The sequence below is a fragment of the Eleutherodactylus coqui genome, chromosome 6, assembly GCF_035609145.1.
Source record: "Eleutherodactylus coqui strain aEleCoq1 chromosome 6, aEleCoq1.hap1, whole genome shotgun sequence".
Lineage (NCBI taxonomy): Eukaryota > Metazoa > Chordata > Amphibia > Anura > Eleutherodactylidae > Eleutherodactylus > Eleutherodactylus coqui.
Window position 1 is genome coordinate 216,878,470 of NC_089842.1, and position 144,179 is coordinate 217,022,648.

The 144,179-nt window shown below is 46.2% G+C and overlaps 2 protein-coding genes across 4 annotated transcripts; one reads left to right on the forward strand and one right to left on the reverse strand.

Moving 5' to 3' along the window:
* Window positions 1-18,958: 18,958 nt before the first annotated feature.
* ANKRD35 (ankyrin repeat domain 35) lies at window positions 18,959-90,721 on the reverse strand. 3 transcript variants are annotated; one of them, XM_066608723.1, is made up of 13 exons: window positions 90,558-90,721; window positions 42,290-42,420; window positions 40,653-40,741; window positions 39,731-39,795; window positions 39,506-39,563; window positions 39,315-39,388; window positions 38,259-38,365; window positions 37,982-38,166; window positions 37,007-37,047; window positions 29,998-32,238; window positions 25,404-25,493; window positions 20,980-21,045; window positions 18,959-20,295 (listed from the first exon to the last, which is right to left on the reverse strand). In XM_066608723.1, exons 1-13 carry the CDS (start codon window positions 90,642-90,644, stop codon window positions 20,224-20,226), a joined length of 3,306 nt encoding a protein of 1,101 aa, XP_066464820.1. In that variant the 5' UTR covers window positions 90,645-90,721; the 3' UTR covers window positions 18,959-20,223. The 3 variants fall into 3 exon arrangements, with proteins under 3 accessions (XP_066464820.1, XP_066464819.1, XP_066464821.1); XM_066608722.1 differs by having other exon boundaries at window positions 37,007-37,050; XM_066608724.1 differs by lacking the exon at window positions 90,558-90,721 and adding an exon at window positions 61,914-62,055 and having other exon boundaries at window positions 37,007-37,050.
* A 38,672-nt stretch (window positions 90,722-129,393) lies between these two features.
* Window positions 129,394-132,132, forward strand: RXFP4 (relaxin family peptide/INSL5 receptor 4). Its single transcript, XM_066605875.1, has 2 exons — window positions 129,394-130,940; window positions 131,034-132,132. Exon 1 carries the CDS (start codon window positions 129,734-129,736, stop codon window positions 130,916-130,918), a length of 1,185 nt encoding a protein of 394 aa, XP_066461972.1. The 5' UTR covers window positions 129,394-129,733; the 3' UTR covers window positions 130,919-130,940; window positions 131,034-132,132.
* Window positions 132,133-144,179: the final 12,047 nt, after the last annotated feature.

Sequence of the window (144,179 nt, forward strand, 5' to 3'; positions counted from 1 at the left end):
GGATCCGTACATGATGGAAACAGGCGCACCAGATGGGGTCTATTGACCATAACATGATCTGTCGGCTTCCGTCCTGCCCTGCGGCATTTAACCAGACAAAGTAGTGCCACGTGCTGCGCTATATCATCGGGGATTTAAATGGAAATCTGCACTAGAGGTTGTAGACTGATGCAGATGTGAACCCAGCTGTACCTACCCAGCTTTACCAGAACATGATAGATGACTGTTTAACACCCAGTTGAGGCAAAGATGAGCGGCCATCGGATCACAGACAGATCAGCAGGCGGTGAGATGAGCGGCCATCGGATCACAGACAGATCAGCAGGCGGTGAGATGAGTGGCCATTGGATGACAGACAGATCAGCAGGCGGTGAGATGAGTGGCCATTGGATGACAGACAGATCAGCAGGCGGTGAGATGAGTGGCCATTGGATGACAGACAGATCAGCAGGCTGTGGGGTTGAGGCTGGGGTGAGCGGCCGTCGGATGACCTACATCAGTAGGCAGTGGGGTTGAGGCTGGGATGAGCGGCCGTCGGATGACTGACAGATCGGTAGGCAGTGAGGTTGAGGCTGGGATGAGTGTCCATCAGATGACAGACAGATCAGCAGGCAGTGGGGTTGAGGCTGGGATGAGTGTCCATTAGATGACAGATCAGCAAGCAGTGGGGTTGTGGCCAGGATGAGTGGCCGTTGAATGACAGGCAGATCAAGGGTTGAGGTCGGGAAAAGTGGCCTGAAGGTTGTAAGTTCAATTACTGCATGGTTCAGGTAGCCAGCTCAAGGTTGATTCAGTATTCCATCCTTTCAAGGTTTGTAAAATGAGTGCCCACCATGGTGGGTGGTAATAAATAAATGACCTAAATTGCTGCAGAATAAGTTGGTGCTATATAACAATTTTTTTTACAGAGCCGGCTGTGGGGTTGAGGCTGGGATGAGCGGCCGTCAGATGATAGATCAGCAGGCAGTGGGGTTGAGGCCAAGATGAGCGTCCATGGGATGACAGACAGATCACCAGGCAGTGGGGTTGAGGTCGGGATGAGCATCCATAGGATGACAAATCAGCAGACCGGGATGAGCGCCTATCAGATGACAGACTGATCAGCAGGCAGTGGGGTTGAGGCTGGGATGAGCGCCCATCAGATGACAGGTAAGCAGGCAGTGGGGTTGAGGCCAGGATGAGTGGCTATCGGATGACAGGCAAATCAGCAGGCAGTGGGGTTGAGGCCGGGATGAGCGCCCATCAGATGACAGGTAAGCAGGCAGTGGGGTTGAGGCTGGGATGAGCGTCCATTAAATGATAAGACAGATCAGGAGGCAGTGGGGATGAGGCCGGAATGAGCGGCTGTTGGATGACAGATCAGCAGGCAGTGGGGTTGAGGACAGGATGAGTGTCCATCAGATGACAGACAGATCAGCAGGCAGTGGGGTTGAGGCTGTGTTGAGTGTCCATCAGATGACAGATCAGCAGGCAGTGGGGTTGAGGCTGTGTTGAGTGTCCATCAGATGACAGATCAGCAGGCAGTGGGGTTGTGGCTAGAATGAGTGGCCGTCGGATGACAGACAGATCATAGGTTGAGGCCAGGATGAGCAGCTGCTGGATGACAGGCAGATCAAGGGTTGAGGCCGGGAAGAGCAGCCATCGCATGATAGACTGATCAGCAGGCATTGGGGTTGAGGCCGGGATGAGCGCCCATTAGATGACAGATCAGCAAGCAGTGGGTTTGAGGCTGGGATGAGCATCCATCGGATTACAGACATTAGCAAGCAGTGGGGTTAAGGCTGGGATGAGTGTCCATGGGATTGCATTGTACTGAGCCTCATGTGGTGCAAAGTGTTAAGGCAGCAATAATACAGTCCTAAGTTCTTACTCATGACCTGAAGGTTGTAAGTTCAATTACTGCATGGTTCAGGTAGCTGCCTCAAGGTTGACTCAGCATTCCATCCTTTCAAGGTTGGTAAAATAAGTGCCCACCTTGGTGGGGAGTAATAAATAAATTACCTAAATTGCTGTGAAATAAGTTGATGATATATAAGAATTTTTTTTCTTACAAATCAACAGGCAGTGGGGTTGAGGCTGGGATGAGCGTCCATTGAATAACAGATAGATCAGCAGGCTGTGGGGTTGAAGCCAGGATGAGCGTCCGTTGGTTGATAAGACAGATCAGAAGGCAGTGTGGATGAGGCCGTAATTAGTGGCTGTCGGATAACAGATCAGCAGACAGTGGGGCTGAGGCTGGGATGAGCATCTATCAGATGACAGACAGATCAGTAAATAGTGGAATTGAGGCCAGGATGAGCGTTCATCGGATGACATACATCAGCAGACAGTGGGGTTGAGGCCGGGATGAGCATCCATTGGATGACAGACAACAGCAGGTAGTGGGGTTGAGGCTGGAATGAGTGTCCATGGGATTACATTGGATTGAGCCTCGTGTGGCGCGAAGGGTTAAAGTAGCAGAAATGTAGTCCTAACCTGAAGGTTGCAAAATTAATCCCTGAATGGTTCAGGTGTTTGGTTTAAGGTTGAGCCATCCTTCAGAGATCAATTAAATGAGTACCCAGCTTGGTGGGAGGTAATAAATAAATTACCTAAATTGCTGGGTAAATTGGCGCTATACAAAAACCAGGATTTATTTATTTTTTTTCAGATCAGCAGGCAGTGGGGTTGAGGCCGAGATGAGCGGCCGTTGGATGACAGACATCAGTAGGCAGTGGGGTTCAGGCTGGAATTAGCGGCCGTCGAATGACCTACATCAGTAGGCAGTGGCATTGAGGCCGAGATGAGCGGCCATCGGATGACAGACGTCAGTAGAAAGCGCTGCGGAATAAGTTGGCGCTATACAAATTATTATTATCAGCAGGCTGTGGGGTTGAAGCCAGGATGAGCGGCTATCGAATGTCAGACAGATTAGCAGACAGTGGGGTTGAGGCTGGGATTAGCGGTCGTTGGATGACAGACAGATCAGCAGGCAGTGGGGTTGAGGCCTGGATGAGCATCCATAGGAAGACGAATCAGCAGGCTGTGGGGTTGAGACTGGCATGAGTGGCTATCAGATGACAGACTGATCAGCAGGCAGTGGGGTTGAGGCCGGGATGAGCGTCCATCAGATAACAAATCAGCAGGCAGTGGGGTTGAATGAGTGTCCATGGGATTATCTTGGATTGAGCCTTGTGTGGTGTAAAGTGTTAAAGCAACAGAAATGCAGTTCTAACCTGAAGGTTGCAAGTTCAATCCCTGAATGGTTCAGGTATTTGGCTCAAGGTTAAGCCATCCTTCTGAGATAAGTAAAATGAGTACCCAGTGGGTTAGGGGGGTAATAAATTGCTGCAGAGTAAGTTGGTGCTATACAAATAACAAGATTTATTTTTTTAACAGATCAGCAGGCAGTGGGGTTTAGGCTGGGATGAACAGCCGTCGGATCAAAGACAGATCAGCAGCCGTTGGATGACAGACATCAGTAGGCGATAGGGTTGAGGCTGTGATGAGCGTTCATCTGATGACAGACAGATCAGTAGGCAGTGGGGTTTAGGCTGGAATGAGCGTCCATCAGGTGACAGACAGATGAGCAGACAGTGATGTCGAGGCCAGGATGAGCGGCCATCGGATTGCAGACAGATCAGCAGACAGAGGGGTTGAGGCTGGGATGAGCGGCCATCGGATTGCAGACAGATCAGCAGACAGTGGGGTTGAGGCTGGGATGAGCGGCCATCGGATTGCAGACAGATCAGCAGACAGTGGGGTTGAGGCCGCAATGAGCAGCCGTTGGATAACCTACATCAGCAGGCAGTGGGGTTGAGGCCTGGATGAGTGGCCTTCGGATGACTGACATATCAGCAGGCAGTGGGGTTGTAACCAGCATAAGCGGCCGTTGGATGACAGACATTTCAGGGGTGGAGGCCCGGATGAGCGGCTGCTGGATGAAAGACAGATCAAGGGTTGAGACCAGGATGAGCAGCCATCACATGATAGACTGATTAGCAGGCAGTGGGGTTGAAGCCAGGATGAGTGGTTATCGGATGACTGGCAAATCAGCAGACAGTGGGGTTGAGGCTGGGCTGAGCGCCCATCAAATGACAGATCAGCAGGCAATTGGGATGAGCGCCCATCAGCAGGCAGTGGGGTTAAGGCTGGGATGAGTGTCCATCGGGTGACAGACATTAGCAAGCAGTGGGGTTGAGGCTGGGATGAGTGTCTATTGGATTACATTGTATTGAGCCTTGTGTAGTGCAGAATATTAAGGCAGCAGAAATGCAGTCCTAAGCCCTCACTCACCACCTGAAGGTTGTGAGTTAAATCCTTCAATGTTCAGGTAGCCAGCTCAAGGTTGACTCAGCATTTCATCCTTTCAAGGTTGGTAAAATGAGTGCCCAGCTTGGTGGTAGGGGGGTAATAAATGAATTACTTAAATTGCCGCAGAGTAAATTGGCACTGTACAAATAACAAGATTTGTTTTTGCAGATCCGCAGGCAGTGGGGTTGAGGCTGTAATGAGCGGTCATCCCATTGAATGTCAGCAGATTAGCAGACAGTGGGGTTGAGGCTGGGATTAGTGGTTGTTGGATGACAGACAGATCAGTAGGCGGTTGGGATGAGTGTTCATCAGATGACAGACAGATCAGCAGACAGTGGGGTTATGGCCGGGATGAGCAGTTGTTGGATGACAGACAGATCAGTAGGTAGTGGGGTTGAGGCTGGGATGAGCAGTTGTTGGATGACAGACAGATCAGCAGACAGTGGGGTTGAGGCTGGGATGAGCGGTCGTTGGATGACAAACAGATCAGCAGACAGTGGGGTTAAGGCTGGGATGAGCGGTCGTTGGATGACAGACAGATCAGTAGGTAGTGGGGTTGAGGCTGGGATGAGCGGTCGTTGAATGACAGACAGATCAGCAGACAGTGGGGTTCTGGCTGGGATGAGCAGTTGTTGGATGACAGACAGATCAGCAGACAGTGGGGTTGAGGCTGGGATGAGCAGTTGTTGGATGACAGACAGATCAGCAGACAGTGGGGTTGAGGCTGGGATGAGCGGTCATTGGATGATAGACAGATCAGCAGGCTGTGGGGTTGAGGCTGGGATGAGCGGTCGTTGGATGACAGACAGATCAGCAGACAGTGGGGTTCTGGCTGGGATGAGCAGTTGTTGGATGACAGACAGATCAGCAGACAGTGGGGTTGAGGCTCGGATGAGCGGTCGTTGGATGACAAACAGATCAGCAGACAGTGGGGTTATGGCTGGGATGAGCAGTTGTTGGATGACAGACAGATCAGCAGACAGTGGGGTTGAGGCTGGGTTAAGCGATCGTTGGATGACAGACAGATCAGTAGGTAGTGCGGTTGAGGCCGGGTTAAGCGATCGTTGGATGACAAACAGATCAGCAGACAGTGGGGTTATGGCTGGGATGAGCAGTTATTGGATGTCAGACAGATCAGCAGACAGTGGGGTTCTGGCTGGGATGAGCAGTTATTGGATGACAGACAGATCAGCAGACAGTGGGGTTCTGGCTGGGATGAGCGGTCGTTGGATGAGAGACAGATCCGGAGTCAGTAGCATTATGGCCAGGATAAGCGGTCGTCGGATGACAGACAGATCAGCAGACAGTGGCATTATGGCCAGTATGAGGGGTCGTCAGATGACAGACATATCAGCAGATAGTAGGGTTGAGGCTGGGATGAGCGATCGTTGGATGAGAGACAGATCAGTAGGTAGTGGGGTTGAGGCCAGGTTAAGCGGTCGTTGGATGGCTCACGAGGACATCAAACAAATCTAATCCTTTCAATGAATCATCTAGAAACTTGCACAGAAGGGGAAGTCTGGTATTGGGAATCTGAATTGGATACGTCCATCAGTAGAGCGGTATCCAATGGAGACGTAACGCCAACCAATAGTGATGATGGCTGGTGAGCATATATATCAGGTGTGCAGTCTGCTCTTAGCAGGGTTGTGCCCAAGAGCTTACAGTCTTTTCTGACATAAAATGGTCCATTAGTATATGTTCCTCATGGGCACCTTCTCTGAATTAAGATACCTTTAGGGCATGTTCACACAGGACAGATTTGTTGCAGAATGATCGCTGCTGAAACTCTGTAGCAAACCCCCCAACTATTTAGTGCACATTTTGACTAAAATTTTGCTGTAATCTTGTTTTTCACATGGACCACCGATCCGTGGGAAAAACAGTCACCCGAGCAGCCTGATTGGCTATAATGGGTCCAGCACCAGTACACAAGATACCCAACTCATATTAGAAGCACTGAGACTTGTCGGAAGTGACAGTTATAGTAACTTCAGTAGATATAGTGTCCCCTTACTGGCCCCAGTAGTTATAGTGACCCCAGTAGTGGCCCCAGTAATAAGTGGCCCCCTTAGTGGCCTCAGTAGTTATAGTGACCCCACATTGTTATTCCATTAGTAACAGTGGCCCCAGTAGTTATAGTGGCCCCAATAATAAGTGGCCCCCTTAGTGGCCCCAGTAGTTATAGTGACCCCCAGTAGTATTATTATCCATGTACCCCAGGGCCGGTTATCTGAGGTCGCCTAGTGGTAAGAGCGCCCCTGCATGGGCTGTCTGTGTAACACACACAAGCCCTTAGAGTTTATTGACACTTCCAATATTTGTGTTCACGGATGTTTGTCCCTATGCTGTTCGATGTGAGTTGCGGATGTGTGAACGGGTTGTTAGATGATGTTGCGCTATTTATTTATTTTTTTTGCTCCATAGAGCATAGTAATATCAAAATGACAGGGTCGACATTATTCCGATTTCCACCATCATTTAGCTCATAAAATGGCGCGCGCTCGCTGACCTTCCTTCAGTGACTCAGACAGGCTGGGTTTTTGCATCTACGAGTCTTTATCAATCAGTTTTATGCTCATTGGTCGTTAGTGAAAGGACTGAAGGTCCTCTTACAACTGGAGATTTCCTGCCAGGAACATGCGCCAATTGACGTTTTTGCAAGTCGTTCGGCGCTCGCTCAGTGCCTCTGAGTGTGCCAGAAAAGTCACAGATGGGAATACGCTTTACAACCGTCCAGCGCTGATTGAGAAAAGCCAATCTGGTAAACTGCTTTATACATCTAGACGGGCGCTGAACCAACCGAAATGCGAAAGAAAATGGCGTTAGGAAATCAGAAAGTCTGACACTGAGAACAGATCATTCACACGTCTTTAATGTGGGCGCAGCGACTACAGCGCCGCGTGCTCCAGCCTACTACATCAGCTCTTGGTCCATTGGTGCGATTGTTTATCGCGTATCACACGTGAGGGTTTTGCGCAATACTGCCCGTGCGTTAAATGCGCATGCTACATATAGCTGGGTTCACACTGGGCGTATGCCCGGCGGAAATCCCGCTGTTTGGCCGCAGCAAAAACCGCGAGATTTCCGCCGGGAGAACCCGCGGCGGCTTTGAAGCGGCCCGGCTGCTCGCTCTTCTGCTGCGGCCGGCGCTCCCATAGAGGAGAGCGTGGCCGCGGCGGAAAGAAAAGATAAATAGACATGCTGCATATTTTGAAACCGCGGCTGCGGCGGCCGCAGCAGCGGTTCCAACCTGACTTACCGCAGCGGATTGGCCGTCCCGTGTGGACGAGATTTCTGAGAAATCTCGTCCACATGGCTGGCTAATCCCGAGATTAGCGGCCGCGGGCGGATTTACTGCGGCGAAATTCCACGCGGCAAAACCGTGGCAAATCCGCCCTGTGTGAACCCAGCCTAAAGGTGGCATGCTCTATCTTGGCACGTTTTACACACCAAGGTAGTGTATGTGGATCAGTCAGCGGTAGATACACATGAGGGAAGTGCTGCACACACTGGTGTGAGCGCGGCCGTAGGATACAATGACATGCGCTATTTTCGCTGCCAGTCCGCTGTATTTTGCACTGCATCATGGTACACGCGATTTTCAGGTGCATAAAAATCACATATTGCTTCATTAGGTAAAAAATTTTAAAAAAAATCTAATTGTACTCGCATAAAACTTGCATGCAGCGCCATTTGTAATTTACCCAAAGGAAATAATTGGCGAATTTCCTGCCAAAGCACAGAAAAATAGGACATGCCACAATTTTTCTATCCCGTAGCATCGCCGCAAGAAAAAAATGACGCAGAAATACACTTGCGGTCTATTTCTGCGCGAGTTTAATGCGTCTCTCAACACGCAAAACTCACATGATGAAAGGCCGTACTTACACAGGTGAGCGCGGTACTGTGCTTGTAAGGGCTCCTGCACACTGGCGAGGGCATGATTCACGGCCTGATATCACCCTCGCCACCCATGTGAAACCCCTGGATAAGAGGCGTTTCATGTAAAAACAACCTCCCTTCCCAGCGGGGCTGAAGGAATCCCCTGACGCAGCTATCAGGGCCGCGGCAGGAGATCGCGATGTTCTCCCATTGTTTTCAATGAGGCCGGCGCTGATGCGAAATCGCAAAAAGAAAGGAAATGCTGCGATTTTTTTTTCACACAACATCACGAAAACATCGCAGGGGGTAATGAAACCATTGAAAATCATTGGTCTCATAATCATGCGTCTTCACTCGCCCTCGCATCGCGAGGAAATTGTGCGATCTTCTCACCAGTGTGACGGAGCCCTTATGCCATTTTTAACTAGTTTCACACAGGCGATGGCGATTTTGCTGCGAGAAAATCGTGTCTTTGTTCCCGCAATTTTTGAGCGTCAACGATGCTTTCTCTTGAGAATCATCTCGCATCGGATCGCTGCCGCTCGCCGTGAAATCAGGCGACTTTTTAATTGTGCAAGTTGATAGATCTTTCTAATGTTAAAAACGCATTGCCTGACAATCGCAAATTCGTGCGTTGTGAAATGCGCTAAAAAGGAGGCAAGGCGATTTTAACATTAGAAAATCCTATAGACTTTTGCGCAAAAAAATCGTGCAATTTCATCATGGCCGGCAGAGATGCAACGCACGATTATCCCGAAGAAAAAGCATTGCTGATGTTCAAAAGTTGCGGGAACACAGATGCGACTTTGACGCGATTTTCTTGCGGCAAATTCGTGATTGCCTGGGTGTAACTAGCCTACAGATGGACGGGCGTGATCTTGGGCTGATATCGCGCTCGCCAGTGTGCTTTTAACATGGGGTGATGTGAGCTATTATCCTGTAAAAAACGCCTACCATCAATTCGGTGATGCCGCGATACGCCGGCGCTGCTGAAAGTAAAAAAAAAAGTATAAATAGTAAAATAAAAAATAAGTAAAAAAAAAAAAATAATAGAATAGTAAAAAAAAATAACATTCACATAAAAATCGTAGCAGCCTGCGAACGCGATGCAACGGGCGATATTTTAACGAAACCACCTAGAAAGCAACACGCAGCGACTTTCTCATCTTGGACAATCGGTCATGTCTGAACACGTTTCCATGCCGGGTGTTCGCCTCTATGCGCCCGCTTGCATGCTGCCCACCAGCTGCTCTGCACGCTTCTCGCCGAGGCCAGCGCTTGTCAGCCGCTCCCCAGCTGCAGCAGAGCAGCGGCTCTGCCCCACCATCGCCATAGCAACGGCTGCCTGGGCTCTGGCAAAGGATTCTGGGAGCTGGCCAGTGCTGAGGCTTTGGGGGCTGTGCAGGCAGAGATGTGCCTGCTGCCTTGTGCTGAGGGTCGCAGGATGGGGGTCTTGACCAGCGAGGGGGTAATAACCCCATGTAATAAGTGCAGTACGTGAGCTGCCGCCTCGGGGGGCGCCTGTTGTGGACCCTTTCCAGTAAAAAGGCGAAGAATGTGAATAAAATGGAGAAAGATGATTATAGAGGCGGTGGGGGAGGGGAGGCTGCCTGGGGTCATCCCAGCCCCCTCCCCTCCCCCATTATTAGTGGGCGAGGTGCGGCCATGTGAGTCCTCATCCTTCCAACGCGCCGAATCCATATTGTACACCGACAGAAGGACACACAAGCGAATAAAGCCAGTCGGTCGATATGTTTACCGGTTCTTGTTGTAGGGCAGCCAAATATGGCCGTGTAAGGCTGCGGTACACGGCGAAAAAAGAACGTGCGCCATTTGTCTGCAGCTTGTTCTCGCACAACTATTTTAGGGCTTTATTCACACAGGCATATTTTTTGTCCGTGGGCTGTCCGAATTGTTTTCTGACTGAACACAGACCCATGAAAGCAGGTTGCGGTTTTCACACGTGCGTTTTTTATGTAGACTGTGGTTGCGCAAAAAAAAAAAAAAAAATCGCATCTGTTATTTGACCGATATCACCCAATATGGAAGCAAGAAAAGAATCACATCGCATCCGCAATGCAATTTTTTAGTTTTTTCTTATTGAATTAACATGTGCATTTCATGTGCGCAGACCGTGACACGTTTTTCTCAGAAATCATATCAATTGCGTTGAAAATCATCAGTCTGAATTTTTTGGGCCGATATCGCACTCGCCTGCGTAAAACAACCCTCAGGCCGCTGTCATACCGGTGTATTTGGGCACAAAACCTTTTCTCGCTTTATACGCAAAAAATGAAAACCATTGATTTCAGAAGCACGTATTTTGCAATTGTGCCGCACAAAAACAAACGCAGCACGCTCTGTTTCCTGCGCATTTTGAAGTCCTTAAACCAATTGTATACTTTCAATGGCTGAGAGCATCGCTGGCCTTTTTTATGCGCACAAAAAGTACATTAAAATCACTGTTGTGTATGCAAATGTGCAACGCCAGATGTGCAAAAATGTGGCACAAATACGCATTCACTCGTGTGACCCCATTATTATATATGACAATGCTACATTGTTGAACTTCAGCCCTACTGCACCACACATGCCCTGCAACAGTCCTACATCTGCACTACACCTGCACCACACCTGCCCTACACCCGCACCACACCTGCCCTGCAACAGTCCCACACCAGCTCCATCATCTGCCCTACTGCTGCACTACACCTGCACCACACCTGCCCTACACCCGCACCACACCTGCCCTACACCCGCACCACACCTGCCCTGCAACAGTCCTACATCTGCACTACACCTGCACCACACCTGCCCTACATCCGCACCACACCTGCCCTACACCCGCACCACACCTGCCCTACACCCGCACCACACCTGCCCTGCAACAGTCCTACATCTGCACTACACCCGCACCACACCTGCCCTACACCCGCACCACACCTGCCCTACACCCGCACCACACCTGCCCTGCAACAGTCCTACATCTGAACTACACCTACACCACATCTGCCCTGCAACAGTCCTACGCATGCACTACACCTGCCCGGCAACAGTGCTACATCAGCCCTACTCCTGTCCTACATCTACCCTAAACCTGAACCACACCTGCCCCGCAACAGTCCTACACCAGCCCTACGCCTGATCTACACCTGCACCACACTTGCCCTGCAACAGTGTTACATCAGCCCTACGCCTGCATTAGTCCTGCTCTACACCGGCCCTACTCCTGCAATAAACCTGCCCCACACCTGCACTACATCTGCCCTACACAAGCCTTATATCTGCCCTGCAACAGTCCTACACCAACCCTACGCCTGCACTACACCTGCACCACACCTGCCGTACACCGGCCCTAGTCCTGTACAACATCTGCCCTACACCTGCCCTGCAACAGTCCTACAGCTGCCCAATGCTTGCACTACACCTGCACCACACTTGCCCTACACCGGCCCTACGCCTGAACTACACCTGTACCACACCTGCCCTGCAACAGTGTTACATCAGCCCTACGCCTGCATTACTCATGCTCTACACCAGCCTTACATCTGCCCTGCAACAGTCCTACACCAACCCTACGCTGGCACTACACCTGCCGTACACCGGCCCTAGTCCTGTACAACATCTGCCCTACACCTGCCCTGCAATAGTCTTACATCAGCCCTACAGCTGCCCAACGCTTGCACTACACCTGCACCACGCCGGCCCTACTCCTGCACTACATATGCCCTACACCTTCCTTGCAACAGTCCTACACCAGCCCTACGCCTGCACTACACCTGTTCTGCAACAGTCTTACATCTGCCCTACACCTGTACCACACTTGCCATGCAACAGTGCTACACCAGCCCTACACCTGACTTATACCTGCAGTACTCCTGCCTTACACCGGCCCTAGTCCTGCAATATACCTGCCCTACGCCTGCTGTACACCTGCACTACATCTACCCTACACCAGCCCTGCAACAGTCTTACACTGGTCCTACACCAGCTCTATACCTGCACCATACTTGCCCTACACTGGCCCTACTCCTGCACTACATCTGCCCTACAACAGTCCTACACCAGCCCTACGCCTGCAGTACACCTCCACCACACCTGCCCTACGTCTGCAATACGCCTGCCCTACACCTGCCCTACATCTGCACTACTGAGTATAAATGGATGATGACCCCTGATATATCTATACATAGTTATTAGAGCGCCCACTTGTTACAGTTTTGGGTATAATAGGGTACTGTTGTATCTTGTCTCCACCAGAAAAATGGAGACCTGGGATAGTGTTGTGTGAGGTATAGGGTTCGCCCACAGCAGCTGATTGGCTGTTAGCTCCCCAATGCCCTTTGTGCTCCCAGTAATGCCCCCGGCTGTAAATGTGTTACCGCTGGCGGGCCTACCTGTCAGGCAGTCCCCGCGACCCAGAAGACGGTCCGGCTCTGTGTGTGAGTGCAGTTGTCAGCGGAGCTGGCGGCGCTCATTTCGTGGGACAGCAGAACCTAGCATCTGCCAAAGGTACTGCAGGAAAATTGCACTGTTGTCGGCAGCTGTGTAGGAGGCACTGACAGCATCGTCCGTGGAGATAAGTAAAAGCATCTGAGAATCGTTGGCCGCCAGGGACACATACAGCGGCAGAGCAGACAGGGCAGAATTGAGCGCCGTGGAAACACACAGCAGGCTGGAGGAGACATGATGGGAGAGCGGCAGGGGAAGTGCACAGAGCAGTTTTGGGTATAATAGATGATGGGAGAGATCTCTGTAGCGCCATTGTTTCTAAGAGAAACAGAGAGTTGAGACTCCAGCGGGCGAAAGAGCGCAAAACGTGTATCACTGAGCAGCGGAAAAACACCTCCTGGTCAGATGGAGACAGATTTCTATTGCTGATGGGAGGTCTGAATTTGGCGCAAGCAGCATGAACCTATGACCCCTTCCTGTCAGCTGGTCAAGGTGCAGTAATGGTGCGCGGAAGGTTTTCTTTGCGCACCCAGGTCCTCAAATACCTGTGGATGGAAGCCACAATGAATGGCTGCAGTTCTGAAGGCCAAAGGACGTCCAATGCACCACTAGATGGGCGTCTCTAATAAATGGCCATTCTGTGGGTGTCATATTTCTCTGATGGACATGAAGTATATATCACGTCCCGCCGCTTGATATTTGTTATTTTAGGATATTTTTACGCTGATAAATTTTCTGCTATTTCAGATTTGCAGCTGATAATAAATGAATTCCCGCTCATCTTATGTCTTCTAACATTGGGATATCGCTGCGTTTTGTTCCTCCGTGTTGGTCTCTGGCAGAAGATGTTTCCATAGTTACGTCACCCATCTGTTGGGGTCCCCTGTGCCACTTTCTCCCCGAGGACACTTCTGTTTGTCACTGAAAAATATCTTTTAAGCGTGTTCAAAGAATTTGTTCATGTGAGGAAACTCGTCTGGGAAGATCTAGCCGGCAGTAATAATGTGCTGGAAGTCAATGCGGGCATTAAAGAGTTGTTTCCATCCACCCTGACCGGTCTCACCTCCCCCAGCATGATGCTCCACCACCAGGTGTCACTATAGTATGACCGGTCTCCCGTCTACTAGCATAATGCTGCCACCACCAGGCTGTAGGAATGGTATAGGGCAGGTAATGAGCAGCGCCTGGTTTCCACCCACTCTAACTAGTCTTCCCCCGCCAACATGATGCTCCACCAGCAGGCTTCACTGTAGAGATGGTATTGGCAGATGATGAGCGGCGAGTGGTTTCGACCCACCCTGACTGGTCTCCTCTCCCACAGCATGATGATCCACCACCAGGCTTCACCGTAGGGATGGTATTTGGGCAGGTGATAAGTGGCATCTGGTTTCCATCCACCCTGACTGGTCTCCCCTCCACCAGCACGACGCTCCACCACCAGGTGTCACTATAGTATGACCGGTCTTCCGTCTACCAGCATGATGCTGCCACCACCAGGCTTCATTGTAAGGATGGTATTGGGCAGGTGATGAGCTGCGCCTGGTTTCCACGCACCCTGCCTAGTCTCTCCTCCCCCAACAGGATGCTTCACCAGCAGGCTTCATTGTACAGATGGTATTGGCAGGTGATGAGCGGCGAGTGGTTTCCACCCACCCTGACCAGTCACTCCTCCCCCAACATGATGCTCCACCACCCAGCTTCACTGTACAGATGGTATTAGGCAAGTGATGAGCAGTGCCTGGTTTCCATCCACCCTGACCAGTCTCCCCCCCCCCAGCATTATGCTGCAACCACCAGGTGTCACTGTAGGGATGGTATTGGGCAGGTGATCAGTGGTTCCTGGTTTCCCTCCACCCTGACCGGTCTCCCCTTCCCCAGAATGATGCTTCACCACCAGGCTTCAATGTAGGGATGGGATTGGGCAGGTGATCGGCGGTGCCTGGTTTTCATCCACCCTGACCTGTCTTCCCTAGTCAGCATGATGATCACCACCAGGCTTCACTGTAGAGATAGTATTGGCAGGTGATGAGTGGCGCCTGGTTTCCACCAACTCTGACCAGTAGCTCCTCCTCCAACATGATGCTCCACCAGCAGGCTTCACTGTAGAGATGGTATTGGCAGGTGATGAGCAACGCCTGGTTTCCACCCACCCTGACTGGTCTCTCCTCCCCCAGCATGATGCTCCACCACCAGGCTTCACCATAGGGATGGTATTGGGCAGGAGATAAGTAGCGCCTGGTTTCCATCCAGCCTGACCGGTCTCCCCTCCCCCAACATGATGCTCCACCACCCGGCTTCACTGTAGAGATGGTATTGGCAGGTGATGAGCGGCAGCTAGTTTCCACCCACCTTGACCAGTCTCCCCTAGCATGATGCTGCACCACCAGGTGTCACTGTAGTGATGGTATTGGGCAGGTGATGTGCTGCGCCTGGTTTCCATCAACCCTGACCAGTTTCACCTAGCCAGCATGATGCTGCCATCACCAGGTGTTACTGTAGGGATGGTATTGAGCAGGTGATCAGTGGTTCCTGGTTTCCCTCCACCCTGACCGGTCTCCCCTTCCCCAGAATGATGCTTCACCACCAGGCTTCAATGTAGGGATGGGATTGGGCAGGTGATCGGCGGTGCCTGGTTTTCATCCACCCTGACCTGTCTTCCCTAGTCAGCATGATGATCACCACCAGGCTTCACTGTAGAGATAGTATTGGCAGATGATGAGTGGCGCCTGGTTTCCACCAACTCTGACCAGTAGCTCCTCCTCCAACATGATGCTCCACCAGCAGGCTTCACTGTAGAGATGGTATTGGCAGGTGATGAGCAACGCCTGGTTTCCACCCACCCTGACTGGTCTCTCCTCCCCCAGCATGATGCTCCACCACCAGGCTTCACCATAGGGATGGTATTGGGCAGGAGATAAGTAGCGCCTGGTTTCCATCCAGCCTGACCGGTCTCCCCTCCCCCAACATGATGCTCCACCACCCGGCTTCACTGTAGAGATGGTATTGGCAGGTGATGAGCGGCAGCTAGTTTCCACCCACCTTGACCAGTCTCCCCTAGCATGATGCTGCACCACCAGGTGTCACTGTAGTGATGGTATTGGGCAGGTGATGTGCTGCGCCTGGTTTCCATCAACCCTGACCAGTTTCACCTAGCCAGCATGATGCTGCCATCACCAGGTGTTACTGTAGGGATGGTATTGAGCAGGTGATCAGCGGTTCCTGGTTTCCTCTAGATAGAACGCTTAGGCCTCATGTCCACTTGCACGCATGGATCCCACTGCTAAATCCTGCAGTGAAATCCGTGTGTGCCTGGGGCCATGGAGAAGGAAAAGACATTATACTCACCTCTCCGGAGGCGGTGGGACTCTCCGATGTGCAGGCCGGATCTTCTTGCTTCTGTCCGGCAGATGTGCTCGGCACGCCAGCAGCTTGCAATGTGCATGCGCCATGCACTGTTTTTTTTAAACTCCTGCTCTCCTGTGTATCCACGGCACAGCACAAAAATAGCTGCGGCTGTGCTGCGGACACGAACGGCTTCCATAGGCTGCAATGGAAGCCACAGGGGCTGTTTGTACTGGAGACCTGCAGGGAAATGGAGCATGCTGTGACCTGCACGTCGGGAAGAAATCCCATGCGCATGCTTTAAGCTGCCCTACGGATGCTAATGCATCCCTATTGGCAACAAGATGCACGGAACTCCCGTGCAGCAGCCATGCGCTGATTTTATAAATAAAATCCACACGTGAACATTGGGCCTTAGAGGCCAAAAGGTTCCAACTTGGTGCCATCAGAGCCGAGAATCTTGTTTCCTGCAGTCTGAGGGTCCTTTAGGGTCTTTTCAGTAACTCTGGGACTTCCATGTATCTTACCGAGGAGGCTTCTTTCTGGCCCCTCCACCATAAAGCCCAGATTGGTGAAGTCTGCAGTTATGGTTGACCTTCTGGAAGTTTCTCCCATCTGCACACAAGATCTTTGGAGCTCAGCTAGAGTAACTGTTGGGTTCTTGGTCACCTCTCTTACAAGTTTGGGGCTCGGCGGCTCTAGGAAGACTCCTGGTTGTTCTTCTATGTAAGTATTATGGAGGTCACTGGGCTCTGGGAACTTTCAGGGCAACAGAGATGTGTTTGTAGCTTCTCCAGATCTGTTCCTCCACACAATCCTGTCTCTGAGCTCTACAGGCAGTTCTGTCCTTCTTGGTTTTGACTCTGATATGCATTGTGACCAGTGAGACCTGATATAGATGGGAGGCGAGTGTCTTTTGTGTCTAATCAGATGAATTTACCGCAGGTGACTCCAATTATGGTGTAGAAACATCTCACGAGAAGGCTGCATTCCCACGAATGTATATCGGCTCGGTTTTCACGCTGAGCCGATATACGTTGTCCTCGTCTGCAGGGGGGGGGGGGGGGGGGAAGATGGAAGAGCCAGGAGCAGGAACTGAGCTCCCGCCCCCTCTCTGCCTCCTCTCCGCCCCTCTGCACTATTTGCAATGGGGAGAGGTGGGCCGGGTGCGGGGCTGATTCGTGGAACTTATCAGGTAAGTGACTTCACACTGTAAAATAGCAAAGAAGTCTTAGGCTGCCCTCGCACGGGCCGGAGATGCTGCAGAGTTTGTGTTGCTGGAACCGCTGTGGAAATCCCGCAGCATTTACAGTACAAGTCATGTGGAGGGGAGCGCAGAAACCTTCATGAGGTGCTGAAATTTCCCACAATGAATCCGCAGTGGTTTTGAAAAGAATGGTGGATTCTACATCAATAGCTTGTCTATTTCAACCCATCAACTACAAGGGTTAAATCCTGCAACAATCAAAAGCATGGCCAAATTCACATCACTTAGGTGCAGATTTGTCCACTGTGGATTTACAGGGAAAGGCCCCCTGCACACGGGCGGAAATTCCGCAGCGGGATTTCCCGCAGAATTGCCGCCCTTGTCCGCCTGTATAGGATTGCATTAGTTAACGTAATCCTAGGCAGACGGCCATGATTTGTCTGCATGAAAACACATGCGGAAAACAAATCGCTGCATGTCCTATTTCTGTGCGGGTCTTGCAGAGACCCGCACAGAAATGTCAGTGGTGACAGGCCGGCTCCTCTCTGCGCATGCGGAGAATGAAGACGCCTAGAGCAGGTAAGCCGCAGGCCTCTGCAGGAGCACGGGTTAACATCCCGCTGCGAGAATTCTCGCAGCGGGATCCGACCCGGCCGTCTGCAGGCGGCCTAATTGTTGCGTGTTCTCTACTGCAGAATGCCCTAAGCAATTAGGGACGTATGTAAGTATCACAATCATTGGCATACTGCCGGAGGCCATAATTGCAATCCAGCCCCTTAGCGAACAGGGCGCCACCATTTGCAGTTTCACGGCCGTGGCCTGGCACTCAGGGAGGGGAGAGCCGTTACCTGGGGAGCCGGCAGCCAATTACAGTCTGCAGACTCCCTGGGCGCAAGCTCCTCCCTTCCACTGGGAGACTGACAGCCGCATGATTAGTCTAGCCGACGGTGCACTGACAGTGTCAGGAAGCAGAGGAGGAGAGTGGAGAACAATTACATGTGGTGCAACGAGGTATGTACCACATGTAATCTTGTATGTATAGCTGGTATAAGTTATACCAGCTGTGCATACATAACTATATATAGGAGATATAACCTGGGTAAATCCTGTATATAATTATATATTTACAGTTGGTATAAGTTATACATTTCCTGTATATAGTGATATGAACCATGCTGGTATAACTTGAGTATATCCTGTATATAATTATATATGTTCAGCTGGTATTAGTTATACATCAACTGTATATAGTGATATCGACCATGCTGGTATAACCTGGGTATCTCTTGTATGTAATTGTATATGTACAGCTGGCATACGTTATACAATTCCTTTATATAATTATATATGTACAGCTGGTATGTTATACATCTCCTGTATATAGTGATACAGAGCATGCTGGTATAACCTGGGTATCTCCTTTATAAAATTATATATGTACAGCTGGTATAAGTTATACATCTCCTGTATATAGTGATATGGACCATGCTGTTATAATCTGGGTATCTCCTGTATGTAATTGTATATGTACAGCTGGTATACGTTATACATCTCCTGTATATAATTATAAATGTACAGCTGATAATAGTTGTACATCTCCTGGATATAGCAACATGGAGCATGCTGGTATAACCTGGGTATCTCCTGTATATAATTATATATGTACAGCTAGTATATGTTATACATCTCACTGTATATAGTGATATGGACCATACTGGTATAACCTAAGTATCTCCTGTATATAAATGCACACTTTACACACAATTAAAAAATGCATAAAAAACACATGCGGTTTTTAATAGTGTATGCAGTTTTTAAAAAATGTATGTGGCTTTTGAATATCACATGCAGTTTGTGTTTTTTTTAATTGTTGTTCAAAAATACAACAAAAAACACGAACACAGCCTAAGGCAAGTCCAGGAAATCAGTCATGTTTGGAAAGCTTATGCCAAGGGGCAGATCATATATGTAAATTCGTTTTGCAGCCGTAGGCAGCGCAGTTTAGGCATAGGTACAGGGGGGGCCGAGCTGAACTCTTGCATCCAGGCCCCTGATGACTAGTTATTTTCCAGCCAACTAGCACTTTGGGGGCCCAATTATTGGACACAAACAATCACCCAAACATTCTTCTGCCTGATCGGGCAGTGTAAGAGGGCCAATAGTTGGCCCTCTAGATGGACAGAATAACAAAGTCTTAACAGGCCCTTGGCTAAACTCACTGGGCCAGAGGTCCCTCTTGTCAAGCACGGAAAACCCAGTCCCCACCACTCTGGTACTGGAAGAAGCTGCAGCAGTCATGTACCATTGTACATCTGACCAATCCCCTCAGCCAATCATGATTCATCAGTGATACCGTCATGGTGCTACAGCTTCTTCAGGGTGTGGAGTGACAAGGACCTGGAACCCGCTCAGGTATTCCTATCACTCCCATTGAAATGAATAGAGCGCTGACTGCACATATTCGGCCAGCGCTCCATTCAGAGTGACTTCCCTGCTGCAGAAGAAGAGACACCCACAGTGAAAGCAGAGCGGGACACGGGATTCCCATTCCCAAGATCGGTCAGGGTCTGCCCTATCCTGTGGATCTCCTGTGGAGGGGAGAACTTGTGATTCTGGTAGAACCCCTATAAACTTTCTTACAGTCTCATGATACATCGGGGTGCGGCTGTGTCATATGAGAATAACAGGGACGGCACTCAATCTTACAAGGAACATTAAATGTCGTCACTTTTGTGTCATTTTTTAATGACCGGATCCTCAACGTATAACGTATTAAATATATAAACAACAGAAATCCGGACGAAACCGGATAAGTATAATAGAGTTCTGCTATCTGGACACAGGAGAAGCTATTGGCACATGGAGTATTTACAGGCACGTTATAAGGCACATCAGGAGTTGGAGATGAACCAATATGGCAGCTTCATTGGTCCGTTTCCAGGCTGTAGGACTTTGACGCTTCTTATCCATAAATATCACGTTTCAGCAGCCGCGTGTGAGGACGGTCAGAAATGTGGCGCCAAATGTCACGTTTTATCCTTCAGTTAGTAAACCATTTCATTCTGCATCTTCAGAATCCAGTGTAAGGTGAGGTGGACGTCTTCATCCATGTGACCCTGTGAGGGGAGAGTCTTAATTGCATTAGACGCTCTTTAGATTGTACGCTTTTCGCACACTAGAGGTTGCGCTATCATTTTACTGTACTTTTTGCGCTGCCAGGGATCGTTCACATCAGGGCTGCACACCCCCGCACCAAGATTTAAGAGGCTGTGCAGCCCAATTACTCCATGGTCTTTTAGATTTCCCTGTGAAATTGCGCATTTCATTGTGCAATCTTGCGGGGATTGGGTGCGCATTTGCGCAGCGCCATAGACTCCTATGGTGCCCTAGGTGCGCAAATGCACACAAAAATAGAGCATGTTGGGGGTTTTTATGCGTGCGCAAAAGCAAAACTATGAATGAACCCATTAAAAACAACGCAAAATATGTGCTTGCATGAAGCCACCCTTGAGATGCCCACACACAAACCCTCATTCTACTGACAGCCATCTCCCCCGTCTCACCCCATATACATCCAACTGGTTGTGCTGAAAATGGTGGGTTTGAACGCCATCAGACGTGTTTGCCGGTCTTTAGGCTTTACAAGCATACGATGAAATAGACAGGGTGCTGCAGTCTAGGGGGTTGTCTTCCCATGAGGTCATATACAGGTTTACCCTACACCCCAGGGTCAGGAGCAAACTGTCCCCAGCATGACCAGCTCTACTAGCCCCTCCCCCTTGACGCTCAGCTTTCTGTACCTGAGCTGCGTTGAGGAGGTGAGTCCTGTAAATGGAGATGATTTCTTGATGATGTTTATTGGTGTCCTGTTAGAAAAAAAACAAGAGTTTGTGAGTGCGGCTCCTATGTAAAGAAATTCATCATTGGAACGAGCGAATGATACTCGCTTACATTTTTTCGTCCAGAAATACCTGGAAATTTACGGCAAACAACGGCGATGATGTTTATGCATAACATGAATGACGAATGATACGTGAATGAATCACTATTCATGATTAAGTGGATGGCGGGGTTCATACTGAACGATTTCTGATTATTTCTGTGCCTGCAGTTACAAGCACCAGCCACTACACAGAGGTCGGCGCCAAGACTTCCGCTCTGAGCTCTTTATATTTATGACGTTAACAGCATGCACCTGCTCAGCTGATCGGTCGGGGTCCTGAGTGACGGACCCCAGCAGATCAACTATTGATGACCTACGAGGATAATCATCAGTAGTATTCTCGCCGGAAAACCCCTTTAAGTGTAAATGCCTGCAGGATCGGGCCGGCGAACAATAATTTGTTTGCTTGTTGTTCGGACTGTGCAGACATGAAGATTGAAACGATGATTAGTCCTTGTAAACAGTCAGTCTGTGAGCGATTTTCGTTTTTAGGCGGGCCTCACATGGATGGGTCGGATTCTGCATACAGAAGCCTGCAGCGGAATCCGACTCCAATGGTGGCCGCATGTTAACATTTGCATTGTGGATAGCCTGGACAGCTCACCGTTGGATATGCACAGTACAGATTTTTTTTCACATGTTTTTTTCCCCGCGACCTATCTGCAATGTCAAATGTGGAAGGGCCACGGGTCAGATGGCTTCCATTGACTTCAACAGAAGCTGTCTGCATAGAATCCGTACAAGAATAGAGCATGCTGTGATTTTATTTCCGCAAGCGGAAATCGCAATCGCTGTTTGCTCATGGGAGAGGACATTGCAATGCTCTATTCTTGTTAAAGGATGCGGAATACTGCAGATCGTCTGCACAGGTCGCGGATTCCGCAATCCAAATCTGGTTGTGTGAGACCGACCCTACATTGTGCATGTAAAGCCTGGTTTAGACACAACGATTATCGCTCAAAAAATCTTTTGAGCGATATTCGTTGGGTGCCTTTATAGCGCAAGATGATCGCTTAAACATTGAGCGATCACCTTGCGCTACGAGCGGGGGATGCATCCAGCTGTTCTCTGATCGGAGCGTCCAGCTGTTATAAAGCCGAGCACTCTGAGCGGCGGATGCAGAAGACAAGCGGGACCGCTTGTCTTCTGCATCCAGCTGTTCCCCGCTCGGAGCTACCGGTTGTTATACAGCTGAGCACTCCGAGCAGGGGATGAAGAACACAGTTGGACAGCTGTGTTCTTCATACCCCGCCTGTCTTCAGGTAGCAATAGTATCAGCTGTATCCCGCTGTGAATTCCTGATAAGGCTGATCGCTGATCTTTCAGCATGCTGAAAGATCAGCGACGGCTTAAGGCCCATTTACACCAGCCGATGATTTCTAAAAAAAAAAATCGCTAATCAGCGATCGTTTGAGCAATAATCGGTGCGTGTAAGTGTGCGCCCATCGTCCGCTTTTCGGCCTCTGTTAGCTGATCATTAAATTCAAGCCCACCTAAAAATCGTCCTTCACTTTTATCAGTAGTTCTCCACGGGGAGTGCTGATAGCATTATTTCCCTGTGGAGAATAAAGAATCTGAGCGCAGATAATAGCCCTGGGCCTATTAACTGCATTCAGGGAAGGCTTCATTTGCATACATAATTGGTAATTAAGTAGCTGAGTGGCTACTTAAAGGGGTTGTCCCGCAGCAGCAAGTGGGTCTATACACTTCTGTATGGCCATATTAATGCACTTTGTAATGTACATTGTGCATTAATTATGAGCCATACAGAAGTTATAAGAAGTTTTTCACTTACCTGCTCCGTTGCTAGCGTCCTCGTTTCCATGGAGCCCGCCTAATTTTCGCCGTCTAATGGCCAAATTAGCCGCACTTGCGCAGTCCGGGTCTTCTTCTTTTCTCAATGGGGCCGCTCGTGCAGGATGCCGACTCCATGTAGCTCCGCCCCGTCACGTGCCGATTCCAGCCAATCAGGAGGCTGGAATCGGCAATGGACCGCACAGAAGCCCTGCGGTCCACCGAGGGAGAAGATCCCGGCGGCCATCTTCAGCAGGTAAGTAAGAAGTCACCGGAGCGCGGGGATTCAGGTAAGCACTCTCCGGTGTTCTTTTTTAACCCCTGCATCGGGGTTGTCTCGCGCCGAACGGGGGGGGGGGGGGTTGAAAAAAAAAAAAAAACCGTTTCGGCGCGGGACAACCCCTTTCAATACCAATTTATACTTATGCAAAATGATCACTCAAAACTGTCACTCAAGCTATCGTTTGAGCGATCATTTGCTGGTGTGAATGGGGCTTTAACGAAAACTGCACATTGTCAGTGCAGTTATACACAACGATTATCGCTCAAAAGATGTCTTAACTGGAAGATCAAAAGATCAGCCTTAACTGGAAGCTATTGTTCTTTGTTATCAGCCACACGAGAGACGATAACAGCAATGTGTGTAATGCCCCATTTATACAGAACGACTGTCCGCTAAACAATCTGTACGAGCGGGTGACGTCACTGCTAGTTGTTCAGAGTGTTTAGACAGACAGATCGCTAAGTATCTCTGACGTCTCTCATTCTATGTGAAGCGCTGAGCGGGGAGCATTAAGACGCAGCAGGAAGTCAGTGATTATTTTTATGTTGTGTGGAACTCAGTGATAATGATAAGTAAACAATAGTAAATGATTGCTTTGCATTTTGATATAACGATTATCTTCCATTTCCATTCATTTGAACGAATTTTGCGCGATAATTGTGACCCTTTAGTGGGATAAATCCCCGCAGCCTCAAAGGTGATCAGTCGTACATTCCTAATTCTTGCCTGGCTGAAACTCATTATCATTTATGTATATCCAATGATTCGTTAGAACTGTGATAATTGCATGTGAGGGCTCACTCACGCGGACGTATGTGGCCATGTACTTTTCAGACGCATAATATGCAGCGCTAAGTGCCCATTGATTTCTATTGGGCCACTCACACTAGCATTTTTTTCATGCTTGTGAAAAAAATCCATAGCATGTTCTTTTTTCTACGTATTATGCCCCGATATAAGCTGCGGGTTTAACATACACATCTACATGCCCGCTTGTTGTGTATTTTACGCACGTGAGTGAGCCCCATGGTAAGGTGATATGAATGTCATGCATAGACAATAATGAAAGCCTGCCTCCTAGTGGAGAAATTCTAATAGGAAATGGCACATTTTGTCTTACATGAAGACCGCCCCCCAGTCAGATAAGCAGCCGGATAATAAACTTTAATAAATCTGGATGTTCGTACAATAATGACATTAGCATAACAATGATCTATGTTCAAAAATCGCACCAGTTGTTACACGTAAATTACAAAAAGCAGGCGCAGGGAATGGTGTATAATAACGAAATACGGCGCACTCACCTCGGCATGTGCCCCCCTCGTCCAGCGCAGGAGAAGCAGTGATGGTCCGATGCCGTTCATGCTACATGTGACCAGTCAAGCTTCAGCGCTCACGAATAGAGATGAGCGAACGTACTCGTTAAGGGCGATTTCGCAATCGAGCATCGCTATTTTCGAGTACCTGGCTACTCGGGTGAAAAGATTCGGGGGGCGCCGGGGGGCAGGGGGTGGTCTGGTGGAGCGAGGGGTAGCAGTGGGGAACTGGGGGGAGCTCTCTCTCTCCTCCCCCCCACTCCCCTCTGCAACCCCCCGGTCACCCCCGGCGCCCCCCGAATCTTTTCACCCGAGTAGTCAGGTACTCGAAAATAGCGATGCTCGATTGCGAAATCCCCCTTAACGAGTACGTTCGCTCATCATTACTCACGAACTGTTCATGGCAAAATCACAGCTGCAGTGAGGTTTCACACAGCCATATGCGCAACTATGCTCGCCGCTACGGAGCATAGTTGTGCATGAACATTTTTTTTTCTCTGGACATTCAAACTCCGCACCATAGCCCGCAATTTTGAAAAAACAGCGGGAAGATGGGTCCCATTAATTACGTGCAGGTCCTGCTAGTTCCGCTTCATCCCATTATGCGGCCGTGATGATCACGGACGCATATCAAGACAAAAACACTCCCATGTGTTTAAGCCTGTGATTGGCTGAGCAGTCACATGAACAGCACATGACTGCCCCAGTTTCTTCCAGGACTGAAGTGTTGGGGAGCGGGCTCCTGGTGGCACGGGGCACTTAAGGAGGTGCGTGCGCATTATTTCTTTATTTTACACCATTTGCAGCCTCTAAAACTTTTTTTGCTAGTCTCAGAATAACCCCTCTAAGTGTAAGACGACTATCCCAACCTGCCAACTAATGGCATACCTCGAGTTTAGCAAGCAGCTCCTCACACCGCTTCTGTTGCTGGTCGATCTCTTGGGTCAATGACTCCACCTCCTTCATGGATTCCTCCACCTTAGGGAAATGGAAACTTTGCTTTAGCCAACTGTGCTGCATCCGTAAATCTGTATTTTTATGGCGATGGAGCAGTGCGAGCGCTTGCTTTCTGCGGGGTGAACGACTCCTACAAGGGAACCTAACCATGTGACTGTAATATTTCTGTAATACAAGGTATTGTGGCTGTACTGCCTTCCTATTACTAGGCTGGGTGTTATGGGCATCCTACAATGGTAGGATCGGAAGCCTTCACTAGGCCCTTCACTGCCATGACACCCGCATGACACCTTGTGATCACATGGGGGAGAGAAGAGGTGGTGAATAGGTGACAAAGGAAGTCTCTTCCGTTTGTCTAACCACTTAGATGCCATGGTTGCTGTTGACCTATTGGCATCTAAGAGGTTAAACAGTCAGGATTGACATTTATCTCCAATCCCAGCTGTGTAATGCAGTTGGCACCTATACAATTTCTTACGACTTCCTCCACACACGTATGTTAGGAAGAGTTTAATGAGACTCTAAAAGTGGTTCCCCCTTGGCCTATAAAAAGTTCTTGGAGGCTCCCTGTGTGTAGTAATCTCTTCTTCTGCTTATGTGGAGCTTGTTGACCACTAGACGCCTCTACAACACAAAGAAGAGATTTCACCCAATTACCAGAGTCTGAGAGGAGCGAAATATTGGGATGTGAGTAGCTGGATGGTCGTATGAACGAATTGTCGCCCACCTGGGCCGTTCTGTCCAGACTGTTAAGAAGTGTTGGAACCAGTGGATGGGGGCACACAAAGTGACCGGGCTCAGGCGCCCCCTACAGACCACCAGTAGAGAGGACTGTTCTGACCAGACTGTTAGGAGGTGTTGGACAACTGTATGCGTGTGGGCACACAAGGTGACCGGGCTCAGGCCCCCCCGAGAGACCACCAGTAGAGAGGGGCGTCTGAACAGACTGTTAGGAGGTGTTGGGACCAGTGGATGCATAAGGACACACAAAGCGACTGGGCTCAGGACGTCCCCCACAGGCTACCAGTAGAGAGGACTGTCTGACCAGACTGTTAGGGGGTGTTGGGACTGTGTATGTGTGAAGTCACACAAGGTGACCAGGCTCAGGGCGCCTCCTACAGACCACCAGTAGAGAGGAGCATCTAACCAGACTGTTAGGTGATGGGACAAGTGTATGCATGATGGCACACAAAGCGACCGGGCTCAGGACGCCCCCTACAGACCGCCAGTAGTGGTGACGGTCTGACCAGACTGTTAGGGGGTGTTGGGACCAGTGGATGTGTGAGGGCACACAAGGTGACCAGGCTCAGGACGCCGCCTACAGACCACCAGTAGAGAGGAGCACCTGACCAAATTATTAGGAGGTGTTGGGAACAGTGGATGAGGGCACACAAGGTGACGGTCTGACCAGACTGTTAGGGGGTGTCGGGACCAGTGGATGTGTGAGATCCCACAAGGTGACCGGGCTCAGGACACCACCTACAAATAACCAGTAGAGAGGAGCGTCTGACCAGACTGTAAGGAAGTGTTGGCACCAGTGGATGGGTGGGGGCACACAAGGTGACCGGGCTCAGGACGCCCCTACAGACCACCAGTAGAGAGGAGCATCTGACCAGACTGTTAGGGGGTGTTGGGACCAGTGGATGTCTGAGATCCCACAAGGTGACCGGGATCAGGCCCCCCCTCTACAAATCACCAGTAGAGAGGAGCGTCTGACCAGACTGTAAGGAAGTGTTGTGACCAGTGGATGTGTGAGGGCACCCAAGGTGACCGAGGTCAGGATGCCCCCTACAAACCACCAGTAGAGAGGAGCGTCTGACCAGACTGTAAGGGGTGTTGGGACCAGTGGATATGTGAGGGCACACAAGGTGACTGGGCTCAGGACGCCCCCTACAGACTGCCAGTAGAGAAGAGAATCTGATCAGACTGTTCGGAGGTGTTGGGACCAGTGGAGGGGGACACACAAGGAGACCGGGCTGATGACGCCCCTACAGACCACCAGTGGAGAGGAGCGTCTGACCAGACTGTTAGGAGGTGTTGGGACCAGTGGATGGTGGTACACAAAGTGACCAGGCACAGGACGCCCCCTACAGACCACCAGTAGAGAGGACTGTCTGACCAGAATGTTACGGGGTGTTGGGACCAGTGGAGGTGTGAGGGCACACAAGGTGACTGGCTCAGGACACCCCTACAGACTACCAGTAGAAAGGAGCATCTGACCAGACTGTTAGGGGGTGTTGGGACCAGTGGATGTCTGAGGTCCCACAAGGTGACCGAGGTCAGGATGCCCCCTACAAACCACCAGTAGAGAGGAGCATCTGACCAGACAGTAAGGGGTGTTGGGACCAGTGGATGTGTGAGGGCACACAAGGTGACTGGGCTCAGGACGCCCCCTACAGACTGCCAGTAAAGAAGAGAATCTGATCAGACTGTTCGGAGGTGTTGGGACCAGTGGAGGGGGACACACAAGGAGACCGGGCTGATGACGCCCCTACAGACCACCAGTGGAGAGGAGCGTCTGACCAGACTGTTAGGAGGTGTTGGGACCAGTGGATGGTGGCACACAAGGTGACCAGGCACAGGACGCCCCCTACAGACCACCAGTAGAGAGGACTGTCTGACCAGAATGTTACGGGGTGTTGGGACCAGTGGAGGTGTGAGGGCACACAAGGTGACTGGCTCAGGACGCCCCTACAGACTACCAGTAGAGAGGAGCATCTGAACAGACTGTTAGGGGTGTTGGGACCAATGAAGGTGTGAGGGCACACAAGGTGACCGGGCCCACCGACAGACCACCATTAGAGAGGAGCTTCTGACCAGACTGTTAGGGGGTGCTGGGACCAGTGAATGGGGGCACACAATGTGACCAGGTTAAGGACGCCCCCTACATACTACCAGTAGAGAGGGGTGTCTGACCAGACTTTTATTGGGTGTTGGGACCAGTGAAGGTGTGAGGGCACACAAAGTGACCGGGCTCAGGACATCCCCTACAGACCACCAGTAGAGAGGAGCATCTGACCAGACTGTTGGGAGGTGTTGAGACCATTGGATGGGGGCACACAAGGCGACAGGGCTTAGGACGCCCCTTACGGATCACCAGTAGAGAGGAGCGTCTGGCCAGACTGTTAGGAGGTGTTGGGACCAGTGGATGGGGCACACAAGGCGACCGGGCTCAGAATGCCCCTTACAGACCACCAGTAGAGAGCAGCGTCTGACCAGACTGTTAAGAGGTGTTGGGACCTGTGGATGAATTTTTTTTCTTGTATTGTTGCATTCAAAGTCCCATAACGTTTTTTAATTTTTCAATGGACAGAGTTCTGTAATGGCAATTTTTTAGCATAATGTGCTGCAGTTTTTATCGGTGCCATTTTGGTGTACATATGGCTTTTTTGATCACTTTTAATGTGTGTTTTTTAGGAAAGCGAAATGAACAAAAAAAGCATTTTGGATCTGTTTTCTGCATAGTTTTTCTATAGTGTTTGCCATGCAGGAAAAAAAGTGTTCAATTGTACAGGTTTTTATGGATGTGGCAATACCAAACGTGGGTTTTTTTAAACAAAAAGAGGGGAAAGTGCACAAAAGGTTGTTTTTTTTAACTATTTTTGTGTGTTTTTTTTTACATTTTTTATGAACCTGTGATGCTATGATTGCATTGGGAATACACTGCAGTACTTCTAATCATGGCGATCACAGGCCACGGCAGACCATGGCCATTGTCTGGTGTCCGGTTGCCATGACAACCCACCGGTTTTCTGCAATTACATGGCGGAGGGCAGATGGTGTCACAGAGGGAGCACCCCTTCCTCCCTTTACATTTTGACGTTTGATAATGCCATTTATTGTGTTAGGAGCGGTGATTGTGTTCTCACTAATCCCTACTGCTGCAGTGGGAGGCCGGCTGTCAGTCACCACTGGCTCCCGCTGCGGGCTCAGCTTCTAGGCCTGTACCATCCAGAGGATGTAAGTTTACATCCATTTGCGGGAACCACTTCTCAGACGTGTATTTTACATCCTGGAGAGTGAAGGTGTTAAGTGGGTTGTCTTGGGAGGCTAAATACTTACATGGACCTGCTGTGTCAGAACTTGCAGGCCCGGACCTGTAAACGGATCATGTGATATGCTCCTTAGTCTCTCTGCCCGTCACGTTATCAATGGGATTGTTCAGCTCATCTTAATACTAAACCAGCCCCCCTTAAATTATTATGGCTGATGCGTAGAAGGGGGCTGACTTAGTTATTAAGATGAGCAGAACTGGCAGCCCTCTTTATGACGCGATGGACACAAAGAGTGGTCCCTCCACCTCTGGCCCGGTTGCGACAGCAGGTCACATGGTACGGTCTCAAAGTATTTAGCCTCACTTGACAACTCCTTTACTGACATAGTAGTAGGCTTCTGATGACAACTCTGTTCCTGTCCACCAGACTCATATACACCTCTCTCTTTTCACACCATGTCCCCCAATTCTTCTATCCTTGTAGAAGACAATGAAAAGAAAGAATTCCCTTTATGGATATTGTTCACTAACCTCTCCCTGTTTCTCCTGGGATGCTCTGGAGATGTCTTCATACTTCTCATTAAGTAGGTGATTTTCTTCCTGATATTTCTGGGATTGGATCCTCAACTTGTCCGCTTCTTCCATCAGCTCCTGAATTTTTCCCTCTAGAAGTAGCACCTTCTCTTTCTCAGATGAAAGCATTTCTTTGCAGCCCTCACTTTCCTTTGAAGCCTGAATATGTTTCTCAGAAAGCCCCTGCATTTCCTCCCGTAAAGCTTGAATCTGGATCTCCAGACCACCCCTGACTTTTTCGACCTCCTGATCCACGCTTGCCTCCTTGAGCCGTAAAGTCTGCCTCTCTTCAGACTCTTGTTCGAGTTGTTGTTTGAGGTTTATGACTTCTTCACATTTTCCCTCCACAGCCACTTTGCATGCCTCGTTCTCCTCCTTCAAAGACATAACTATTCTTTCCAGGTCCACTAAGCGGCTTTCGAACTCTTCTTTAGGAACAGAGTTGGACGTTTGAGCTGCCAACTGTTCTTTAAGTTCTACCACGTTGCCCACCGTTTGGAACAACCTTTGCTTTAGATCCTCAGTCTCTCTGATCTTGGCATGTAACTGGTTCTTGATCTCATTGAGAATGTTTTTGTGTTCGGTCATCGATATCGTCTGCACCTGGTCCTCCAGAAGCTTAAGGTTCTCCTTCTGCAAAGCAGTCACCTCCTGTAAGGCATCGTTGTATTTCCTTACAAGGGTTCCAACATTCCAGTACAACTCCTCCAAGATATCGGAACTGAAGATTTGTATGGATCTGCTGCTTTCTTCTTGAATGATTTCTGGAGGAAAACTGTCCCGTAAAACAACCATTTCATGCTGTTCAGCTTCAAGTCTGGCGTTCAACTTTTTGAGTTTGTCTTGTTCAGCCAACAGCTCGTCCGACAGGACTAAGGTCTGGTGTTTGTAATCCTTACATCGTTTCTCGGTTTCTTGTCTCATGGCATATTCTGACTGCATGCTTTCTTGGAGAGCAAGGAGTCCTTCTTCTAAATTCTGCTTTTCTTGAACAACTTGGTTCATACGGGTAAGGAGGTTGTCATGAGTCATCTTCAGAGATGACAAATGTGCCTCCAATTCTGTAACCTTTTGGTTTAAGGAGTCTGTGCTCCTAGTGAGGTCACCAGCATGGGCTGACCCGCTATCCAGCTGCGTTATAGTGTTTTTACTTTGCTGCGTTTCATTGGCCCGTAAGCAAGGTATGTTATTCTCTATTTGCTTGTAGTGTCCACTGGTATTTCTCGCTAGCTTGTGCCCGTTGTTTTGCTTCTCAGTGGCACCATTCGTTAGTACAGAGTCAGTCCCCTTTGATCTGTCAGTGACTTCACTTTTCTGCAGTCTCTCAATTGCCACCATATAATTCTCTAAACGTGTGATTAACGACTTCCAATCATCAACAGTTCTCTCCAAGACATCTTTTGGCACGTATCCAGAGCCTCCTTGGGGTACTCCATCATCTTGTCTTATATCTACCTGAATACAATTACTTTTTAATCTCTTTATAAAGTCACTGAGTGTGTTGCTGTCTGGTAGAGCTTGCCCATTTTCAAGACTCTTCAACTGGACGTCATCTACATTTACTTCTGGCTCCTGCAGTTTCTGTAGCAGAACCAGGAGCTCTTCCTTTTCACGTGTGACCTCTGAGATCTGATCCTGCAGATCTTCCACAACCGTGCTCTGTATCCGCTTTCTCTTCTCGAACTGAGACAATACTTCCCTCATGTTCTCTAAGTGACCCTCCAATTCCGTCACTCTCCTCAGGGCAGCTTCTTCTCCTTCTCTTGCAGCATCAACTTCACCCTGAAGACGTCTCATCTCTTCTTGGTGTAGTTCCTCCGTGGTTCTAGTCTTGGTAGATTTGGCGTTGAGGTCTTTGATTGTTTCTTCTAGATGGTTGCGTTCTTTCAGCTGCTGATCTTTCATGTTCTTAACCTGCTCAAGAAGTCGTGTCAGCAGACCACAAGTGTTGGGGATATGGTAATCTTCTGTCTTAGGACGCTTTTTTTCACCATCATCCTTGAGTAAACGGTCTAGTGCACCAGCCAGGTCTCGGACGCGGCTGCACTCAAGTGTATGTTCATCAGATATCCTTTCAAGATCATGGGTCTTCATCATCAACTCTCCTTGAAGCCACACGCCACGTTTTTGCTCTTCCTCATATCTTTTCTTCCACATGTTGACCAGCTCCTGCTCTCTGCTAGGGGTCTGAGGGACAGCCTGAAATATACACATATGTGATTAGAATAATAATAATAATCTTTATTTGTATAGCGCCAACTTATTCCGCAGCGCTAGAATGAGTTTTTGCTTGTCTATCTTTGCCGGGACTGTTTGTTGCCTCCCTATACCTATTACCAGATACCCATCTCAGGACACACTCCGTCATCCTGGGTAAATGCTACATGCACAAATAATTCCTGCTTTTATTACTCCTCACAGACATATTTTCCAGCTTGTGAATGATCACTTTCATTTTTAGGCTACCAGAGGAAAAAGACTTCTTTATTACACTGGTATATTTATAGAGCTGCGGAGAAATGCAAAGCGTGTAATTTGGAGGGGGCGGAGAATATTGGATGACTGGATTGTCACTTCGCTGATATGGGACATGTGTGCGGGTCGTCAGTGCGTAATTATCAATAACACACGGATACCCACACCAGCTTCTTTTCAGAATTATAATGTTATTTTTTAGGGGAGGGGGGGTTGGACAATGTGGCTATAATATAGATACTTAGGATATCCTATCTATCTATCTATCTATCTATCTAAAATCTACTTATTTCATATCTATCTGCATTTGTCTCTCTAGCAAACTGTCTGTCTATCTATCTCCCATATCTTGCTCCCTCTCTTCTCTCTTTCTCTCCCGTATGTCTCTCTCACATCTATCCCTCAGAACTCTGTCTCCCACGTATCTCTCTAATCTCCCTGTCTCCCAACTCTCTTTCTATTCCATGTCTCTCTCTCCCTAATATTTCTTCCTCATCTGTCTCTCCCCCTTCTATCTTGCTGTCTTTCATCTTTCCCTCATCTCTCTCTTCTCTCCTTCATATCTCTATCTCTCCCTCCCATCTCTCATATCTTTCTCCCTCCCTCATCTCTCTCTCTCCCTCACTTATATCTCTCACTCCCTCCTATCTCCTCTCCCTCCCTCATATCTCTCTCCGTCCCTCATACCTCTCTCCCTCCCATCTTCCTTTCCCTTATATCTCTATCCCCATTCCTTCCATCCATCATATCTCTCCCTTCCCTCCCCCATATCTCTCTCCCTTCCCTCACCCATATTGCTTTCCCTTCCCTCCCTCATATCTCTCTCTTCCCTCCCTCACATTTCTCTCTCCTCTCCCTTATATCTCTCTCTCCTCTCCCTTATATCTCTCTTTTCCCTCCCTAATATCTCTCTCCCTTCCCTCCCTAATATCTCTCTCCCTTCCCTCCCTCATATCTCTCTCCCTCCCCTCCCTAATATTTCTCTCCCTTCCCTCCCTCATATCTCTCTCCCTTCCCTCCCTCATATCTCTCTCCCTTTCCTCTCTCATATCTCTCTCCCTTCCCTCCCTCATATCTCTCTACCTTCCCTCCCTCATATCTCTCTCCCTTCCCTCCATCATATCTCTCTCCCTTCCCTCACTCATATCTCCCTCCCTTCCTCATATCTCCCTCCCTTCCTCCTATGTCTCTTTCTCCCTTCCTTCCCTCATATATCTCTCTCTCCCTCATATCTCTCTCCCTTATATCTCTCTCTCCCTCCCCATCTCTCTCTCTTTTCCCTCCCTCATATCCCTCTCCCTCTTCCCTCCCTCACATCTCTCTCTCTCCTCTCCCTTATATCTCTCTCTCCTCTCCCTTATATCTCTCTCTCCTCTCCCTTATATCTCTCTCTCCTCTCCCTTATATCTCTCTCCCATCACTCATATCTCTCTTCCCTCCCTCATCTCTCTCTTTCTCCCCTCCCTCATATCTCTCTCTCTTCCCTCCCTCATATATCTCTCTCTCCCCTCCCTCATATCTCTCTCCCCTCCCTCTTATCTGTCTCTCTCCCCTCCCTCTTATCTGTCTCTCTCCCCTCCCTCTTATCTGTCTCTCTCCCCTCCCTCTTATCTGTCTCTCTCCCCTCCCTCTTATCTGTCTCTCTCCCCTCCCTCTTATCTGTCTCTCTCCCCTCCCTCTTATCTCTCTCTCCCCTCCCTCTTATCTCTCTCCCCCCTCCCTCTTATCTCTCTCCCCCCTCCCTCTTAACTCTCTCTCCCCTCCCTCTTATCTCTCCCTCCCCTCCCTCATATCTCTCTCGCTCCCCTCCCTCATATCTCTCTCGCTCCCCTCCCTCATATTTCTCTCGCTCCCCTCCCTCATATCTCTCTCGCTCCCCTCCCTCATATCTCTCTCGCTCGCCTCCCTCATATCTCTCTCTCTCCCCTCCCTCATATCTCTCTCTCTCCCCTCCCTCATATCTCTCTCTCTCCCCTCCCTCATATCGCTCTCTCCCCTCCCTCATATCTCTCTCCCTTCCCTCCCTCATATCTCTCTCCCTTCCGTCCCTCATATCTCTCTCGCTCCCCTCCCTCATATCTCTCTCGCTCCCCTCCCTCATATCTCTCTTGCTCCCCTCCCTCATATCTCTCTCTCTCTCTCCTCCCTCATATCTCATCTCTCTCTCTCCCCTCCCTCATATCTCATCTCTTTCTCTCTCCCCCCTCCCTCATATCTCTCTCGCTCTCTCCCCTCTCTCATATCTCTCTCTCTCTTTCTCCTCCCTCATATCTCTCTATCTCCTCCCTCATTTATCTCCCTCTCCCCTCCCTCATATCTCTCTCTATTTCCTCCCTCATATCTCTCTTTCTATCTCCTCCCTCATATCTCTCTCTCTCCTCCCTCATAACTCATCTCTCTCTCTCTCTGTCCCCTTCCTCATATCTCATCTCTCTCTCTCCCCTCCCTCATATCTCTCTCTCCCTTCCCTCATATCTCTCTCTCTTTCTTCTCCCTCATATCTCTCTATCTCCTCCCTCATATCTCTCTCTCTTTCTCCTCCCTCATATCTCTCTCTCTCCTCCCTCATATCACTCTATCTCCTCCCTCATATCTCTCTCTCTCCCCTCCCTCATATCTCTCTCTATCTCCTCCCTCATATCTCTCTCTATCTCCTCCCTCATATCTCTCTATCTCCTCCCTCATATCTCTCTCTCCCTCCCCATCTCTCTCTCTCTTTTCCCTCCCTCATATCTCTCTCCCTCTTCCCTCCCTCACATCTCTCTCTCTCCTCTCCCTTATATCTCTCTCTCCTCTACCTTATATCTCTCTCCCCTCCCTCACATCTCTCTCTCCCCTCCCTCATCTCTCTCTTTCTTCCCTCCCTCATATCTCTCTCTCTTCCCTCCCTCATATATCTCTCTCTCCCCTCCCTCATATCTCTCTCCCCTTCCTCTTATCTGTCTCTCTCCCCTCCCTCTTATCTGTCTCTCTCCCCTTCCTCTTATCTCTCTCTCCCCTTCCTCATATCTCTCCCTCCCCTCCCTCATATCTCTCTTGCTCCCCTCCCTCATATCTCTCTCGCTTCCCTCCCTCATATCTCTCTCGCTTCCCTCCCTCATATCTCTCTCGCTCCCCTCCCTCATATCTCTCTCGCTCGCCTCCCTCATATCTCTCTTTCTCCCCTCCCTCATATCTCTCTCTTTCTCCCCTCCCTCATATCTCTCTCTCTCCCCCCTTCCTCATATCTCTCTCCCTTCCCTCCCTCATATCTCTCTCGCTCCCCTCCCTCATATCTCTCTCGCTCCCCTCCCTCATATCTCTCTCGCTCCCCTCCCTCATATCTCTCTCGCTCCCCTCCCTCATATCTCTCTCGCTCCCCTCCCTCATATCTCTCTCGCTCCCCTCCCTCATATCTCTCTTGCTCCCCTCCCTCATATCTCATCGCTCTCTCTCTCCCCTCCCTCATATCTCATCTCTCTCCCTCCCCCCTCCCTCATATCTCTCTCGCTCTCTCCCTTACCTCATATCTCTTTCTCTCTTTCTCCTCCCTCATATCTCTCTATCTCCTTCCTCATATCTCTCTATCTCCTCCCTCATATCTCTCTATCTCCTCCCTCATATCTCTCTCGCTCGCCTCCCTCATATCTCTCTTGCTTCCCTCCCTCATATCTCTCTCGCTCGCCTCCCTCATATCTCTCTTTCTCCCCTCCCTCATATCTCTCTCCCTTCCCTCCCTCATATCTCTCTCGCTCCCCTCCCTCATATCTCTCTCGCTTCCCTCCCTCATATCTCTCTCGCTCCCCTCCCTCATATCTCTCTCGCTCCCCTCCCTCATAGCTCTCTTGCTCCCCTCCCTCATATCTCTCTTGCTCCCCTCCCTCATATCTCTCTTGCTCCCCTCCCTCATATCTCTCTCTCTCTCCTCCCTCATATCTCATCGCTCTCTCTCTCCCCTCCCTCATATCTCATCTCTCTCTCCCCCTCCCTCATATCTCTCTCGCTCTCTCCCTTACCTCATATCTCTCTCTCTCTTTCTCCTCCCTCATATCTCTCTATCTCCTCCCTCATATCTCTCTATCTCCTCCCTCATATATCTCTCTCTCCCCTCCCTCATATCTCTCTCTATCTCCTCCTTCATATCTCTCTTTCTATCTCCTCCCTCATATCTCTCTATCTCCTCCCTCATATCTCTCTCTCTCTCTATCCCCTCCCTCATATCTCTCTCTCTCCTCCCTCATATCTCATCTCTCTCTCTCTGTCCCCTCCCTCATATCTCATCTCTCTCTCTCCCCTCCCTCATATCTCTCTCTCTCTCCCCTCATATCTCTCTCTTTCTCCTCCCTCATATCTCTCTATCTCCTCCCTCATATCTCTCTATCTCCTCCCTCATATCTCTCTATCTCCTCCCTCATATATATCTCTCTCTATCTCCTCCCTCATATCTCTCTCTCTCTCTCTCTCTCTCTCTCTCTCTCTCGCTCATATCTCTCACTCTCTGTGTAATACATACCTTAGAACCAGCCAGGCTGTTGTAACTTCGAGCGTGTGTCTCTGCTAAGAGAAAAATACTCTATATTAGGATGATGTTTCTCTGTTTGCCGTATGTTCTGTAAATTGAAGAACACTTGTATACATATAATAAAATTTTAAAAAGGTATATTTGTAATGATTTTCACGCTCATGTTCTGTCCAATTGCGATATGAAAAGAACTTGCATGTAAAAAGAACCCATTATTTACAATAGGTGAATTCACATGAGTGATTTTTTTATTAGACTGTGAGTCTGAGGTAGAATAATTGTAGCATATCTTATTTTTGGACGATATCGTCCATTATTTTCTACAGCAGCAAAAAAAAAAAAAAAAAATCACAGCACACTCACATGTAGAGGTGATCATCATGTCAGTGTGATTCCATTTTTTATTTTTATTTCTGAAACAACGTGCAATTTTTATGTGCATAAAAACCCTACATTTACCACAATGCAATGAGTTTTTCTCACAAAATGCATTGCATTCACATTTAAGAAAATTGCAATTTTACGAGTGCTGTATTGGTCCGAGTTTCTTTGAAGAGTATCAAACTTAGGCTAATTTTACACGGGCGAGTACGATATCGGGCCATGAAATTTGGCCCGATATTGCGTTCCCCAATATGCAATTTCCCCGCAGATGCGAGGAGTTTTTGTGTGACAAACGCCTCGCATCACTTCAGGGAAGTAGCGATTCTCTGGCGCGGCTGTTGTTTTCAATGGGAAACCTTGCATCTTGTGCACTTTGCACGCCCTGCAATGCTTTTTCCGGCCCCATTCAAAACTATTTTTTAATAGTGACCATTTACATATGAGTGTCCACTTCTTTGGTAATTCAAGACATTCTGTGGAACCAAATAACCATCCGCACCAAAGCCCACACCCTTACTGCCTTAGAGGACATTGATGTGGATGGTGATTTGCGTATCTAATGGCAGAAATGTGAATAATCACCGTGATTTTTCCGACGATCCAGGGCAGCTTGGACCAGTTTTCTGATGGCCTCATCCCTGCACAGAGTGGAGTAATGCAGAGCATCGCAGCCCTTGTTATCGAACACGGTTGGGTCTGCTCCTTTGGTGATCAGAGTCTCTACAGCCTGGATGTTGCCCTTTTCGCAGGCCAGAGTCAGCGCTGTCCTATCACATAGAGGCAAGTGTCCCGGTTAGTCTCAGAAGATCTCAAGAAACGTCAAGGAATCGCCGAAATGGCAATCAGAAGGGACACTTACTTCTGATCCCGGTCAAAGAGGTCCACCTGAGCCCCGCGGTCCAGCAGCAAGGAGCAAACAGTGGGATGGTTACGTTGGGCGGCGATCATAAGCGGCGTCCGACCGTCCTGAACACAATATAAAGCAAAGAGGTTTTTGGAATTTTTAGTCCTATATCACCAACACTTCCCCCACATTCCAAGCCGCAGCACTGACCTACTGTCCAAATGCTGAGCGGATAACCCACAAACCTCCAACACACATTAGCCCTGTGAGCGTGGGATCTGCAACAGGGCTGATAAGCAGACCCTTGGAATTTCCTGTTAGTCTTAGGCCAGGCTCACACGGGCGTCCGCACAAAAGTTACGCTGCAAAACGCGGGCATTGAAAAATATGTAAATTAGCTTTTTCACTCACACTCGCGGATACGAAATGTGTAATCTGTGAGCGAAGAAAAAAACGCAGCATGCTCTATTTTGCCGCGAATTCCGTGTGGACAGCATCCATTGAAGTCAATGGAAGTTGTCCGACCCGCAGCCCATATGCAATTAACATTGCGTATGGGCAATGGGTACCCATGTCATTGCTGAGCAACAGCACAGAAAATACACATACTGGGGGAAAAAACCACCTGTACTGCACATGACGGACGGCAAGCAACAACAGGTACACAGGGTCGGAATCCACTGCGGGCCTCCCACATGTGGAATCCTGTCCGCCCGAGACCACTCTCACACAGACCATATTTACAACATTGGAAATGCCGCGCTACATGCTGCAAGATGCCTCCATTGATTTCAATTATGGCTTCTCACACAAGCGTTCGAGCGCAGCGTTTCTAACGCCGCGATTTTTGAATGATGTCTTCTCTATTTTAGTGCGTTTCAGCGAGTTTTAATGCACCTCATCACCCATTGCAATAATGGGGTGCGTTAAAAACTGCCGTGAAAAGCGTTTAAAAACACCGTTCGACAATGTTGCATTTTTACAGATGCCTTCGTGAGAGCAGTGTTATATAGTGACAACGAAGAGACCAGCTGCATACGGTGGTAATAAGAGCTGCAGAGGTGGACTCACATCATCCGCCGCATCTAGAACCGTGTCTTCTGCGTCACAGAGGAGGAGCACGCTGGAGACGCATCCAGAAGTGGCTGCAAAACAAAATAAGTGATATGTTGGAAACATGTAAAACACAATATAATACAGTAATGCAAATCTAAACCCGTATGTGTGCGGATACGTCAGCTGATCGCTCCTCGCAGACTCACCAGCGCAATGTAATGGCGTTCGGCTGTGGAAGTCTATGGAATCCTCATGGGCGCCACGCTAAAAGAAGACAACAGCAAAGTAAGGAGGCGTCTGCCATCACATAGAGGTAAATGATCCCGCAAGAGGCAAGGAAGGCTCAAAGGTAAAAACATCTTAGGAAAAAAACATTACATTTGGTTATATCTTCTGGAAAAACTCAGTCGCCATTTATGATAGTCACCTACCTGCAACAGGAGCTTCACGCACTCCGGGTGACAACCACTTACTGCCAGGTGCAGAGCAGTGAAACCTACCAGAGAGAAGAGGGGGCAGTAATTACTGTGACACACAGGAAATGAGGGGACACCAATAACAGTGACATACATGGAGATGAGCGGACAGTAGTAAACGTGAAACACATAAGGAGATGAGAGGTCAATAATGGGTGTGGCACAAAGAGAGGAGGGGACAGTAATGAGTGTGGAACAAAGAGAGGAGGGGACAGAAATGAGTGGAGCACAAAAATAGGAGGGGACAGTAATGAGTGTGCAACAAAGAGAGGAGTGGACAGAAATGAGTGTGGCACACAAAGAGAGGAGGGGACAGTAATGAGTGTGGCACAGAGAGTGGAGGGGATAGTAATGAGTGTGGCACACAAAGAGGAGGGGACAGTATTGAGTATGGCACACAGAGAGAAAGGGACAGTAATGAGTAAGGCACACAGAGAGGAGGGGACAGTAATGAGCGTAGCACAGAGAGTGGAGGGGACAGTAATGAGTGTGGCACACAGAGAGGAAGGGCAAATAATGAGTGTGGCAGGCAGAGAGTAGGGGACAGTAATGAGTGCGGCACACAAAGAGCGGAGGGGGCAGTAATGAGTGTGGCACACAGAGAGAGAAGGAGACAGTAATGAATGTGGCACACAGAGAGGAAGGGGGAAAGTAATTAGTGTGACACAGACAGATGAGGGGACAAGTAATGAGTGTGGCACAGAGCTGAGGGGACAGTAATGAGTGTGGCACACAGACAGAGGGGATAGTAATGAGTGTGACACACAGGACATGAAGGGACACTTGTCAGTGTGACACACAGAACATGAGGGGACACTTATCAGTGTCACACAGGACATGAGGGGACACATATCAGTGTGACACACGTGGAGTTTACCGTCGTCAGTTTTGGCGTTGATTTCCACCTTGTGTGACAAGATGGCGCTTATACAGTCTGCGAGTCCCCTGGAGGCGGCAAGATGGAACCTGCGGGAGGAGAGATGGAGGGCATCAGACATTACCACTCCCTGCACTCCGGGTATTTTGCGCAGCGTGTGTCTCCTGGGACGCTCACATCTCTTTCTACGGTGTCTGTTTCTCGTTAAATTTACGGTACAGAATCACGTAGACGAATATAATCATTTATAGCGCTCTGTTAGCGCGCCTCTTTTGAGGTGTCACCTAGTAGCACCACGACTCATCGCCCTCCTTTCACGTCTGGCGGGTGCCTTACATCCTGCGGTACAGATTTCACTGAACCACAAACACATTGGGAGGACAAAATGGTGATTATTTATGACCGGAAGCAGTTACCATGGAAACGACACAGGAAACCACAGGAAATGTGCAGGAAGCTCCGTCATGGTGGTGGCACACAGAGAGGACGCGTCACTGCCACGTTTGTTAATTGGCGTGGGGACACGGGCACAATATGCCATTTTTTATACTGCCCACAGAGGCTCATGGCTGACGGTGCGACCAATGACTGGACAGCGGGGCAAGAATGAAAGTTGCGATCTGATTGGTGCTGCGCCACTTTGTGCTCACATCCCTTTTACTGGTTTATGAAGTTATACAATAATCTGCATAAAAATGTGTTACTGCAGTCCGACATCTTCTGCAGCCCCGCGGTTATCTGCTACAAACCTATAAATAAGCCCCATGTCTGAATAACCCCGCGTGCTCGCGTCCCGTCAGTACTAACCACTCCGCATGCTCACGTCCCGTCAGTATTAACCACTCTGCGTGCATCCTATCCTGTGTGATACTGACTGCTGAGCCGTGTATCTAATCCTATCCTTTGTGATACTGTCTGCTGAGCCATGTATCTAATCCTATCCTGTGTGATACTGTCTGCTGAGCCGTGTATCTAATCCTATCCTGTGTGATACTGTCTGCTGAGCCGTGTATCTAATCCTATCCTGTGTGATACTGTCTGCTGAGCCGTGTATCTAATCCTATCCTGTGGGATACTGACTGCTGAGCCGTGTATCTAATCCTATCCTTTGTGATACTGGCTGCTGAGCCGTGTATCTAATCCTATCCTGTGTGATACTGTCTGCTGAGCCGTGTATCTAATCCTATCCTGTGTGATACCGTCTGCTGAGCCGTGTATCTAACCCAATCCTGTGTGATACCGTCTGCTGCGCTGTGTATCTAATCCTATCCTGTGTGATACCGTCTGCTGAGCTGTGTATCTAATCCTATCCTGTGTGATACCGTCTGCTGAGCCGTGTATCTAATCCTATCCTGTGTGATACTGTCTGCTGCGCTGTGTATCTAATCCTATCCTGTGTGATACCGTCTGCTGCGCTGTGTATCTAATCCTATCCTGTGTGATACCGTCTGCTGCGCTGTGTATCTAATCCTATCCTGTGTGATACTGTCTGCTGAGCTGTGTATCTAATCCTATCCTGTGTGATACCGTCTGCTGAGCCGTGTATCTAATCCTATCCAGTGTGATACTGTCTGCTGAGCTGTGTATCTAATCCTATCACATGTATCACGGATGAACTAGTGATTTCACGGACTTACGCTGACTGTCCGCCGGGGCCGGTCTTGGTCGCTCTGACCTGTTTCTTGGACAGGAGGGAGGAGACCTTCTTGGCATCGCCCTTCTCCACGGCTTCATACAACTTCTGGTCATGGCGGTTCCACTTGTCCACCTGCAGGAGAGGCCGATGGTCACATATGGATGGGATTCTCTACATACAGTCTGCTGATAGTACTACTTAGTCCACCTGGATGTTCTCATTCCCTGACAGCAAGCAGAGATTCTACAAATGCTGAGAATCTGCAGCACAATATAGAGAGCAGCTGCAGAACTTTAAAACTATAAACATGAAAGTGCTGCAGCCCCCGAGGGTGCCCGCCGCCTGACCCCTGTACCGCCTCAGTACCCGCAGGGCACAGTGTGCGCTCATATCACATAGCCTGGCATTGTTGTACAGATATGTGTATACTACCAGCGGACAAATCCAGGGACTCACGAGGAAAACACAGACACGCACGTGCTGCTGTGGTCGGACTTGAACCCATGACCTGAATGCACACAGATTATATGACATGTAAGATGAGCCGTGCTCTACCCATGTGGAATTCAGTGATTCCTTGTTCTCAGGGTGGGAGCGCAGATATTATCACTTATTGTACACCCAATACAATGCCATTGTTCTCCGACAGGATACAGCGACTTCCTCCCATCACAGCGAGCCAATCCCAGAATAGAGCATACAGCGCCAAAATAGCACATTCTCATATAATAATAGATGCGTCGCCCAGTACTTGAGTAGGACGTCAGCAGATAACTGCATGGTGCCTCTCCTGTCCTCTATATACTCGCTGTCAAAACCATCCCGCCCCAGGAAGATGTTGTCGTTTTCCTGTAAAGCCTGGCATGCGGATCCATCTCAGGCTGATATGTAAATGATGAGAGCTGTGGAGGGATTAGATGAACGGTCTTGTCACCTGAGACCCTAAAAGTGGTTTCCCCCTGGGCCTATAAAAGGCTAAATAAAATCACATAGGCAAGAAAAAAATGCACAAAGACATAACTCACAGATAAAGAAGCCAAACACACATCACCTGATACTGCAGGGCAGGCCCATTTAATACATTCCCTAGTAGAATGCCCGCCCGTATCACATCTTGTATCCAAGCTAGACAAAGTATTACAGAGTACCAGAGCCTCCATGCCTGCCTGTATCACATCTTGTATGCAAGCTAGAGGCGGTACAACAGGGTATTAGAACCTCCATACCCTCTCGTATCACATCTTGTATCCAAGCTAGAGGCGGTACAACAGGGTATTAGAGCCTCCATACCCTCTCGTATCACATCTTGTATCCAAGCTAGAGGCGGTACAACAGGGTATTAGAGCCTCCATACCCTCTCGTATCACATCTTGTATCCAAGCTAGTGGTAGTACAACAGGATACTAGAGCCTCCATGCCCGCCGTATCACATCTTGTATCCAAACCAGAGACGGTACAACAGGGTACTATAGCCTTCATGCCTGCCAGTATCACATTTTGTATCCAAGCTAGAGGAGGTACAACAGGGTACTAGAGCCTCCATGCCTGCCAGTATCACATCTTGTATCCAAGCTAGAGGAGGTACAACAGGGTACTAGAGCCTCCGTACAAGGGGTCAGTTTTCCACAATAAATGAACCTTTTGCTCTGATATTGTAATAACTTACTTATACGAGAGGGGGTGCTGATAAGTCTTTGGCTTTGTGTTCTATTTTTGTTTCTATGGTAACGAATGTTACATGACATGAAAGCCTTGTGTGTCTAACATATGTTTTCAAAATTTTGTGTTTGTAGCTTATGGCAACAGTGATCTCGGCACGCGGGAAAACAAAAATGCGCGGAGTCTAAGGCGATATTCACAGCAAATGAGAGCAGAGGAGGGATACAATTCTTGTCAGTCCGCGAAGGATATTCATGGTGATATGTCGCAGACATTGGGGGATCAATGCCCTTCATATTCTACAGTTAAGAACTGGGTTGCCAAATTTAAAACGGGCCACTTCAGCACCAATGATGAGGAACGTCCTGGACGATCGAGAGAGGTTGTTGTTCCGGAGATCGTTGATGCTGTGCACAACCTCATACTGGAGAATCGGACAATTTCAGCTAAAGGAATAGCGGACATCATGGGGATTTCTGGTGAACGTGTTTGTGTCATCATCCATGAACATTTGAACATGAAGAAGCCATCTGCAGAATGGGTCCCCAAATGTCTGACAACAGATCAGAAAAGCATGACAGTGAAAACTCCCCGGTCCATTTGTCAGCGTTTCCGGACTGATAAGAACTTCCTGGATCGACTAAACACAATGCCTCCGCTCACACTGCACAAGTGACCACAGCAAAACTGGTGGAGCTAGGCTTCCAGCTGGTTGACCACCCACCTTATTCACCAGATCTAACTCCCTCTGACTATCATCTGTTTCCAAACCTGAAGAAACACCTCAACGGTACCAAATTTCACTCCATTTCTGATGCCATGGCTGCTACGGATCACTGGTTTGAGGCACAACTGAAATCCTTCTTTTTGCACGGCTTACAGAACTTGGAATACCGATGTAAGAAGTGTGTTGACATCAGTGGGGAGTATGCGGAATAAATGGAAAGTTTCATCTTCGTATCTTGTTTCTTTCTGGGTAAAGCCAAAGATTTATCAGCACCCCCTCCTATCAACATTACAATCACACAGAGAAATTATCATTCCTTTCCGACAACCTCTAGGGGAGGGATTTGTTACATGATGATGATGACATCACACACCAAGAAAATGATGACATCACATACCAAAGATGATGACATCACACAGCAGAGAGATGATTACATCACACAGCAGAGAGATGATGACATTGCACAGCCAAAAGATGATGACATTGAACAGCAGAGAGATGATGACATCGCACAGCAGAGAGATGATGACCTCACAGCAGAGAGATGATGAACTCACACAGCAAGGAGATGATGACATCACACAGCAGGAAGATGATAACATCATACAGCAGGGAGATGGTGACCTCACTTTTCTTCTACCGAACTTCGTAAACTGAAGCCTCTCCTTCCTCAGAACCAGGCAAGCAAAGACTAATGAAGTGACATCGGCAGTTGCAGGCCGGGGGGTCTCAGTGCCCCTCTGACTATACATTAACTGCATGACAACTCACTGAAAAATGAAAATACCAAAAACCAGCTGCAGAAAATGTGACTTCATCAGAAAAAGGGCTGCAAAAAACCATTTTGCGTCTCATGTATGAAAATCAGCACGAAGTGTAAAAAGAAGAGATGCGGCCCACAGCAGCCAATCAGATCACTGCTTTCAATATGGCCATCATAAAACGGTTAATGCTGAGAGCTAGGCTGTCCTGCAAGTCTAGTTCTCGTCTACGTATTTCTAAATCTGGGGACCTGGACTCCACCTTTATCATATAATGTACATTATAAAGTTGTGTATCTAATCCTATCATGTGTGATACTGTCTGCTGAGCCATGTATCTAAGCCTGTGCGGTACGTCCCTGAGCACCACTACCTTCAGAGTATGTTTGACAGTTACTGGGACCTTTACGTCATTGTCCGTTAATAGTTACCAGCTATTGATTAATGTAGAGACGGTCAGGGACAGGGTCAGGGGTTGGCTCCGTCAACAGCCGCCATCTGCCAAGGATTATACCCTACGTTCTTCACAGTGTTTACAACAGGCTCTGATTGGTCGCTACGGGCACCGTCACATGCTGTCTGTTTGTATAAACGTCCAACAATGCGCCTTGGTTACTGCCAACTATACAGTGACTTCTCCTTTATACTAACTCTGCCTGCTGTCTAAAGATGCCTCAGCAAAAAATATATAATTATGACAGGAAGCACATACGGGGATCGGCCACTCCCGTGCTCCAACCCTGGTGGTTATTCCCATCGTAATATAAATTCACTAGTAATCAAGCACATTGTGAGGTTAAATGCCTAGTATATAGAAAACAGATGCGATCATTTCTGGGGTGGGAGACATGGAAGCATCTGCAGGGTGATGATTCTTCCAGGGCAGGAGACATGGAAGCATCTGCAGGGTGATGATCCTTATAGGGCAGGAGACATGGAAGCATCTGCAGGGTGATGATCCTTATAGGGCAGGAGACATGGAAGCGTTTGCAGAATGACAATACTTCCATGGCAGTACTCATGGAAGCATCTGCAGGGTGATGATCCTTCCTGGGCAGGAGACATGGAAGCATCTGCAGGGTGATGATCCTCCCCGGGCAGGAGACATGGAAGCATCTGCAGGCTGATGATCCTCCCCAGGCAGGAGACATGGAAGCATCTGCAGAATGATGATCCTCCCCAGGCAGGAGACATGGAAGCATTTGCAGAATGGTAGGAGCCGTGGAAGCATCTTCAAATACTTTTGAGGAGGCACACTTTTTCCAGGGTTGGCACATTCTTTTATTTAGGTGACACATACTTTTCACAGGGGGCACTTACTATTCTGTGGGGCTCATACTTTTAAAACAAGCATGCTTTTCAAAGGGCATACTTTTTTGGGGAGTAAGGCACATACTTTTTGAAGGACACATTCCCTTTAGGGGAGAGGTAATACATTTTAGAGTGGCACATACCTTTCAGAGGCCGCATATATTTCAGGATGAGTGGGGGGATTACACTTTTTGCAGCATTATACTCTCAAACTACTAAACGGAAACATTAGTGTAGAAATATCAGATTTGTCGTTGGCAGCTTGCTGATGGTTTCTCCACCATAAAGACACGTTATTTTTTTCACAAATCAGTTTGACTGACAGCTTCTAATACACAAGAGCTATAATCTTCAACAGAAAGTACTAAAGAGAGACGCACAGTAACAGATTCGTCATCAGCACCTTCCTGACAGTTTCCTGGTAGGTCATAAAGCGGTTGTGGTATAAGGTGCAGCGATCAGTGTTGAATTAGTGTCTGCTTCCAGACTGGACCCCTTAAAGGTGTATACGGCGATTTAAAGAGCTGAGGGGATGATATTATTTTTGGGTAGGTATACAGGCCTTCACCATTACAAAAGCAACGCCTTAAGGTCTGCAGCAGAGTAAATCCGGTTATAATTAGCGCTCTTCATGCCACAAATGATCATTCTGGCATAAAACTAAATAAAAAAATCTTAATTTCATAGGATTAAAGCAGAATCGGCGCAGAATGGAATGTGTCAGCGCTGCTGGAGCCAAAGGCAGATTGGATGCAGAGCTACAGGTTGGATCCAGATGTGGGAACAGAGTGCAGACCGCAATATACACAGAATGTATGAGCCCCCCCCCCCCCGCCATAGGCCTGCCCGCGGTGTATACACCAGACCTGACTAGCTGATCACTACTAACATCCATAATCTTCAGCAATTCTGTGCTTCCCCTTTAAATCAACTTTGCCATTATAAAGACATTACGTAAACATACAGGCAGGGTGGCAATTATTACTGCCATACCCATTAAATCTGTTTATCACTCACAACTCTGTGACTCCATCAATCAATGATTATAATCCGTCAGTCACATGCTAGGACTCTTCTTGCAACCATCTCTCTGCCAGTCTGAACACTCTGAGCACAGTTTTCTTATATCTCATACGTTGCTTTTGGCGGCAGAAATGACTGAACATGACCTCTAATTACAACAATTCATTGGAGTAAAAGAGCAAGATGACATGAAGGTGAATGTGTTGTGTGAAGAAAGGAAAAGAAGTGTTTACACACAGAAAACAAAGCGGGAATGTGATCAGAGGAGCCGAACAACACCAGTCATTACTGATCATTATCCCAGACAGGCATTATATACAACTGCTTGTACTAAATAACTCCTATGTACAAGACTATAACTACTATAATACTGCCCCTATGTAAAAGAATATAATTACTATAATACTGCTCCTATGTACAAGAATATAACTACTATAATACTACCCCCCATGTACAAGAATATAACTACTATAATACTGCCCCCTATGTACAAGAATATAACTACTATAATACTGCCCCCTATGTACAAGAAAATAACTACTATAATACTGCCTCCCATGTACAAGAATATAACTACTATAATACTGCCCCCTATGTACAAGAACATAACTACTATAATACTGCCTCCTATGTACAAGAATATAACTACTATAATACTGTCTCCTATGCACAAGACTATAACTACTATAATACTGCTCCCTATGAACAAAAATATAACTACTATAATACTGTCCCCTATGTACAAGAATATAACTACTATAATACTGCCCCCTATGTACAAGACTATAACTACTATAATACTGCCCACTATGTACAAGAATATAATTACTATAATACTGCCCCCTATGTACAAGAATATAACTACTATAGTACTGCCCCCTATGTACAAGACTATAACTACTATAATACTGCCCACTATGTACAAGAATATAATTACTATAATACTGCCCCCTATGAACAAAAATATAACTACTATAATACTGCCCCCTATGTACAAGACTATAACTACTATAATACTGCCTCTATGTACAAGAATATAACAACTATAATACTGCCTCCTATGTACAAGAATATAACTACTATAATACTGCTCCCTATGAACAAGAATATAACTACTATAATACTGACTCCTATGTAAAAAAAACTATAACTACTATAATACTCCTCCTGTGTACAATAATATAACTACTATAATACTGCTCCTATGTACAAGAACATAACTACTATAATACTGTCTCCTATGTACAAGAATATAACTACTATAATACTGTCTCCTATGCACAAGACTATAACTACTATAATACTGCTCCCTATGAACAAAAATATAACTACTATAATACTGTCCCCTATGTACAAGAATATAACTACTATAATACTGCCTCCTATTTACAAGAATATAACTACTATAAGGGCTTCTACCGACTAGCGCTTTTAAACGCCGCAATACTGCTTCACTTTTTTAATGCAATTGTCAATGGGACTTTCTAATGCTAAAATCGTATCGCACAAAGATCGCAAGTTTGTGCTACTGCAATTTTTGTGCGATGTGATTTTAACATTAGAAAGTCCCAATGACATTTGCATAAAACAAACGGTAGTGGGTAGAAACCCTAATACTGCTGCTATGTATAAGAATATAACTACTATACTACTACTCCTATATTCAAAAATATAACTACTATAATACTGCCCCTATGTACAAGAATATAACTACTATAATACTGCCCCCTATGTACAAGAATATAACTACTATAATACTACTCCTATATTCAAGAATATAACTACTATAATACTGTCCCCTATGTACAAGAATATAACTACTATAATACTGCCTCCTATGTACAAGAATATAACTACTATAATACTGCCCCTTATGTACAAGAATATAACTACTATAATACTGCCCTTTATGTACAAGAATATAACTACTATAATACTGTCCCCTATGTACAAGAATATAACTACTATAATACTGACCACTATATACAAGAATATAACTACTATAATACTACTCCTATGTTCAAGAATATAACTAGTATAATACTACTCCCAGGTTAAAGATTATAACAACTATAATACTGCCTCCTATGTACAAGAATATAACTACTATAATACTGCCTCCTATGTACAAGAATATAACTACTATAATACTGCCTCCTATGTACAAGAATATAACTACTATAATACTGCCCCCTATGTACAAGAATATAACTACTATAATACTGCCTCCTATGTACAAGAATATAACTACTATAATACTGCCTCCTATGTACAAGAATATAACTACTATAATACTGCCCCCTATGTACAAGAATATAACTACTATAATACTGCCCCCTATGTACAGGAATATAATAGTATAATACTACTCCCAGGTTCAAGAATATAACAACTATAATACTGCCTCCTATGTACAAGAATATAACTACTATAATACTGCCTCCTATGTACAAGAATATAACTACTATAATACTACCCCCCATGTACAAGAATATAACTACTATAATACTGCCCCCTATGTACAAGAATATAACTACTATAATACTGCCCCCTATGTACAAGAAAATAACTACTATAATACTGCCTCCCATGTACAAGAATATAACTACTATAATACTGCCCCCTATGTACAAGAACATAACTACTATAATACTGCCTCCTATGTACAAGAATATAACTACTATAATACTTCCCCCTATGTACAAGAACATAACTACTATAATACTGCCTCCTATGTACAAGAATATAACTACTATAATACTGCCCCTATGTACAAGACTATAACTACTATAATACTGCCTCTATGTACAAGAATATAACAACTATAATACTGCCTCCTATGTACAAGAATATAACTACTATAATACTGCTCCCTATGAACAAGAATATAACTACTATAATACTGACTCCTATGTAAAAAACTATAACTACTATAATACTCCTCCTGTGTACAATAATATAACTACTATAATACTGCTCCTATGTACAAGAACATAACTACTATAATACTGTCTCCTATGTACAAGAATATAACTACTATAATACTGTCTCCTATGCACAAGACTATAACTACTATAATACTGCTCCCTATGTACAAGAATATAACTACTATAATACTGCTCCCTATGTACAAGAATATAACTACTATAATACTGTCCCCTATGTACAAGAATATAACTACTATAATACTGCCCCCTATGTACAAGACTATAACTACTATAATACTGCTCCCTATGAACAAAAATATAACTACTATAATACTGCCCCCTATGTACAAGACTATAACTACTATAATACTGCCTCTATGTACAAGAATATAACAACTATAATACTGCCTCCTATGTACAAGAATATAACTACTATAATACTGCTCCCTATGAACAAGAATATAACTACTATAATACTGACTCCTATGTAAAAAAAACTATAACTACTATAATACTCCTCCTGTGTACAATAATATAACTACTATAATACTGCTCCTATGTACAAGAACATAACTACTATAATACTGTCTCCTATGTACAAGAATATAACTACTATAATACTGTCTCCTATGCACAAGACTATAACTACTATAATACTGCTCCCTATGAACAAAAATATAACTACTATAATACTCCCCCCTATGTACAAGAATATAACTACTATAATACTGCCTCCTATTTACAAGAATATAACTACTATAAGGGCTTCTACCGACTAGCGCTTTTAAACGCCGCAATACTGCTTCACTTTTTTAATGCAATTGTCAATGGGACTTTCTAATGCTAAAATCGTATCGCACAAAGATCGCAAGTTTGTGCTACTGCAATTTTTGTGCGATGTGATTTTAACATTAGAAAGTCCCAATGACATTTGCATAAAGCAAACGGTAGTGGGTAGAAACCCTAATACTGCTGCTATGTATAAGAATATAACTACTATAATACTACTCCTATATTCAAAAATATAACTACTATAATACTGCCCCTATGTACAAGAATATAACTACTATAATACTGCCCCCTATGTACAAGAATATAACTACTATAATACTACTCCTATATTCAAGAATATAACTACTATAATACTGTCCCCTATGTACAAGAATATAACTACTATAATACTGCCTCCTATGTACAAGAATATAACTACTATAATACTGCCCCTTATGTACAAGAATATAACTACTATAATACTGCCCTTTATGTACAAGAATATAACTACTATAATACTGTCCCCTATGTACAAGAATATAACTACTATAATACTACTCCTATGTTCAAGAATATAACTAGTATAATACTACTCCCAGGTTAAAGATTATAACAACTATAATACTGCCTCCTATGTACAAGAATATAACTACTATAATACTGCCTCCTATGTACAAGAATATAACTACTATAATACTGCCTCCTATGTACAAGAATATAACTACTATAATACTGCCCCCTATGTACAAGAATATAACTACTATAATACTGCCTCCTATGTACAAGAATATAACTACTATAATACTGCCTCCTATGTACAAGAATATAACTACTATAATACTGCCCCCTATGTACAAGAATATAACTACTATAATACTGCCCCCTATGTACAGGAATATAATAGTATAATACTACTCCCAGGTTCAAGAATATAACAACTATAATACTGCCTCCTATGTACAAGAATATAACTACTATAATACTGCCTCCTATGTACAAGAACATAACTACTATAATACTGCTCCCTATGAACAAAAATATAACTACTATAATACTGCCACCTATGTACAGGAATATAACTATTATAATACTACTCCTATGTTCAAGAATATAACTACTATAATACTACTCCTATGTTCAAAAATATAACTAGTATAATACTGCCTCCTATGTACAAGAATATAACTACTATAATACCGCCTCCTATGTACAAGAATATAACTACTATAATAATGCCCCCTATGTACAAGAATATAACTACTATTACACTGCTCCTATGTATAAGAATATAACTACTATAATACTGCTGCTATGTACAAGGATATAACTACTAGGCAGGGGCAGATGATAGTACGGAACACCAGGGGGACCAGGCAGCTATCTGTTTGACAGATAGAAGCAGGACAGGTAGAGCGAAGAAAACCAGGGAGGTTAGTCCTGGACTGGCACAACCCAATAAGTTTGCAAAGTTGGCAGATGAGGGGGATGCCTTTACAGAGCCAGCACGGCCACAGCATGACATGCCCTCTGAAAGCCAGGGAGGTGACTGCTCCAGTGAGAAGGGGACGCGTAGCGCAGGGCAGGCTAGACAGGTCCTAGTGGTGGGGGATTCAATTATAAGGGGGACAGATAGGGCAATCTGCCATAAAGACAAGGATCATTGAATGGTGTGTTGTCTTCCTGGTGCTCGAGTTTGACACATCATGGAATTAATTGATAGATTACTGGGAGGGGCTGGTGAGGATCCAGCGGTCATGGTGCACATTGGTCAATGGAAGGACTTCAAAAACGATTTCTGGGAGCTAGGATCCAAGCTTAGGACAAGGACCTCCAGGGTAGTTTTCTCAGAAATACTACCCGCACCAAAAGCCACACTAGAAAGGCAGCAGGATCTTAGGGAGATAAACAAGTGGCTCCAGAGTTGGTGTAAGAAGGAGGGGTTTGGGTTCCTGGAGAACTGGGCTGACTTGGCTGTGGGCTACAGGCTCTACTGTAGTGACGGGCTGTATCTCAATGGGGAGTGTGCAGCTGTGCTGGGGGAGAAGATGGCTAGAAAGCTGAAGGAGTGTTTAAACTAGGGACTGGGGGGAGGGCAAAAAGAGAAATGGGGGTAGACAGTGTAGATAGCAACCTGGACCAAGAAATGGAAACGGGTGTCAAGCAGGTAGTGGGGTTAGTACATTTAGAACTGACAGAATAGCTAATAGTACCATTCATAGCACAATGAATATAAAGAGCAACAACAACTGTATAAATTGTATGGCAACAAATGCAAGAAGTCTGATCGCTCAAGTGGGTGAGCTTGAAGCGAGAATGACTGATGAAAAGTACGATATAGTTGGAATTATGGAAACATGGCTTGATGACAAGTGCGATTGGGCGGTGAATTTACAGGGTTGCAATCTCTTTAGAAGAGACTGTGAAAACTAGAAAGTAGGAGGGGTATGTCTGTATGTTAAATCGTACTTAATGCTGAAGCTACGAGAAGATATAGGTGCAGGAGATGAACACGTGGAATCTCTGTGGGTAGAAATATAGGGAGAAGAAAAATTCTATAGGCCACCAAAAGTAACAGAAGAAACTGAAATTTTATTATTAAGGCAAATAGAAGAGATGTCAAACCGCAATTAAGTAATCATTACGGGGGACTTTTTCTGGATATACTATGGGAAGACGAAACCTGCACATCTCACAAGGGTAATAAGTTCTTGAGAACAATTAAAGATAACTACCTTACCCAACTTTTGCGGGAGCCAACAAGAGGAAGGGCCACTCTGGACTTACTATTAACTAACAAACCAGAAAGAATCACGGGAGTGCAGGTTGAGGGACACTTGGGAAATTGTGACCACAATATAATTAATTTCCAGCTGTCATTTAACAAGAAGCCTTATCAGGGAGCGACAAAAAAACTAAACTTTAGTAAAGCAAAATTTGGTCAGCTTAGAACTACTATCGGTAACATTAATTGGGATAATGTCCTCAAAAATAACAGTATAGACGACAAATGGGAGAAGTTTAAAAACATCCTAATGACCTCATGTGAGCAGTTCATACCCTTTAAAAATAAAATAACTACAAGTAGAAAGAAACCAATGTGACTCAAAAAGACTGTAAGCAATAAACGAAAAAAAGAAAGCATTTAAACTACTAAAACAAGAAGGCAGTAAAGAAGCGCTAAAATCGTACAGGGAAAAAAAACAAATCATGTAAAGAAAAAATTTAAAATTCCTAAGGAAGAGGCAGAGAGACTGATTGCCAAAGAAAGAAAAATTAACCTAAACTATTCTTCAATTATATAAACAGTAAAAGGATTTGCACTGAGAGCACTGGCCCTTTAGCAAATAATGCAGGAGAAACCATAGAAAACGATAGAGGGAAGGCCAATGTGGTTCCAATATACAAAAAGGGGTCTAAAAAAAAACCTGGTGACTACAGTCCAGTAAGTCTCACTTCAATAATTGGAAAAATATTCAAAGGCTTTCTCAGAGACACCATCCTAGAATACATCAAGGACAACAACGGCATAACTCCTCATCAGCACGGGTTCATGAGGGGTCGATCATGTCAGACCAATTTGATCAGTTTCTACGATGAAGTAGGTTCTAGGCTGGACCTGGGAGAGTCTATTGATCCTGTATATCTGGATTTCTCTAAAGCATTTGACACCGTGCCGCATAATAAGCTGATATATAAAATGAGACCGCTCTGACTGGGTAAAAACGTGTGTATCTGGGTAAAGAACTGGCTCAGAGATAGAAAGCAGAGGGTAGTAATAAATAGTTCATACTCTGATTGGGCCACCGTTGCTAGTGGGGGCCACTAGGTTCAGTATAAGGCCCCATTCTGTTCAATATATTTATCAATGACCTGATAGAGGGACTGCACAGTAAAATATCAATATATGCACAGGATACAAAATACAATGGAGGACAATGTGCGGCTACAAAAGGACTTAGATAAGCTGGGGGCTTGGGTAGAAAAATGGCAACTGAAGTTCAATATTGATAAATATAAGGTTATGCACATGGGCAGGAGAAACGGATGTCACCAATATACACTAAATGGGGTACAGATAGGGAAAAGTGATATGGAAAAAAGACCTGGGGATACTAGTGGACTGTAGACTTAACTGGAGCAATCAATGCCAGTCAGCTGCTGCAAAGGCAAATAAAGTCTTGGGGTGCATTAAAAGAGGTATAGGGGCGAGGGACGAGAACATTATTCTTCCACTATATAAGGCACTTGTCAGGCCCCACATGGAATACTGTGTACAGTTCTGGACACCGGTGCTCAGGAAAGATGTTGCCGTGCTCGAGGGGCTTCAAAGAAGGCCAACTAAATTAATAAACGGAATGGGAGGACTAGAATACCCAGAGAGGCTATCAAAATTGGCATTATTTACCCTGGAAAAAAGGTTCTTTACTGTAAGTGCAGTGAGACTGTGGAACGCTCTACCTGAGGATGTGGTGATTGCAAAATCCATAGAGAAGTTTAAAGGTCCATTTACACAGGACGAATGTTGGGTAAACGATGCCCAACACTCATCCTTGTGTGTCCTCGCTTCCATGCTCCTGCACAGGAGCTAGTAGTGCTAGCTCACTCAAAGAGCAGCCAGCAGGGGGGCGGGGCAGCTGCAGGAGATTTCTCTCCTCTCGCTCCCCCGCCCCTCTCCATTGACATAACACTGAATGCTGAGCGATCAGCTTAACGTCCATTGTTTATGCTGCATAAACAATGGACAATTCGCTATGAACTATGTTATGTCAATGGAGAGGGGCGGGGGAGCGAGAGGAGAGAAATCTCTCCCAGCCTCCCAGCTGAGAGCTAACGATGCTAGCTCCCATGCAGGTGCACGGGACTATATGTCTTTCTAGAGTGCTATGATATTACAGGATATAGACATTAGGTGACCATTGGGGTTGTTTATCTCAAATGTTGATCCAGGGATTACTCTGGCTGCTATTATGGAGGAATTCTTTGGCTCACTGAGTTTTTCCCCCCTTTTGCCTTCCTGTGGACCAACAAGGGGGAGGTTAAAACTGGCTGAACTAGATGGACATTGTCTTCATTCAGCTTAACATACTATATAACTATAATACTGCCTCCTATGTACAAGAATATAACTGCTATAATACTGCCTCCTTTGTACAATAATATGACTACTATAGTACTGCCCCCTATGTACAAGAATTTAACTACTATAATACTGCCCCTATGTACAAGAATATAACTACTATAATACTGTCCCCATGTACAAGAATATAACTACTATAATACTGCTCCCCATGTACAAGAATATAACTACTATAATACTGCCCCCTATGTACAAGAATATAACTACTATAGTACTGCCCCCTATGTACAAGAATATAGCTACTATAGTACTGCTGTAGCATTTTCAGCAACAGGAGGTCTCAGATTGCAGTACAGTTGAGCAGGCAGAAGTAGAGCTTGATCAAGGCTTGGAGCACAATAATGTAGGTACTGGAGGAAGGGCCAGGCTTTTATAGGGGACCCGGAAAATGTGTGTGCTTTCTTTGTGAAGTAGGTGATGGGAGAGATGACTTTTGAGAAATCATAAATAAATCTTCTGCAGTTCACAAAACCGATCAGACACTATACTTCCATAATATTTTTTGGAATGGGTTAAATTCAAGATGGCTTTCATCTTGCTGGGGTTCATACTTCTGGGGAGAGAATGTATCCCAGAAATTGCATGCGGCATCACTAGGTATTCGAACTTACCGTACCTTGGAAAGATGGCACAGTGCTTGAGGGGGTTCAAAGAAGAGCGACTAAACTAATACATGGAATGACGGGACTGGAATACCCAGAGAGGCTGTCCAAATTGGGACTATTTACTCTAGAAAAAAGAAGGTTAAGAGGCGACCAAATAACCATGTATAAGTACATGAGGGGACAACACATGGATCTCTCCCGCGATCTGTTTACACCCAGGACCACGACGGTAACAAGAGGACATCCGCTACGATTAGAGGAAAGTAGGTTTCATCACCAACACAGAAAGGGGTTCTTTACTGTAAGAGCAGTTAGACTGTGGAACTCTCTACCGGAGGAAGTGGTGATGGCAAAATCCATAGAGGAGTTTAAAAGGGGACTTGATGTCTTTCTGGAGAAGGATATTACAGGATATAAATTTTAGGTTAAGTGTCAATCCTGGTATATAGGCAGGTAGGAACTATTAGGGGTTGATCCAGGGAACAGTCTGATTGCCTTTAGGGAGTCGGGAAGGAATTTTTTCCCCAAAAGGGCTAATTGACTTCTGGCCTTGGGGTTTTTTGCCTTCCTCTGGATCAACACAGTAGGATAGACAGGCTGGACTAGATGGACAATGTCTTCATTCGGCCTTACATACTATGTTACTATGTATGTTGTCCTAAAAGCAGTCTTCCATTCGTCCTTAGGGCAAATCTGTACAAGGTTATAGGCCCCTCCTGGATCTAGTTTAGTGTAGATCTTGGCAGAGCGGAGTCTCTCTAATAGTTCTGGAATCAAGGGAAGGGGGTAGCGATTCTTGACTATCATCTTATTTAACTCCCTGTAATAGATACATGGTTGCAGGGTTGAGTGACTTTTTTATACGAAAAATATGGGCACACCCGCCGGGAAAGAAGACTGGCAGATGAACCCTTTTTTAAAATTTTCATCCAGGTATTCTCGGAGTACCTTCAACTCCAGTTCTGAAAAGTTGTAGATCTGCCCAAATGGAATAGAAGCACGGCCGATGAGGCGGCAGCTGGTTGGCATTCTTCTTGCTGCAGACATCCCAGAACATCTGGTATTGAACCAATAACGTCTCAAGGTCCTGTTGACCATCCTCAGGGTCTTGCACTGGTTTAGGGGCAGAAGGTGCTATCTTGCAATTCTCCTTACAGTACTCTGAGGGGAAGGCAATGATTCATGATTCCCAGTTGATAGAGGAATTATGGGTAGAGAACTAGGGGATCCCAAGAATCATTGGAAATTTAGAGGGCAATATGAGCTGGAAGTTGATAATTTCTTGGTGGTCAGGTGTCATGCAGTGACACCTGACCACCATCATTCAGTTCGATTGTCTCCTGTGTGACAGGTCCCAAGGACGAGGGTGACCCATCCACGGTTTCCATATCAATTGGTATGGGCTTATGTCTGGTTGCAATGTTTGTATCAAGAGCGAATCTTAAGTACATGAAGTTTCTCCTGCTGTAGAATCCCAATAGCTGAACACTGCATTCTCTGATTTCCCGTAAAGATCTCTATTGAAAGGACAAATAATGGAGTGGGAGATTGGTTTCCACACTGTCTTGAACTACCGGTGCAAAGGTGTGTTTGTTAGCATCCCCTTGTTTCGTGACAGTGGGATTGGTCAGGGTCTTGACGTTGGCTCGGGCGAGAGTCCCTTGGAAATTATTTGGATAGTTTAAGGCATAATGTTCCGAGGTTACACAATAACGGAACAGATTTTCAGTGGTAGAAAGGGGTTTGTGGATGACATCAACCTGCATTGGTTCCGGTGCAGCTTCAGTCCTTGGCTGGAGACTCAACGTGGATTGACTGAAGGAGTAAGGGGTGTTGGAGCCCAAACCAATTCGGATGCACAGCTGAATAAATTCTTCCAGGTTATCAGGGGTCTCCACTCTGGCAAGTTCATCCTTTACCCACTCAGATAATCCCCGACGGAATGGGCTCTGTTATGCAGTTGGATTGCAAGTGGTATGATTCGCTCAGCAACAAAATTCCACCATATTCTTTGCCACAAAGTGTTGCCCTTGTCATAGGTTATATAACCTCCCTTTAGCCGTGGCATGATTCAGATCATCAAAGATTTGGCCCATAGAAGTCGTTAAGGCATCAAGGCTATCAAGAAGATTACTGTTGGTCTCTACGTATGGTGAGGCCCACGCAAGCGCCTCATCAGTGAGGAGGCTAATGATAAACAATACATTTTTCCAGTCATTGATGAACAAGCTGGGCTGCATCTAAAAGTAGATTTGGATTTGATTTAGGAAACCTCAGTATTAGCGACGATCTCCTGCACATTTCACTGGCAGTGGCGTGTGGACATCCGAGTCTGAATAATGCAAATCCAACAGTAGTTTCTGTAAGGTAATTACCTCCTTATAATGATCCACCACTAGTGTCCGCACAAGAATATAACTACTATAATACTCCCCCCTATGTACAAGAATATAACTACTATAATACTGCCCCCTATGTACAAGAATATAACTACTATAATACTGTCCTCTATGTACAAGAATATAACTACTATAATACTGCCTCCTATGTACAAGAATATAACTACTATAATACTGCCCCCTATGTACAAGAATATAACTACTATAATACTGCCCCTATGTACAAGAATATAACTACTATAATACTGCCCCCTATGTACAAGAATATAACTACTATAATACTGCTCCCTATGTACAAGAATATAACTAGTATAATACTGTCACCCTATGTACAAGAATATAACCACTATAATACTGTCCCCTATGTACAAGAATATAACTACTATAATACTGCTCCCTATGTACAAGAATATAACTACTATAATACTGTCCCCTATGTACAAGAATATAACTACTATAATACTGCCTCCTATGTACAAGAATAGAACTACTATAATACTGTCCCCTATGTACAAGAATATAACTACTATAATACTGTCCCCTATGTACAAGAATATAACTACTATAATACTACTCCATATGTACAAGAATATAACTACTATAATACTGCCCCCTATGTACAAGAATATAACTACTATAATAATGCTCCTATGTACAAGAATATAACTACTATAATACTGCCCCCTATGTACAAGAACATAACTACTATAATACTGCACCTATGTACAAGAATATAACTACTATAATACTGCCCCCTATGTACAAGAACATAACTACTATAATACTGCACCTATGTACAAGAACATAACTACTATAATACTGCTCCTATGTACAAGAATATAACTACTATAATACTGCTCTCTATGTACAAGACTATAACTACTATAATACTGCCACCCATGTACAAGAATATAACTACTATAATACTTCTCCTATGTACAAGTCTATAACTACTATAATACTGCTCACTATGTACAAGAATAGAACTACTATAATACTGCCCCCTACGTACAAGAATATAGCTACTATAATACTGCCCCCTATGTACAAGACTATAACTACTAAAATACTGCCTCCCATGTACAAGAATATAACTACTATAATACTTCTTCTATGTACAAGTCTATAACTACTATAATACTGCTCACTATGTACAAGAATATAACTACTCTAATACTGCCCCCTATATACAAGAATATAACTACTATAATACTGCCCCCTATGTACAAGAATATAACTACTATAAGAATTCCCCTATGTATAAGTCTATAACCAGTATAATACTGCTCCCTATGTACAGGAATATAACTGCTATAATACTGCTCACTATATACAAGAATATAACTACTATAATACTGCCCCTATATACAAGAATATAACTACTATACTACTGCCTCCTATCTACAAGAATATAACTACTATAATACTGCCCAGTATGTACAAGAATATAACTACTATAATACTGCCCCCTATGTACAAGAATATAACTACTATAATACTGCCCAGTATGTACAAGAATATAACTACTATAATACTGCCCCCTATGTACAAGAATATAACTACTATAATACTGCCTATCTACAAGAATATAACTACTATAATACTGTCCCCTATGTACAAGAATATAACTACTATAATACTGCCTCCTATGTACAAGAATATAACTACTATAATACTGGTCCTATGTACAAGAATATAACTACTATAATACTGCCCCCTACAGATTAAAAATGAATAGTTGACTCCCCTGGGTTGCAGGCTTTTCCCCTGTGAGGTAGGTCTTGTACACTTATCACTGTCTCCCATGTCAGGTTACAGGTAAGGTGTGCGGTGAACACTCTGATGTTTCCGCCTCAGTATTACTGACCGTCCGTGGCTGATCGCTGACTCCTCCATACTGTGCGGCGCCGCAGGAACAGTGGGCACAACGGTGTAACAGGACAGATGGCAGACCTGGATTGGAGCGGCATGTAGTAGATGTTCCCTGCAGTCCTATATAACACCACAGCTAAGAGTTCTCAATATCTCTAAGAGTTTTCTACAGGACAAACTCAGCTCTACTGCATCTGTATGATCAATTACCTCTCAGGGTGTCTCTGAGTGAAGTATCTGCATGTCACCGTTTCTGTCCTAAAACTGCCTTCAAAGCCAAAAATGAACAGATATCTTCCAGCATATAACATGTTAACCCCTTATTACACCACAATCCTATCACGTATCCCAGAACGACAAACAACTTGCAGAAAAGTAGTCCTGGGCTACTACCCCTATCCTCCCTCACAGCTATAGGGGTCCCATTACTTACAGGGAACTGAGACGTGGAGCAAGAGAAGATTTTCTTCATGATGAGTGGAGTAGTCCTGGAAGGCGAGGACTAAGATCTCATCCTTCCCGGAACCGAAACACCGCCGGACAGGGAGCAGAGCACGAGATGTCTCACAGGAGAATGGGAGTCACCGACTGAGAGTCCTCCTCCTCCCGCCACCGAGGGTTAACACCTACAGTGCCACAGTGCACACTACTGTCACTCCGGAACTACAGGGGAGAAATCACTAAGAATTATCCTGTCCCCCAAGTATCAGCCTGTCATTATCCTGTCCCCCAAGTATCAGTGTGTCATTATCCTGTCCCCCAAGTATCAGCGTGTCATTATCCTGTCCCCCAAGTATCAGCCTGTCATTATCCTGTCCCCCAAGTATCAGCCTCTCATTATCCTGTCCCCCAAGTATCAGTGTGTCATTATCCTGTCCCCCAAGTATCAGCGTGTCATTATCCTGTCCCCCAAGTATCAGCGTGTCATTATCCCGTCCCCCAAGTATCTGCGTGTCATTATCCTGTTCCCCAAGTATCAGCCTGTCATTATCCTGTCCCCCAAGTATCAGCCTGTCATTATCCTGCCCCCCCAAGTATCAGTGTGTCATTATCCTGTCCCCCGAAGTATCAGCGTGTCATTATCCTGTCCCCCAAGTATCAGCGTGTCATTATCCTGTCCCCCAAGTGTCAGCGTGTCATTATCCTGTCCCCCAAGTATCAGCGTGTCATTATCCTGTCCCCCAAGTATCAGCGTGTCATTATCCTGTCCCCCAAGTATCAGCGTGTCATTATCCTGTCCCCCAAGTATCAGTGTGTCATTATCCTGTCCCCCAAGTATCAGCGTGTCATTATCCTGTCCCCCAAGTGTCAGCGTGTCATTATCCCGTCCCCCAAGTATCAGCGTGTCATTATCCTGTCCCCCAAGTATCAGCGTGTCATTATCCTGTCCCCCAAGTATCAGTGTGTCATTATCCTGTCCCCCAAGTATCAGTGTGTCATTATCCTGTCCCCCAAGTATCAGCGTGTCATTATCCTGTCCCCCAAGTGTCAGCGTGTCATTATCCTGTCCCCCAAGTATCAGCGTGTCATTATCCTGTCCCCCAAGTATCAGTGTGTCATTATCCTGTCCCTCAAGTATCAGGGTGTCATTATCCCGTCCCCCAAGTATCAGTGTGTCATTATCCAGTCCCCCAAGTATCAGTGTGTCATTATCCTGTCCCCCAAGTATCAGTGTGTCATTATCCTGTCCCCCAAGTATCAGCGTGCCATTATCCTGTCCACCAAGTATCAGCGTGTCATTATCCTGTCCCCCAAGTGTCAGCGTGTCATTATCCTGTCACCCAAGTATCAGGGTGTCATTATCCCGTCCCCCAAGTATCAGCATGTCATTATCCTGTCCCCCAAGTATCAGCGTGTCATTATCCGGTTCCCCAAGTATCAGCCTGTCATTATCCCATCCCCCAAGTATCAGCGTGTCATTATCCTGTCCCCCAAGTATCAGTGTGTCATTATCCTGTCCCCCAAGTATCAGCGTGTCATTATCCTGTCCCCCAAGTATCAGCGTGTCATTATCCTGTCCCCCAAAAATCAGTGTGTCATTATCCTGTCCCCCAAGTATCAGCCTGTCATTATCCTGTCCCCCAAGTGTCAGCATGTCATTATCCTGTCCGCCAAGTATCAGTGTGTCATTATCCTGTCCCCCAAGTATGAACGTGTCATTATCCGGTCCCCCAAGTATCAGCGGGTCATTATCCTGTCCCCCCAAGTATCAGCGTGTCATTATCCCATCCCCCAAGTATTAGGGTGTCATCCTGTTCCCCAATTATCAACGCGTCATTATCCTGTCCCCAAGTATCAGTGTATCATTATCCTGTCCCCAAGTATCAGCGTGTCATTATCCTGTCCCCCAAGTGTCAGCGTGTCATTATCCTGTCCCCCAAGTATCAGCGCGTCATTATCCTGTCCCCAAGTATCAGCTTGTCATTATCCTGTCCCCAAGTATCAGTGTGTCATTATCCTGTCCCCCAAGTATCAGCGTGTCATTATCCTGTCCCCCAAGTATCAGCGTGTCATTATCCTGTCCCCCAAGTATCAGCATGTCATTATTCCGTCCCCCGAGTATCAGCGTGTCATTATCCTGTCCCCCAAGTATCAGCCTGTCATTATCCTGTCCCCCCAAGTATCAGCGTGTCATTATCCCATCCCCCAAGTATTAGGGTGTCATCCTGTCCCCCAATTATCAACGCATCATTATCCTGTCCCCAAGTATCAGCATGTCATTATTCCATCCCCCAAGTATCAGTGTATCATTATCCTGTCCCCAAGTATCAGACTGTCATTATCCTGTCCCCTAAGTATCAGCGTGTCATTATCCTGTCCCCCAAGTATCAGCGTGTCATCATCCTGTCCCCCTAGTATCAGTGTGTCATTATCCTATACCCAAGTATCTGACTGTCATTATCCTGTCCCCCAAGTATCAGTGTATCATTATCCTGTCCCCCTAGTATCAGTGTGTCATTATCCTGTCCCCCAAATGTCACCCTGTCATTATCCTGTCCCCTAAGTATCAGCGTGTCATTATCCTGTCCCCCAAGTATCAGTGTGTCATTATCCTGCCCCCCAAGTATCAGTGTGTCATTATCCTGCCCCCCCAAGTGTAAGCATGTCAATATCCTGTCCCCCAAGTATCAGCCTGTCATTATCCTGTCCCCCAAGTATCAGCGTGTCATTATCCTGTCCCCCAAGTATCAGCGTGTCATTATCCTGTCCCCCAAGTATCAGTGTGTCATTATCCTGTCCCCCAAGTATCAGCGTGTCATTATCCTGTCCCCCAAGTATCAGCGTGTCATTATCCTGTCCCCCAAGTATCAGCGTGTCATTATCCTGTCCCCCAAGTATCAGCGTGTCATTATCCCGTCCCCCAAGTATCAGCGTGTCATTATCCTGTCCCCCAAGTATCAGCGTGTCATTATCCTGTCCCCCAAGTATCAGCGTGTCATTATCCTGTCCCCCAAGTATCAGTGTGTCATTATCCTGCCCCCCCCAAGTGTAAGCATGTCAATATCCTGTCCCCCAAGTATCAGACTGTCATTATTCTGTCCCCTAAGTATCAGCACGTCATTATCCTGTCCCCCAAGTATCTGCGTGTCATTATCCTGTTCCCCAAGTATCAGACTGTCAATATCCTGTCCCCCAAAAGTAAGCGTGTCATTATCCTGTCCAAGTATCAGGGTGTCATTATCCTGTCCCCCAAGTATCAGCGTGTCATTATCCTGTCCCCCAAGTATCAGTGTGTCATTATCCCGTCCCCCAAGTATCAGGGAGTCATTATCCTGTCCCCCAAGTATCAGTGTGTCATTATCCTGTCCCCGAAGTATCAGTGTGTCATTATCCTGCCCCCCCCCCCCAAGTATCAGCCTGTCATTATCCTGTCCCCCAAGTATCAGTGTGTCATTATCCTGTCCCCCAAGTATCAGACTGTCATTATTCTGTCCCCTAAGTATCAGCACGTCATTATCCTGTCCCACAAGTATCAGACTGTCAATATCCTGTCCCCCAAAAGTAAGCGTGTCATTATCCTGTCCAAGTATCAGTGTGTCATTATCCTGTCCCCCAAGTATCAGCGTGTCATTATCCTGTCCCCCAAGTATCAGCGTGTCATTATCCTGTCCCCCAAGTGTCAGCGTGTCATTATCCTGTCCCCCAAGTATCAGCGTGTCATTATCCCGTCCCCCAAGTATCAGTGTGTCATTATCCAGTCCCCCAAGTATCAGCGTGTCATTATCCTGTCCCCCAAGTATCAGTGTGTCATTATCCCGTCCCCCAAGTATCAGGGAGTCATTATCCTGTCCCCCAAGTATCAGTGTGTCATTATCCTGTCCCCGAAGTATCAGTGTGTCATTATCCTGCCCCCCCCCCAAGTATCAGCCTGTCATTATCCTGTCCCCCATGTATCAGTGTGTCATTATCCTGTCCCCCAAGTATCAGACTGTCATTATTCTGTCCCCTAAGTATCAGCACGTCATTATCCTGTCCCACAAGTATCAGACTGTCAATATCCTGTCCCCCAAAAGTAAGCGTGTCATTATCCTGTTCAAGTATCAGTGTGTCATTATCCTGTCCCCCAAGTATCAGCGTGTCATTATCCTGCCCCCCAAGTATCAGTGTGCCATTATCCTGTCCCCCAAGTATCAGCGTGTCATTATCCTGTCCCCCAAGTGTCAGCGTGTCATTATCCTGTCCCCCAAGTATCAGCGTGTCATTATCCCGTCCCCCAAGTATCAGTGTGTCATTATCCAGTCCCCCAAGTATCAGTGTGTCATTATCCTTTCCCCCAAGTATCAGTGTGTCATTATCCTGTCCCCCAAGTATCAGTGTGTCATTATCCAGTCCCCCAAGTATCAGACTGTCATTATCCTGTCCCCCAAGTATCAGCGTGTCATTATCCTGTCCCCCAAGTATCAGCGTGTCATTATCCCGTCCCCCAAGTATCAGTGTGTCATTATCCAGTCCCCCAAGTATCAGTGTGTCATTATCCTTTCCCCCAAGTATCAGCGTGTCATTATCCTGTCCCCCAAGTATCAGCGTGTCATTATCCCGTCCCCCAAGTATCAGTGTGTCATTATCCTGTCCACCAAGTATCAGCCTGTCATTATCCCGTCCCCCAAGTATCAGACTGTCATTATCCTGTCCCCCAAGTATCTGCGTGTCATTATCTTGTTCCCCCTAGGTATCAGTGTTTCATTGTGTAGTGCGGTCATGTGAGTCTGCGCTGCTATCAGAGGGTGTAAAATGAGAGTGACACTGCGGCGAGGAGTGGGCGCTCAGGAATGTGTGTGGAGAGATGCACCAGGGTTTAGTATCTGGGATAATGGGCAATTATGAATTATGAGAGCAGAGTTTATAGAAGATTATATCAGGCAGGAAATCCCACAGGAATCTGCCTCTGAAGTTCTGCTTTAAAGGGTGCATATAGTTTTGCAACAATTTTTTATATTGTTTGAAAATTGAAGTCGCCTTTGAAACAATCTTGATTAAAAAAAGCAAACATTTTTTGTGTGCACAGCTCCATTGCAGATCTATGTGTCTCCAGGGCTGCTGGGATGTCCATCCTTTTTTTTTTTTTTTAGATTTAAGCTATTCTGGGAATGTAGATGATGCGTTTTTAATCTCGCTCTCCGCAGCCTGTGTTTAGCTTTAATCACATGTTCCCAGTGGAACCATATTTAAAGTTGACGCCCTAAAATCATGGTTAGATACCCACATGACCCCCTACCCAGGGCTCGGATTCCCGCATTTATGGGATAGCATGTGGCCGTAGAATACAACCAATCAGGGGAGGCCATAGGGGAAGATATTCTCCAACACACACAGCAGACAATCTCACTGACCTGGCGGATATGACCGAATTCGTACCTTCTGTAGGTTTATTGACAGTTTATAGGAAAATTTTTAAGGGGACCAGGACCCCGACATGTCAGGCATTGTGAAGGGGGAATGTGATGGGATCCCTGCCATTTCCAAGCACGATAAAGAGTGAAGAAGGAAAAGTCCTCCAACAGGTCCTGACTTTGCATTGCACAGGTAATATAATTGTTGTTGCCCCCGGTGATCTTCCTGTAGGATATCCTCATAGCGGCACCTATTGGGGCATCTTTAGGACTGGAGAGGAGATACCCTGCTATATACAACTCATACAACCCAAGCATCCTGGATTAGAAGAGCAGTTCCTCTGGCCAGAGGATGGAGTACGCATCACTTTGTATCTTGTTGGGTGCAGCACAGTTCTTCCCTGGTCTCCTACCCCCGGGTCAAAGGTGGGGGAGATTAGATTGCCAATACTGGGGTACCTTACATGACTCAGGGCATAATCCGCCTGCGTTGCAGCTCATCCGATAAAGTAAGTTACTATTGTCTCGTCTTCCCTCACTTTTGTTTGGCCCCCCCTAAAGCTCCTCAGTATGAGGGCTCCCTAACCAGGAAAGATGGACCAATTTCATGGCGTTTGTATTGGCGTGCTGCACACATTTTTTTTGCATATGTGTGCGTTTTTTAATGTCTGTGTGCCATCCGTGTGATATCCATTTTTTCATATGCACAAAAAAAAATCCCTAGAAGGCCCAATTGATGTTACTTTTTTTTTCTCACCGTTTACTGGCAACATGTGTAGCAAGTGCAGTGCACACGCATGTAACAAGTTCACTGAATGCTTTACGCTTCCATAGACTTTCATCGATATGGACCAAAACAGGACATGCTGCGTTTTTTTATGCGCAACATCAGTTAACATAAAAAACTCACGTCTGAATACACCAGTTTACTTTAACGTGTCCATCCATATTCAGTCCCTTAGGCTGATTTCACACAAGCATACGCGTATTTGCAGAATGAACTAAGCTTTTTTACACGTGCATTTGCATCTATTCTGCTATTCTTTTCTGCGCACAAGGCATGTACTTTTGCGTGCGCCAAACAAAAGGACTGATGTTGCCAGCCATTGAAATGGCTAATTACCCTAATGATGTGCTCATTTTCCAGCACATTTATGCAGTGTTTCATGTATCTCCTAGGGGATTGCGCACACTGATTGACTTCAATGGGGACCTTTGGTGCGCAAATGTGCAGGAAATTGGAGCACACTGCGTTTTTTTGTGCATTTGAAATGCGCATTAAGATTATTCGCATGTGAACCAACCCATGGAAATCAAGGGGTTCTATCCTCAATCCAGTAAATATGGCTGTATAAATGGGCCCGTAGCACTATAGGACAACTGTGGGCCATATGGGACTGGTGGGCAGTGCAGGGGGACAGGCACAGTGTGTGGGGGCACTAAGGGGGCATCACTACTGTGTGGCACAAATGTAGTGGCCCAGAACACCATTCTGGTCCTCTCCATAGATGTTATACATGTTTGTCCTATGTAGATGCACTGTGCAAAGCTTGTCTTGTCATATCTAGTATGTGTGTTGCACAGCTGCGACGCTTAAGAGGCTAACAGTAATAAAATCATTGCCTGCATGTAAATGTATTAGTTTGTCATGTCATGTGGTATGCGTGAAGGTATAAATAGGAGTTCTTGAGAGCGGGAAGAGAGTTAAGAGTCCATCTTTTGGAGAGAGTGTACTAACACAGAGCCACATGGAAGCACCTTCGGCTTCCATGTTGGGGGAGATGGAGGAAAAGGAGAGATATTACGTAGCGATTGGAGTCTGGATGTGAGTGGAGTGAGTCCTAAAAACCATAAGAGAGAGAGCCATTCCAAATAGTTCTGTATAAAGGAACGTACCGTTCAGATACCAATTCACACTACTCGGTTTTCCTGTGTGGCCGTCCAGAGTCAGGATCACTGCACAGAGGTACACTACATACCTACTCGCCAGCCGTGCAGGGTGTTACTGCTAAAGCTTTTAAGTAAATCATTTTCTGCTGGAATAAGGGTGACTACCCACTACAGTTCTTTTTCACTGCGAAATTCGCAGCGTATTTTTTTCTGCAGGGGTCTATGGGACTTGTAGTGTTAAAATCGCGATTTTGCGGTAAATTGAGATTTTGTGCGATCGTGATTTTAACATTACAAGTCCCATAGACCCCTGCAGAAAAAAAAAACGCTGCAAATTTTCGCAGTGAAAAAAACTAGTGGGTAGTTACCTAAACTGTGGAGTGACACCTACCCCCCTTTCTCCTCTGGAGTGCTCCCAGTCCAGGAGCGATGCCCTACAGATAACGTAGACTGTTCGACCGATTTCATCCTGTGTATCCTCCCTGACCTCTGAGCTCTAATCTACTTGCACTTAGGAGAATTGTACCTGCCCTACTGCAAATGTTTGTTAAAAATATATATTTCTTAAGTTATACCGGGCCCTAACCGTTCCTGGGGACATGAGGTATGATACACAAGTCTCTGTGTTATTTTTCCCCCGCGTAGCATACCGGTGTGGGTACGGTGGCGTCACGAGTGATAAGTACTACTTCTCCCCTCATTGCGTTTATTGGCGTTCTCTATCTTAGGGGTGTCAAAGCTGGCCTGCAATCCTGCTCTGGCCTCGGCTACGTGTCATCCCTCTGGGACCAGAGCCTGGTAAGTGCCGCCATGACAAGCCAACACTTATCCCTCCCAGGTCTTCACAGTAGTCAAGTGTCTGAGGTCATCCCTCTGGGGTGTTGCACAAACAGGGCACTAATTAAAGTGTGCGGTTCATAAAAAGGACTGGAAATACTTGTCAACTGGACAATTCTATGAACTATGCCCCAAAGAGGATGGTTTTGGGGTTCATTTGTGGGTTTTTTTTTTGTTTTTTTTTCCCCAGGTGTCCTGGATTAAATGATCCAAATATTAAAGGGGTTGTCCCGCGCCGAAACTGTTTTTTTTTTTTTTTCAACAGCCCCCCCCCCGTTCGGCGCGAGACAACCCCGATGCAGGGGTTAAACAAGAACACCGGACAGTGCTTACCTGAATCCCCGCGCTCCGGTGACTTCTTACTTACCTGCTGAAGATGGCCGCCGGGATCTTCTCCCTCGGTGGACCGCAGGGCTTCTGTGCGGTCCATTGCCGATTCCAGCCTCCTGATTGGCTGGAATCGGCACGTGACGGGGCGGAGCTACACGGAGCCGCTCTCCGGCACGAGCGGCCCCATTGAGAAAAGAAGAAGACCCGGACTGCGCAAGCGCGTCTAATCTGGCGATTAGACGCTGAAAATTAGACGGCTCCATGGAAACGAGGACGCTAGCAACGGAACAGGTAAGTGAATAACTTCTTATAACTTCTGTATGGCTCATAATTAATGCACAATGTACATTACAAAGTGCATTAATATGGCCATACAGAAGTGTATAGACCCACTTTGTTTCGCGGGACAACCCCTTTAAATACTGGTAAATTTGAAACTGGGCAGGATTAGGCAGTACGGCTTAATGTAAAGAAGTTGCCGCAGCCTGTATGCGCTCCATCAGTTCTCCCTTTTCAGTTTTTAAGTTGGATGACTCCCTATAGAGCAAAACCCAATGCAGCCAGGGGCAGCGCATAAAGGGTTAAGTCAGGCCTGCCAGGTGAGGTGGCCCCATGTCACTGACTACATGACGCTCCCTGCCGCAGACAGGACCAGGCGTGCCCGGCAGGTGATGATGGTTCACTCTTTATTACCTTGATAAAGCACAGAGACCCAGAAACAAAACAGCCGTCACAGGGTGTCAGCGAGTGAAACTGGAGCGCACAGGTCGGGGCACGCACGGGGCGGGCGAAACGTCTGCAACCAGCCCAAAATACTCAACGCAGATCTCCGCGCGAAGACAAAGCCACTAATATACGGATTACCGCGTGCAAGTCCAACAGATGGAGAAACTATAAAGACACTAGCCCGGGTACCTGATGCAGAAAGCGGGCAACGCAAAACAGGACATTTTAAGTAAAAAAAGATGATATTGGACATGCTGCGGTTTGTTTGCCGCGTGAGATTTCGCGTGGCCAAACCGCGGTTGTCTGCATAGGATTGTGTTTGTTAACGCAATCCTATGCAGGCTTCCAGCGGCGGAAATTCCGCGGGAAATCCCACCGCGGAATTTCCGCTCATGTGCAGGCGCCCTAACTCTTGAAATCGTCGCGTACAACTGACCGTGCGAAAAGCAGGTCTCCTCCAGGTTATTTCCCACCACCTTCAAGCTTTGGTCCTGTGCTTTGTTGACAGACATGTAAAATGCCAAACAAAACGGGAACGGAAGATGCTTGAAATCAAATGACATATCTGACGGAATCATTGGCATTCTGGGAACTAACTCCCCTTTTGTGCATCCGGTCAAAATGGTGGCTTCTATAACACAAGCAGCATGCTTTTAACACACAACCTTGTTCTGGTCCGATTTGAGTAAAATTTGGCATTTTTTGTTGCCAATAGCAACCAATCAGAGCTCAGCTTTCATTTGTTATTGTGCTGAGGTAAAATTAAAGCTGCGCTGTGATTGGTTGCTATAGGTAACAGCTTTTATTCCTCTTAGTGCTGAGATAAAACGAAAGCTTCATTGTGATTGGTTGCTATGGGCACCAAAAACTGTTTTTTACTGTTTGTTGATTTCCTGTTTTGATAAATGAGGGCCGGCGTTCATAAGTTTGCTACATGTATTCCTGTCTGGGGACAGATCATTATCCACATGGACATTCCCAAGGCGGAATTAGGAAGGACAAAATGGCCAAATGATTGGTGGTCTTCACTAGGGTTAGACAAGGGGCTATAAAGCAGTCCTGAAACACAAATTGTCAGCGCTCAGTCTGACTCTTCTACATTGCTGAGGTAAAATTAAAGCTGTGCTGTGGTTGGTTGCTATGGACAACAGCTTTTAATCCTCTTAGTGCTGAGGTAAAATGAAAGCTGCTCTGTGTTTGGTTGCTATGGGCAACAGTTTTCAATCTTCGGTTGCTCTATGTATTCCTGTCTGGGGACAGATCATTTCCTGAATCACAAATTGTCAACGCTCATTATGACTCTTCTAGTAGGAATTGCTTGTTGGAAATAACCAGGAATACTAAATTGAGTCTGTAGAATCCATTGGTGAAAGCAAATTTTGGGGGTTGCTACATTAAAATTATAGGAAAGGCAAACAAATGCAAATACGGTTGCCAAGATAAAACTTCTGAATTTTTTTAGCCTATAACAAGAGCGCAAAATGTCATGTCAATCGGTCGTACAGTTTGTGTGTGATGCTCCAACAAACAGACAGACATTGACAAATATATAGAAGAAGATAAGAGCATGAAGGGTTAAAGCGCAAATGTTCAGGATGCAGAGGTGCAAAAAACCCGCAGCAGAATCCTTTATGACTGAGTGTGAGATACTCTGCAGAGAATGATATATAAGGCTAACTTCACACGGGAGCGTGCGATATCGAGCCGTGAAACTCTGCCCAATGTCGCGTTCGCAAACATGTGGTTTTCCTGCGGATGCGAGGGAAATTTAAATCAAAACCGCCATGCATCACTTCGGGGACGTGACAGCCGAGGTGGTGGATTGCGGAGTGTTTCCCATTGTTTACAATGGAAGGCATTGCACTTACACCATTGCATTGAAAACAATGGGCGATGCGAGGGTCCAACGCCAGGATGCACCCCATTCAAAAGAATTCATATTCGTGTAAGATTTGTGCGTCTCGCAACGTGTGAAGCTGGCCTAAATGGGCGATGTTCTGCAGATCTCTAGAGGTCAGTTGTGTAATAATCTGTAGGATATATCACTATGTATCAGCAGGTAGAGAGGACAGAGCAATGTTCTGCAGATCTCTAGAGGTCAGTGGTGTAATAATCTGCAGGATATATCACTATGTATCAGGAGGTAGAGAGAACAGAGCGATTTTCCTGCATATCTCTAGAGGTCAGTGGTGTAATAATCTGCAGGCTATATCACTATGTATCAGGAGGTAGAGAGGACAGAGCGATGTTCTGCAGATCTCTAGAGGTCAGGGGTGTAATAATCTGCAGGATATATCACTATGTATCAGGAGGTAGAGAGCACAGAGTGATGTTCTGCAGATCTCTAGAGGTCAGTGGTGTAATAATCTGCAGGATATATCACTATGTATCAGCAGGTAGAGAGGACAGAGCGATGTTCTGCAGATCTCTAGAGAGGTCAGTGGTGTAATAATCTGCAGGATATATCACTATGTATCAGGAGGTAGAGAGAACAGAGCGATTTTCCTGCAGATCTCTAGAGAAGTCAGTGGTGTAATAATCTACAGGATATATCACTATGTATCAGGAGGTAGAGAGGACAGAGTGATGTTCTGCAGATCTCTAGAGAGGGCAGTGGTGTAATAATCTGCAGGCTCTATCACTATGTATCAGGAGGTAGAGAGGACAGAGCGATGTTCTGTAGATCTCTAGAGGTCAGTGGTGTAATAATCTGCAGGCTCTATCACTATGTATCAGGAGGTAGAGAGGACAGCGCGATGTTCTGCAGATCTCTAGAGAGGTTAGTGGTGTAATAATCTGCAGCACATAACCAGTTTACTGCACAGCATTAGTGTTGTGGCCACTTTAATTCCTCGTCGTTTGCTATCTCGGGTCGGGACGTGTTTATTTTGGTGGCAGCTGAGGGGTTAAACACACAGCAGCATCCGGCCGCGCTGCTTCCCACAGAACGTCTCATGCAAATAATGGATGTAATCAGCAGTTTATGGCGGCCGCCACATTTACTGGCGTTAAGAACAGTCAGCTGTGTGTCCGTGTTCACAGCGCTGGGTGACCCAGAAACACGCAGCGCAGGGGCAGAGGCCTCGGGGCCATCCCACAGAACACTCAGTAGACGAGTCCAATATTAAAATATATACGTAATAAATGCCAATTAAACCGTAATGACCAACGCCACAAATCGTAAGACACGCAATAAAATGTACTATTTCAGATGTACAGGTTATGAACAGGCGCAGACAATTGGCCTCACCACAGATGCTATACAAGACAAACGTGGCTAATTTCATATCAAGCCGGCGCCTCTACGTTCTGCATAGGTGTCAGTCTTAACTGTAGTTCTGGCATTCTATTTATGAAGTAGGAGGAAGTGGATGAACAGCGCTCTGGGTTCTGTCCAGGGAAGAGAGTGATCCTGATAACAGATGACTGATGAGCAGAAATTTCCCCGACAGCAGCGTATCTCTACAATGGGGTACCCTTTATGATGTATATACCCTATATACCTCAATAGGACCTACGGACAGGGACCGTCTAAGGCTGCCTGTACACAGGCGGGTTTTCATTGTGTTCCCCGCGGCAATAATCCGGCCGCGGCGAACACAGTGAAAGCTCTCCATAGCGTTTCCTATGAGAGCCCTTCTCTCCTGTCCATGAGCGGAGAATCATTGCAATTCTCCGCTCGCGGCTGGCAAATCGCAGCATGCTGCGATTCTCCGCAGTCAGTCTATCTGTCAGATCCGTCTGCCGGCTCCTGCTCCCGCGGGCGGTATCCGTGGACAGGCAGTCTACAGACGGTTTCCAGGGTAGCTCTCACGGCTCTAGATGGTATAACAGCACAGTGATGGCACTGCACACAGCCCTGCGCTCCGTTACCTCATTTCACTTCCTTGGCAGATGATCCTGTTTAATTTACTGTATGGCGGTTTTGTGAGTGTTTAGTCTTGTAGGATCCCTGTCTGCTCCTCCTACTGAGGTGTCAATTATAGTCACCTCTACGATAATGCAAAAACATGGCATCACCAACCTCAGGTAACACTGCAGATGGTAGTGCCCATATAAACACTACTGTGGGTGCACAATTATATGCAGAATATACCCAGTTTATACCAGCATGCTCCATATCACTATATACAGGATGTATAACTTATACCAGCTGTACATATATAATTATATACAAGAGATACCCAGGTTACACCAGCATGCTCCATATCACTATATGCAAGGGGATGTATAAATTATACCAGCTGTACATATATAATTATATACAGGAGATAGCCAGGTATACCAGTATGCTCCATATCACTATATACCAGAGATGTATAACATACCAGCTGTACATATATAATTATATACCGGAGATACCCAGGTTATACCACCATGGTCCATATCACTATATACAGGTGGATGTATAACTTATACCAGCTGTGTATGTGTATATATATATATATACATACATAAGATACCCAGGTTATGCCATCATGCTCCATATCACTATATTCAGGAGTTGTATAACTTAAGACCCATTTAGACAGGACGAAACAATGCCCAACACTCGTCCCCGCATCTCCTTGTATCGCTTGCTCGCTTATAGAGCGGCCAGCAGGGGGGCAGGGAAGCTGCAGGAGGTTTCTCTCCCGCTCTCCCCTGCTCCTCTTCATTGACTTAACATAGTGGCTGTTCAGTACTGAACGGCTGCTTTTTACACTGAGCGATCATCATGCAGCATAAACGATGGACAATGAGCTGATCGCTGATCGTTCAGTGTAAATAGCAGCCGTTCAGGACTGAACGGCCGCTATGTTAAGTCAATGGAGAGAGGCAGTGGGGGCACGAGGAGAGAACTCTCCCCCAGCCGCCCTGCTGATAGCTAACGATACTAGCTCCCATGCAGGAGCATGAGAGCGAGTATGTGCAGGGACGAGTGTCGGGCTTCGTTTGCCTGACATTCGTCCTGTCTAAATGGGCTTTATACCAGTGAGTGATGGCAGCAGCGCCTAAGGGACCAGCAAGAGGGCCGGGGCAGGGAGACCGCCCACAGCCAATCACAAGCTGGGGGCGTCACCTATTGTCAAGACTGCTGTATTATGTCTCCACCCCGAACTTCCAGTGGCGACATAATACACCAGTTCCTACCAGCTGTACATATATAATTATATACAGGAGATACTCAGGTTATACCAGCAGGACGAGTGCATATATATAAGCAACAGGAGTGTGTATATATATATATATATATATATATATATATATATATATATATATATATACACACATACAGTTATGTTGCTTATTAAAGGGGTTGTCCCGCGAAACAAAGTGGGGGTATACACTTCTGTATGGCCATATTAATGCACTTTGTAATATACATCGTGCATTAAATATGAGCCAAGCAGAAGTTATTCACTTACCTGTTCCGTTGCTAGCGTCCTCGTCTCCATGGTGCCGTCTAATTTTCAGCGTCTAATCGCCGGATTAGACGCGCTTGCGCAGTCCGGTCTTCTTCTTTTCTGAATGGGGCCGCTCGTGCCGGAGAGCAGCTCCTCGTAGCTCCGCCCCGTCACGTGCCGATTCCAGCCAATCAGGAGGCTGGAATCGGCAATGGACCGCACAGAAGACCTGCGGTCCACCGAGGGTGAAGATCCCGGCGGCCATCTTCACAAGGTAAGTCAGAAGTCGCCGGAGCACGGGGATTCGGGTAAGTACTGGACGGTTTGTTTTTTTTATGCCTGCATCGGGTTTGTCTCGCGCCGAACGGGGGGGCTATTGAAAAAAAAAAAAACCCGTTTCGGCGCGGGACAACCCCTTTAAGTCTCCAACAGCACAACAAATCAGCTATTCAGTAAGGGCGATAATCCAGCCACAGGGAAAGCGCAGCCCCACTGTCCACGAGTAGAGAATCATTGCTATTCTCCGCTCGCGGCTGGCAATTCACAGCATGCTACAAATTGCCGCGATTCTCCGCAATAGGCTCACGGCGGAGATTCGTCTGCCGGCTTCTGCTCCCGGGCGGCGGCTCCCGCAGAGGAGATTCGACGCGGGATTTCGCAACCCCGTGGACAGGCAGCCTAACTCGACCCTCCGATGATATTTGTGATAACCTGCAAGCTAAACTGTGAGATGTCTGAAATACGAACATCTCAGCCTATTGCCCTCCCTGTAGTGGCTCTGGATTGAATATTATGTAATCCTTTACCCTTCCTTTATTGTTCATGCTAATGTCCCTTTAATAAATCTTATATCTGACTATAAACGGTCCTAATAAATGGGCTGGGTACAATTATGGTGGAGTCATGTGGGGTCATTCGTGTGCAGACAGGCTGAGATAAGAATCCTATTTTCTGCAAATTCCTCTAGAGGGCTCCTGACAGAGATCATTAGATAAAGGGAATACTACAATACTGCTACTTATCACACCCTTACAGCAAGAACTCCCAGCTGGTAATGAAGCATAAGAATGCTGGGACTTTTAATGCTATGTGTAAAGGTCAGCTCTGGAGCATAATACAGGATGTAACTCAGGAGCAGTGCAGGATAAGTAATGTATGTACACAGTGACTTCACCAGCAGAATAGTGAGTGCAGCTCTGGAGTAGGTAGTGTCTTGGAGAGCTTTGCAGGAACCAAGGTGTGGTCAGGAGTCCCAGGTGAAGATCGAGCTGGGATCCCAGGAAGAGTGCACTTTCTCGGGTGTGTGTTTGAAATGGAGTCCCGCACCTCCTTCCTCCGATCTCGGTCGGAGGGAGGACAGTGATGGTTGCGGCATCAGCGACAGCGACATCTTCACTACAGGTGCCAGAGAAGCAAGCAATGTCAGCAGCAAAGTGGAGGCTAGGAGCTACTAGCAATATGGGGATGAGAGCGGGTTCTGCTTGTGGCTGTGATGATGCAGCCCAGGTTGTCAGCGTGGCCACGATGGAAGTTGCAGGAGGCGAGGTTGTGACCCGCAGTCAGGAAAGATTAAAGGTGAGCCACCGACAGCGACAAAACTGTCCAAATGGAGTGATAGACCGGAGGAAGAATCTGTAATAGACCTGGCTTCCCGATTGGCAAAGCATATGCAGGATTATGAGACTGCAGGGAAGATTATTGTCCTGCAGAAGGGAAAACTGTGATTTGCTAGGATGATAAAAGAGCAGGAGTCGTCCAAGGAGAATAAAGCAGTAGCTAGGGGGGCAATAAGAGACTGCAGAGACTGCATTACCATGTGGCGGGAAGTGAGAGAGAAGATCTTGGAAGATAGCAACCCCTTTAAGGAGAAACTGATTAATGATGATCGGTTTGCAAAAATGGCGGCAGGGCGCAGTGACCACACGCAAACTCATTCATCAGGTGATGGTGAGAGCTCGGATGAGGAGGAGTATGAGGATGTGCAGGAGAGTTTGGAGGAGCAGCCTGTGTGCTCTTGTGAGCAATCACTAACCCAGAGCAGAACCACAAGTGCAAGAAGTCTCCAGCCTGAGGAGGTAGAACTGCCACCAACATCAGAGGAGTCTGAGACGGAAGGGAAAGGGAAGGAAAACAGGAGTGCTACAGGTGCAAAAGACCCCACAGCTGGAAGCCTTTTCTGATATGGGAGGCTTTGTGTTTGGCACTGATTTGCCAGAAAAGAATTCGGTGGTCCGCAAAAGGCAGAAAAAGAAACAAGAGAAACTGCAGGAGAGGCTGGTGATTGTGTTGGTCCCTTAGAGCGCTGGTCCAGCTGAAAAGTCGGATCAGGGCTCTGACCCCAAGAACCCCCGTAACTCAGGCTCTGAGGCAGGCCGGGAGCGGGGGGCTGGAAAGAAAAGGGCTGAGTTGGTCAGTCCCCCTGTCTCTGTGTTGGTTGGCAATGGGGACAGAGAGGTCAGGAAGAAGGGCGCAGGAAAAGCCAGTACAGCTGGAGGTGACCGAGGTGATGGCAAGGAAAGTGGCAGCAGTGCAACAAGCAACAGTGCAAGCGGGGTCTGTGATGCGGAGGAGGCTGCTGGCCAAGTAGGATCCTGGGCTTCCAGTGATGCGGAGGCCAAAAAGAAAAAAAGGGAGAAACAAGGATAAGAATAAAAACAAAACTGATGAGGTGTTACCAGCTACTCCTGGAAAGGCCAAAACCCAAAGTCCAGATCCAGCTAAAGGAGTGAATGTTGGAGAGGATGCTGGTTGTGCCTCTGATGCTGTCTTCGGGCACCTCAGGTACATCTGGCAACGGTGATGCCACACAAGTGAATGCTGGTTTGGGTGGAGGTTCAAGGGATAGTAATGTAGTAAGGCAAGAGGGGTCGCAGGTTCCAGTCGCCCCTTCGGCCGTGACAACACCTGGTAGGAGTTATGCCAGTGTCGCTGCTGGAGGGGGGCCCTCCTTGTCTCTGGACTCTAGGGCAACAGCGCCTCCTGAGGCCTTTGCAGAAGGGGGAGAGTTCAATTACAGTTGAAGAAAGAGAGGTGGATCTATCTCTCTGGATAGAAAGACATGGCTAAGGGCCCTTCTGAGAGCAAAGGGGGTAGACCCCTACTTTGGTCCCTACTGACACCCGGGCAGGACGTAGCTCGTAAGAATGTGGTCTGTCTTTGTTGGAGGGGCAATGATGCATGTCCCCCAAGGTGGAAGGTAGTGGAGCTTCTACTGAAGATGGGCTTTAGGGTGGTTGACATCTTTGCCCTCATCTATCTCTACGGCATGTCTGAGTTTGACATCAGTTTTGTTCACTCGGAGGGTCTAGAATTATGAACTGGTGAAAAGTGAGCCTGGCTGGCAAAACTTTGCCATCCAGGTGGTGTCTCGCCAAAACGAGATCAAGAAGATGAGTTTTGACCCATAATGAGTCACTTTCTTGCTTTGACATTATGACATGGCTCATTCGTTACGGTGAGGTGATGGAGATACCCAAGAAGAACAGGGATGGGCATGGCATATGGTCTGGGGCCTGGATGTTTATGGTCAAGCTGAAGCATTTCAGGAAACTCAGTGACTCACATACCATCAGTAGCCTTTCTCAGCAGGAATCGTATCCTGGCCTTTTACCAGGGGCAGCCGCAGTTAGCTTTGCCACAAGTGTGGCGACCCTTCACACTTGAGCGCCGCTTATAAGATCTTGAAGTACACTCTCTGTGGGGGTCTGTGTCATCTAGCTGCCTCCTGTGCGGAGATTAGGTGTAACCTGTGTGGTGACCTCGGTCACCCATTTAGTCGCTGTCCGCGCTCCTTCGCCAATGCAGTCTCAGCCCCTACGGATGGGGGCCATCATGTTGCCTCTGGGGGAAGGGGACCAGCAGAGGTGGGGGAGCTCAGTAGCCTGGCAAGAACCGGCAAAAGACACCTGCTGAGCAGAGGCATCAGGAGAAATGCCGATGGAGCAGGGAGCTGACAGACGCCCACGTGGCAGGTGGGTCAATGGTGGCCCCTGTTCCAGAAGCGAAACTCGCGGCTGAGGCTTTGAGGGACAGCGAGTTAGATGAAGAGCACAGGAGGATCCAGAGGGAGGAGGATGAGATTCCTCCCACTTTGAAAGTGTGGATGAGAAAGGCAAGAGGTGGTTAGAGCAAAGTCGTAAGCTAGTTGCCACGAGGAGGAAACGAAAGAGGAGGAATTCAAGATCTTCTCCCACCCCAGGCCAAGTACTGAAAGGAAAAGCCTGCTCGCCTTCAGTTGGACTCTCCAATAGGTTCCGAGCCCTTCAAGACATCTCTTCCTCCTCCTCTGCGTGGGTAGCGAAGGGCAAGGTTCCTAGGGCAAAGAAAGGGTTAACAGGAGGCGCTGGGTCTTCTCCTCGTGGAGGAATAGTTCCTTCCGGGGGGGCGGCTACTCCAGGACCTGGAGGCAAAGATGTTGGGGTCGGGGGATCCCCTGCTATGGACACATCTGTGTCCAAGAAAAGAAGCCAGGGGCTTTCCTCTGACCTTGAGGAAGTGGCTATGAGGATGAAAGCCATCTAATTTAATCACTCATGATGGTGGTAACAACTCCGCTGACGCTAGCATCAATTAACGTTGCTAGCATTAAGTAAGATAGATTTGCGGCCTTTGATTTTCTTGGCCATGTTGAAGCCGACATTTTACTTTTGCAGGAGACCAGGCTGTCTGATTTGGTAGACTTGCATAAAGCAAAAAGGGAGTGGAGGTCGGGTCCTTCTTACTTTTCTCTTGCGGCTGAGCCGTATAACGGAGCGGTGGTCCTTATTACCGCAGTGGTTGAATGCCGACAAGTTATTGAATAAGAAATGGGAAGGTGCCTGATCTTAGATGTCCTCATGAAGGGACAAGAATTAAGACTGGTCAACATCTATGGTCCCCAGTCAAAAAAAGGACAGGAAGAGTCTCTTCATGAGGATAAAGCCCTACCTTTTTACCAGCTGCCAAGTTGTCTTTGGAGGTGACTTTAATACAGTCACAAGAGCCCATGATAGGGGGGGCTGTGGAGACAGGCGGTTGGCATTTGACAGCGCCACACTTAATAGCGTAGCCGATTCACCTTTTAAGCGCTGCAGAATAAGTTTGCACTATACAAATAAAGATTATTATTATTAATATTATTATAGAGGTATGAGTAGGTCTAGAGTATACAGGGGTTTTTTTTGAAAGAGGAAGCCATCTCTTCACCAGTGTCTGTTGTTGAGGTGGAATTCTCCGACCACTGTCTAATATCGTTTTCTCTGAATGTTACAGAGACCCCCCCCCCCCCCCGAATGGGCAGAGGTTTGTGGAGACTGAATTCGTCACTTCTGGAGGAAGCAGAGATAAGACGGTCCTTTTGAGGATTTTCTGCAGAGCCAAGTACCATTACTGGATCTCTGTAGCAGTAAGTCAGAGTGATGGGAGATGTTCCAGAGGAGGGTGGCGAGGTTCTTCCTAGAGCTCTCCAACCTCAGATGCCTGGACGGGTACCGCCTGTATCAGGGCCTGAGGAGGAAACTTGAACATCTTGTTTTGACTGGAGACAGCCATGAGGAGATCTCCAGAATGAAATCTTTGCTCAAGAAGTGCCAGTACGATGGACACGCATCCTTGGTTTTTGAGAGGGATTTTGGGAAGTACCGCTTTCCCGATCCTTACAGAAACTGTAGGATGTCAGTGAACAATAAAGTGGTCACTGGACTGATTGACAGTACGGGGTCCCTGAATCGATCCAGATTAGGGATTCTGGAGGTCGTCAGATCCTACTACTCGCAACTCTTGGGAAATATATAATGGGAGTCGGGATGGACCGGGCGGTGCTGGAGGCCACTGAGGGCAGTGGCATACGCTGATGATGTCACGCTCTTTGTGTTCGAGAGAGAGGAGGCTGGGTTTATGGTGTTGGAGGTGGATTGCTACTTGGAGGCATCCGGGTCTATGGTCAACTGGGATAAGTGAGTTTCTGGTTACAAGGGGGGATCCTGTGTTTGAAGATTGAGAAGATTATTCAGTGGAAGGGTTGGTCTTTGACCCTTCGGGAAAGAGTTAGCCTGATCAAAACATACCTGTTCCCTTTGTTCAACTTCCTGGGCAGGATATGCATTTTGCCAGAACCCGGGTCTACAACCTGTTCTTCCTACTGTTGTGGGGGAATAGGTTGAACCTAATAAGGAGAGATGTTATGTACTGCACGAGGAGACTAGGGGGGTTATCTATGGTCAACCCTGTGGTGTTTCTTGTAGACACCTTTTTTAAGATCAACATAGGAAATCTCTGGCAAGAGAGGGCTCTTCCGTGGGTCTACTCCTGCCGGGGATGGTTTCAGCCCTTCTTCCAGGAATGGGAGACAGGAGGGCGAGTGAAGGACCTTCGCACACAGCACGGATATCTCCTGGTTTGTCCTACCTTGGCTCTGATGATACGCCAGTTGGGTTTGGGGATGTGGGAGATCAGAACTCTGTTGATGAGGCTCCTCGATGAAAGAGATCTGTTGACCTATTTCCAGAAGCCCCTGGCACTCAAGGACTGCCCAAGTTGGGACCTGGAGGGAGGACTACGTTTACTAAATTTAACACGGGTCCCCTTGAAGTTTTGGGACTTGGCTTGGTGCTGCTTTCACGTGAGACTGTATGTAAGGGGTTACTTGAGAAGCAGGCCTCTGATTGATAGGGGTTGCCCCCTGTCAGGAGTGCAGCGAAGTGCTGGAAAGCATGGAGCATTTCCTGCTTCAGTGCCCCTTTAATACAGAGGTATACCAACGAGTAGGGGTCTCATAGGCTGGCCTCAGCTGACACACCTCTCCTATGCGGAGTGGGCTTATGGACCATTCAGAGGTCTTGGTGGCAGGGACCGCTGCACTTTATTTCTAGTTAGCCTAGTGGTCAGGTTCCACATCTGGAGTGCACAGTGCTTAATCTCAATGGAGCTGAAAGTCCTCCCCGTGGATACGGTATGTAGGAACATCTTGGGTGACCTGGTGAAGGTACGTTCTTTGGAGTATGAGAGGCTGGGCACATGTAAGGCTTTTTTTCCTATGGAGAGGGCTTGTTTTTCATTAGGGACAGTCTTTTCTTAAATTTCTAGGGTCCGAATTGGGAGAGAGGAGGGATAGGATAGGGAGACAGGAGGAATAGGGCAGGGACAGTTTCTATGAAGGGTAAGATTGAGGGGCAGACTAACGACAGTCTAGGACAAATTAGGGAAAGTATAGGGAAACCTTTTTTTAAATTCAAGGGATAGGACATTGTCATGTCTGTGCCCGGCTTATCACCTCCAATCCTGGGGTGTGGGGTTGGCTGTGAGTGCACCATGAAGCCTTTTGTTTTGATTTGGGCAAAATGGAATGAAGTACGGCTGTCGGTGAGTTGACTTTAGGCTTTCTGGTTTTGTGAATAGTGTATGATATATATGTTGGTTTATTGGAGTTTATTGCATTGTTTTAATATGTATATATTCACGTTTTGGGTGGTAGGTAGATTGGGTGGGGAGTTGGGGGGAGTGGGATTCATGGCTTGAGCCATAACCTGGCACATCCCGAACATTGAACTCTGGGCACAGATTATTGGAGTGGGCATGGCCCCCAGGCTGCGGCGGGCACAGTCTGGTATTATAAAAAACAAAACCCTGGTGTGGCTTGGCATGTCCTGAACTAAACTCTGGACGCGAACTTGAGGAGCAGGCTTGGCCATTGAGCAGCACTTGGGGACCCAATAAAAAAAAAAAATTCATATATACTGTATTTTCAGTTAGTTTTTTCTGCCAGTTGGCTTGGTCCTTCTGTTTTGTATTTGGTTATTTATGCTGCTATTTAGGTTATTAATACTGATATTTAGGTTATTGCTTAAATCTTATTTGTACGGGTATAGTACGGTATGGCTGAACCTGTAGTTGTAGTTTCCATAGTTTTATGTTTTTAGGTATATTGTTGTATATTGTGTCCATATGTTGAGTGTGTGTGGGAGTGTACGGAGGGGAGGAAGCCCGGATATGGATATTCATTTTGTTTTTGGATCATGGACTGTGGGTGAAGGGCCTTATATTGCTTTATATGGTTATATTGTTATTCTTCTTGTTACAGTTTGGCTTTATTGTTATGTTTTCTACCAGCAGAATAGCGAGTGCAGCTCTGGAGTATAATACAAGATCAGTACAGGATAAGTCATTTTAATTTTAAAAACCTTTTCTAATTTCTATTATATCCAGTGAATTGGTGTTCACAGGTGACCATACTGTATAATGTGACTCTATACACTGTCATGTACTTAGGTCAGTAGTTTGGGGGTCTTATGTCACATAGTAAGCCTGAGCAGTGAGGCTGTCCTGTAGAGGGCACAGTATAATTTACCAGTAGGTGTTGCATGCGGACTGTTGTGTACACAGGTGCTATATATAAAGGGGAGTTGGGCTCTGTACACACAGCACTGCAGATCCTCGTGCACAAAGCCTTTACCAGCACATTGAAAAGCTCTTTTGTGTTGTGTAATACAATCTTAATGTGTCGTTCAATGAGAACTTCCATCATAAAGGATCCCAACTAGTCTGTGCCAGCCGGAGAGAGGGACATCCCTGCCCCCACCCAGCACCTGGCAGTCCGGTGAGGGGGGTCCCCAGGAGGATACATGACATGGGAAGGACGGCCCTCACCTGCTACCTGCATGGTATACACAATACAGAAGGTGAACTCCACCCTGACAAATCACCACCGATTAATACACCGTGAAAGAGACGCTGTGCCATCAAAGGCCCTTTTACACGTAATGATTTAACGTTTGAAAAACAAAATCACTGAATCTTTCCAATTTGAATTGTTCAGTGTGAACGCGTCCAATGATGGAACGATAAAAGAGAATTTGTTCGCTTATCGTTTCTTTCATGAGGTATAATAATCTCTGTTAGCCCGTTGGGTTTAAATACCGATCGTTCAGTCATTCTCATTCACTGGTACAGCGAATGGGAATGAACGATTTGCGAGCGAACGATGTATCTGCCTGTATAAACAGGCTACATGAGCGAACTCTTACATTATTCTCTTGTGCAAACGATAAATCGCTGGGTGTTAAAGCCCCCTGAGACGATGGGCGACATGTCATGGAAAGGGATTCCCAGGATAACACCCAACAGGTCGTTCCACGGCCAATCTGCTTGTGAAGGGACTCGATCATTAAGTAGTGATTACCGGCTGAAGGCGTTTCTGATCCACCAGATTACCGCTTAATATTATGGCTGCAGTAAGATGCCAAGAAAATAGGGAAATCAATAAATTCAAGCCCATCCAGACAACATTTAGCTGTAATCTAAAACTTTCCAAATATAACAGAACAGTTAGCCGTTATCACATATCCAGGACAAGAGCGCCCCCTGGAGACAAAAGGCATAGCTGTAGTCTACCAGCGCAGAGAAGCATACATTCGACTTTTATGACTACCGACACTGGGGGCACAGAGCAAATACACACAGGGGGACAGGATAATGACACGCTGACACTTGGGGGACAGGATAATGACACGCTGACACTTGGGGGACAGGATAATGACACGCTGATACTTGGGGGACAGGATAACGACACGCTGATACTTGGGGGACAGGATAATGACACCCTGATACTTGGGGGACAGGATAATGACACGCTGATACTTGGGGGACAGGATAATGACAGACTGATACTTGGGGGATAGGATAATGACACGCTGATATTTGGGGGACAGGATAATGACACGCTGACACTTGGGGGATAGGATTATGACAGGCTGATACTTGGGGGACAGGATAATGACACGCTGATACTTGGGGGACAGGATAATGACAGACTGATACTTGGGGGATAGGATAATGACACGCTGATATTTGGGGGACAGGATAATGACACGCTGACACTTGGGGGATAGGATTATGACAGGCTGATACTTGGGGGACAGGATAATGACACGCTGACATTTGGGGGACGGGATAATGACACACTGATACTTGGGGGACAGGATAATGACACACAGATACTTGGGGGACAGGATAATGACAGGCTGATACTTGGGGGACAGGATAATGACAGGCTGATACTTGGGGGACAGGATAATGACAGTCTGATACTTGGGGGACAGGATAATGACACGCTGATACTTGGGGGACAGGATAATGACACGCTGATACTTGGGGGACAGGATAATGACACGCTGACACTTGGGGGACAGGATAATGAAACCCTGATGCTTGGGGGACAGGATAATGAAACCCTGATACTTGGGGGACAGGATAATGAAACCCTGATACTTGGGGGACAGGATAATGACACGCTGATACTTGGGGGACAGGATAATGACACGCTGATACTTGGGGGACAGGATAATGACACGCTGATACTTGGGGGACAGGATAATGACACACTGATACTTGGGGGACAGGATAATGACACACTGATACTTGGGGGACAGGATAATGACACACTGATACTTGGGGGACAGGATAATGACACACTGATACTTGGGGGGGCAGGATAATGATACGCTGATACTTGGGGGACAGGATAATGACACGCTGATACTTGGGGGACAGGATAATGACACGCTGATACTTGGGGGACAGGATAATGACACGCTGATGCTTGGGGGACAGGATAATGACACGCTGATACTTGGGGGACAGGATAATGACAGGCTGATACTTGGGGGACAGGATAATGACACACTGATACTTGGGGGACAGGATAATGACACACTGATACTTGGGGGACAGGATAATGACACACTGATACTTGGGGGACAGGATAATGACACACTGATACTTGGGGGACAGGATAATGACACACTGATACTTGGGGGACAGGATAATGACACACTGATACTTGAGGGACAGGATAATGACACACTGATACTTGGGGGACAGGATAATGACACACTGATACTTGGGGGGGGCAGGATAATGATACGCTGATACTTGGGGGACAGGATAATGACAGGCTGATACTTGGGGGACAGGATAATGACAGGCTGATACTTGGGGGACAGGATAATGACAGGCTGATACTTGGGGGACAGGATAATGACACCTTGATACTTGGGGGACAGGATAATGACACGCTGATACTTGGGGGACAGGATAATGACACGCTGATACTTGGGGGACAGGATAATGACACGCTGATACTTGGGGGACAGGATAATGTTTGTTTAGGGAATGCGGTATGCCTCCCTGAAGAGGTGTGTTTTTAGAGCACGCCTGAAGTTTTTCAGTCCTGGATTGCTCGGGTAGCCTTTGGTAGTGCGTTCCAGAGGACCGGTGCTGCTCTGGAGAAGTCTTGGAGGCTGGAGTGAGAAGTTTAAATTAGAGGGGTGCTCAGTCTGGTTTCGTTAGCAGGGCGGAGAGCTGGGTGATGGATTGAGATGAGGGAGGCGATATAGGGGGGCGCTGCACTGTGGAGGGCTTTGTGGATGAAGGTAGAGAGTTTAAATTGAATTCTGTATTTAACGGTCAGCCAGTGCAGTGACCGGCACAGGGCAGAGGCGTCCGAGTAGCGTCTGGACAGGAAGATGAGCCTGGCTGCCGCATTCATGGAAGTTATATCAGTACTGGAGCATTATAAGGAGGAGTGGCTGAGATCAGTCACATTTATGATGTCTCTGGAGGTTATATCAGTACTGGAGCATTATGAGAGGAATGGGTGATATCACGTATATTATGTTTATGAAGGTTATATTAGTACTGAAGAATTATAAGAGGAGCGTCTGATATCAGTCATATATATGTTGCCTCTAGAGATTATCAGTACTGGAGCAGCGACTGTTATCAAATACAGTAAACCCTTGAGTAGCATTGCTCTTAAGTAAAGCTATTTTCAACTTAAGTCGATGTGTCAGGGCAGCGGCGGTCCCTCAAATAAAGTTGCATTCCTCAGATAAGGACGCCGATCGCTCCATGACCCTGGGCACCGCTCAGTGAGCCTGCGCGCAGCTGATGCCGGTCACTTCCTGCTTCTCCTGTATCAGCGCGCGCCTACTCCTCCCCCTCTCCACAGTGCACAGTGTCGGCTGAACGTTGCTGTGTCTGCCTGCCTCCTGACACAGTACAGCAGCTGAATCCCCAAAGTGCCGACTGAACGCTGCCTGCCTCCTGAATCCCCACTGTACTGCAAAATGTAAGTACTGTACAGGTGAGTACAGTAAAGAAACGTTTGCAAATAAAGATAACACAGTGATACATACTGCTATAATACTGTACAGTACTACGGTATGCAAAATGTCCAAAAACCTGTTAAATGTTAAAGGAGATGTCCCGCGCCGAAACGGGTTTTTTTTTTTTTAAACCCCCCCCCCCCCCGTTCGGCGCGAGACAACCCCGATGCAGGGGTTAAAAAAACCACCCGCACAGCGCTTACCTGAATCCCGGCGGTCCGGCGTCTTCATACTCACCTGCTGAAGATGGCCGCCGGGATCCTCTGTCTTCGTGGACCGCAGCTCTTCTGTGCGGTCCACTGCCGATTCCAGCCTCCTGATTGGCTGGAATCGGCACGTGACGGGGCGGAGCTACACGGAGCCGCTCTCTGGCACGAGCGGCTCCATAGAAGACTGCTGAAGACCCGGACTGCGCAAGCGCGGCTAATTTGGCCATCGGAGGCCAAAAATTAGTCGGCTCCATGGAGACAAGAACGCTAGCAACGGAGCAGGTAAGTATAAAACTTTTTATAACTTCTGTATGGCTCATAATTAATGCACAATGTATATTACAAAGTGCATTAATATGGCCATACAGAAGTGTATAGACCCACTTGCTGCCTCGGGACATCTCCTTTAATTTATTTTTTACAGTTATGTTTTATATTCATTCAGTATTGTTACTGTTATTGCTTTTGGTATTAAAGACCAGAGTTATTCTCTATTAAATGGGGTTTGGTGTGTTTTTTGGAACTTCTAGAACCAATTAATTGGATTTACATTAATTCATATGGAAATAATGTCCTCAACTAACATTGATTTCTACTAAAGTCCATTGCTTCCGGACAGATTAATGACGTTAGTTGAGGTTCTACTTTATATGATGTCTCAGCAGGTTATAAGAGAAGCAGTTGATATCACATATATGATGTCTCTGGAGGTTATAAGAGAAGCGGCTGATATCACATATATGACGTCTCTGGAGGTTATATCAGTACTGGAGTGTTATAAGGAGGAGTGGCTGGTATCAGTCACATATATGATGTCTCTGGAGGTTATATCACTGCTGGAGAGTTTTAAGAGAAGAGGCTGATATCAGTCACACATATGAGGTCTCTGGAGATTATATTAGTACTACTGTGTTATAAGAGAAGCTGCTGAAATCACATATATGAGGTCTCTGGAGGTTATATCAGTACTGACGCGTTATAAGAGAAGTGGCTCAATGGCACTAGGTGATATATGAGTGCTGATAAAATTGCTGCTAACAGGGAATAGGTTGCATTCAGCACAAACAGAAGATATACTGCAGGTATGCAGTCCCGTTAAGGACAGTACATTTTCCTGTCATTGTGAGGTTGATGCCCCACCGATGCCAACTAGTCTTTAATGACTCCTCGCTGTGGTCTGTACCAACCCCTGTGCAATATACCATCCCTGCCTCTTCACCCTGTATTGTCTTCCCATCTGTACTCATTGTGCACTGACCACAAGATAGCCACTTCTCCTTTATCTGGAGTCAGAGTGGTGGCGCCCCTGCAGTACTCACCGCTGCTCCCTGTACCTGGAGTCAGAGTGGTGGCGCCCCTGCAGTACTCACCGCTGCTCCCTGTACCTGGAGTCAGAGTGGCAGCACCCCTGGTTGTGTCCCGCCCCCTGGTGTACTCACAGCTGTTCTGTATACCTGGAATCGGTGCCCCTTGTTGTGCCCCTGCGCACTGGTGTACCCATAGCTGCACTGTATACCTGGAGTCGGTGCCCCTGGCTGTGCCTCTGCCCCTGGTGTTCTCACAGCTGCTCTGTATACCTGGAGTCAATGCCCCTGGTTGTGCCCCTGGGCACTGGTGTACCCACAGCTGCGCAGTATACCTGGAGTCGGTGCCCCTGGCTGTGCCTCTGCCCCTGGTGTTCTCACAGTTGCTCTGTATACCTGGAGTCGGTGCCATGGAGTACTCACCGCTGACGTTGTGTATGTCTGTTTTGTGAATAAGGTCAGCCACTTCCTCCCAGCAGCCATGCCCTCCTCAGTAGTTCTCCCTGGCATACGGGCAGTGGTGGCACATGCCAGCTGCACACTAACTCAGAGACTCGCATTTAACAAAAGCAAAAACCTTCCTGGGAGGACTTAACCATTTCCTGGCTGAGACTGGGGTGGGGGTGAGGGGGGGCAGGGTGTATACAGACACCTGCGGCATAATACAATGACACACTTGTGGAATCCTGGTCCCTCCCAGAAGTCACTGCTCTGTGGCTATTGGAGGGTTAATATCTCTACCAGGCCCCCCACTAGCAGGGGGAGGTGACACTAAGGGGGTCTTTACATCCTGGCCCTCATATAGGAATCCCCTTTTTTGACCTCCACTTGGTCAGGACAAGTAACATAGAAACATGCAAAGTGGTGGGATGACCAGGAGTGGCGCTGTTGGGACCGTGCTGTAAAGACAGGTACGGTAGGTGTGAACTGTCGAAGCACAACTATTTTGAGCCTGTGACAATCGCTCGGAGGGACACCTTTCTATATGCTAATTGTTGGGATGGGCTGAGTTATACAACATGTCGCTGCTTAACCTCTTATGTCCTAGATTTCTAGATTAGACTTTATTTGGACTTTAAATGTCATTGACATTTCCTAATTTCTAGTCTCCAGTTTCTTTGCTCTAACAATGTAAAGGGGCGCCATCAGGCTCAGAAACAGAGGTGGAACCCTGTAGAGAGTTGCTTGAGAATCCCTGCAGGGTTCTAGAACACAAGGTGCTGAATAACATTATTACATAGGCATCTAGAACACTGACCATATGGGGTTCAAGAGTGTCGACACACTGATGCTCTCTGCTCCAGAACAGGTGGACGTAGATTCCAGGATATGTCACCTAGAGTCAGAATTATGGAACTATAGGACATTGACAATTATGCTGTAGAGCAGCGCCACACGGGGTTCTAGAGCAGCGCCACACGGGGTTCTAGAGCAGCGCCACACGGGGTTTTAGAGCAGCGCCACACGGGGTTCTAGAACACCTACGCACTAATGTATTCTGTTGCAGTGCAGGTGCAGGGTGGCATTTAAACCCAAGGACAGCAGGTCCCCCAGGCTCATAACTCTGTACCATAAGATATAGCCAATGAGGCAATGAGGCGTATGTATTATGTAGCTTGTGCCGGATTTGTGACTTATTGAATTTTTACACCAGTTTCCTTGACTTTTTAAGCGTGTGGGGCCTAGGGTTCGAGTGCGCGGTTGCAGATTTAAGGCTGATTTAGACACCATGATTTTCGCTCAAAAATCGCTCAAAGCCATCTTTTGAGTGATAATCGTTGTGTGTAACTGCACTGACATTGTGCAGTTTTCGTTAAGGAATCGCTGATCATTCTCTTACAGCATGCTGAAAGCCTTATCAGGAATTCACAGCGGGGTGCAGCTGATACTATTGTTTCAGCTGTATCCCGCTTCCTGAACACAGGCGGGGGGGGTGGGGGTGGGGGGGGGTATGAAGAACACAGCGGGTCCAGCTTTGTTCTGCACACCCTGCTAGGAGCGCTCAGGTGTTATAATAGCCAGGCACTCCGAGCAGAGAACAGCTGGATGCAGAAGACAAGCGGCCCCGTTTGTCTGCTGCATCCCCCGCTCGGAGCGCTCTGGTGTATAACAGCTGGGCGCTCTGAGCAGAGAAAAGCTGGATGCAGAATACAAGCTGCCCTGTTTGTCTTCTGCATACCCCGCTCAGGGTGCAAAGTGATCACTTAACGTTTGAGCCATCACCTTGCGCTGAAAATGCACACAACAATTATCGCTTAAAAGTCCTTTTGAGCGATAATCGTTGTCTACACCAGGCTTAACTACAATTTACACCAGAAGTTGGCATAAACTATAGCTGACACTTACGCCGGATGGGAGCTGGCATAAATGTCCCTCTGGTGTCACTAGATACAACTAATGTATTACGTGGCTTGTGTCTCTTAATACATTTGTTGCTCTTAGTCTAGCTTATATTTTACTGCGACCAGTGTATATAGTACTGATATAAGTAACTATGCCACCAAATCTTGTTCCTCATTTATCAGAAATCACAGTTACATAGTGCAGCCACTAGATGTCACCAGAAGACACTCCTCATGCAGCGCACTGCTTCCTGCTGTCCTTAGAGCCTTTTCACTATCAGATAATGTTAATTAAAGTCCTCCATCAGCCTAGCAATATACATTACCTATATGCACGAGGTATGTATAAACATGTCTGTGCCATACACAGTGCCAGCCAAAGAGTGCCCCCATACACAGTGCCGGCCAAAGAATGCCCCCATACACAGTGCCAGCCGAAAAATGCCCCCATACACAGTTACAGCCGGAGTGCCCCCATACACCTTGCCAGCTAAAGTGCCCCTATACACATTGCCAGATTGTCCCCTCTTACCATAGCAGCTCCCAGCCTTCCGCCTCGGCTGCACTATGTTCCGCTTCCTTGTCAGACAGGGGAGTGGGCTACTAAGAGACTGAGTGCCAGAATCAGGCATACAGCAGAGGAATTTAGGCACGTGAAACGCCATAAGGTTACCGCGTGGAGCAGTAGGTTAGACTGGACATTCTAGGCACTGCCAGCGCCATAGAAGAGAGAAATTCTTGCTGCGCCATCAGAGAGAATGCAGGAAGTGTGCAGAGCTGAGGTGCTGCTATGAGCTGCCAGGGCAGGTGCAAGGGACAGTGAGGAGTAGGTGTTGCGGGTGGACCATCAAAAAGAGGTGCAACAATCTGCAGAGGAGCTGCTGCTGCCAGAGAGGAAATGTCAGTGGGAGTCTGAGCCCCTGGATATGAGCGGGGCTATGTGGAGAAGACAGAGAGTGCTGTGCAGAGAGACCAGAGGCTGCCTGCCACCTCACAGAGCTAGAGACTGCGCTACACGGTGGGGTGTCAGGACTCTGACAAGGATTCCTGAAAACTATAGTAGAAGAGCATTCCTGACTTTAGATTAGCCTGGGTCGCTAGAAGTGACAACACCCATGCTACATACTGTAAGTGAGGTTGGCCTCAACCTGACGATACATGTCCACATTATCACTGAATCAAATAGTTAAAGGGGTTTTCCAGCTAAATATTATTGAAGACGTATCCTCAGGCCATCAGTAGCTGAACGGCTGGGGTCAGTTGCTCAGGATTCCTGCTGATTAGCTGATCGGACGCCCTGTCTCGGTGCAACTACACATAGGAGTATGGATTGGAAGCTGCTGCTCCGACCCCTGTGTAGTGGCTGTCAGCTGTAATTGCTGGTGAGGTTCCCATTGATTTTAATGACAGCTGTACTTTGTAGTTACAAGCGCCAGCCACTACACATAGGTTAGAGCAGCTGCTTCTGATCCGTCCTACTGTGTGTAGCAACGCTGACAGCAGCACTTGATCAGAAAGAATCCTGAGTGGCAGACCCCAGCTGATTAACTATTGACCTATCCAGACTCACTTGAGCAGTTCTGGTACTCGCAGTCAGGAATTATAGGCCCATTTACATGTAATGATTACCACTCAAAATTCGTTCAAACGAACAAATTTGAGCAATAATTGTTCAGTGTGAATGCGAAAAAAAAAAAATCACTCGTAATTAGCGGTTGTTTAAGCTGACTTTTTAGTCAGCTTAAAAAACCTTGTTCGCATTCGCCGGCTTGTCATTCCATGTGAATGCTTCACCCCATAGAAGGAGAAACGCTTAGCGCGAACCTGTGAGTAAACCAGGGGGTGAAGGCACAACCAGGGGCATGGACTCCAGGTATACTGCGCAGCTGTGGGTACACCAGCACAGCAGAGTCCTGCACACATGAATCACCCCCAGGTCAGGTGAACCTGGACCAGGACCAGGGATATCATCACAGGTCCTGTAAGCACACGGCTAATGTTCGGCTAGGTGGTTGTTAGTATTGCATAGCAACTGATGCCACAGGGGTTTGAAGGGAATGTAGTCCGCCCGTAATCTGTACAGGAATGAAGGACCTGTGATAAGGTCACCATCATGTGGGGCGGACCATGTAACTCGCGCATGAACAGACAGGTGGTCATTAGTATTTTGTTAGTAAAGTTTTGTTAATATTATGTTAGTAAAGAGGAGAAAGGGAGATTTTAGTTAAGATACTGCTGCGTCCGAGCGGGGCGCACCAATGTGTGGAAGACCACGAGTAAACAAAGTAAATGTCATGGGTGGCTCTGCGACCTCTCCCTGTAATGGCGGTGGAGGCCTATCTCGGTTGCACACAGTGGCAGAAGGATTACTACGGTTAGCAATTATCAATGGTGCTTTGTCACGTGACGCCAGTACCTCTTCCTTAAGGGACTCAAAGGGTTAGTGGAGAAATAATTGACACGAGTCCTGGTAGCTTTGATTTGCAAACTGGAAGTACTCAGTTTACTTCAGCTTTTGTAAAATTTGAGAAAACAACAAGTACAGTTCTTCACTAATGGCAAAGGTATTACTTTGCATTAGACAACAACATTGTTCCAAGTTCCAGTTTAGTACAATACAACTTAAACTTCAACACTTCAATGCTCTCTCTCTTCTTTTAAAGGTTACTCAGTAAGAATTCCCACAGTCTTAGTTATCTGAGGGTTGAGTCCTTGAAGATTACTATGCAGTTAATTAAGTAATTTTGAGAAGTGGGCCTCTTTCACTTCCCTGGTTATACTTTTAACAGGGCCTTGTGCAGGTCACTGTTGTGTAGATGGGTCCCAAACTTTCTCCTCCACACTGTGCTTGGTCCGGAAGCTTGTAAGTACCCACTTTCAACAATAGGCAACGTTAATCCTCTCCACACAGCAGTGCACCTCCTCTCAGATCCTACTCTGACGACAACCACCTCACTCCTCCTTCAGTTCCTGTCTCCTCTCCCGCATTTTTTCTCCAAACTCCTCCCAACGTCCTGCCTCACCCTGCTCATTTTCCCGCTCTTGACTCTCACCCTTCCCCCTCTACCAATCAGGGATAGCATAACAAACAGCCATTCAGCAGCCAGCTGTTGCCAAGTAGCTTAAGCTTGTGAAGAAAGGGGAAGATGGGGTCTTTCCGACGTACAGCACCTTCTATGTCTCCTAGGAGCACATAGCTAGGTGTTACAGGACTGATGATTGTGTGGCTACCATGGAGGATCCCCCGGACCACTACAATACCATCTTCCAATTAGTATCAGTAGCAGGTTGGTAAATATCCACGCTGTGATTTGTGCAGTCTGAGAAAAGGATGGCTTCCTTGTCACACACTCTCACACATTTCACATGCTAATCTCATGTCAATATTGACCTGAGAACACAAACCTTTATTACCTGGTCATAAAACTGTTAATTAAATGGTGCGGTAGGATGGAAAGTGGAAGCTGGTGCTGGGGGTGGACACATGGGAGAGAATCCCATATCAACTTAAGAACGGAGTGGTCTCTATATCATAGGCTTTTCTATAATCACATCCTGTAGATCTTTTATTAGAAAAGTAGAAAACATAACAAAAATACCAAACTGTAACAATACAAAAAACATAACTGTATACAGCAAGATAAGGCCATTCACTCATGGTCCATGATCCACAAACAAAAGTAAAAATCAGTTTATACTCATGTCTGGAGCTTTCCCACCACTGTACACTCACACACCCACACATACTCAACATATATAACACAATATACCTAAAGGAACATTAAGCTATAGAACCTCAAACTACAGGTCCAGCGAACCACACTGAAACCATACAGAAGTAAAATTAAGTAATAGCATAAATAACTAACCCAAACATACTAACATAAAGACTAAGCCAATCAGCATATAACCAATGTGCAGGACTCACTAGGGTAATGCTCAAGGCACGGATCCCACGCCCCGCAACTCCCCACCCAACCTGTCTACCACCCAAAGTGTGAATTTATAAATATATACAATATATATATATATATATATATATATACACACATATATAAAAGCCATAATAAACTCATAATAACCCTCAATAACCCAACATACATTTCATACAATATTCACATAACCTAAAAAGCCTAAGGTCAGTTTACCCACAGCCTTACTTCTTTCCATTTTGCCCAAACCAAAACAAAAAGCTCCATGGTGCACTCGCAGCCACCCACCGGGATTGTGAATGATAAGCCGGGCACAGACATGGCAATGTATTATCTGTAAGATCTTACCGGAACTGGATTGGAGCCCAGTTGTAGTAACCAAGCCGGACTGGAGAGTAGTCAGGAGGAAACCGGGTCATTAGCAGGTGGTCACAGTTGCAGTACAGAGGATTAGAAAGGAAGCGTAGTCAAGTGGAAGCTGGGTCATTAGCAGGGGATCACAGTTGTAGTAGCAGAGCAGCAGGTGGCAGTGGATCTTGATTACAGGCTGGGAGCTCAATAATCACATACTGAAGGAGTGGCAGGGCTAGACTTATATAGGAAGTGCAATCAGAAATAGGAGCAGAGTCAGGACCAGGCAGGAACTAGGTAACTGGGAAATATAGAACAAAGCTAGGTTTTCAGCAAGGAAACTGTCTAAGTCCTGAATAGTCTAGCGGAGAGCTGCCGACTAGAATGCAAGAGGTTGTGGGTTCAACCCCGACTGAAGCCCCCCTCTTTGAAGATGGCCTCCAGACATCTCAGGTGCCGGTTTCCCTGGGTATGTCCTGTGAAACTCCTTTGTGAGTCTCGGAGCATGCACATTTTTCTCTGGCTCCCAGGAGTTCTTCTCTGGCCCATACCCTTGCCACTTCACAAGGTTCTGTATTTTACCTCTCTGTAGTCTGAAGTCTAGAATCTTCTCTACCACAAACTCGTCCTGGCCCTGAACTTTCACAGGAGGGGGAGGCGGTCGATGTCTTCCCACAAACATATTCTCATAAAATGGCTTTAGTAGGGAAATGTGAAAGATAGGTTGAATCCTTAGGCTGTTCTGGAGCTTCAGCCTGAATGCCACCTGGCTGACCCTTGCTACAATTGGAAAAGGTCCCAAGAATCCCACGTTTGGGAGAGGATACATGTGCCTTCAGGTTCTTGGAGGCTAACCACACCTTTTCTCCAAACTGGAAGGTAGGATCTGCTTGGCGGTTACGGTCAAACAACTTCTTATAGGTATTCTGGTCTTCCTGTAAGGTTTCTTTTAGTTGCTTCTGTGTTTCTGCTAACGCCGTCAGTTTATGGTTAACCGTTGGGACCGGAGTGTTGATAGGGAGGCTAGGAATAAAGATGGAATGTGTAGTTAGAATGGAAGGGGCTTTGGGCAATTGAACTGTGTTGAACATTGTTGTAGGTGAACTCTGCTGTTGACAAATAATCCACCTAGTCATCCTGTAGATGGGAGATAAAACAGCGGAGATATTGCTTCAAAGTCTGATTTGTTCATTCCGTCTGGCCGCTAAACTGTAGATGAAAGGCAGAGGAAAGATTTACGGTATCACCCAGGGCCGTGCAGTATTGTCTCCAAAATCTTGAGGTGAACTGAACCCCTCTGTCAAAGACCACATCATCCGGAATTCCATGCAGTTGGAAAACGTCCAGGATTATCAACTCTGTGGTGTGCTCGGCAATGGTAATTTTTTCTATGGGGATGAAGTAGGCCATCCTCGTAAGTAGGTCCACAACCACAAGGACAGTAGTCATCCCTATATAGATCCCCATGGCCTTGATGGGACTGGAAGGGGCTGTAGAAAACCCAGCGGGCGAGCTCGTAGCATTTTGTTCCAAGCACATACCACCAGAAGGAACAAAGTAGAAGTTCTGAAGTCTTTGTGACCCCCCCCCCCCCCATCCCCAAGTAATGGCCAGCTTGGAATTGTGGACTAATTTAAGGACTTTGAGTCGACCATCCTCGGGAACATACAGTTGGCGTGCTCGCCTCCAAAGGCCTTCTGTAAAGCAAAATTTCACAACCTTAGAAGGACGACTCAAGAATGGGTCCCTTTCGTATCCTCCCTTAAGCTTTGTTAGGAGGTCTTCAGAGTGTAGGATGCCCAAAATTTTTTAAAGAAAGGAATTGTGTAGTCTGTATTTGTCCTCTCTTCAGACTCTGCACATATCCTGCACGATGCATCTGCCTTGCCATTTCAGGAATCGGGGCGGTAGGACACAATGACATTAAACCTGTAGAAGAACAAGGTCCATGTCTCACAGATAACCTCTTGGCAGTGCAGAGTAACTCTAAATTTTTGTGGTCAGTAAGAACTGTCACCATATGATGGGCTCCTTCCAAGAGGTGTCTCCACTCGGTGAAAGCCACTTTGATGGCCAGAAGCTCTTTGTTCCCAACATCATAGTTTTTCTCTGCAGGTGATAAAGTGTAGGATAGAAATGCGCAAGGATGTAGTTGCATTTGAAATCCCATTTGTTGTGACAGAATGGCTCCCACCACCGAGTCATAGGTGTCCACCTCCACGACAAAAGGCAACTCTGGGTTTGGGTGGATCAGTATTGGTGCTGAAGTAAATAAGGTCTTGAGTTTTTCAAAAGCAGTTTGTGCCTCTGGTGACCAGAAAAATATGTGTGCTTTCTTTGTAAGGAAGGTGATGGGAGAGATGACTTTTGAGAAGTCTTTGATAAATTTTCAGTAGAAATTTGCAAAACCATTCGGAAACTGTACTTCCTCCAGATTTTTTGGGATGAGCCAATCCAGGACAGCTTTAATCTTGCTGGGATCCATACTTAAGCCCTCTGGGTGATAATGTATCCCAGAAATTATATCTGGGTCTGTTCAAACTCACATTTTTCTAACTTGATCTAGAGGTTATTCTTTTGGAGTCATTCTAAGACCACCTAAACATGTCCGCGATGTTCCTCAAAATTGTCCGAGAATATGAGGATGTCGTCGAGATATGCCACCACAAATTGGTCCAACAGGTATTAAAACACATTGTTGATGAAGTGCTAGAAGGTAGCAGGAGCATTGCAAAGCCTGAACGGCATCACTAGCGATTCAAAGTGTCCATATCTTGTGCCGAAGGTCATCTTCCATTCGTCTCCAGGCCAGATCCGCACCAGATTATATGCTCCTCTAAGGTCCAATTTTGTAAACATCTTGGCTGCACAAAGCCACTCCAGCAGTTCTAGGATTAATAGGACAGGGTAGCGATTCTTAATGGTGATCTTGTTTAGTTCCCCTGTAGTCGATGCACGGCCGAAGAGTTGAGTCTTTCTTCTTAACAAAAAAAAATGGGTGCTCCTGCCAGAGAAGAAGAAGGCCGGATGAAGCCTTTTTCTAGATTTCCATTCAGATGTTCCTGAAGGGCCCCTAACTCTGGTTCAGCGAGGTTGAAGATACTCCCAAACGGAAAAGAAGAACCAGGGAGCAGCTCAATTGGACAGTCGTACGGCCGATGAGGTGGCAGCTGCTCAGCCTTCTTCTTGCTGCAAACATCCTTGAACATCTGATAGGTGACTGGTATTCTCTAGGTCTTGTTGATCGTCCTTGAGGTCTTGCACTGGTTTAGGGGTGGATGGTGCCATCTGGCAGTTTTCTGGCAGTGAGGAGGTTAACAAAAAAGAATACCTTTTTCCGATCACTGGTAAACATTCATACATTGATGACATCATGATCATCTGGACCCACACCGAACAAAAATTAATAAAATTCCATGAGAGATTCAATGCATTCCACCCCACCATAAACCTGACAATACTGCTTGAGGCCTCATAACCCCCTTATTCTTTGCAAGACATCTGACTAATATTCTTAGATGTCTAGTAAACTATGAATATTTTTCAATAAGCCCCTCAGTTATCAGTTATCAGACTGAGTATATTAGGCACTTTTGCTGAAACAGACTTCAATTTTAGTCTTTTTCAATAAACGACTGTACTTCAAGTGAATCAAGATCAAAAATAAGATCTTGACTGATCAAATAGAACTCAGTATTAACTTCCTGATGAACCTTGTGACACACGGGGAAACGTGTCGAAGTTAAAACGAAGTTAAAACAAATAGAAGTTGAAATAAAGAGCTCCACACACTATTTAACGGAGTTGAAATATATAGAAGTTGAAAGAAACAAAGTATTCTATACACGAACCATACTTTAGTGGAAGTTGAAGTATATAGATCGTTCCACCTATGAATTACATTGAGTGTTTACTCCAATTGGAATCATAAATTATTCCTCACTCCAATTGGATAAAGTAGAGCGGTCTATAAATAATACCGTTCTTCCTGAATATGAAAATGTATTACACTGGGGTATACAAATGTCTGATCCTGGCCCACATAGTTGGATACTTTATGTCTTTTCATTAAGACGTAATTTAGCGTAACAACCATTACCAATAGTCCTGTACAACCAATGTTCAGTACAACTGGCTATTGATAGATATCGGTCGTCTCCAATAATAAGTATTACTCAGGAGTGACAAGTACGACACTCAGTAAGACACTCAGTCTGTTATATAAAAAAACCTCTTTCATCTACTTATGTTTTTTTGTGTTTGGTGTGCCTGAATGGTGCTATATGTTTTTTAACCAATTATTTAATAAAATTGAGTTTTAACTTACTAGTCTATTCAGTGAAGGGCTATATATAAGTATTAGACTACTGCCCCTGTGAAATAGGCTTATATAGGAAGTCAATCAGGGTGGCGGGGTCAGGACCAAGCAGGAACAAGGTAACTGGGAAATACAGAACAGCCTTCGACTAAAATGCAGGAGGTTGTGGGTTCGAGCCCTGACACTATGCTTTTTTTAAAAAAAAAGGTCTCCCTATTCTATCTTTAATTTATCGTAGACTGTCCTTAACCTACTTCTCAGTCTGACCCTTCATAAAAAACTGCCCCTATCCTATCCCTCCTCTCCCTATCCTAACCCCACTCTCTCCCTACTATAGAAATTTAAGAAAAGACTGTCCCTAGCGAAAAACAAGCCCTCTCCATAGGAGAAAAGCCTTAGATGTGCCCAGCTTCTCATACTCCACAGAACGTACCCACACCAGGTCACCCAAGATATTCCTGCACACATTATCCCCGGGGAGGATTTTCTGCTCTGTCCAAATTTAAGTACCGTGCACTCCAGATGTGGAACCTAACCACTAGAAATATAGTGCAGCTGTCCCAGCCACCAAGACCTCTGAATGCTCCATAAGCCCACTCCACATAGGAGAGGTCTGCCAGCCGAGGCCAAGCTATGGAGACCCCTATCTGTTGCCATAACTCTGTATTAAAGGGGGACTGAAGCAGAAAATGCTCCATGCTTTCCGGGTAACCCCTATCGATGAAAGGCCTGCACTTCAGATTACCCCTTTCACTCAGTCTCCCTGAAAGCAGTGCCAAGCCAAGTCCCAAAACCTGAAGTGGAACCCAGGTTGAATTCAGTAAACATAACCCTCCCTCCAGGTCCTGACTTGGGCAGTACTTGAGCACCAGGGGTTTCTGGAAATGGGCCAACAGGACTCTATCATCGAGGAGCCTCTTCATCCGATTCCTGATCTCCCACCACCCCAGACTCCACCGGCGTATCACCTTCAGAGCCAAGGTAGCGTAAGCTGGGAGATATCCATGCTATGTGCATAGGTCCTTCACTCGCACTCCTGTCTCCCATTCCTGGAAGAAAGGCCAAAACAATCTCCTGCAAAAGTAGACCCACGGAGGAGCCCTCTCTTGCCAAAGGTTGACTTTGTTGATCTTAAAAAAAGTGTTTACAAGGAACATCACAGGGTTGACCATAGAACCCCCCCCCCCCCCCCCCCTAGTCTATTTGTGCGGTATGCTGTCCAGGTAGATGAATAAAAAGAGCAGGTATGCTTTGATCAGGCTAACTCTTTCCCGAAACGTCAAAGAACAACCCCCTTCACTGATTCACCTTCTGAATGGCACAATCCAGCCTGTCTACCCAGTTTTGCATGGGGTAATTCCTATGGCCAAATTTGATGCAGAGAGATTTTACCAAAGTGTGGGGCAGTGGAAGGGTGTCCGGGAGATCAAACATAGGGTTCCCTGTTCTTAACCAGAGACTCACACTTATCCCTGTTGATGCTGGAACCATGTGCCTCTGAGCATGGTCCATCCCGATCCCTACTATAGGTCCATGATCAACCCTCCTTAGGAAGTGATCTATTGCAAATACATACAACAAGGGACTTAGAGGACAGCCCTGATGAACACCAGACCCCACCTCAAAGGGTGGCCGAGCCAACTGTTAACCAGCAGGAAAGACTCATCTCCTGTGTGCAATGTGCAAAGTCAATTGACAACCCCCCCCCCTGCAGACCGTATCTCAGAAGGACTGACCAGAGGTACTCGTGATTAACCCAATAAAATGCCTTTGCCTGATCCAGGGACAGCAGGTACGCCTCCCAGTGACCAGCCCTACCCTGCTCCACTGCCTCCCAGTCTCCGAGAACAGCACTAAAGGTGCTACGGCTTGGAACAGATCAATGGGTTTGCATACCCCAGAGAAGCTGGGGTGGAAACTTCCCCAGTCGATTGAACAGCACTTTTGCCAGAACCTTCCTGTCCATATTGAGAAGTGCTATGGGATGCCAGTTCTCAATACACCTCGAATCTTTACCCTTTGACAGAATGACCAAAGCTGACCTCATTGACCTAGGTAGAGTGCTGGAGGAAAGACACTCATTTAATACCTCTGTCAAGAGAGGACTCAAGAGGTCTTTGAAGGCCTTATAATACTCAGATGTTAAGCCATCCAAACCTGGCGATTTTTTTGAGCTGGAGCCCATCAATCGCCAGCCTAATTTCCTCTTCTCTGATCTCTTCTGTCAAAACAGCAAGAGAGGTGTCTACCGCAGGCTAAGGGATAGTTTTAGCCAAGAAAGCCGACATTACGTCCGAGTCTAGATTCCTTTTTCCCAAGAGTTGCTAGTAGTAGGATCTGAGGACCTCCAGAATCCTTGATCTAGATCAATTCAGGGATCCTGTACTATCAATCAGACAAATGACTACTATTCACTGACATCCTATAGTTTCTGTAAGGGTCGGGCGAGCGGTACTTCCCGAAATCCCTCTCAAAAAACAAGGATGCGTGTCTATCATACTGGCAATTCTTTAGTACAGATTTCACCCTGGAGATTTCCTCGTAGCTACCTACAGTCTAGACAAGATGTTCAAGTTTCCTATGCAGGCACCTGAGGTTGGAGAGCTCTCAGAAGAACCTCGCCGCCCTTCTCTTGAACATCACCTGTGAGGGTATATGTATATATTGCCATATGTTTTTTATGCTTTATACCTATATGCAAGTTCTATTCAATTCCAAATAAGAAAAAACTTAATCTGTCGCCTTAACATCAGATATTCCAAGGCTTTGCAAGGCTGAGAGAGATGTTTCTAGAAATTCAGAGATGATACCGAACCAGACACGAAGGCCACGTGTACTTGGCTGTTTTCCCAGAAGCCCATATCAAGATGTTCAACCATGTACATAACTTTCACTGTCTCAGGCCGGAAATCCGGACTTCCCATATATGGAGAATGCATGCTTGGCCGTTTTCTTAGAATTGAGTGGGTGATTCTTTGCACTGGAGTTAATTGAATACGTGATTTTCTGTACATAAGCCAGAGGCGCCGTAGCAAGATAACGACTGTTTTCACTGTCTCAGGCCGGAAATCCGGACTTCCCATATATGGTTATGAGCCCATCACCCCTTGCTGGTGATGAGACAAAGGGTATAAGATCTCATGTAATCTGTAATAAAGCAGAGCCATGTCCCGTGTGAGAAACTATACCAGACCTCTGTGTGGTGTTTTCTTCTTATCGCCGGCAGCGGGGCAAGTGGGGTGGGCCTGATTGGTGCTGTACTTAGAATATTTTACCCTGACAAATGGCGCCCAACGTGATATGAACTTGGACTTTGATAATAATTTGGACTTTGATAAAAATTTGAACTTTGATATACTAAAGACTTTACAGTTACAAGCCAGCAAGGAAGAAAAAGACTAAAAAGGGACGGCGTATGGTGAACAGTCAACAGAACTTGCTTACCATAGTCCCTGTGCCCCATGATGGCCCAGCTGATGCACGGAAAGACGCACCTCTCAAAGCAACAATGATGTCGACGCTTGAACAAGGACGGGTGGCTCCTGGGTTTTCTGTAGCTGCTGCATCATTTGTCCAATTTTGCATGATCTTTGCCGTAAGCAACAGGGCAGAAGTAAATTTGCCACATAACACTTGCCTGGACCACTCTACTCATTTCAGGGATTGCAAATTGGCTACACTCAGCTCCTACTTGTTGGGAAGCATGAATATGTGCTTGTTGTTGTTGATGTTTTTCAGGTTGGAGACCTACCCTGTTACTAAAGTAAATAAGCAGGTAACCGCACAGAAGCTCATGAATTAGGTAATCTGCAGATATGGGGTACCGGAAGTGATTGAGTCAAACAAAGGTACACACTTCACAGGTGAAATAATGCAACACATCATGTCTGTTTTGGGTATATTTCAGGCTTTTCACACACCCTACCATCCGCGGAGTAGTGGGAAAGTAGATACAAAAGGTAATGAAGAAAATGGGCAAATCTTGAATTGAGTGTCTTCTATTAGTTTTTCTTTTTCTTAGGGGGGTACATGCCACAGTAGCTGAGTTTGGGGAATGATTTTCTTGTTAATTTTGTCCTAGGCCTCTCCAAGGAATTGTTAATAATGCATTCTGCAGTCTCTGCTTTTCTCCCAGGTCCTACAGATGAGTGTCACAATCTAAAACCAGGTGACAGGGTCTATGTGAAAAAGTTTGAGAGAGAAACCCTGTTTGAAGGTCCTTACCAGATGTTGCTCACCACCCCAACTGCAGTCAAGCTCGAAGGAAAGCCCACTTGGATCCATACTTCGCACTGAAAAAACTAATGATCCTGTATATCCTTTACATGCTATAATGTGGTACAATTCCTCTAACACACACCTTTGACTACTGTACACTAGCCCCTGTTTCAGAACAAATTAATATAATCAAATGTGCAATATGAAGCCTATACTGAGGGTGAGAATCCAACACCGCATCGTGCTAAGAGAGAAGTTGACACTCAAGGTGGTAACTTTGATCCACATGTATACATAAATGCAATAGGAGTGCCAAGGGGGGTGCCAGATGAATTTAATTCTAGAGATCAGGTTAAAGCAGGTTTTGATTCCTCATTTGCTTTGTCACTGTTAATAATAATGTAGATTGGATGAATTATATCTATTACAATCAGCAGAGGTTTGTAAACTACACCAGGGATGCTTTACAAGGGTTAGCTGACCAGTTAGGGCCCACTGCATCCATGGCGTTCCAAAATAGAGTGCCGTGGATATGATTTTAGCAGAAAGAGGTGGGGTATGTAATTTTCTGTATGTGTATTATCCCTTTGATCAAAAAGAGTATGAGTAAGGGACTGGACAATGTGACACCAACATTTCCCTTGTTTGAAAAAGATGAAAAACCAGTTCCGATAATGCCAACCACGTACGTTACCAGAAGAATGGAGAAATGTACTAGTACTATGCCTGCCCCGGTCTCCTAAGATGGACTGTCAGTGGACTTCCCATTTGCCTAGGGATAGTGCAGAAGACCTTAGGTTCCGGCGAGGGCACACCCTGTGGGGTGTTAACTCGTACAGATAGAGGGTATGGATGCCCGGAAATAAGCCCAGGGAATCCATGGCCTCCTTCTGAGGTGAGGTAGGGATCCCTCCCTTTTAGGAGTAGGGACTTACAGGCAGTGGAGAAACCCTGACGCAAGGGAGAGACGACCGAGGAAGAGTGCAAGGCCTGGTACTTGATCTCCATATTAAGTTTTTTAGGGGGGTTTGTGAGGGTATATGTATATATTGCCATATGTTTTTTATGCTTTATACCTATATGCAAGTTCTATTCAATTCCAAATAAGAAAAAACTTAATCTGTCGCCTTAACATCAGATATTCCAAGGCTTTGCAAGGCTGAGAGAGATGTTTCTAGAAATTCAGAGATGATACCGAACCAGACACGAAGGCCACGTGTACTTGGCTGTTTTCCCAGAAGCCCATATCAAGATGTTCAACCATGTACATAACTTTCACTGTCTCAGGCCGGAAATCCGGACTTCCCATATATGGAGAATGCATGCTTGGCCGTTTTCTTAGAATTGAGTGGGTGATTCTTTGCACTGGAGTTAATTGAATACGTGATTTTCTGTACATAAGCCAGAGGCGCCGTAGCAAGATAACGACTGTTTTCACTGTCTCAGGCCGGAAATCCGGACTTCCCATATATGGTTATGAGCCCATCACCCCTTGCTGGTGATGAGACAAAGGGTATAAGATCTCATGTAATCTGTAATAAAGCAGAGCCATGTCCCGTGTGAGAAACTATACCAGACCTCCGTGTGGTGTTTTCTTCTTATCGCCGGCAGCGGGGCAAGTGGGGTGGGCCTGATTGGTGCTGTACTTAGAATATTTTACCCTGACACACCCACCACTCTGACTTACTACTACAGAGATCCAGTAATGGTACCTGGCTCTGCAGAAAATGCTCAAAGGACAGTCTTATCTCTGCTTCCTCCAGGAGCGACAAATTCAGTCTCCATAGGCATCTGCCCATCCGGGGGTTACTGTAACATTCAGAGAAAACAATATTCGACCATGTTCAGAGAATTCCACTCCAAAGATGGACACTGGTGAAGAGATGGCTTCCTCCTTTAAATAAATTTTGTCTATTCTAGAACTAATGCTGCCTCTATGAAAGGTGAATCTCTTGTGGCCTGGGGTGTGCTGAATGTGGACATCCACCAGGTGAGCCTTGCTAGCTACGCTATTAAGTGTGATGCTGTCAAAAGCCAATGGCCTGTCTCCAGAGCCCCCCCTATCATGGGCTCTTGTGACTGTATTAACCCCTTAGTGACAGCCCTATCGTAAAACTACGTCCTGCTGTCGCAGGACGTGTATGGAGGGAGGTAGCGCCGCTATCTCCCTCCATACAGCGCGGGCATCAGCTGTTTATTACAGCTGACACCCGCGGGCAATAGCTGCGCTCGGCCGTTCGGCCGATCGCGGCTATTAACCCTTTAAATGCCGCTGTCAATTCTGACAGCGGCATTTAAATCCCCCAAACAGCGTTCGGGGGTCCCGCACGGCCCCCCCGCGGTGAGATCGGGGGATCCGTGCAGGTGTCATGGCAGCCGGAGGCCTAATGACTGGCCCCAGGGCTGCCTTAGCAGACTGCCTATCAAGCCATCCACACAGGGTGGCTTGAAAGACTGCCTGTAAAAAAGCAGTATGACGTAATGCTATAGCATTTCGTCATACTGCAGGAACGATCAAAGCATCGCATGTTAAAGTCCCCCAGGGGGACTTCAAAGTACTGTAAAAAAAATAATCAATAAAGTTTTTTTAATTGTTAAAAAAAAAAAAGTTATAAAAGTTTAAATCACCCCCCTTTTGCCATATCCATTATTAAAAAATCAAAATCATAAAATAAAAATATGTATTTGGTATCGCCACGTCCGCAAAAGTCAGATCTATCAAAGTAGTGTATTATTTTTTCTGCACGGTGAACGCCGTCCGAAAAAAAAAATAAAGAACGCCAGAAATGCATTTTTTTAGTTACCCTGTCTCCCAGAAAAAACGCAATAAAAAGCGATCAAAAAGTCGTATGTATTCCAAATTGATACTATCGGAAACTTCAGGACATCCCGCAAAAAATGAGCCCTTGCTCAACTACGTCGACGAAACAATAAAAAAGGTATTGCGCGCACAAATGATGGCAAAAAATAATTGAAAAAAATTAAATATTTTTTTTTTTTAAATTAAAGTACTACAGCAAAAAAAATACTATACAAGTTTGGTATCGTAGTAATCGTACCGACCCATAGAATAAAAATATCAGGTCGTTTTTGTTGCAATTTGTGTGCTGTAGAAACAGGACGCACCGAAAGATGGTGGAATGTCGTTTTTTTTTCCATTTCTCTCCGCTAAGAATTTTTAACAAGTTTTTCAGTAAATTATATGGTACAATAAATAGTGCCATTAAAAAATACAACTCATCCCACAAAAAACAAGCCCACATACAGCGACGTCGATGGATAAATTAAGGAGCTACGATTTTTTAAAAGGGAGTAGGAAAAAACAAAAATGGAAAAAAGCAAAAAAGCTCCGTCACTAAGGGGTTAAAGTTACCTCCAAAGACAAATTAGCGGCTGGTAAAAAGGTAGGGCTTGATCCTCATGAAGAGACTCTTCCTTTGCTTTTGGGACTGAGGACTATAGATGTTGATAAGTCTTAGTTCTTGTTCCTTCATGAGGACATCTAAGATCAGGCACCTTTCCATTTCTAATTCAATAACTCGTCAGCATTCAACCAAAGTGGTAAAAAAGATGGCCACTCCGCTATATGGCTCGGACGCAAGAGACCAGTAGGAATGACCGTACCACCACTCCCTTTTTGCTTTATGTATGGCTGCCAAATCAGACAGCCTGGTCTGCAAAAATAAAAGGTCAGCTTCAACATGGCTGAGAAAATCACTGGCCGCAAATCTAGCCGTATCTGACTTAATGTTGGCAACGTTAATTGATGCCAGTGTTAACGGAGTGAGTGCTACCATCATGAATGATTAAATTAGATTGCTTTCTTCCTCACACCCCCTTCTTCGGCGTCAGAGGAAAGCCCCTTGCTCCTTTTTTGGACATGGATGTGTCCATAGCAAGGGATCCCCCGACCCTGTCGTTCTTGTCTCCAGGCTTTAGAGTAGCTCCCTTCCCGAAAGGAACCATGCCTCCATGAGAAGGAAGCTCAGCACCCCTTGCTGACCCTTTCCTTGCCTTAGAAAACTTGCCCACCACTTCCCCTGCAGAAGAGGAGGAAGAGATGTCTTGGAGGGCCTGGAACCCATTGGAGAGTCCAACTGGAGGTGAGCAGGTTTCCCTTTGCAGCACCTGGCCCAGGGTAGGAGAAGATCTGGAATCCCCCTTTCATTTCCTCCTTGTGGCAAATAGCTTACACCCTTTCTCTAACCATCTCTTGCTTTCCTCAACCACGCTTTCATAGTAGGAGGAATCTGCAGAGTTGGCCTCATCCTCCTCCCTCTGGATCATCTTGTCCTCTTCATCTAACTCGCTGTCACTCAAAGCCTCAGCCGCCAGATTTGTTTCCAGAACAGGGGCCACTATTGACCCACCTGACACATGAGCTCCTGTCAGCAACCCACTCTGAGTGCATTTCTCCTGACGCCTCCTGAGCTCCCCCCACCTCTGCCGGTGCCCTTTCCCCCAGAAGCCACATCACAACCTCCATCCGTAGTGGCTGAGACTGCATTGGCAAAGGAGCGTGGACAGCGGCTAAATGTGTGACCGCGTCACCACACTGGTTACACCAAATCTCTACACAGGAGGCATCTAGATGACCCAGAGAGTGCACTTCAAGATCTTACAAGCGGCGCTCAAGTGTGAAGGGTCACCACACTTTTGGCAAAGCTAGCTGCGGCTGCCCCTGATAAAATGCCAGGATACGATCCATGCTGAGGAAGGCCGCAGATGGCATGTGAGCCACTGAGTTTCCACGTTTCAGCTTGACGATAAATGTCCAGGCCCGGGGCCAGATGTGGTGGTCATGCTTGTTCTTCTTGGGCATATCTGTCACCTCTCTGTACTGACTGAGCCACCTTATGATATCAAAGCAAGAAAGTGACTTGTTGCATGTCAAAATGGTCACCTTCTTGATCTTGTTTTGGCAAGACACTGCCTGAACGGCAAAGTCTCACCAGCCGGGGTCGTTTTTCATCAGCTCCTAATTCCTCAAAAGAGTTCTAGACCTTCGGGGCAAACAAAACTGATATCAAACTCAGACATGCTGTAGGGATTGATCAGGGCAAAAATGTCAGCCGTCCTGAAGCTCATCTTCAGTAGAAGCTCTACTACCTTTCCGCTTGGGGTACATGTATCATTGCCACTCCAATGAAGACGGGCTACATTCCTATGAGCTAAATCCTGCCCGGGTGTTGGTAGGGACTATACGGTCTCCCCTCTTTGTTCTTGAAAGGCACCTAATCCATGTCTCTCTGTCCAGAGAGATAGGTCTACCTCTCGTCATCTAACTGTAATTGAACTCTCCCCCTTCCATAAAGCCACCAGGAGGTGCTGTTACAAAATGCCCTCCCTAGAGCCTGGAGGTAGGGAGGACCCCCTCCCACCAGCAGTGACACTGGCATAACTCCTACCAGATGTCGCCATTGGAGGGGCAACTGGAACCTGTGACCCCTCTAGCCTTACTACATTAATATCCTCTGAACCTTCACCCAAATAGGGTTGCCACCCGGCTGGTAAACCACCGGCCTGGCCGGTATTTTTTCTGTCAGGCAGGTGCCGGTCTTTTTTTTACCAGCCTTATTACAGGCCGCTATTTTCAGAGCCTGCACTGCCCCCTAGCGCCGGTTAACTCTCCTCCAGCAGGGGAAACACAGACTCACAGAGCCAACAGCTTCCAGGGCCTCTGATGATGTTATTTCATGTGATACCCTGTGTAGGAGGAGTCAGGGATCACATGACCACGGGGCTAAGTAAGTGTAGGATTCTGCAGCGATGGTAGGACTCTGCAGGTGTGTGTGTGTGTTGGAGCTGTGGGGTTCTGGATGGATGGATTGAGTGAGTGAGTGGAGCTCTGTGTGTGATGTGTGTGGAGGTCAGGATTGATGTAGTGGAGCTGTGTGTGATGTGTGTGGAGGTCAGAATTTGATGTAGTGGAGCTGTGTGTGGAGGTCAGGATTGAAGTAGTGGAGCTGTGTGTGTGATGTGTGTGGAGGTCAGGATTGATGTAGTGGAGCTGTGTGTGTGATGTGTGTGGAGGTCAGGATTGATGTACTGGAGCTGTGTGTGTGATGTGTGTGGAGGTCAGGATTGATGTAGTGAAGCTGTGTGTGTAATATGAGTGGGAGTCAGGATAGATGTAGTGGAGCTGTGTGTGTGATGTGTGTGGGGGTCAGGATGGATGTAGTGGAGCTGTCTGTGTGTGATGTGTGGTGATCAGAATGGATGTAGCGGAGCTGTGTATGTGATGTGTGGGGATCAGAATGGATGTAGCGGAGCTGTGTGTGTGATGTCTGGGGGTCAGGATGGATGTAGCTGAGCTGTATGTGGGATATCTGGGGATCAGGATAGATGTAGTGGAGCTATGTGTGTGATGCCTGTGGATTAGGATGGATGTAGCAGAGCTGTGTGTGTGATGTCTGGGGGTCAGGATGGATGTAGCGGAGCTGTGTGTGATGCCTGTGGATTAGGATGGAAGTAGTGGGGCTGTGTGTGATGTCTGGGGATCAGGATGGATGTAGAGGAGTTGTGTGTGTGATGTCTGGGGATCAGGATGGATGTAGCTAAGCTGTGTGTGTGATGTGTTGGGAGTCAGGATGAGAATGGATGTAGTAGAGCTGTGTGTGTCATGTCTGGGGGTCAGGATGGATATAGTGGAGTTGTGTGTCTGATGTCTGGGGATCAGGATGGATGTAGCGGAGCTGCGTGTGCAATGTGTGGGGGTCAGGATCGATGTCCGTCCGGCGCTGCAGTGACAGTGTCGGGACCCGAGGAGGAGAGCAGAGGAGCAGTACATGCGGTATGAGGTATGCACCATGTACTGCATATAATCTTGTATGTTTAGGTGGTATACGTTATACCAGCTGTACATTTAATTACATACAGGACATATCTACCTTACATCAGCATCACCATATACAGGGGAGGTATATCTCCTGTATATAGTAATATGGACCATGCTGGGGTAACCTGGGTATTTCCTATATATAATTATATATGTGTAGATTGTATGCGATGCAAGTGTCTGCAGCGTGTACTCGTGAGTAGATGATGTGTGAATCACACTAAACGTCATCTACTCGCGAGAACACGCTGGCCTGGATCCCGCACATGCACATAGCCGCTGGACGGGATCCAGGAGATAAAGGAGGAATAAATGCTGTGATAAGCCACGCCCCAAGCCACGCCCCAACACGCCCCTCTTTTTTTACCATGGCCAGTATTTTTTCGTGACAAAGGTGGATTTTATATATGTGGTTACAAGGTGCACAGTGTCTGGTTGCTGAGTACAGAGTTGCTAAGTGAAGAGTGAGCTAGTCTGTTAGACTCTTTACAGGACTGAAGTGGGCCTGCATGCGGAGACCTTTAGTCTGAGTGCAAGAAGAGATGGAAGAGGCTGAACGGATAGACCATTGGTGCCATGAACCTCTTTCTTCTTCCCTCATGTGGAGTGCATAAAGTGTGACATGCCGCAATCAGTGTGAGTTTCCCGCCATGCAGTGTGGAGTGCAAGTCCCTTAATTCCGTGAGAGAGAACCAGTAAAGAGCTGTTAAGGGTATTCAAGAGACGGTGTCCGGGAGCAGAGATCAACTGATAACTAGGCCTCTGTATGTCACTCTGTTCCCCGTGTTTGCCTTCCTGTCGTATTACATGTTCTTCCGCACTACTGTTCTGCTGGTGGACGTAAAAAGTGAACTGCATCTTTGGAATATTGCAAGTTGTTTACAGTAAACTGCTTGTTCCGGGTTCGGCCTTTAAACTTCACCCCGTGTATGTGTACTCTTATTTCTTGCATCGAGAGATCATCGTGGTGACGTCACCCATGACAAAACAAAAGAGAGGACTAAGGTAAACCAGTTCCCGGTTACCCTCCATTTACTAGCCTGCCCTTGGCCTGTTGGATGTGCCCCTGATTACCCTCCAGGTGGAATACAGTAGCACCACCATGTCAAGGCCTACATCTAATCCCTGCTGTCTCCTAGGCTAGGGCCCACTCCTTGGACGTTGCAACTGCTGATTTGTCTGGTTGCTGCTGTCACTGATACCGCCACCATTACTGACCTCCCTCCGACCAAGATCAGAGGGAGGGGGTGCAGGACTCCATCAGAAACAAATACCTAGAACTGAGCACTCTTCCTGGGCTCCCAACAAGACCTTCATCTGGGACTCCTCACCACACCCTAGATCCTGTAGAGCTCTCAAAGACATAGCCCACTCCAGAGCTACACTCACTATTCTGCTGGTGGAGTCACTGTGTACATACATTACTTATCCTGTACTGATCCTGAGTTACATCCCGTATTATACTGCAGAGCTGTACTCACTATTCTGCTCACTATTCTGCTGGTGAAGTCACTGTGTACATACATTACTTATCCTGTACTGATGCTGAGTTACATCCTGTATTATACTCCAGAGCTGCACTCACTATTCTGCTGCTGGAGTCACTGTGTACATACATTACTTATCGTGTACTGATCCTGAGTTACATCCTGTTTTATACTCCAGAGCTGCACTCACTATTCTGCTGGTGAAGTCACTGTGTACATGCATTACCTATCATGTACTGATCCTGAGTTACATCTTGTATTATACTCCAGAGCTACACTCACTATTCTTGCTGGTGAAGTCACTGTGTACATACATTACTTATCCTGCACTGATCCTGAGTTACATCCTGTATTATACTCCAGAGCTGCACTCACTATTCTGCTGGTGGGGTCACTGTGTACATACATTACTTATCCTGTACTGATCCTGAGTTACATCCTGTATTATGCTCCAGAGCTGCACTCCCTATTCTGCTGGTGGGGTCAGCAGAATAATAATATAATGCAGCACCACCCTGTCTCTTTAATGATCTATAATGGGCATCTGGGAATGCGCTGAATGTCGCTCACATCAAAGTAGAGAGCAGCATCGCTGGTAAGCTAGGAAATTGATTTTTTTTATTATTTCCTTGAGCAGCTGGCCTGCGCTCTGGAGTTTGTATTGTGTAAACTAGGAGAGATTTTCAGAAAATCAGATGGTGCCGTGAGTCAGCTGTTCACCATTGCCAACGGCGGAATAACTTTACTTTTTCTAAACTTGATCTACTCTGTGAACTGACGTTTACGGGAATGGTGCAAACCTGTTACATGAGCAATCATATAAAAAAACACTAAATGGCCACTTTATTATCGCCATCTAGTAGTGCATTGGACGTTGTTTGGTCTTCAAAACTGCAGCAATTTGCCGGGGCGTCCAACCAAAGGTCCTGGGTGCAACAAGAAGACCTTGCCACACCATTACTGCACCTCCACGAGCTGACAGGAAGGGGTCAGCGATTCATTCTACTTACACCAAATTCTGCCCTCCCATCAGCACGGTGCAACACACATCTGGATCCATCTGACCAGGAGGTGTTTTTCCGCTGCTCAGTGATACAAGTTTTGCGCTCTTTTGCCCGCTGGAGTCTCGCCTGTTTCTCTTAGACACAATGGAGCTGGAATTGGTCGTCTGCTGTTATATCCCATCCGTGCTATAGAATGGCTAGTTGTGCATTCGGACACGTTAGTTGGCGCTCCAGCGCTTTAATCACTGACTGTGCAGCGCCTGTTGGTCAGAATGATTCTTGACATCCTCCTCTGACCCCATTCGGTCATACGGTGTTTCCGTCTACAGGATCCCTTGGATGTTTTACCTGATCACGCCATTCTCTGGATACCCTCCACCCCGTTACACGAGAAAACCTCCCGCGGTTGGCAGTGAGATCCCGGCTAGTGTATTTAGTTTAATTAGTTTATTAATATCCTTTATTATTAGTTGTTATATTTCTACTATAGTAATATAATATAAGAACTAATAATAAAAGATATTAATAAACTAATAACTAGCATTTTATTCCAGGATAAAACAGTGGACTTGCATGATCAGTGTTGGAAATATTGAACACATTAAGGCTAAGGCCGCCTGCAGACGAGTGGGTCGGATCCGGCAGCGAGAATTCTCGCCGCGGGACCCGACCCGAGAGCCTGCAGGGACGAGCGCGTACTCACCCGCGCCTGGCAGCCCCAGCTCTTTCATGGGCCGGCTGCCGCGCAGCCGGCGCATGCGCAGACCGGAGCCGGCGGCCAGGTGAGTGCGTGCCCCGCACAAAAATAGGACATGCCGCGGTTTGTTTGCCGCGCGAAATCTCGCGCGGCCAAACCGCGGCCGTCTGCATAGGAGTGCGTATTGTAATCCCACGGGATTTCCGCCCGTGTGCAGGCGACCTAAGTGTCACAATGGGAACGTGACTATAATGTTACAATTTATTATGTTTGTACTCAGTACATATTTATATTTCAATTATTTGCAGATATACTATGTTCCTATGTATTTATAATATATATGGAATTTTCCTTGTATGTGGGGACGGGGGATTTTCCATTAACACATATAGCAAATGCTCATAGGGTTTAAATTCAGGTGTTTGTTCTTAATCAATATGTTTAGTTTATTTTAACACAAGTGAATGAACTTTGAGGTGAACAAGAACCCGATTAGAGGGTTCAAAACGCGTTGTCTGCATTCCTGTATTTTATGGCACGTTGAATAAAACAGAACACTTTTTTCAAGCTAAACTGAATACCCTATTTGCTTGGATTTGTCACTCAGTGTACATTGTGCTGAGGGCAAGTCCCTGTTTGCCATTGGGGACATATTATGGACCTGCGTTACCCTGTGGGGTCCTATAGATAAATGTGCGACATGTGATAAATTTCTGTTTGCCTGCCGTCACCATTAGGGGCGCTCCCTATGTAAGGATTTATTATTGAATCCAACATGTTGGTGGCTGCAAGAACTATTAGCAGTTCAAGAAGTTTTCTCGCCATGACAAGTTATATTATAATGCAAGAGTTGTGTCTAGAGATAAGCGAGCACGCTCGGATAAGTCAGTTACTCGAGCGAGCCTCGCTCTTCTCGAGTAATTGCATTCTTGTCCGAGTGTGCTTGCTCATCTCTAGTTGTGTCACTTGCACACCAGATGAGAGCGGGAAAAATGCAACTGACCAAAGGTGGCAAAACATGAAAAAGATGTCATAAAAGTCGTCTATCCAGTTCTGTAGAAAACAAGAAATAAAACAAGAAACTCGCTTTAAGGTTCCATGGCTGCAAATAATCATACAGTGCAAGGTGGCTGCAGTGTAATGTTTTCTGCGGGGAGCTGCCATGTAAGTAATAAGGGCTGCATGTGGCAGGGGGCGAGGATGGATAGATATTGCAGTACAGAGTATTTCAGGAGAATGAACACAGAGCAAATATAGCATTAACCTTAAACCCCTGCCCAATATTGGCTAGGTTCTTTTCATGCTCTGCGCCCTCGAGGCCCGGACTCCACAAGACCTCTGAAGTGTCCTGTGCTATCTGCACAAGAACCCAGCAACGGATTACCGTCATCTCTTTGTCCTGTTCCTCATCCATTCCTTCAGTGCGGCCGCTGCATTATCCTGCTGCGGGCGCTACCATTAGGGGATCTGGCTGCCACGAGGGTGTACTTGTCTGTACAGTGTTGGGTAGATGGTCACATCCACATGATTCCAGGACCCAAGTACCCAGCAGCACGTTGCCCATCACACTGCCCCCACCAGCTTGTCTTCTTCCCATCCTTGTGCCATCTCCTCCCCAGGTAAGTGACATTCCCGACTGTCCACATGATGCCAAGTACCCAGCAGGACAATCCCCATCATACTGTCCATGCCAGCTTGTCTTCTTCCCATCCTAGTGCCATCTCCTCCCCAGGTAAGTGACATCCTGGCCATCCACGTGCTACTCAAGTACCCAGCAAGACATTGCCCATCACACTGTCCCTGCCAGCATATCTTCTACCCATCCTGGTGTCATCTGTTCCCCAGGTAAGTTTTGTCCATCCATATGATGCCCAAGTGACCAGCAGGACATTGCCCATCAAGAGCTTGTCTTCTTCCCATCCTGATGTCATTCCTTCCCCAGTAAGTGATGCAACTAGTTGTCCACATGATGCCAAGGACCCAGCAGGACATTGCCCAACATCCTGCCCTTGCCAGCTTGTCTTCTTCCTATCCTGGTGTCGACACTTTCGGCCATCTATATTATGTAACATGTGCTTCACCAGACCGACCGCCTTCTTCTGTTGCGCCAGTTCTGATGCTCATGTGCCCATTATAGGTGCTTTCAGTGGTGGACAGGGGTCAGCATTGGCACTTCGACTGGTCTGCGTCTACAGCGCCCCGTACACGGCGAACTGAGATGTCCTCTATGATCTGACACTGTTCTATCTTCACCAGTAGGAATGTTATTAGTAATGTGTCCTACAGTCGCTCTTCTATGGGATCGAACCAGACGGGCGGCCATCATCCTATACAAATCAGTGAGCTTTGGACTTCACCCTGTCACTGGTTTAAAATTCCTTGCACCACTTTTGGTAGCTACTAACCACTACATACCAGGAACACTCCACAAGACCGGATGTTCTGGGGACACTCTGCCCAGTCGTCTACATGTCGTAGTTTGGTCTTTGTTAGAGTCACTCAGATCCGCACACATACCCATTTGTCCTGCTACTAATACATTCACTTCAAGAACTGATTGGTTACTTCCTGACTGATATATCCCATTTACTGGCATAACTATAGGGGATGTGGTTGCACCTTTGGGGGGGGGGGGGGCATGGGGACTCTCTTCTCCATATATGGAGCCCAGTACTATGAATAAAGCAATATACCTGGCCGGCACACAGGTGAGATATTGCATTGTGACAGCCGTCACTGGAGAGGATTCATCACAGTTTATGGCAAGATCATCGTGTGCTTGTAATTTCTACTGCTGTCAAGATAAATTCTCCGTCTTATATTATCACGGTCGTAAATCAGCGCTAATTACTTCATTATCCGCAATATCTCACGAGCTACTCCTTTATTAGCCGCGTTCTTGCATCTCACAGCCACGTATGACAGGAAAGGTTCTCCTTAAATAAAAAATTAATGTCAGCAGCACTGCCAACGTACCAATTGCTGGGAGGTGTTTGCACCGCATGCACACTCAAATATAGGATCCAGACTCCAAATCAATTTCTTTTCCATTCAGGATGGTTTTCCTGGTGGCAACTCCTGGTGGCCATCTCCCCTGGCCAAGCGGTCAGTCTGGACAGAGGCAGCAGGTAGGAGCAGCTGCAGCGGGGAAGGGCCGGACTCCACTGTTGTGGCGCTGCTGCGTCATCATACACTGCATGTCCTGGCACCGGAGCTGCCGCTGTGGAGAGTACAGCGCCAATGAGCAGGACCGTGGAAGGGGACAGAAGCCACACGGACAGCGCCGATGAGCCTGGGGAGAGAATGACAGCAGCGTTCTACAGCAGCAGGGAAGGTGAGAGAAGGAAGGACGGCCGGAGAACACTGAACTGCAGCACGGGGAGCCTGGAACAGTTACAGCAGCAGGGAGGAAAGCAGCAGGCACCTGGTTATATTCATACTGGCCTTCCAGGACCTGCAGGCAACCCATGTCAGCAGCCAATGAGGTTTAGGGAGCGTCACCGGTCTGTCACTGCTCTCTCCAGCTGTACTAGATGGTGGCGTCAAGGTACAATAATACCAGCATTGCCTGCTCGCAGTCAGGACCCAGTGCTACAGCTGAGTCTGCAGCGACTAGCGGAGGACTGTTAAGTTTGAGATGGCAACAGGACTGGAGCAGCTTTAGACCCCCTGTCCACGGCAGTGATTTAGCCAGCAGTAAATCGCGGGCAAATCACATTGGCTGAAGCTTTCCATAGCGTTGGGAAAGTGCCGGCCCCGTGTCCACGAGCAGAGAATCACTGCGATTCTCCGCTCGCGGACGGCAATTCGCAGCATGCTCCGAATCGCCCCGATTCTCCGCGGTCAGCCTATCTGTCAGATAGGCTGACCTGCGGAGAACCGTCTGCCGGCTCCTGCTCCCGGGCGGCGGCTCCCGTGGCTGAGATTCGCCGTGGGATACCGCAACGCCCGTGGACAGGGGGCCTTATAGCTTCATGACTGTAATGGAAAGAAGAGAGGGGGGTTATAAAAGAGAAATTATAGGGTATAGGAGGCATTAAAGAGGTATCATTTGGGTACTTTGTTCTGTGTGGGGGCACAAAGGGGGCATCATATTGTAAAAAGGAGCAACACTGGGAGCACTAAGGGGATATCTGCGCTATAGTCTATAGGGTGCCTTATTGAATCAGATTAGCCACCTGGAATGAGGCTGATAGAAACATGTCAGAGTTCCACACATTGTTTTTGCAAATTTACAGGGCAGAGGGTGGTTTCACATGGCCATATGCGCAATTACTTACAGTACATTAGAAAGTTATAGAACTTTTCATCATAGAGCGATTAGTCTTCACTTACATAATATTCTTTCACAGCCCAAATAAATAGTGTGGTTCATAAATGGTTAATATAAAGTACAGTTTTCAAACTTCCTATTAGGAGTGGATTGGGGGTCATTAGTTCAGATGCTGTTGATCTGCAGAACATCACCCTATCCTCTACCTCTGAATACATAGTGGTATAGCCTGCAGGTTATTACACTACTGACCTCTAGAGATCTGAAAATCTTTTTATTATAAAAGAAAAAAAGCATAACAAAGAATAACAGAAAAATTGGCAAAATAAAACATAATTTACCAATCCAAGACAAAAAATATACAATAATGAAAAAAGCAAATAAAGTATATTTACAATATATAACAAAACCAATAGTTCTGCGGTCCACCTGCAGAACCATTCATACCCATTTATATACAAACAAAAATATACAAAACATAATGGCAAACAGGGACATCCCCTCAGCACATACATTGTGCTGAGGGCAAGTCCCTGTTTGCCATAGGGGAAATATTATGGACCTGCGTTACCCTGTGGGGTCCTATAGATAAATGTGAGGCATAAGGACATGTGATAAATTTCTGTCTGCCTGCCGTCACCATTAGGGGCGCTCCCTATGTAAGGATTTATTATTGAATCCAACATGTTGGTGGCTGCAAAAACTATTAGCAGTTCAAGAAGTTTTCTTGCCATAACAAGTTATATTATAATGCAAGAGTTGGGTCTAGAGATAAGCGAGCACGCTCGGATAAGTCCGTTACTCGAGCGAGCCTCGCTCTTCTCGAGTAATTGCATTCTTGTCCGAGTGTGCTTGCTCATCTCTAGTTGTGTCACTTGCACACCAGATGAGAGCGGGAAAAATGCAACTGACCAAAGGTGGCAAAACATGAAAAAGATGTCATAAAAGTCGTCTATCCAGTTCTGTAGAAAACAAGAAATAAAACAAGAAACTCACTTTAAGGTTCCATGGCTGCAAATAATCATACAGTGCAAGGTGACTGCAGTGTAATGTTTTCTGCGGGGAGCTGCCATGTAAGTAATAAGGGCTGCATGTGGCAGGGGGCGAGGATGGATAGATATTGCAGTACAGAGTATTTCAGGAGAATGAACACAGAGCAAATATAGCATTAACCTTAAACCCCTGCCCAATATTGGCTAGGTTCTTTTCATGCTCTGCGCCCTCGAGGCCCGGACTCCACAAGACCTCTGAAGTTTCCTGTGCTATCTGCACAAGAACCCAGCAACGGATTACCGTCATCTCTTTGTCCTGTTCCTCATCCATTCCTTCAGTGCGGCCTCTGCATTATCCTGCTGCGGGCGCTACCATTAGGGGATCTGGCTGCCATGAGGGTGTACTTGTCTGTACAGTGTTGGGTAGATGGTCACATCCACATGATTCCAGGACCCAAGTACCCAGCAACACGTTGCCCATCACACTGCCCCCATGGCTTGTCTTCTTCCCATCCTGGTGCCATCTACTCCCCAGGTAAGTGACATTCCCGACCATCCACATGATGCCCAAGTACCCAGCAGGACAATCCCCATCATACTGTCCATGCCAGCTTGTGTTCTTCCCATCCTGGTGCCATCTCCTCCCCAGGTAAGAGACATCCTGGCCATCCACATGCTACCCAAGTACCTAGCAAGACATTGCCCATCACACTGTCCCTGCCAGCATATCTTCTACTCATCCTGGTGTCATCTCTTCCCCAGGTAAGTTTTGCCCGTCCATATGATGCCCAAGTGACCAGCAGGACATTGCCCATCAAGAGCTTGTCTTCTTCCCATCCTGATGTCATTCCTTCCCCAGTAAGTGATGCAACCAGTTGTCCACATGATGCCAAGGACCCAGCAGGACATTGCCCAACATCCTGCCCTTGCTAGCTTGTCTTCTTCCTATCCTGGTGTCGACACTTTCGGCCATCTATATTATGTAACACGTGATTCACCAGACCGACCGCCTTCTTCTGTTGCGCCAGTTCTGATGCTCATGTGCCCATTGTAGGTGCTTTCAGTGGTGGACAGGGGTCAGCATTGGCACTTCGACTGGTCTGCGTCTACAGCGCCCCGTACACGGCGAACTGAGATGTCCTCTATGATCTGACACTGTTCTATCATCACCAGTAGAAATGTTATTAGTAATGTGTCCTACAGTCGCCCTTCTATGGGATCGAACCAGATGGGCGGCCATCATCCTATACAAATCAGTGAGCTTTGGACTTCACCCTGTCACTGGTTTTAATTCCTTGGACTACTTTTGGTAGCTACTAACCACTACATACCAGGAACACTCCACAAGACCGGACGTTCTGGGGATACTCTGCCCAGTCGTCTACATGTCATAGTTTGGTCTTTGTTAGAGTCACTCAGATCCGCACACATACCCATTTGTCCTGCTACTAATACATTCACTTCAAGAACTGACTGGTTACTTCCTGACTGATATATCCCATTTACTGGCATAACTATAGGGAATGTGGTTGCACCCGGGCCCAGGACCCTTGGGGGGCCCATAAGGCCTCTCTTCTCCATATATGGAGCCCAGTACTATGAGTAAAGCATTATAGTTGGGGGCCCTGTTGCAGGTTTTGCATTGGGGCCCAGAAGCTTCAAGTTATGCCTCTGATCCTATTTTATATATACACATCACGTAATATATCCCCCTCGACAGGCGTCATTGTCAGCAGGTAATCAGTGTTGCTCACTTCACTTGCTTAAATGTTCTGTCTGATAGGGATAGAATGAAGTATATACGACAATATATCTGCTCGGCACACAGGTGAGATATTGCATTGTGACAGCCGTCACTGGAGAGGATTCATCACAGTTTATGGCAAGATCATCGTGTGCTTGTAATTTCTACTGCTGTCAAGATAAATTCTCCATCTTATATTATCAGGGTCGTAAATCAGCGCTAATTACTTCATTATCTGCAATATCTCACGAGCTACTCCTTTATTAGCTGTGTTCTCGCATCTCACAGCCACGTATGACAGGAAAGGTTCTCCTTAAATAAAAATTAATGTCAGCAGCACTGCCAACGTACCAATGGCTGGGAGGTGTTTGCACAGCATGCACACTCAAATATAGGATCAAGACTCCAAATCAATTTCTTTTCCATTCAGGAAAGGTTTTCCTGGTGGCAACTCAGGGTGTGACCACTATGGGGGCTGCCATCAGTCCTGTCCTAGAGCAGCAGGACAGTCCTGGATTTCAGGTGTTGTCCTAGGAAGGTTGGCTCATGTCCCGCTGTAATCTCGAACCTGACCCCTGGTTGCTGCAGCCTGCAGGCTAGCTGCCACACAGAGTCCTGAAGGTAAAGAGTGCAGAGACTTAGTGAGCATTGCCGGTATTATTGTATCTTGACGCCACCAGAAGCTAGGGGTTTGACAGGGCTTGGATGCAGGAATGCCCCTGTCACACCCCTAGCTCCTGATAGGCTGTCTTGTCTAAGGTCCTAGCACAGTGGTGGCGAACCTATGGCACGCGTGCCAGAGGCGGCACGCAGAACCCTCCCAACTGGCATGCGCTGCCATCGGCCACTCACCACGTTAGTGAATACCGGCAGGGGCCACGGTTCCCCTGCCGGTATACACTCAGCTGCGCTGATCCCGGCACACACTGGGATCCTCCTCCCCTGACGTCTCCTCTCAGGTTCTGCGAAAGTAGGGGAAGGAGGTGTCCGGCAGCACATTGACATCATAGTGTGCGCCCGGGATCAGCGCCGAGCATCAACGCCAAGCAGAGGAGGAGCTTTCACGAGGAGAGTAAGTATATGGGTCTTGGGGGTGATGGGGAGGGAGCACTGTGGGATGTAACTATTACACTGGGGCCACGGTGGGATGTCACTATTATACTGGGGTCTCCGTGGATTGTCACTGTTATACTGGGGGCTGCTATGAGGTGTCACTATTACACTGGGGGGCACTGTGGGGTGTCACTATTACACTGGGGGCCGCTGTGGGGTGTCACTATTACACTGAGGGCCGCTGTGGGGTGTCACTATTATAATAGGGGCCGCTGTGGGGGTGTCGCTATTACCGCTGGGGTATGTTTACATGTGGCGGAAATGGGCAGGGCTGTTTCAAAATAGACAGTGTGCAGATTTTGACTGCTTTTTGGATGCGGAAATGCTGCAGAATTTTCCACAGAAATTTCCGCTGAGGACATTCTGCAGTATTTCCGCATCCTAAAAGCAGTTAAAATCTGTCTATTTTGAAATTGCCCTGTCCTTTTTTTAGGACGACGGGGGTACAATCATACATTGTGATAAGCCCCGCCCCCTGACATATTGGCACTTTGCAATAAATAAGTGGGTTTTGGGTTGCAGTTTGGGCACTCGGTCTCCGAAAGGTTTGCCATCACTGTCCTAGCAGCTGCGTGTGTAGTGATTTTAGCCTGCCATGGACGGTTAGGGATAATTGTCCTGTTAGGCTGCCTGTCCATGGGCGTATTTTCATTGCGATCCTGCGGTGATAATCCGGCCGTGGGGAACTCAGAGCTGTCCCCCTGTCCACGAGCTGAGAATCATAGCGATTCTCCGCTCGTGGGCGGTAAATCACGGCATGCCGCGATTTGCTGCGATTCTGCGCGGTGAGCCTTTCTGCCAGATAGGCTCAGTGCGGAGAACCGTCAGCTGGCACCTGCTCCCCGGCGACGCTGGATATCACTACGCCCATGTACCAACCGTAATAAGGGCTCCTGCACACTGGCGTTTTTCTTGCAGGTTTTTTTCACGCGATATCACTGCATTTTTTCACGCGATTGTCAATGGGACTGTCAAATGTTAAAAATGCATCGCACAAAAATTGCAAAGCACAAACTTGCAATGCGTTTTTAACATTAGAATGTCCCATTGACAATCGCGTGAAAAAAATGCAGCAATATCGCACAAGAAAAACGCAAGTGTGCAGGATCCCTTAGGGTGCCTTTCCACTAGCATTTTTTTAATGCTGCAATATCGCTGCATTTTTTTTTAACGCAAATGTCAGTGGGACTTTGTAATATTAATAATGAATCGCACAAAAATTGCAAAGCACAAACGATGCGTTTTTAACATTACAAAGTCCCATTGACAATCGCATTTAAAAAAAACACGAAACCAACCACCAAATCCACCTTTTTAGAATAAGGGCCACCTGATGCCAGACACCCACTCTTCACTGAGCCTACCACATGTTTTTTCTGGGTTCCCTTTACCCCCCCCCCACCCCCCGCGCCTCCCCCCGATGCCGGATGACCCCCTACCTCCACCGTCTTCGGATCACCAGATGCCGATAACCCCTTCTTCCCTCGACCCACCGCAGGGTCCTTCTGGGGGTCACCTGATGCTGGATGACCCTTCACCTCTACAGTCTTGGGATCACCCAAAGCCGGATGACCCCCACCCTTCCCTTGGCCCACTACAGGACCCTTCTGGGGGCCACCCAATGCCAAATAACCCCTGCCTTCCCCATCTGCCTTTTTGGGGCACCTGCCACCAGGCAATCCCCCCACCTCTGGGCCCACCAGAGGACCCCTCTGAAGGCCAACTGATGCTTGGTGACCTCCCACTTTTCCTATAGCCTTAAACTTTGGGTTTCCCGACACCGGATGACCCCCAACCTCACTGTCAGATACCACCCCTTTTTGCCCATCACCCCTCCTGTTATTACGATCCGGAAGGTTGTCTTGACCAGGGTGCCTAGTACTCTCCCACTTTCCCTGCACTGAACCCACTTATACAGAGCCCAGGCTGGGCTGGATAAGGGAGCTACCCATGCAGCTACCTCCCTTCCCTGGTTCAGAGGCTTGCCCTGGGAGGTTGACATACCTGAAATCCACCTGTGTAATATTTTTGCTTTTCTTTTTCTTCTTGTCCTAGGAGTCCCATTCAGGGAGGTCATCTCCAAAACAGAAGCCCTCCAGGTCTCCAAGGGATTCCAGGTGCCTTATATATGCCATTAGTTGTCCTCCCGGGCAAATGCCATCACTCTCTTCCCGAGAGGAGTTCGAGCTCAATATCACAGTAACTTGCCCGGCTGGAAGCTCACTGCGCACCGCTCTTCTCTCAGCCATGGTGAGGATCTCTCCTTTTAGCTCCTGGATGGCCTAGTTGTAATGGGCCCTCCTAGACCCACCTGAGTTGTTGGCCCGGGAGCTAGCTGCTTGTAACTCCTCCTGGAGCCTTTAAATGGTGAGACCAGCCTTATGGTACTCCTGGGTCCTTGCAGCGATCCTGGAGGCAAAGCTCTTCAGCTCCTCCAGGGGCCGCAGTGTCCCCCAGTCCTCGATATTAGGACCGCGGTCTCCCCCAGAAGCACCTGGCCTAGCTCCAGGAGGGCCTTTGCTGGAACCCCTTGCAACCGAGGTCCCGGAGGGCCGCCGTCCCTCCCCCTGGTTAGCCTGGCTAAGTCAGAGGGTAGATCACAGGATTAGTATTATTGTATCTTGACGCCGACGGAAGCTAGGGGTGTGACAGCCCTTCAATGGAGGAACGACTCTGTCACACCCCTAGCTCCCGATTGGCAGATTGCTGAAGGTCCTAGCAGCGTCTGCACTGATTGCAGCCTGTGCTGGATGGTTAGGGTTAGGGGTGGTTTTAGCAGTTAGGCTTAGATTATTAACTCAACATGGCAGCATTTAGAGGTAATAATCTAAGCCTAACTGCTAAAACCACCCCTAACCCTAACCGTCCAGCACAGGCTACAATCACTGCAGATGCTGCAGCAGTGGGCAGGGCGGCCAGTTGGCAACATAGCGGTGCCGGGGGCCACAGGGCAGAGGACGAGCATGCGGCTCCCCCCTCTGACGCATTCTCCGACCTCCCGGCTGACACTACAGATGCTGCAGCAGAGAGCAGGCCACCCAGGTGGCCACATAGTGGCGGACCATGATCCAGCTCCCTCTCCGCCGCATCCTCCAAGCTACCGCCTGACACAAACAAGTGTCCGCTGTCATTGAAAAGTTCCGTGCGGCGCCAGGCAACGGCTGGGGGCGGCAATCAGAGCCTACCCTGCTTCGGGGAGCACGCGAAGAGAACTGAGGCGGACGGCATGGGCGACACTCAGGATCAGCTAAGCGGGGGAAAGACTGGCCCCGTACCTAGTGGTACACAGGGGCACAGGAGAAGGGATGACAGCCAGAAATTAGCAGGAGGCACAGGGGAAGGAGAGACACAGGAGAGGTACTGGCAGCCAATCAGGAGCTAGAGGGGTGTGAAAGGGGCGTCCCTCCATTGAAAGACTGTCCCACCCCTAGCTTCTGGTGGCGTCAAAGTACAGTAATACCCACAGGATCTCTGGAGATCTGCAGAACATTGCACCCTCTACCTCCTGATACATAGTAATATATCCTGCAGATTATTATACTACTGACCTCTAGAAATCTGCAGAACATCGCTCTGTCGGTATAATTGTATGTTGACACCACGGAAGCTAGGGGTTTGACAGGGGGAATGCCCCTCTCACACTCCTAGCTCCCGATAGGGTCAAGGCTGGAAGGTCCTAGCAGCACAGAGTGTATTGATTAGTGGCTGCACTGCAGCCTTACGCAGAAGGTTACTTGTCTTATTAGGCTTACATTATTAGCTGTTACTGTAATATGGCAGCATTAACATGTAATAATGTAAGGCTAAGAAGACAAGTAACCTTCAGCCTAAGGCTGCAGCGGTGGCATAAATCTGTCCACAGGCTGCAGCTAGCAGTGTCCGCTCAGCAGCCGCCCCCCCCCCCCATTCCATGTGCAGGGTAACAGTTGATGCCTCCAGCCCGGCCCAGCCAGCTGTCACTTCCCTGCTGGCCGCCAACTCTCTGCTGCTTCCCACTAGCCGGCTGTCACCTCCCTGCTGGCTACTGCCTCTGTCTTCCCTGACGGGCGCTCACTCATTCGCAGGTCCCAATGCAGCCGCTGTCCACTACTTCAGCCATGAAGGGAGGTTGCGGGAAGGAGCGCGCTTGTGGGTCAGAGCCACCAGCAAAACCGCTTGATGCTGCAAATCCGTAGTGCCCTTCCAGGACCTGCAGGCTAACGAGCTCTGCAGCCAATCATGTACAGGGGGCGTCACCCCCACTTCCGGTCAATCTTGGCTCCACAGGACTTCCTGGTGGCATCAAGAAACAATAATACCCGCTCTGTCCTCTCTACCTCCTCATACATAGTGATATATCCTGCAGATTATTACACTACTTACCTCTAAAGATTTGCAGGGTATTATTGTATCTTGACACCACCAGGAAGTAGTGCTGGAGAGCACAGTGACAGCCTGGTGAGGCCCCATGAACCTCATTGGCTGATGAGATAGCTCCCCAGCAGGTACTGGAAGGCGAGTATTCATCTCCTGTCCCGGTTTCCGGACCACAGTTGTCCTCTCTGCAGTTGTTGCTCTGTGTTCCCCTTGCCTTCCCCACTGCTGCAGCTCCGCAGGCTCCCAAGGGCCCGCCGATACTGTCTATTGCCGTGCCATTCGCCGCTGCTGATGCTGCACAGGCTTTCCGTGCCCCGCTACTACTGTGTCTTCCCCAGGCGTTCAGCGATGGTGGTGCTCCACGCTGTCGCAGCCTCCCCGAACCCTCTTCTGGTGCTGTGAGTTGCCATCGCATTCCCCCAACCTGGTGCTCCACAGGCTCCCAGGGCCCCGCTGCTGCTTGCACGTAGGCCGAACCACACAATTATCCATAAGACTAAACCGCCAGGTCACAAAAAAAACCCTAAACACACTGCTGCTAGGACCTTACAGCAGTCCGCCTATCAGGAGCTAGAGGTGTGAGAGGGGTGTTCCTCCTGGCAAACCCCTAGCTTCCGATGGCGTCAAGGTACAATAATACCGATCTGCAGAACATCATTCTGTCCTCTCTACCTCCTGATACATAGTATTATATCTTGCAGATTATTACATTACTGACCTCTAGAGATCTGCAGAACATCGCTCTGTACTCTCTACCTCCTGATAGATAGTGATATATCCTTCAGATTATTACACCACTGACCTCTAGAGATCTGCAGAACATCGCTCTGTCCTCTCTACCTCCTGATACATAGTGATATATCCTTCAGATTATTACACCACTCACCTCTAGAGATCTGCAGAACATCACTCTGTTCTCTCCACCTCCTGATACATAGTGATATATCCTTCAGATTATTACACCACTCACCTCTATGGAGATCTGCAGTAAATTGCTCTGTTCTCTCTACTTCCTGATACATAGTGATATATCCTGCAGATTATTACACCACTGTCCTCTCTAGAGAGCTGCAGAACATCGCTCTGTCCTCTCTATCTCCTGATACATAGTGATATATCCTGCAGATTATTACACCACTGAACTCTAGAAATCTGCAGACCATTGCTGTTTCCTCTCCCCCATAGCACACTTCTTTTCCTTACACTATCTTAACATAACCCCAGCATACCGCAACAAAATTGGTGCAGGTCTTCAATAAATGTGATGTTCTCTTCAACTCCTCTGAACTGCATCCCTTTTTCAAAAGTATGTAAGGACACATTATAAATTTTGTGATTGTCATGTTAATTATTCTGGGGTACAATTATGTAGTATATCTGGGGTAATCAGTGACCAGGACGAAGTGAAGAGCATTTTTTTATGTAACCATTAACTCCTCCATGTCCATCGTACACACCTTACAGGTGACAACCTCCATCCCAGTGTTTATTGCACAGACTTTATAACATCGCTCATAAACTGTATTTTTTTCCCGTGAAGCACATTGCATTGTCATAACCTCATCTGTTTGTTCCTCATAATAGAAAGCTAGTTTTATCCGAACACAGGGAGCGTAGTTATAGCTCTGCCCCTCGCACAGCCCTCAGTACTCACTGGTTGACAAGGCAGGAGTTAAGACTATCATAGAGACGGCTTTGAGTTGCTGACACAGTCCACTTGTGATGGTGACAACGGAGCAGATGAGGAGCTAGAGATCAACCAGGGATCATACCGATGGTGGTACATTGTAGACTTGTCCGAGACGAAAAATGCTGAACCCTTAACTGGTCGTATCAGTGATTGCTGAAACTCGAGGCACAATGGAGAACGCTTCGTAAGTCCCACTGACTCTCCCATCCACTTTTTGCTACAAAAGTTGCCAAATTTGAAAGCGATGACTCTCAACCTTTCATCGGGAGTTGGGAACACCTCTGACGAGACACCAGGTCTCAGTGTAGATGATGATGCCACCATACCCACCCACGGGCTGGTGAGTTTCCGAGTTCTCATCTCTACTGTCTACTTTTTAGTCAGTCTGGTGGGACTGTTGGGCAATTTCTTTGTGATGTATCTAATCGGGGCAAAGAAAGTCACTAGTCTGACTGCCATAGATATCTTCGTCTTTTGCCTGGCCTTGAGTGATCTACAGTTTGCTTTGACCTTGCCGTTTTGGGCTGCAGATGCCATCCTGGATTTTAGTTGGCCATTTGGACACCCGATGTGTAAAATCATCCTGACTATGACTGTCCTGAATGTTTATTACAATGTTTTTCTACTGACTGCCATGGCGGTAACCAGATATTGGTCGGTGGCCTTGGCACTGAGCCTCAGACGTCGGGTGTCCACCTATGCTGCAAAATGGATAAGCTTTGTCCTTTGGTTATTGGCCTTAGGGGCCACCATCCCAACCACCATTTTTGCCAGTACCAACCAAATTCTAGGGGATGACCTTTGTTTACTCAAGTTTCCTGGAAACAAGTGGCTGGCTACCTACCATCTTCAGCGAGTCATCATAGCTTTCGTCATACCACTGGTGGTGATCTCTTTTTCTTACATCATGCTCTTGAACTTCTTGAGACAACATAGAGTTAATTGCACCAATCAACACCGGCAGAGCAAGATAACCAATTCCATCCAGCTGGTGATAATAGTCTTCTTTGTGTGCTGGTTTCCTAACCACGCTGGCACATTTTGGGGCATCCTCGTGAAGTATGAAGTAGTCCAGTGGAGTGAAGCCTACTACTACTTCCATACCTATGTCTACCCATTCACCATATGCCTTGCTCATAGCAACAGCTGCCTCAATCCCATAATCTACTGTCTCATGAGGAAAGAGTTTCGTAAATCACTTAAAGCTTTGTTTAGGCAGGTGATGAGCATAGCTGCTTCCCACTTGCCCACTGGCAAGGACAAACAAAGAAACCCTGATCAGGAAACTTCAATGCCCTTGTGTCGGAAATCCAGCTTTCCTCAAACAGATAGTAAGAACTACCCTGCAGCTTCCAGGTCCACCATAACCTTACTTCCAGAGGTGACCATAAAAGACCAACATGAAGGACAGGAGACCTTGTTGGACTAGACCAGTCATCTACAGACCACAGGTAAAACGATGACCCAACCACACTTGCATTTATTAACAATTAACAAGGGTTTGTGTCAATGACAAAAGCAAATCATGTCATGTCTATTTTCAGTTAGCTTGTCATGAAGAACACATGGATGGCAGTGTCATGGCCACGATCAATTCTGTTTAGTCTCTGATGCTACAAGACACTTCAAAGTGCGTTGATGACTCCTGAGCAGTAATCTGCACTTAAACACGTCAATGCCGTCTATTTGCCTAATGATGCTGAACTGCGTCTTATTTGATCTTTTGGATGCCCCTTAATGTATAATTGAGCCGGCTGTCATGGTCTTCCATAGCCCGGACAACGCTCCGCACAATTATGCTTTATCTGTGCATAAACTTTGCCTGACACAATTGCTGGATATCTATCTCAAGCATCTGGGCAAGAAAACAGTCGGAACAAGTGGGGGGGAATAGAGGTTCTGTTGGTCATTGTTAATCAAGAAGGAGGTTAAATAATGGACAAGCTATGGGTCATCAGTGGGTTCTAGGACAATGGCTTTTGTACAGACTTCAGATATCTTTCCCAGAATGTAGGCGCAGATAACAAGCATCTAATCAAGCAACATGTTTTTGAGAATGCTAATTTTCACTGTGTGATCTGTATTCTATGGCTTCTAGAGATATAATATAGTTATTAGACTTGTCAAACTTTTTAACAGTTAAAGGGTGGAATTTTTTGGTTTTGCACCCGGTGACACATGGAGCACAAAGTATTCTTGTGACTATTTGAAGGACAGAAGACACAGAATGATATTTTATTCGTCCTTCTGCTGATAGCAGACGCTCTGTATGACTCTCGATGGCTCTGGATAAACACGGGGTGCTGGTGGGGGACATTAGAAAGGTGTAGTCTGTTTTATAGGGTTCACAAAAATGGCTTGCTGACGTAAACTTTTGTGTCCCACTTAATAATTATCCATATATTTGGTATCATGAGATGACTCACATGTCGCAGAGTTGTGATACTTTAACCATCCTTTACTTCTAAATTTTGCTTATTTGGAGTAAAAGATGTCAAAAATAACTACAAAATGTCCAACGATTGGCAGATGAGCTCTTCAGCTTTTGTCCAGTTTACAGAACTATGCTCCACGGTGCAGTACAATTATTTGCACGCTCCCCTGAGCACCAACTCCCAGATTACATGATCCCTAAGACTTATACCCCCCCTTGCAGCTGCACTGGGTGAGAACGATCTGCCCCCTAAGGAGATCAGGATTTCCTTAGTAGAATTCACAATCCTGTTACAAACTGATTTATTAAGAAATTTCAGCAGTGACTAAAAAATGAGCAGCGTGCACCGTATTTATGTATTTAAGGAGAAATGCCAGTGAAAATGGCATCAGGAGCCTAAGATATGGGACTATGAGGACATCGTAAACCTTGAAGGGTCTTCTAACCTGTTTAACCCTTTACTTCTGGAGGGGCTTAAACAGATGGCCGTAATTTAGACCCGTTTATGGCCGTGAAAATCACAGTCGCATAACAGGACGGAAGAAAACATTTGATTTCAATGGTTTCATTTCCACTTTCGGGATTCTCGCTCGGTAATAATTCTGGTGAGAAAAGATAGGGCAGGACCTATCGTCCCACTTTTTCAAAATAGCACGGAATAGCACAGAGTTTGAAAGGTTAAAAAAAAAAGGGTTGTAACCTTGTTCATGCACAACTATGCTCCGTAATGGTGAGTGTAGTTGCGTATATGCCCCTCTGAGGACGCTCTAAGGGCTTATGGAGATGGGCATATGTGCAACTACACTTTCTGATATGGAGTGTAGTTGTGTATGGGACTTTGTTGTTTTTTTGGACCATTCAAACTCCTCTCTAGTATGTGCGAGTTTGAAAAAGAATGGGGGAAGATGGGTCCTGCTCTATTTTTTCTCGTAACGGGTGACAAGACCACTAGTGAAAAGAAAACCATTGAAATCAATGGTTTTATGTCGTCCCGTTAATTGGCCAAAATCATGCCCATCTGTTTAAGCCCTAAGTATGATAAGTATAGGCTGCTCTGAGGGCTCTTTTACACCAAGTAATCCCCAGTCCATTGCCGATTGAGAAAGCACATTGATTGGCGTTCGTTCCTGCTGTACAGGTGATCATTTGCATGGAGACGAACAATTATTACCATGATGGTATACAGTAGCGGCACATCTCTGCCATTACACGGGGACTGACGAGCCAGCAGGCTTATGCCGACTCATAGCGTGCACTTTCACGCCAATGATCAGGAAGACGAATGTTTGTGCCAGGTCATCGGCTCATGTAATATGTCCTTTAGGGTATAACCACACTACAATGAGCCTCATAGACTGTAATAGGCTTTGTTTGGTTTCTGGTTCCAGATGCGATAACAAAGCATGCTGCGCTATCTTTTCCTGTTTTAGCGGAAATCAATGATGGTGGTTCCAAACAGAACCTGCAGTGAAGATGTAAACGAGACCTAACATAATGTATTCCGCCCTGACGTATGTCATCTGACCAGTTGCCACGTCTTCCATTCTTAGGTGGCCTTTAAGCAATACTGTTGCCTCCTGATTTGTGCCAATCACATCGGCATCATGAAGAAAGGGATTATTATGTCGTTCAGTTCCTTACCTTCTCAATATATTTGCTTGCTCACAGTGAATGGAAACATGCTGGTCTGCAGCTGACTTGCAACTATGCCTTGGACATGATTAGGAGAAAGTTTACATTCACTGCCAGCAAGTAGAGATTTTGAAAATGGTGAAGAACTGATACCCTTGATATGACTAAGTTGCAGAACTTTACATGGTACAATGATTGCACTTTAGGGTCCATTCGCACGGGCGGATTTTTCTGTTCATATTCAGTCCGTACTTTTTACATACTTCACAAGGCCGTATGCGCACCTACGCTCGCCACTATGGGGTGCAGTTGCACATGAACGAGTTCCTTTTTTTTTCTTCTTGGACCGTTCAAACTCCACGCCATAGATCGCAAGTTAGAAAAAAACAGCGGGCAGATCGGTCCTGCCCTATCCTTCTCGCACGTAGTGAAAACAAAGGCATTAATGGTTTAGTTTTGTCCCATTATGCGGCCGTGATTATCACAGCCGCAGAACGGGACAGAAACACGCCCATCTGTTTAGGCCCCGAGTGAGGACAGAGTACGGACACACTGAAATAAATTGGAAAATTCAGATATGATTTTTTTATATGGACCAATGCTGAGTGTAAAACAAAATCACATTATGTCCTATTTTTGTCCACATTTACAGACTGAGGGCTTAAACAGATGGGCGTGTTTTAGTCCCGTTATGACTTTTACGGCCGCATGACGAGACAAAACCAAACCATTGATTTCAATGTTTTTTTTCTCACTACTGGTATTCTCGTGCGTTACTATGTGCGAAAAAAATAGGTCATGTCTTATCTTCCTTTCTTTTTTTAACTTCCGCGTACTACCGTAGAGTTTAGATAGTCTGAAAAAAAAAAAACCCGGTTGATGCGCTAATACTTTTTGAGCGTATTAGCGCAGGCACCGATGTGTTTTTGCACTGAAATTACCCATTAAAGTCTGCGGGTGGGAAAAAAAATTCGTATTCACTGCTTTTTTTTCTTTTGCACACTGTTTTCTGTGGGTCGTGACAAAACGGACATCACTTCGACCTTCTTGTGTTTTTTGTTTTTTTTTCTTTTGCATGCATGAAAAATGCAGTGAGCACGGATGCAACATGAACGTAAAAAAACGCACATGCACTGAAAATGGCGCTTTTTCCATGAAGCAAAATTGCAAACACCCGTGTGAATGAGCCCGTAAAAGTGGTTTTCCGGGACTAAAAAAGAAAAAAAAAATCTAATGGGCAAGGAATATAATATAGTAGAAAACTCAACTGTACTTACCGCCTTAAAGGGGTTTTGGGTTGACAGACAACACCCCTTTAATAGGCCTGCCTGTAGTAAATGGAGCATTACTTACCTCTGCGTCGCTGGGATCCAGCGCTGCAGCCCTGGTCTGGTCACAGTGTTTATTGTGTCAGCTGATGTCACAGGAAGTCAGGTGACCAAAGCAGCCAATTAGTGACTGCAGCGTCACTTCTTGTTCTCCTGGCATTGGCACGCACAATCTGGGTGGGGAACTGGGTTTGGACCGGGGGTCGTTTAAGCAAGTGCAGCATATTTTTGTATTTTATCACATTCCTTACCCATTATGATTTTTTTCCAATTATGAACCCCCCCTTTAAGTGCCATGTGATCCCTTTAACCCATGGAGAAGATCAGGAATCACTATTTCATATAACTTGATGTCATTATTTCTGAGGCTTATCCACCTGTTTTTGTTATGAGGGCACTGAGCAGGTCTGAGACCATGTGGGACAAAATAAAGCACATACAGATCTGCGCCAGAGATATCGAAGTATTGGGTTCCAAAAAAGGTATCCATACAACTGGTCTTTCATCTTGGGGATACCCGCTACTGCTTGTTCTACTCCTGAAAGGGGATGTCAGAGGCCAAACCTTGGAGAACCGGCATAGATACTGTGGACCGTGTTCTGGAGTGCGGACAGAGAAATCATGGTGGGTGCAACATTGTGAAATGTGGGTACATCACATCCTGACCTTGCTGACAGCGCACTGCTGTGTACAATATTCACTAAATCAGTATACTCCATTTATTGGACATGGTATCGCTTGTAGCATCTGCCTTCTGCTTACATGCTGAGTATCTTTATATATCGTTACAAGCATTGACTGTGTATTACCTCTGTCTGCTATTTATACAGTGTGTATATATATATTGTTACCTCTGCCCACACTTGCCGTGACACCATAGACTGATAAATGTAAAGTTTTAAATAGTGCAAAAGTGTGCAAGGAAGATAAAGCTGCAGGAAAATGGTGAATAAACAATTAAAAATCAATCCAAAGTCTGAGTGTTCTTTATAACAGCAGCGACATCATCGCTCTCCACATATAAGTGATATATGACAACATTGAAATCATCGCTCTCCATATATGTGATATATGACAGCAGTGACATAATCGCTCTCCACATATAAGTGATATATGACAGCAGTGACATAATTGCTCCCCACATATAACTGATATATGACAGTAGAAATATCATAGCTCTCCACATATAAGTGAGAGATGAAATCAGTGACATCATTGCACTCCACATATAAATGATATATGACTGTAGAGACATCATCACTCTCCACATGTAAGTGATATATGACAGCAGTGACATCATCGTTCTCTCAACATACAAGGCATATTTGACAGCGGTGACATATTCGCTCTCCACATATAAGTGATATAGTACTGCAGTGACATCATGATTCTCCACATATAAGTCATAAATGACAGTTGTGACATCATGACTCTCCACATATAAATGATATAGGATATCAGTGACATCATTGCTCTCTGCATATAAGTGATAGATGACAACAGTGACATCATTGCTCTCCACATACAATTGGTATATGACAGCAACGATATTATTGCTCTTCACATACAAGTGATATATGACAGAAGTGATATCATCACTCTCCACTTATAATTGATATAGTACAGCAGTGACACTATGACTCTCCACATATAAGTGATATATGACAGCAGTGACATCATCACTCTCCACATATAAGTGATCTAGTGCAGCAGTGACATCATCACTCTCTACCTATAAGTGATAGATGACAGCAGTGACACCATCGCTCTCCACATATAAGTGATAGATGTCATCAGTGACATCATCGCTCTCCATATATAAGTGATATATGACAGTAGTGACTTAATCACTCTCCACATATAAGTGATAGTTGACAGTGGCAACATCATCACTCTCCACATATAAGTGATAGATGACAGCAGTGACATCATCGCTCTCAGCATATAGTGATCTAGTACAGCAGTGACATCATCACTCTCCACATATAAGTGATATATGACAGCAATGACTTCATCACTCTCCACATATTAACGATATATCACAGCAGTGACATCATCGCTCTCCACATATAAGTGATAGTTGACAACGGTGACATCATCGCTCTCCACATATAAGTGATATATGACAGCAATGACTTCATCACTCTCCACATATTAATGATATATCACAGCAGTGACATCATCACTCTCCACATATGCGTGATAGATGACAGTAGTGACATCATCACGCTCTACATATAAGTGATATATGACTTGAACACTCAACAGCATGCTCATGCGAGGCAACATGAATATCGTTTTTCAATCAAGGTGTGATAGACAGATGGGACATCCCGTTTCTTAAGTTGTGCGCGAGTTTACCATTCCTTAATCTGCAGTGTCACGTGTGTACTAGAAATACGCCATAGAAGAAATTACCACTCACAGTGGACAGTGCAGTGGCCGCCCACAGGTGCTTATTGACCACAAATGGCGGTTCCAGGCTAGCATTGTCCGCGCAAATAGACACGAGACTCCAGCAGAAATCACATCCTTATTCAGTGCAGAAGTCCTAAAATGCATATCCCACAGGTCAGTGCAGCGATATTTTGCTTTCATGGAATATGGGAGTAGAAGACCCACGAGAGCACCTCTGTTATCACCACACCACATAAAACAGGGCCTCACCTGGGCTTGTGAGATTACTAACTGGACCCAAGAGAACTGGCTTGGTCCGATGAGTCACGATACCAATTGTTTGAGGCAGCTGGTAGGGTTTGTGTATGGCACAGACACCATAAAGCCATGGAACCCAGTTGTCAACAAGGCACTGGGTCCAGGGCATCGTAAGTGCCACCGTAACGAGACAGCACTTATCCCTCCCAGCTATTCACATTAGCCAGGTGCCCAGGGTCACCCCCCTGGGGTGTCGCACTAGTACAGACCTTGCGTGCAGAAACAAAACAAAAAACATCACCTCTCAAAGACAGCCACCAAAAAATTCTATTTAACAACTCTTTATGTATTGTTGATGCCTGGGTGACCTGCCAGGACAGAAGTATGCATTTTGGAGAGTACTTGAAGCCTCAGATGTAGAGGAAGAAAACGTTTTCCCTCTGGGAGGCCGGCAGGTGCCAAATCTTGTGCCTTACGAATCTGCTTCTCTAGATCCATATGCAAATGTTGAATTGACAGCAGCACACAAACACACCTCATAAATGAGGGAGATGTCTATTACAGGGTCAAAGATGCCCGCTTCTGACCTGGTTCTGGATACAAGCAGTCCACATGTGTTTGAAGCAGCATCCAGGGGTGCGTCCAAATGTAAGCTCTACTCACGTCATCCCATATAAATCATCTTTATTGTACCCAAATCCAGCGACTGGATTTGGGCACAATAAAGATGATTTATATGGGATGACGTGTGTAGAGCTTTTATTTGGACGCACCCCTGGATGCTGCTTCAAACACATGTAGACTGATTGCTTCTCTAGATCCAGGGACACTGTGGACACCACCACCCCCTCGGACAGAATAGGTGCAGGGGGTTCATCAGAGACCACCAGAACAAAACTCCTAGAAAGAGCATCCGCTCTGATATTCTGACCACCAGGACTTTATGTGAAAACAAAATCAAAACGAGAGAAGAACAACGACCACCGTGACTGTCTAGGGTTAAGTCTCTTCGTCGACTCTAAATACGGTATATCAAAATTTTTGTGATCTGTAATAACTGTCACCTTATGTTGAGCCCCTTCCAGGAGGTGAATCCACTACTCGAAGCCCCATTTAACCACTTAAGGACATGGCCTATTTTGGGCTTAAGGACGCAACATTTTTTGCCGGATTTTCATCTCCATTTTTCAAAAGTCATAACTTTTTTACTTTTCTGTCGACGCAGCCATATAAGGGCTTGTTTTTTGCGTGGCAAACTGTAGTTTTTAATCGGTGCCACTTTTGTGTACATAGACTATATTGTAAAACTTTTATAATTTTTTTTTATGATAACAGTGGGAGAAAACGCATCAATTCTGCCAGAGATTTTTGGGATGTTTTTTCTACAGCATTAATCATGCAGCATAAATGACACAATCCATTTTTTCTGCGGATCGGTACAATTACAACGATACCAAAATACTTACTTTTTTTTAGGTTTTTCCACTTTTCTGCAATAAAACCCCTTTTTTTGGAAATTCTTTTTTTTTTTTTTTTTTTTTTAAATCGCTGCATTCAAAGTCCTGTAACTTTTTTATTTTTCTATGTACGGAGCTCTGTGAGGGCTTATTTTATGTGAGACAAGTTGTAGTTTTTATTGGTACCAATTTGGAGGACATACAGCTATTTTGATCACTTTTATTGCATTTTTAGGAAAGCAAAACGCTAAAAAATTTTTAGGGGTTTTTTTACTCTTTTTTTTCTGTGCAGAATCAAAAGAATGTGCAACTTATTGTATACATCGTTATGGACGCAACAATATCAAATATGTGGGATTTTAATTTTTTTTTACCTTTTTTTATGCTAATATGAGAAAAAAAGCACAATAAAGGGTTTTTTTTTTTACATTTTTTTACATTTTTCTTTTTGATACATTTTTATGATCTTTTTTTTTTACACTATTTGTGTCCCTCTGTGGGACTTACAGCACAGCACTGATGATCACTGTGATAAGGCATTGCAGGACTACTGTCTTGCAATGCCTTATTGCTTATACAGCAATCACAGGCTCTGGCAATAAAGGACACCGGTATCTGGCGTCCTGTTGACATGGCAACCAGCCGGTCTTTCTGCGATTATATCGCGAGAACCCGGCAACTTTACAGAGGGAGCGCGCTCCCTCTGTGAACACTTGCCATGCCGCGATCTACATAGATCGCGGCAGGGAAGAGGTTAACAGTGGGGGGCGCATCTCCGTTGCACCCTGCTGTTGCAGCGGCAGGCCGTCTATGACTCCGGCTCCCTCTGCCGGATAGCGCAAGATCACTTATGATCTCGCGCTATCCCCAGGATGTAAGTTTACGCCCTGTTGCGGGAAAGGGTTAATGGCAAACAACTCTCTGTCACCAATGTCAATTCTGTTCGATTGAAGTAAATTGCTGTGAAAAGAATGCACATGGGCAAAGATTCTTCAATTTACTAGTGTCTTGAGACAGAATGGTCCCCACCATGGCCTTTGAAGTGTTCACCTCAACAACAAATGGCCTGGGTGAATCTGGCTGTACAAGAATAGGAACAGTAGAAAAACACTTTTGGAGACCATTTAGAAGAAAAGAAACCTTTCTTTGCAATATCAGTCAAAGGTTTACCCTCTCCGAAAACCCGTGTATAAACTTTCGATAATAATTCATGAACCCCAAAAATCTTTGAAGTGCCTTCAAATTCTCAGTCTGAACCCAGTCAAAAACAGCTCAGACCTTCCCAGGACCCATCTTAAACTCATCTGGGGTTATAACATGCTCCAGAAAGGTAATCTTCTGTACGGCAAAAGTACACTTCTCCCTCTTGGCAAAAAGATAGTTTTCCCAGAGAGCTTGCAACAACTGTCGAACGTGCAAACATAGGCGTAGCGTCAGGGGTCGCTGGGGTCGCCCGACCCTGCGCTCAGGGGGCCCTGAGGCCGCCCTCCGCCATACACATATGCACATCTATCTATCTATCTATCTACTATCTATTTATCCATGTATCTATCTCTCTATCGAGCTATCTCCTATCTATCTACTATCTATTTATCTATGCATCTATCTATCTATGTCCTATCTATCTAGCTATCTCCTTTCTATCTATCTATCTATCTATCTATCTATCTATCTATCTATCTATCTATCTATCTATCTATCTACTATCTATTTATCTATGTATCTATCTCTCTATCTAGCTATCTCCTATCTATCTAGCTGAACAGAAGCTTCTGTGTCTGCCTATGCTGCTGCAACATGGTGGAGAAGTGGTCCAGGTCCTGGTATGTTTATATATATGTGTGTGTGTGTGTGTATATATATATGTGTGTATCTATCTATCTATCTCTCCTATCTATCTATATCCTATCCATCTATCTGACTCCTATCTATGTATCTATCTCCTATTTATCTATCTATGTAGCTATCTAAATTTCTATCTTTCTCCTATTTATTTCCTATCTATTTATCCCCTATCTATCTATTTATCTATGTATCTATCTCTCTATCTCGCTATCTCCTATCTATCTCTCTACTCTCTATTTATCTATGTATCTATCTATGTCCTATCTATCTATGTATCTATCCAGCTATCTCCTATCTATCTATCTATCTATCTATTTCCTGTCTATGTATCTATCTATCTAAATTCCTATCTATCTATTTATCTCCTATCAATCTACCTACCTACCTATATCCTATCTATCTATCTCTTATCTATCTATCTATCTCCTATCTATCTCCCTATCTATCTATTTCCTATTTATCTATCTATCTCTTATCTATCTATCTATCTATCAACTATTTATCCATGTATCTATCTATCTCTCTCTCAAGCTATCTCCTATCTATCTACTATCTATTTATCTATGTATCAATCTATGTCCTATCTACCTAGCTATCTCCTATCTATCTCTCTACTCTCTATTTATCTATGTATCTATCTATGTCGTATCTATCTATGTATCTATCCAGCTATCTACTATCTATTTATCTATGTATCTATCTCTCTATCTATGTATCTATCTATGTCCTATCTACCTAGCTGTTTCCTGTCTATCTACTATCTATTTATCTATCTCTCTATCTAGCTATTTCCTATCTATCTAGATATCTATCTATGTATCTATCTATCTAAATTCCTATCTATCTATATCCTATCTATCTCCTATTTATCTCCTATCTATCTCTTATCTATCTATTTATCTCCTATCTATTTATCTATCTCTCTATCTAGCTATCTCCTATCTGTCTATCTATCTACTATCTATTTATCTATGTATCCATCTATCTATGTCCTATCTGTCTATGTATCTATGTATCTATCTATCTATCTATCTCTTATCTATTTATCTATCTCCTAGTTATCTCCTATCTATCTATCTATCTATCTTCTATCTATCTGTCTATGTCCTATTTGTCTATGTATGTATCTATCTAGCTATCTCTATCTATCTATCTATCATCTATTTATCCATGTAGCTATCTATCTCTCTATCTATGTGTCTACTATCTATTTATCTATGTATCTATCTAGCTATCTCCTATCTATCTACTATCTATTTATCTATGTATCTATCTACTATCTATTTATCTATCATCTATTTATCCATCTATCTATCTATCTATGTGTCTACTATCTATTTATCTATGTATCTATCTAGCTATCTTCTATCTATCTATATATCTCCTATCTATCTATCTATTTATGTCCTATCTACCTAGCTGTTTCCTATCTATCTACTATCTATTTATCTATGTATCTATCTCTCTATCTAGCTATCTCCTTTCTATCTATGTATCTATCTAAATTCCTATCTATCTATATCCTATCTATCTATCTCCTATTTATCTCCTATCTATCTCTTATCTATCTATTTATCTCCTATCTATCTATCTATTTATCTATCTATCTCTTAATCTATCTATCTCCTAGTTATCTCCTATCTATCTATCATCTAATTATCCATGTATCTATCTATCTCTCTATCTAGCTAACTCCTATCTATCTATCTATCTATCTATCATCTATTTATCCATGTAGCTATCTATCTATCCATCTATCTATGTGTCTACTATCTATTTGTCTATGTATCTATCTAGCTATCTCCTATCTATCTATATATCTCCTATCTATCTACTATCTATTTATCTATCTATCTATTATCTATTTATCTATCTATCTCCTAGTTATCTCCTATCTATCTATCATCTATTTATCCATGTATCTATCTATCTCTTTATCTAACTAACTCCTATCTATCTATCTATGTCCTATCTATGTATCTATCTATCTATCTATCTATCTATCTATCTATCTATCTATCTATCTATCTATCCATCATCTATTTATCCATGTAGCTATCTATCTATCCATCTATCTATGTGCCTACTATCTATTTGTCTATGTATCTATCTAGCTATCTCCTATCTATCTATATATCTCCTATCTATCTACTATCTATTTATCTATGTATCTATCTATCTACTATCTATTTAGCTATCATCTATTTATCCATGTATCTATCTATCTATCTATGTGTCTACTAACTATATTTATCTATGTATCTATCTAGCTATCTCCTATCTATCTATATATCTCCTATCTATCGATCTACTATCTATTTATCTATGTATCTCTCTATCTATCTATCTATCTATCTATCATCTATTTATCCATGTAGCTATCTATCCATCTATCTATGTGTCTACTATCTATTTGTCTATGTATCTATCTAGCTATCTCCTATCTATCTATATATCTCCTATTTATCTACTATCTATTTATTTATCTATCTATCTATTATCTATTTATCTATCTATCTCCTAGTTATCTCCTATCTATCTATCATCTATTTATCCATGTATCTATCTATCTCTTTATCTAACTAACTCCTATCTATCTATCTATGTCCTATCTATGTATCTATCTATCTATCTATCTATCCATCATCTATTTATCCATGTAGCTATCTATCTATCCATCTATCTATGTGTCTACTATCTATTTGTCTATGTATCTATCTAGCTATCTCCTATCTATCTATATATCTCCTATCTATCTACTATCTATTTATCTATGTATCTATCTATCTATCTACTATCTATTTAGCTATCATCTATTTATCCATGTATCTATCTATCTATGTGTCTACTAACTATATTTATCTATGTATCTATCTAGCTATCTCCTATCTATCTATATATCTCCTATCTATCGATCTACTATCTATTTATCTATGTATCTCTCTCTCTATCTAGCTATCTACTATCTATCTATGTATCTATCTATCTGTTCATTTGCCTTTTTCCGTTGGTAGGCAACACAGGAGCCTTGGTTTGTTTGTCTGTCCATCTGTAGGTGTGCAGACGTCCTGTGTGAATGATGTCCTGCGTGTAGGTAATGTGTTTTTATGTTCATTATCTCTGTCTTTTCTGCCTTTTATCCTCTAGGGCGCACCAGGTTTCTCTAGGTTCCAGTGTGGTGCCATCCTTCTTGGGATAATCGCCCACTTGTAGGCAGGGTTCCACTTTGGTCGGTTTGGTATCTTTTTCATGTAGGGACTCACAAGACGAGGACCCTTGATATGAGCTTGTGAGCTTATGTACTTTGGCCAAAATACTTGTACTTATTGATATTTCTTC

Coding starts and splice junctions, on each gene's coding strand:
- ANKRD35 (XM_066608722.1), bottom strand. CDS start 90,644: ATGCCAGGGAGAACTACTGAGGAGGGCATGGCTGCTGGGAGGAAGTGG. Junction 40,742..42,289: donor GGCCCCGGCGGACAGTCAGC/GTAAGTCCGTGA, acceptor CTCCTCCCGCAG/GTTCCATCTTGCCGCCTCCA. Junction 32,239..37,006: donor ACAGCCTGGCTGGTTCTAAG/GTATGTATTACA, acceptor TGTATATTTCAG/GCTGTCCCTCAGACCCCTAG.
- RXFP4 (XM_066605875.1), top strand. CDS start 129,734: ATGACTCTCAACCTTTCATCGGGAGTTGGGAACACCTCTGACGAGACA.